Source organism: Pipistrellus hanaki, assembly GCF_964339955.1.
Source record: "Pipistrellus hanaki genome assembly, chromosome: 1".
NCBI classification, from domain to species: Eukaryota; Metazoa; Chordata; class Mammalia; order Chiroptera; family Vespertilionidae; genus Pipistrellus; species Pipistrellus hanaki.
The window spans coordinates 82562247-82706425 of record NC_140503.1 but is presented as its reverse complement, the minus strand read 5'-3'; the positions used below and the strand labels follow the sequence as shown (position 1 = coordinate 82706425).

Sequence of the window (144179 nt, the reverse complement as noted above, 5' to 3'; positions counted from 1 at the left end):
ACTTAGGAATAAACTTAACCAAAGAGGTAAAGGACTTGTGCTTGGAAAACTACAGAAGTTTGAGAGAGAGGATCCAAGATGGCTGCTCAGGTAGACATCTAACCGCAGCAGCACACAACAATTTCAATGGAATACAACTAAAATGTAGAGTGGACATTGCCCAGAGCTACAGGTAGTCGACTGACTGAAAACTCTACAATAGGAAGGAGGGAGAAAACCAGAAGGAAAATCAGAGGAGCTGAAAAAAAGCCTAAGGTACGGAGACATGCTGCACACTCGCACGCACGCGCGGAGAGGACGCAGCCGGAGAGGAGGAGAGGGCTGGGTGCCTGCCCAGCGTTCACTAGCAGGAAGGAAATAAAACCCCCAGCCTGGGCTGAACCCCCGAACCGGCAGCACTGAGCCCCAGTTATGGGACAGACCCTGGGGACCCAGGCTCGGGCAGGGGGAGACGGGGCTGTGAGGCAGAATCCCAGGGGAGCGGCGAAAAGCAGGGCCCCCTGAGTCACGCACAACATCGCGGAATGTTGACTCTGATGCTTGATTGCCCTAGCGGGAAGAAACAAAGCCTCCGGCAGTGCTGAGCCCCACTCCCGACCGCCCCGACCTCCAGTTCTGGGCCAATCCCTGGGGACCCAGGCTCAAGCAGAGGGAGACGGGGCTGTGAGGTGGAGTCCTGGGGGAGCGGCGAAAAGCGGAGCTTTAGTCCACATTGCGCTCAGAGGACAGTCTGTTGACTCTGATGCAAGACTCCCCTAGCAGGAAGGAGAAAAAAAGCTCCAGACTGGAGGAACGCGACGAGGAGCAGGAGCCCCTGCCGGACACCGGCCAGCCAGGCACCAGCAAGGAACCGGGTGACGGGGCCCCCAGAGGGGGGGGGGGGTTGCCCCTGAGCCTTCAACAGCTGAGCGCGGGCAATGGAACCGAGGCCGGGGGCTGCTTCCTGGGCGGCGGTGCCAACCCCAGCAACAGGCTGAAGCAGTGCAGGAGCCTGTGGAGAACAAAGGGGTGCCACAGGCCAACCTGCTGAGCTTCCAGGACAAGGAGGAAGAAACCAAAGAAGTTCTCAACGTGAAGAAATCAAGGGAGAGCAAAAGATAGTAAAATTACTTAAGAAAGAACATAAAGAAGATCTTGAAAAATCAAAGACTAAGTCAGAACTCAACTCATCAGCCAACATTGCAACATAAATGCATTTTTAAAATAAATAAATAAATAAATAAATAAATAAATAAAAGGACAGAATGTTGGAACTGCGGCGGCCAGGCCTAGAGTGCCCAGGCACAAGGCAGTGGCAGCCGGGCCTGGAGTAGCAACAGCCAGGCCCCAGAGCAACAGCAGTCAGAACCAGAGCAGCAACAGCCAGGCCTGGAGCAGCCAGACCTGGGGCAGTGGCAGCCAGGCCTGAGGCGGAGGCAGCCAAGCCCAGGGTGGCCAGTCCAGGAACACCCAGACCCGGAGTGGCCGGGCCCGGAGAAGCCGGGCCCAGAGCAGCCGGGTTGGGAGCAGCCAGGCCCAGAACAGCAGTAGCCAAGCCCAGAGCATCCAGGCCGGGAGCGGCCAGGCTCGGAGTGGCCGGGCCCGGGGCGGCCGGGCCCGGGGCAGCCGGGTCGGGTGCGGCCAGGCCCGGAGCAGCGGCTGCCAGGCTGGGAGCGGCCAGGCCCGGAGCAGCAGCTGCCAGGCTGGGAGCAGCCAAGCCCGGAGCAGCAGCTGCCAGGCTGGGAGTGGCCAGGCCCGGAGCAGCCGGGTTGGGTGTGGCCAGACCCGGAGCAGCAGCAGCCAAGCCAGGAGCAACCAGGTCAGGAGAGGCAGTGGCCAGACCCGGAGCAGCTGGTTGTGGAACGGACCAGAGCAACAGAGGCCAGGCCCGGAGCAGCCAGGCCTGGAACAGCTCACTCCTCGCCTACCCCCGCCCCAAGGCTGCCTCTCAGACATGGCTGGAAACTTTTGCGGGAACTTGAGGGTCTGCTGAATCAAGTGATGAAGGCTTAGATCTGGATGTGTTGAGTTAGTATAGTGCTGGGGTGTTGATCTGAGAGTGCCTTGGGTGGGGCCTGGATGAGGCTGGTTGACCTATTTGGAAATGTCTTTTGTGTGAAGTGTATCTTTGGGCATGTGGAGGTATTATTGATTTGAGAAAATGCTAAGTAACTGATTTACTATCTGAAAAGGGATTTACTACCAGGGAAAGGGAGGGAGGAAGAGACTGAACATAAACTGTGCACCTATGGATGAGGTCAATAGGGGAGGGAAAGGGGGCGGAGGGTGGGGTGGGAACCTGGTGGAGGGGGGAAGAAATGAGGAACCTTTGTAATAATATGAACAATAAAGATTGATTTTTTTTTTTAAAAAAAAAAATGAAAAAAAAGAAAAAGAAAAGAAAACTACAGAAGTTTGAAAATAGAGATAGAGGAAGATATAAACAAGTGGAAGAACATACCATGTTCATGAATTGATAAAAGTCACATCATTAAAATATCCATACTACCCAAGATAATCTACTAATTCAATACAATCCCTATTAAAATGCCAATGACATATTTCACAGATTTAGAACAAATACTCCAAAAATTTACATATAGAACAAAAAACAACCCAGAATAGCTGCAGCAATCTTGAGAAAGAAGAACAAAGTTGGAGAATCAGTATATCAGATATCAGGTTATACTACAAAGCCACTGTAATGAAAACAGCCTGGAACTGGCACAAGAATAGACATATAGAACAGAGACCCCAAAAACCAACCCAAGGCATTATGTTCAATTAATATTTGACAAAGGAAGCAAGAGCATAAAATGGAGTCAAGACAGTCTCTTCAATAAATGGTGTTGGGAAAATTGGACAGATACATGCAGAGCATGAAACTAGACCACCAACCTTCACCATACACAAGAATAGACTCAAAATGGATAAAAGACGTAAATGTAAGTTGTTAAACCATAAAAATTCTAGGAGAAACTATAGGCAGCAATATCTCAAATATCTCTGGTAGCAATATGTTTGTTTATGGAAACATCTCCTAGGGCAATGGAAACTAAGGAGAAAATAAACAAATGGGACTACAAAAATATGAAAAGCTTCTGCACAGCAAAAGAAACCATCAACAAGATGAAAGGGAGCCCACTGTATATGAGAACATATTTGGCAATGATACATCTGATAAAAGATTAATATCCAAAATATATAAGAAACTCATACACCTTAAAAAAGGAAGACAAACAATCCAATTAAAAAATAGGCTAAGGACCTAAATAGACACTTCTCCAAAGTATACATACAGATGGCTAAGAGACATATGAAAAAATGCTCAAAGTCACTGATTATCAGAGAGATGCAAAATTAAAGCAACAATGAGATATCACCTCACACCTGTCAGAATGGCTACTGTCAACAAATCAACAAATGAAAAGTGCTGGCAAAGATGTGGAGAAAAGAGAACCCTAGTACACTGCTGGTGGGAATGCAGACTGGTGCAGCCATTATGGAAAACAGAATGGAGTTTCCTCAAAAAATTAAAAATTAAACTTCCATTTGCCCCAGTAATCCCACTTTTAGGAATACACTGAGTGGCCAGATTATTATGATTTCTGAACCCATAATAATCTGGCCACTCAGTGTATATCCTACATAATAAAAGGTTAATATGAAAATTGTCCCCTTGACCAGGAGTTCAACCAACCACCCATGTCCCCTCCCCCTGGCTAGGCTGGTCAAACCCCACCCATGCATGAATTCATGCACCAGGCCTCTAATATAATGCACTAGTAGCCCTGCACATGAATCCATGCACCAGTAGCTCTCAGTGGGGCCTGGCTGCTCCGCTGCTTAGAGGCTCTCCATGGCCCAGAGGCCCATCCTCACCCCAGCCTGGCCAGAGGACCATCTGCAGCTGGGCATTGAACACTTGACTCATTGCTGGGGCAATGATGCAAGCATTACTCCTCTCCCCTGGCCACTCCATGCCCACTGCCCAGAGGCCCTCTGCAGCCAGAGTGGATGAAGCAAGAATTCTGCCAGGCCACTCACACTGCCCGCTCTCAGTGGCTGCCCCCCAGGACTGGGGGACTCCGGCGGGGCTGAGAGGACTGAGCGCTACCATCTTGTGGCTATGGGTGCCGCTATCTTTGTGACAGAGTGACAGTTAATTTGCATATTACCCTTTTATTAGATAGGATAGGATATATACACTGCGTGGCCAGATTATTATGCATTCAGAGATCATAATAATCTGGCCACTCAGTGTACATCCTAAGAAACCCAAAAGACCAATCAGAAAGAATGTATGCACCCCTATGTTCACAGCAGGCCAATTTATAATAGCTAAAATTTGGAAACAGCCCAAGTGTCCATCAGTAGATGAGTGGATAAAAAAAAAAACAAACTGTGGTACATTTATACCATGAAATACTCTGCAGCAGTAAAAAAGAAGGACCTCTTACCCTTTGGGACAGCATGGATGGACCTGGAGAGTATTATGCTAAGGAAAATAAGCCCGTCAGAGAAAGGCAAATATCACATGATCTCACTCATTTGAGGAATCTAATGACCAAACTAAATCCAAAGACCTAAAAGCATAGAACAGACTAGGGAACCTCAGAGGGAAAGTAGGGGAGGGTGGGTGGATGGGAAGAGATCAACCAAAAACACTTGTATGCATATATACATAACCCATGGACACAAACAATAGGGCGGTGAAGATCTGGGGCGGGGGAGGGAGGAAGGTTAGAAGGGATTCATGGGGGAAAAGGGGAACATATGTAATACTAGTGGCTCAGTGCACGAAATTCAGCCTGCACCCTCTCCAATATGGGACCCCTTGAAGGATGTCCTACTGGCAGTTTACAGGGATCAGGCCTAAATTGATAGTCGGACATCCCTCTCACAATCCAGGACTGCTGGCTCCAGCCGCTTACCTGCCTGTCTGCCTGCCTAATTGTCCCTAACTACTCTGCCTACTGGCCTACTCACCCCTAAATGCCTCCCTGCCAGCCTGATCACCCCCAACTGCCCCCCCCCCAAGCCTGATCACCCCCAACTGCCCCTGATGCTGGCCTGCTCACCCCCACGTTCCCTCCCCACTGGCCTGCTCATCCCCAACTGCTCCCCTGCTGGCCTGCTCATTCCAAACTGCGCCCTCCCCCCCCCCCCCCCACTGTCCTGATCACCTCCAACTGACCCCCACTGATGGCCTGCTTCCCACAACTGGCCCCCCTGCTGGTATGCTTACCCCCAATGGCCCCTGCCATCCTATCCTGCCCTGATCACCCCCCAGCGACCCAAGGTCCCAGGCCCTCCTTTTTTTTTCAGCGCCTTCTTGGGCAGAGGCCAGGGCTGGCTGGAAGCAGGTATCTAGGATTTATTTATCTTCTATAATTGAAACTTTGTAGCCTTGAGCAGAGGCCAGGGCCAGCCAGGGCAGTGGGAAGCTTGGCTTCTTCCATCGCCAGGGGCAACCGAAGCCTCCTGCTTGCTCCAGTTTTGTAGCCAGCCACCATCTTGGTTGTGTTAATTTGCATACTCTTGATTGAGTGGTAGGTGTGGCTTGGTGTAGCGGAGTGATAGTTAATTTGCATGTTTCTCTTTTATTAGTGACCCAAATGATCCAAAGATTTTCCTAGAAAAGAGAAATGTCCCAGTGTTGCTATTGCTGTTGCTATTGCTGTAGGTTACAAATCTCAGAGTGAGTGTTTTTAGGGAGTTAGGTCTGGAGGCCTACATGAAGTCTGGGGAAGAATAGAAACAGCATAGGAATAGAGTTGAAATGTGTGGGGGGCTGTGACTTTGACAATTTATAGAGAGTTTGGGCTCAGATCCTGTTACACTGGGTGTCCACCCAGCATTTTTTAAAAGGTAAACTGAAGTAAAAATGAATATCAAAGCCTAAAAGTAGAAAAGAGATCTCTCAGATTGTAGAGATTAGGCATGATCAGACCCATTCTTGGGGGGAGGGTGAAGAATAATATTTTGTTTTGCGAGTAGGTAGAAAGACTGTTGTTATGAATATGAATACTGTTTAAGGGGAAAGGAGAATAGTATTAGTGCCTGTTATAAACAAGCATTGTGCTTAGCACTTCTCTGAAAGGTAACAATTAACTTTTTCATTAAAAATCAAAACAAACAAAAAAAAAAATTAGAGCCCTGGATGGTTGGCTCAGTTGGTTGGAGTGTCCTCCCACACATCGAAGGGGTATCTCAAAGGGTCGCAGGTTCAATTCCCAGTCAGTGCACATACCTGCGTTGTGGATTCGATCCCTGGTCAAGGTGCATACAGGAGGCAAATGATCAATGTTTCTCTTTCACATTGATATTTTCTTTCTTTTTATTTTTTATTTTTATTGATAGCAGATAAGAAGAGAGAGTGATAGAAACATCAATGATGAGAGAGAATCATTGATTGGCTGCCTCTTGCATGTCCCCCACTGGGGATCGAGCCCGCAACCCAAGCATGTGCCCTGACCTGGAATTGAACCATGACCTCCTGGTTCATAGGTCAACATTCAACTACTGAGCCACGCTAGTTGGGCAATGTTTCTCTTTCTCTCTCTTTCCCTTTCCTTTCCTTTCTCTCTTTACAAAAAGAAAACAAAAAACAAGCAATAGGCCCCAGCCAGTTTTGTTCGGTGGTTAGAGTGTCAGCCCCGGGACTGAAGAGTCAGTCTCGGGCTCTGTTTTGGTCAAGGACAGGTACTTTGGTTGCAGGCTCAAACCCTCACCCTGGCCCTGGCCCTGGCCCCAGTAGGGGTGAGGCAGGAGGCAAATATCCTTGGGTGAGGATTAACAACAACCAAAAAAAGCAATGAGAAGACTTAGAAATTTATTATCAATACTTAGGGTTATCTGATCTTTGCTAGCCAATAGATTTAATGATCAAATTCATTTACTAAAACAATCGTTTTTCAAAAGCCATTTTTCTTCTATTTTTCTATAAACAGTGTCATTAACAAAAAACAAACAAAAAAAGAATTATAAAGGAGAAAAGAAATGATGTTCAGTTGTGGTTGCATTTCTTGAAATAAAAGCAGTGTGGAGACAGGTGCAATGACCCAAACTTCAGGGATTGGACTGTGTTCCTTTGGGGACATCCACACTTGCATTTTGTAGTCTTATTATATAATTATATTGCCAAAGAAAATCTACTTTATCATGTATTGTGAACAATACTTTCCCCAGACATACCATAAAGTTTGCAATGATGTATTATCTTCCAGTTGTCATAAAAATTACTGAGTTGCAGCAATTAAAGACAAAACCCAGCTAATGTTGTTTTTATTCTCATTATAAAACCAATATATACTCATTACAGAAAACTCAAAACAGCAAAAAATATATATATATTTAAAGTGAAAAGAAAGTAGGATTCCTCCAAGTCTCCTATTTACCTACTCCAGGACTTCTGTGAGGATCAAATGAGATAAGGCACATCAAAATGCTTGACAGACATTTGGTTAAAGTGTAAAATGTTTGCACCTGGCTATAAAGCAAGTCATGTTCCTGTGCTGCAGAAACTGCAAGGAGGCTAGTCGCTAGGGAGAGCAAGCCAGGTGTTGCTATGTGACATCATTACCCAGCACCCACAGCGACCATTTCTGGGCTGAGCTGTGGGCTGCATTTTGTGCCATGGGGTCTTGGCAGCATTGACTGAGATTTAGAGGGATGTTACTCTGGGGTGGTGGTGGGGCCAGTGTCCCACTTGAGGGAAGCCGAGTGTTACTTTGTCAGCACCAGATCCACGGTGCTGTTTCTTTGTATTAGTCATGGCAGCTCCTGCATTGAGCATCTGCCCGCTGGTGGTCAGTGTGCAGTGTAGTGACTGGGCGGACAGTTGGAGGGACACTTAGCATATTAGCCTTTTAGATGGATGGATGGATAGATAGATAGATGGATAGATAGATATAGTTAATGTTATTAGTCTATTCCATTTTATTGCTATCTATCGTATCATGCTCAGGTCGCTTTCTTTACAGTAAGGCTATATAATACAAACATTTTTCTCCTAAGAGTAAAATTTTAAGTTATAATATGCCTTACACTTTTATGTTTCTCTTCCATATAATATATATTCCATATGAATCTTATTTTGAAATAAGACATAAGATGGAGATATTATTAATCTTTTTCCCAAATAGTTTGGCCAGTTGATCCAATACCTTTTGATCCATCTTACCCCACTGATTCAAAATTCTACCTTTTTTGTATTCTAAATTCTTAGCTCTACTGGGGCTATTTCTGGACTTTCTCTTTTGTTTCATTGATTGATTTGTCTATTCTCCCTTCCCTTTTCTTAAAGTGAAACAGAGAGTTTATTTACTTTGAGGGCAAGACAATACAAACCAGTAAAAAAAAAAAAAAAAAAAAAAAAAAAAAAAAAAAAAAAAAAAAAAAAATTGAATTCACTGACTCACTAAAGGAGATTATTTTCCAGAGCAACTGAACCTTTTACAATTCCACCGGCAATGAGTGATTCAGTTTCTCTACTTTCTTGCCAGCATTGTTGTCATTATTTATTATTTTAGCCATTCTGATAGGTGTATACTAATATCTCATGTGGTTTTGATCTGCATTTCCCTGATGGCTAATGATGTTGAACACCTTTTCCTATGCTTATTATCTACCATTCACATATCCTCTTCAGTGAAATGTCTGTTCATGTCTTTTGTCCATTTTCTAATTGGGTTGTGTTTTAACTGTTGAATTTTGAGAATTCTTTATATATTACATGAAATTTACATAATCCCTTTAAGGGTGGATGTTAGTTTGCACATATTTTCTCCCAAGTCATAGCTTGTCTTTTCATTCTAGAAAGGGGAGAAGTATTTCTAAAGAACAGGAAATTGAGATGAGAACGGGATGATGACAGTAGCAGACACACAAAGGTGTAGGGAAAGTGTTCCTCTTACCAGGGTGTTGGGTGTTATGAATCATGATTTTTAGGTGTCAAGACTAAGAAATCTTTGTCTAACCCTAAATCCCAAAGATTTTCTTCTTCTAAAACTTTACAGTTTTTATGTTCTGTATTTAATTAAGACTATGATCCATTATGAGTTAGTTTGTGTAAAAGGTGTGAGTTTTAAATTGAAGTTTACTTATTTATTTTGCCTATAATTATCCAATTACTCCAGCACCATTCCCCCATGAATTGCTTTTACATCCTTGTCAAAAATCATTTGAGCATCCTGTGGGGATTATCTGTGGCTCTGTTCCATTGATTTGTGTGTCTACCTCTTTTGTTTATTCTTTTTTATTTTTATAGATTTATAATATGTTTTTGTTTCTGATAATATAAGGTCCTCTCATTACCTTTTTTCAAAAATGTACATGCTTTTGTGAGCCAGTGTGACCTTGGTACTGGTTCATTAAATTGGTACTTTCACCTGAAAATGAAGTTATGAGCACTAAATTACTTAAAGTGCTATAAAATATAACATCTAGTACATGTATTTATTCTAATATTGTCATAAACAACCCAGCATTTTTTACTTGTAAGAAATAAACATACCTCTTGCTCATGCAACAGGCCAGTGTGGTTGTTCCTGAGTGGGCAGCTCCCTGGAGCAATTCTCTTTTAAACTGTGGTTCCATCTTACTTCCAACTTGTGTCTCCACCATCTCTAGGCCTTTGGAATATTTTCACTTAGTTGACATGAAAAGAGAAGGGGAAGTAGAGAAATGGTTGAGAGCTTTCCCTCCCTGCTTTACAAGTGGCATTTTCTTCCATGTTACATTGGCCAGAATTCAGTCACATGGGTCCCACTAACCGCAAGGGAAACTTGGAAATGTGTAGTGTACCCAGGAGGAAAAGTGAGCACATGCAAACACACAGAGCAGCAATCTCTGCCTGGGAAAATGCTTAATAGGATTAGGGCCTAGAAAGGGGAGAAGTCTTTCTAAAGAATAGGAAATTAAGATGAAAAGGAAATGATGAGAGCAGTAGACATACAGAGATGTTGGGAAAGTGTTTCAAGCAGAATAAATATCAAATGCAGAATTAATATCAAGTGAGAATTCTGGGCTCTTTTTGAATGGGATCTTGCTTCCCCTATATTTACCAAATGGTTACTGCTACTGTACAAGAAAGCTATCTTGTTACCAAACCTCTTTCTGAACCTCTATTATTAGTAGTAATGTTTTTTTTAGGTGACTCTTGGTTTTCTAATTAGATCATCTACACATAATTATAAATTTCTCTAAGATTTTAGTATCATACATGTTATTTATTTTTCTTGTTGAATTAGCCAGCTTCCTGAATAAATATGAATAATAGCAAAAATAGTGAGGATTTTTTTTATTATTTCAAATTTTGATAGAAATGTAATTAAAGTTTTGTGTTTTTTTTTTAAATATATTTTATTGATTTTTTACAGAGAGGAAGGGAGAGAGATAGAGAGTTAGAAACATCAATGAGAGAGAGTCATCGACCAGCTGCCTCTTGCACACCCCCTACTGGGGATATTCCCGCAACCAAGGTACATGCTCTTGACTGGAATCAAACCCGGGACCTTTCAGTCCCCAAGCCGATGCTCTATCCATTGAGCCAAACCAGTTTCGGCAGAAATGTAATTAAAGTTTTAATGTTAGTTTCAAATTTGCTATTTATGCTTCATTGTGTCCTCATTTATACTTTTGTTGTTTTTTATTACAGTGAAGATCAGACAGTGAATTTTATTAAGTTCTTTTTTTTCCCCCTCTCAAAGCGATCTTAGATTTTTACTCTTTTGATCTATTAATATATTGAAATTTATTTGTTGATCTAATGTTGAACCATTGTAAGTTTTAAAATAACCTTCTTGGCTAGGGTGTATTATTCTGTTAATATATTACTGGATTTTATGACTAATACTATATTTGGGCTTTTTTGGCATCAGTTTTCATTAATGGTATTGCTCTGTGGTTTTCTTTTTCTGTGTGTGCTATATATGTCTCAGATTTTGTTCTCAGGATTATGCTAACTTTGTAAAATAAATAATGAAACTTTCCATAGCATTATATCTTCTAGAATAGACTAGATAGTATAAATGATAATATATATATGCCTTAAAGTTTTTATAAAATTCACATAGAAACATAAATAAGTCTAGAACCTATCTCCACTCTTTATAGATGAGAAAACTTTGTTTCCCAAGGTTTTATGTGCCAAATGGGACATTTTAAAAACCCAGTCTTACAAAGACATTTGCTTTCTGCAACAGCCTATTGTTTCCCTAGCGTGATTAATTATCCTTAACTGTTGTACGGATGTCTGGCAAATGAGGAATGCATTCTTCTCTTATTTGAAAGAAGAGAATTTACCAAAAGCTTCAATAATCTGATAGGAGGGGAAGTGAAACTGTTCTGCATTTGTGAATTTCCCATATATGATCACCCAATGGGTTAGCTGTCCCTCCCATCCAGCCCCCACTGCAACTTCACTGTTAGCTTATGAGAGAGGACCAGTCAGGCTTACAGTCTCTCTCGAAATATTTTCTGATTATGAGACCCTCTTCTGCTACCAAACAAAAGTCACTAGAACCTGATTGGAGTTCACCTTTGAGTTAATGTCTTCTCCCTCCTGAGGTCTGGAGGGAATGTGACGGGGCAGAGTTCCTCTGGCCTCCCTGTCGCAGACACCACAAAATTTACACATTACCCTTTGAAACAGATACGTTTCTCTAAAGCCTAATGAGAAAATAGTAACTTCCCTGTATTTGCAGGCCTCAAGCTCAGTACAAGAAACCATGCCTCTATGTTGTAAGGCAGAGCGACTTTTGGTCTTTTCTTGCTTTGTTCAAGAAACCAAATAAATAGCAAGTTAAAGAGCTGTGGTGGCTGTTCTTTGCCCCTGTTCTACCTAACGAAGCGTATTCTGTTTATGTGAACCACGTAATATCAAAACCTTTTCAGATGTAAAGAGGCTATCACCAAAGAAAAATGTAAATGACAAACATGCAAAAAGATAATCTACCTCATTAGCAATCAGAAAAAGGCAAATTTACAATGAGATGTTATTACATACATACAAGAATGGCTGAAAAGAAAGGCAATACCAAGTATTCATGAGGAAATGCAGTCACTGGAACGTACGTAGTGATGCTGGTGGGAGTGCCAATTTATATAACCACTTTGGAAGACAATTTGTTTCCACTAATGCTAAAAGTATGCATATGACCTAACCATTCCACTCCTATCTATGCATTCACATATTCAACAGACATGAACAAGAATATCCTATATAATAAAGAGGTAGTATGCAAATTAACCCTCATACTTTCACAAGAGGAGGCATGGTTCCCATAACACAAGATGGCTGCGCCCACAGTGGAGGCAGGGTTTCTGTAACGAGGGATCTGCAGGGACCTGAGGCTGCATGATGCCCGGCGAGGTGGGGGATCTCAGGCCATGCCCTTCGCCCTGGCGCCAGGCTGGGGGACCTGAGGCTGCACCCCCCACCCAGCAGGGCTTGATGGGGAAACCTGACTAGTGGACCGAGGCTGGCCGGGTCTGGATCTTGCCCAATGGGGGTGAGGCCAGCCAGGTATGAGTCTCTAGCAATTTCGAGGAAGCACGGGTGGGTGGGGACTTGACTCTGGATCCTGCTGCACGCCCCAGACTATGACAGGAGAAAGATTTTCATATACATTTTACTAATTTTCTTTCATCTCTGACACTTCTATTATAGAGAAAGGGCAAATAGAAATATTAAAATATTTCCTCTAATTAATTCCCTTTTAATGTGTACGAATTTCATGCACCGGGCCATAGTTCATAAATAAAACTACAAGCAACCCAGTGTTCATCAATAAAAGAATGGATAGCCGAAACCGGTTTAGCTCAGTGAATAGAGCATCAGCCTGCGGACTGAGGGGTCCCAGGTTTGAATCCACTCAGGGGCATGTACATTGGTTGTGAGCACATCCCTGGTGGGGAGTGTGCAGGAGACAGCTGATCGATGTTTCTCTCTCATCGATGTTTCTAGCTTTCTATCCCTCTCCCTTCCTCTCTGTAAAAAATTAATAAAATTTATTTTTTTAAATAAATAAAAGAATGGATAAATTATGGTGAGTGTATATGATAGAATACCACATAGTAACAAAAACGCATCAACTACAGCTATGTATAACAACTTGGACAAATCCCATAAATATTGGTGTTCCAGCTTTGTTTTCTTTCTTTATAAAATATTTTTATTGATTTTAAAGAGGAAGGGAAAGATAAAAATATCAATGATGAGAGAGAATCATCAATCCTGCACACCCCCTACTGGGTTGGAATCCACAACCCAGGCATAATTGAACTGTGACCACCTGGCTCGTAGATGGATGCTCAATCTCTGGGCCACCCCACCCAGGCTTGCTTTCTTTCTTTACCTGGGTAGTACTGTTTTTTGTGAGGGTGTATGGTACAATAGTTAATTGAGCTGTGTGTTTATTTTGTGCATTGTTCTATGTATTTCTCAATGGAAAGGATTAAAATTGTGTGTGTGTGTGTGTGTGTGTGTGTGTATGTGTACAGTACATACATTTTCAGACTCCTGAATAGTACATTGAACATAATTTTATCTTTTTAAATTTCTTTTTGTTGTTCCTTTTTCTTTCTTTTTAGAATTTTATCTTTTCTTAATGATTTAGAAGCACTATAATAAACATTGTTATTACTGTGCTGGAATACACTTGATTTATGTGGGACTTTTTGTCCTAACATTAAATGACTCTAAATTTATGCTTTCAAAATTCTTGTATCTGCTTCTGAGTATGTATCTTGAGTCAGAAGCAGTTCTGAGTCACTTGATGAGTGGTAGAAACTATGTCTGATTTTTGTACTAGCTTATAGTTACCTCCATTTTCCAGTAAAATATATGACACAATGAATATGAATATATTAGCTTGTCTGTATTAGAAAGGTCTTTAAAACATGAAAGGAAAAAAAAATCCTAGATGATTTCAGGAAAAGGTAGCCAATTTTCTGACTCACTCAACATCTCACTGTGATGACAGTATTCACAGGAGAAGGTCCCTATTCCTTCTTCTTAAAGATACTCATGGATATGGACATACCATTCTTTTAAAGCTAGGATAAGGTGATTTCTCATCAGTCAAGCAGGATTTTTCTAGGAGTGCGTAGCATAGTTAATGTTGTAGAGAAATTGAGAGGCATGAGGACTGTAAACAAGCTTTGGAAGGAAAAGAAGGTATCAAAGGGTTAGAGAGGAGTGCTGTGGAATTTGGATTATGGTGTGGAACAAGAAAAAGGAATGAAAATAGGGACAAGTAGAGGCATTTTTCAAGATGAGACTTTTGTATATTAATATTTTTGTATGGAAGTGGAAGAGACAATAATTGATTAAGCCAGATTTCAAAGGAGATGTGTAATAAAGACAATCTAGGTAGAAGGGTTAAACTTGGGAAAGTAAATTTTTCTTTATTTGCATAGATAATTGGCAGGGGAGGGGGCAAAGGAGTTGTCAACTAATAAATATAAGCTCCAAGAGTGCAAGGTTCTTCTGTTTTCTTCCCTGACGTAGTCCAAGTCTCTACAACAGTGTCTGGCATATAGAAGGCACTCAGAAATACTTGTTGAATGAATAGACTTTGACATCTAATCAATCTGAATTTAAATTTCATTTCTTCCATTTACATACTGTGGGAACGTGGAGGATTTCTTTACCCTACTAAGCTTCAGCCTTATTATCTAGTAGTATAAAATGAGAATAATAATATAGGATGTGTTTCTATATATGTTCATAACATAGACCTTTAATATGAGCCATTATGACTTTCTTTTATTTAAACTAGAGCCCGGTGCATGAAATCATGCATGAGGAGCTGGGGAGGTCCCCTCAGCCCAGCCTGCACTCTCCAATCTGGGACATCCCTCTCATAATCCAGGACCACTGGCTCCTAACTACTCACCTGCCTGCCTGCCTGATTGCCTCTAACTGCCCCCCTGCTGGCCTGGTCACCCCTATCTGCTGCCTGCCGTCCTAGTCGCCTCCAACTCCCCCCCCCCCCGTGCCCACCTGGTCACCCCTTACTGCCCCCCACCAGCCTGGTCACTGCTTACTGTCCCCCCTGCTGGCCTGGTCACCCCAACTGCCCTCCCTGCCTACCTGGTCACCCCCAACTGCCCCCCCCAGCCTGGTTGCCCCTAATTGCCCCACCTGCAGGCCTGCTGCTTGGTCGTTTAGTTGCCACTTACTGACCACCCTGCCAGCCTGGTCACCCCATGCAGCCTGTTCAGTAGTCCGTTCAGTTGCGATGGTCACTTAGGCTTTTATATATATAGTTATTAAGCTCAGTACTTGGCAAAGTGTTTTATACCCAGCACTTTCTCTCTAAATGATTTTAATTCAGTTTTTATATTTCACTATAAAGAATAAACTTATATTACTGTAAATCACAATACTCATAAGTATTTTTCAGAAGCTTTCAAGTTGTAGATATTTAATGTAGAATAACATGAAATACATATTTTATTTTTATAAAGTTATAAAAATATATTTTTCTAAAAGTTGGTTATAAAAACTAATTTGTTTTAAAACATTTTTTTCTTAAGCTCTTAGCTCAAATACTTTGCAGCACATTCTGGTATCTTCTTTAACTTCATCAACAATTTAGGAAGGTAGCTATAGTGAAACAGGGCTGAAAGGTAGCTTTTTTGGGATAGAAGGAGAAATGTAGGTTTATGTGTAGAATACAGAAGGAAGGCAATATCAACTTTCAAGTAAATAATTTTTATAAAGTCAAATTGATTTTATCTAAATTAATAATGAACAAAGTTAGTGTTCTCATAATTCTTTCTAAGTTTAAAACTTAACTGCTCACTTCTCACGCTAACATCTACATTTGTTGCTATAGGGATTGCCCAAGACTCTTGCTTACAGATTAAATGAGTATAATTGCAATTGTTATAGACATCAGAAAAATCCTGCCTATGATTAAGAGATAACCATCACATGACAAGTCTAAGTGCATTTACACTTTTAACTACTTGGAAGCAGATAAAGGCAAAATAGTATTATATTATTTATTTTTTATCAGAAATCAGCATTCCAAATCTCATAACTATTTCTTTAGTCATAGTTAAAAAAATTTATGATTGAGTTATATTATTTCTGTCCTACAGAAACTTTTGGAGACTCTGACACAAACAAATAAGATATATAACACAAAAGTGCCTTACAGAGAATTCAAACCACTATCAACATTCTTGCTCTGGCTGGGATGCTCAGGGGTTAGAGTGTCGGCCCTCAGACCTGAGGGTCTCAGGTTGGATTCCCATTCAAGAGCATGTACCGAAACCGGTTTGGCTCAGTGGATAGAGCGACAACTTGGGGACTGAAGGGTCCTGGGTTCGATTCCGGTCAAGGGCATGTACCTTGGTTGCGGTCATATCCCCAGTAGGGGGTGTGCAAGAGGCAGCTGATCGATGACTCATCAATGTTTCTAACTCTATTTCTCTCCCGTCCTCTCTGTAAAAAATCAATAAAATATATTTAAAAAATAAAAAATAAAAAGTGTTATTTAAAAATAAAAAAGAGCATGTACTTCAGTTGCAGGTTTGATCCCTACCTCAGTGGGGGCATATGCAGGAGGAAACCAACTGGTGTGTCTCTCTCACATTGGTGTGTCTTTCTCTCTCTCCCCACTCCTCCCTTTCTTACTCTATAAATCAATGGGAAAAATATCCTCTATTGAGGATTAACAACAACAAAAAGATTCCATATAGTTGTAAAATTTCTATTAATTAGTAATACAGAAAAAGAGTGATAAGATGCCAGCTCTGAGGGGAGCAAAGTGATGGAAAAATGTTTTTTTAAGGATAAGGCAGACTTGCATGCTTTTAGTATACCAAAATAAAAGAATAACTAAAGTGGGGAGATATTAAGAGAAGGAAATCATAGAATAAGGTCCTGCAGGTTGAGAGAAATGTGATCAAATGTACAGCTAGAGCCTTGAAAAGGAGAAAACAACAGGGAAGGAAAAGAGAGGGTTGAGAATAAAAGAACATTTGTATTGAGTACAGAAGTCATATTGAATGGCCCAGATTTTGTAAATAAATTAGGAGGCAAAGTGAGTGTTGAGCCGAGACCGGTTTGGCTCAGTGGATAGAGCGTCAGCCTGTGGACTGAAAGGTCCCGGGTTCGATTCCGGTCAAGGGCATGTACCTTGGTTGCAGGCACATCACCAGTAGGGGTGGTGCAAGAGGCAACTGATTGATGATTCTCTCTCATCAATGTTTCTAACTCTCTATCCCTCTCTCTTCCTCTCTGTACAAAATCAATAAAGTATATATATATATATATATATATATATATATATATATATATATTTTTTTTTTTTTTTTTTTTTTTAAGTGAGTGTCGAGAGAAAGATAAGGCTAAGAAAGAGACATATTGGCAATAATCAAAGAGTAGCAATGGAGATGGTGAGTAATCAGATTCTGGACATACTTTGAAGGCAGAACCAATAATATTTCTAGAAAGATTATATGTGAAATGTGAGATAAAGAAAAGAGCTCAGGACTGGCCTGAGCAGCTAAAGAGAGAGATACCATTAACTCAAATGGAGAAAACTCAGGAAGAGGCAGTGTTTAAAAATATTTTGTGCATCCTGTTATATCCTTCCAGCCTTACCTCTCAATCCAGATGTTGCCCAATGATCAACTCTATGCAGGGATTCACCACCTTCTCTCAGGAGCAACATAACGTCACCAGGCCTCTCTCACTCCCTGCCCAATAATGGGATACCTGCAGAAACCAACTCTCCACACACATGTGCAACTAGACACATGTAGTATAACCCTGAGCAATGGTAGACAAGAAATGATTGATAAATGCTTTCCTCTTCCTTCTTCTTCACTCCAGTACAGAATCATGAGATATATTTCATAAGGCCTCTCACAAGGTACCACAGGATCAATCAAACAGTTGCCCAAGGCATAAGTCAACTGAATAATGCATTCTTGTATTGACTTTCCTTCTTGTCTATTTTGTTTACCTTGAGCCCCTTATTCTATTCCCTGAACTTATATTCTCCAATAAACTATCTTTGTCTAAAGCTCTGCTTTCAATGGAACCACAGGCATCAAATGTGGCTCTAGAAAGCAAACTCTTAGGTTGGAAGCTTGGGGAAAATAAAGAGGTTTAGAAAACCTATTGTAAGGCTGTTCAATAGAACATCAACATGAAATGACCTAAGGAGTTTAGCATGTCTGTGAAGGCCCTAAGATTAGAGAGCATGTTTTTGTAGTATCTTGCAATGAACAACCAGGAAGAAGCAACAGAAAAAACAAATGCGGGGGGTTCCTTACAGTAGAACAGAGAGGTATTGTGGAGTGGTTGGTGAGTATCTTGGGCATCCTATTGCTTGCACTGGTACTTGAATAGAGGAAAAAATGTCAAGTTACTTATTTATTTAGTAAATGTTAATTACCTCCTGTATACCCATCAACCTGAGTAGCTTTTGTTATCTTACTTCTGGAAACAGGTCCCTAATTTATAGCCTCAGTCCTGATTTCTCTTTTGATTTCACAGTCCAGTCTTCTGCCTGCCTGTAGGGCATCCCTGCTTTGATGTTCCGTATCTAAAACTGAATGCTTCATCTCTCTCCCAAACCTGTCTCCTATACCTAATCACCCCATTTCTGTTAATGATGGTAGTACCTTCTAGTCTTTCAGGTTTGAAACTTTTGAGTCATCTCTGGCCTTTCTTCTCCCTTCCTTAATGTGTCATCAAGTTCTGTCACTAAATACAGGTATATTTTGGAGATATTATGGATTCAGTTCCAGACAACAGTAATAGAGTATCACAATAAAGCGAGTTGTAATCTTTTTTTAAGAATGCTTTTTATCTTGAAATATTTATTTATTGTGTTTTTTTTTAATAAATACGTTTTTTATTGGTTTTTAGAGAGAGAGGAAGGGATAGGGATAGAGAAATAGAAGCATCAATGAGAAACATCATTGATCAGCTATCTCCTGCACGCCTCCTTCTGGGGGTCGAGCATGCAACCCAGGCATGTGCCCTGACCGAGATCTCTTGGTTCCTAAGGCGATTCTCAACCACTGAGCAGCACCAGCTGGGTATGAGTTGTAACCTTTTAGCTGGTGGGGTATTTTGCCCTCAGTTTGTAAAAAAAATGCAACACCTGTGACGTTCAATAAACTGAGGTGCAATCCATTGAGATATGCCTGTACTTATACTGAAACATTTCCCTGGTTTTCTTTCTTTCTATTGCCAAGGCAACACAGGCTGTTGTTGTTTCATACTTGTACTCCTATGCCTTTCCAACTGGTTTCCCTGCCTCCAGGCTCTACCCAATACTGACAGTCTTACACGCCACTCCCAGATTAGTCTTTAGAACATGTCAGTTTGATGAGTCATTCTCCATCTCAAAAATCTTGAAGGAGCTGAGGTAGAGTCCCTAAGGAAACTTAGAAGATCCAGAGCAGTTTACATTCCAGTGAGAATGGGTGCAATTACCAGTAACTAAACAGGATTAGAGAAAACTTCCTGGAGGAGTGAGGAGAGAAGAGAATGTATGGAGCAAAGTCTGAAAACCCCAGGTTAGGGAATAGGTTGTGGAGAAAGAGGTGATGCCAAGGAGACTCAGGACAGCTCAGAGGGGCCAGAGAACCAGGGGAGAGTGTGCCCCAGAAGCTAAGGTAGGAGAGGATGTGAAGGAGCAGAGTCCATAAGGTGGACTCTTCCCTGGCGAGAGTCTATTGGATTTGGCATTACGACGACAGAATGAAAAGCAGCTTTAGAGGAGGATATGGGGAGGCTATAGAAGGTTCAAAAATAAAGAAGTAGAAACAAGGAACACAATATTCCTTTTTCAATTTTGGTTGAGAACAGAAAAGAAACAGTGCTGAAGATAGAGATATACTTAATTTTTACCCCTACAATGACAGAGACTAGATTACAGTCCAAGGGCAGAGATCTCAGTGGCAAAGGAGAGCTTGATATTCGATAGAGGGCAGTGGAACCGATGGAGCAAGATTTTAAGGACGTCTGAGGAGATAGACTCTAATGAGGGGAAAAAGTTGTTGTCCATATATAATCATCTTCTTATTACTTACATACTAATTTTGGCTATATATGTTATGTTATGGTTGTATGTGGTTATAAAATGACTAGATTAATTTATGTAATTTGAAGGGGTGGCAGCTGGATAAATCCTTCAAAAAATTCTAGGAGTTGCTAATACCTTAGTTTGAAAGAGAGAAATCATACATTAAGGTTCAAAGATATCTTTCACTGTCACCATGAAAACCAGCTGAGGATGCAGAATATTTTCTGATTGGGAACTGGGTGTATTCATTTTCTGTTGCTGCTTTAACAAATTACCAGAAATGCAGTGGGAGGTCGGAAGTCCAAGAGGTCTCACTGGGCAAAAATAAAGGTGTCGGCAGGACTCTGTTCTTTCCTGGAGGCCTCTGGGGAAGAATCTTTTCCCCTGCATCTTCCAGCTTCTTTCTGGAGACCGCCACAGTCCTTGGTTTTTCCATTCCAGCTCAGCAGCCCCTCGTCTCCCTCTAACTTTTCTTTACTCATCACATCATCTCCAACCACACCCAGGAAAGTGTCTTCACTTTTAAGGACACAAGTGATTAGATTGGGCCCACCTGGATAATCCAGGCAACTCTCCCATCTCAAGGTTCTTAACCTTAATCACAGCTGCAAGTTTCTTTGGCTGTATAAACTACCATATTCTTAGGTTCTGGGGATTAAACTACCATATTCTCAGGTTCTGGGAATTAAACTGTGGACATCTTTGGGGGCTAATAGTCTGCCTACCACATGGGAACTGATGGTGAGGTCTTGATTTTAAGATAGAGGTTTGAAATGGGGAAAAGAAATGCATTTAGTACCAGGGGACGAGAGGGAGAGATACACATCAATTGGGGGAGGGGAGAAGAGACACACATCGATTGGGGGGAAGAGAGAGAGAGAGACATTGACCAGAATCGAACCTGGGACCCTTCATTCCTCATGCCGACACTCTATCTGCAGAACCAAACCAGCTAAGGCAGGCATTTGCTTTCTGCACTTGAAATAGGCAAGATGCTTGTTCTGGTAGGCAAACTGGTTCCTAGATGCTAAGAAGTTTTTGAGAAACAGTTTACTAGTAGCTTAGAGAGAAGTTAATCTATTTTTCAGTTGAGCTAAGAAAAAAGAGATGGGTGTTTTGACCTAAATATTTAGACTAGAGAAAATAGGATAGTAGCATTACTCCTAGTTTCTGGGTATGATGATAGCAACACAAATAAAAGAAAGACCCTAAATTTTTATTTTATAGGCACCCGTAGTGTGTGTGTGTGTGTGTGTGTGTGTGTGTGTGTGTGTGTGTGTATACAGAGAGAGAGAGAGAGAGAGAGAGAGAGAGAGAGAGAGAGAGATTGAGAGAGAGAGAGAGAGAGAGAGAGAGAGAGAGAGAGAAAGAATATGCAAATTAGGCAGGGACACCATAATGGTTACGACCAACTCAGGAGGAGGGGCCTGGTGCGGACCCAGAGCTGGAGAGAACAACACACAGCAGGGCCGGTGCCCAGCCCTGTAGCTGCAGCGCTGGGCTGCTGGAACCAGAGCAGAGACACAAACTCGCAGGGGGGCCGGGTTTGATTCTGATCAAGGGCATATACCTAAATTGCAGGCTCCTTCTTGGCCAGGGCCCAGGTCAGGGCTCATGCAAGAGGCAACTGATCTAAGTGTCCCTCTCACATTGATGTTTCTCTCTCTTTCCCTCTCTCCTCCACGCTCTATAAAATTCAATGGGATAATATCCTCATGTGAGAATAAAAAAAGAAAGAAACGTCATATTCTATGAAAGAGACATCTTGAAAATGCCTAAAGAAAGTTGTCGTTTTTTTTCATGGTGAAGGGACTGGAGTCCGTGTTGATGAAAACTCCTTGGTGGCTGTGGTGGCCAACAGTGGCAGCAGCAGCGGGTGATGGGGGTGGTGCCTTCCCCTGATCAACCCGGTTGCCTCCCACAGAGGGAGGCCAGACTGCGGCTTAAGCCATAAGTAGGACATCCTCTGAGGGCTCCCAGACTGTGAGAGGGAGTAGGCTGGGCTGAGAGACTGCCCCCCGACCCCCGTGCATGAATTTCATGCACCAGGCCTCTAGTTGGAGTATATTTCACTAGGAGCTCTTAGATTAGAATTTAGTAATAATATATTCAGATATGGGTTCTGAATTTCAACCGTGTTAATTCTCTCTCTTCATCCATAATTGTCAGGTAGTTTATAGATGCATGCATTGTAATATGGGGCTAGTCATTGGTGTCAAACTTGGTAATACCATGCTACAACCACAAGAGCTAACTGGTAGGAAAAAAGATATGGTCCTAATTATAATGTTATTAATTGAACATTATAAATATTAATTATTTAAAATACTATAAGAAACGACATCATACTTTTTATAATAGGGTTGAGTGCCTACTATGTTCTAGGCCAGTGGTTGGCAAACTCATTAGTCAACAGAGCCAAATATCAACAGTACAATGATTGAAATTTCTTTTGAGAGCCAAATTTTTAAACTTAGACTTCTTCTAATGCCACTTCTTTAAAATAGACTCACCCAGGCCGTGGTATTTTGTGGAAGAGCCACACTCAAGGGGCCAAAGAGCCGCATGTGGCTCGTGAGCCGCAGTTTGCCAACCACAGTTCTAGGCATTACAGTATTTTAAAATACTTTAAAAATTGAATAGTAATATTTCAAATGATATCTGATAGCAGGTTATAGCCTGAACCATAAAGGCAAAGTAAAAGGCAAAGTATACTCTATTTTATACTCCAGTATTAACAGAATTTAGTCAGTAAATGATATGGAAAATAATATTGCAACTTTTATCTGATAGCTATTTTACTAAACATAAACTACAAATTAGAAATTAGTTTGGCGGTTGATAAAAATAAGAAAAAGAGCCCTGTGATTTACATTTTAAAACCTTCTACTTGTTTTTTTTTCTGTGTCTTAATTTAAAAACAATAATAAATCAATATGGCTGATCATTAGCAGGATTTTTTCTGTAAATTGATATATAACTAATTATTACCATAAACAATTTAGTTTTTCAGAAATGTGTAATTTAAGTTCCATTTCCATGTTAAGATAAAAGCAACCATCTGACTCTATTTCACTGTAATCAAAATGAATTTGTATTTTATATATCGATCTAGCCATTTATCTATCCAACAAATGTGTATTAGACTCCTGTGATGGGAAAGGCACTATGCTAGGTCCCATAAAATATTTAATACAGACATTTTTTTACTTTTTTTTTTTTTTGCAATTCTAAACTTATTCACAGTTGTGATGTGAAAGATTTTATTACGTCAGCTATCTCTCCTGACCTGCCTCTTTACTGTCTAATCTTTGTATCTTAAAATTTTTTATTCATCTTTCCATGATGAAAAGTCTCCCTTTCATCCCTGTCCCCTGGCAATTCTTTTCCCAGAGGTAACCAGTGTGTTATTTCCCTGTATAACCTTTCAAATGCATTTTATGTATTAAGCAAATATGTATATATTAAACCCCATATTTTTCTGCGTTTTGCTTTTTTTTTTCTTTAAATGTCCTCATTCTTCTTTATGCCTTCATACTATTCCACTGTATGGACATGTTATAATTTTTTTTAATTATGGACACTTCCATTAATTTTAATATTATGCTGTTCCAAAGTAAAGAGTCTTATGTTCAGTTATATTTGCAGGATGTCTTCCTAGAGATTGAATTTGTGTGCATTTATAATTTTGGCTAACTATTGCCAATTTGTCCCTTATGGAGGTTGTGCCTATTTCCCCAGACTTCGGCAACATATGATGGTGATCTTTGCAAATCTGAAGGATGAAAAATATCATCTCAATGTAGTTTTAATTTGTATTTCTCTTATTCTGAGTGAGGATAAGAATCTGTTTATATGTTTTAAAAACTATTTGTATTTCCTTTTCTTTTTCTCTTGAGTTACTATAATTATTGCTTATATGACAGAGAAATAAGAGATTATATATTAGGGAAATTAGCTCTCTGTCAGTGAGTTGCAAATAGTTTTCTTCCAGTTTGATATTTGTCTTCTAAGTTTGTGGTAGCTTTAGTGATGCAGAAATTTTTATTGCATAGAATTATTTTTATGAATTTTGGACTTTGTGCTATATTTAGGCTTTCTCGACTCTTGAGATAATTTTCAATATTCTTCATGATTTTCTCTAGTAATTTTCTGATTAACAAACATTCTTGATCATTACAAGTTTTAAATTTCATAGTGCATTGGATCAAATTCCCTGTTTCAACTTACATCTAAGCTATATTACCAAATCATCCCATGGAAATATAGAATACTGGTAATAAGGAGGTTAGACTTTGTAGTTGATAATTGGAGTTTTTCTATTTCTGGGCTGTATGACCTATGACCTTAAGCATGCTACTTAATTAACCTCTCTGAGCCTCGATGGCTTCATCTGTAAAATGGAAACGATAAACAGTACTTAGTTTGTTGTGAAAATTGCATGAGATGATTCATTTAAAGCCCTTAGCATAATGCTTGACAAGCTGAAAGCATTCATTACTGTGATAATGATGATGCCCATAGACTATTCTTTCAACCCTTACCATCCAACAATTCATTACTTTAGTCACAAGGGGCTGAATTTTAAAAATGCAAATCTGCTAACATTATCACTGTGCATTAATAACCCAGTCTCTTCTAAGCATTGTAGTTCTGAACCATGGCAGTACATTAGAATGGCGGGCGTAGAATTTTAAACTCCAAACGCCTAGGTCCTTATCCCGGAGACTGTCTTAATTGGCCTAGGGCGTGGCCCAGACATTAGTATTTTTCAAAAACCCCTTTGGTGATTTCAATGGTCATTGAAGTTCTAGAATCACTATCCTAACACTAGGCTAGTGATTTCAGATATGAAATGAAACATATTCATTGCTTCTAAAAACTAATATATAGAAATATTTTATAGTAAAATGCCATGAATTAGTTAGGACATTAAAAAGAAAACATAGAAGATGCCGAAACCGGTTTGGCTCAGTGGATAGAGCGTCAGCCTGCGGACTGAAAGGTCTCGGGTTCGATTTCAGTCAAGGACACGTACCTTGGTTGAGGGCACATCCCCATTAGGGGTGTGCAAGAGGCAGCTGATTGATGTTTCTCTCTCATCGATGTTTCTAACTCTCTATCCCTCTCTCTTCCTCTCTGTGAAAAATCAATAAAATATATATTTTTTTAAAAGAAAAGAAAAGAAAACATAGAATATCTGAGACAGGTATCAGAGATATGGAGGAAGAGAATTTCAAAGTTGGAGATACCTTAATTGGAAGAACTTAGGGCAGCTTTACTCTAAATACTTTAATAACTACCACTTAGAGGTAAGGAACACTAGGTGTTTATATTTGTTAAATGTGTTAACTGAAGAATTTAAGATTCTTATTACCCCTATTGCTTTCCTGAATAATTCTCAAAAATAAATTATTTCTGATCATGAGTAATATATCTTATCTCCTTGCACATTTTAACAGTTTAAGGAGGATTTAAAAAATGGCATTTTAGCTCATTTATAGACACAGAGTAGGATGCAGAAGAAAGTTAGGTGTTACTGAATCCAAAGAAAGAGTAGCATGGTCGAGAAACTGGATAAGGAATCAGGAGGCCGAGATTCAAGTTCCCGAGCTTCAGTTACCTCAGCTACAAAATGAGAAAAGAGTTCCCAAAGATTTCTTTCAGCTGCCTCACCTCATTAACTAAGTAAAGCCTTTCTTAATCAGTCAATAGAATACAGGAAAATTATTCTGGCCCACTCTTTTAAGAATTTATATTTCACAGTCTTGTTTTGTCTTTATTTATGTAAGGCAGTATATCTTCTCAAATATTAAACTATGTCTTGATGATACTAGATTAATGCAGGCCCTACCTAACCAGTATATTTACATCTTACATTTAATCAGGGGCCATTGGTGTCTTCATCCAGGGGGGTGACTAATGGAGGGCTGGGGTGGGGGTGCATCTTGAGACTTGCCAGGATACGTTGGAACATGAGCTTTCTGTTGCCCTTCAATGCCTGCCCTGTGGGTGACTTCCCAGGCCCCTTCTACATATTCTTCTAATCCTTTCTACTTCTCTTTTTGTATGATATTACTCATTATCGTTAGGATTCACAAAATCCTCGTATTGGTTGTCTTTACATTATCTTTTCCCTACAAGAGTGCACATTTTTTGAGGCGAGGATACATTTATATTATATTCCTTACATGAGGTAGTACAGTGTGTTGGCACATAAAAGGAGTCTGACAAATGTTTAGTTGAATTAAATTATTAAAAACTAATTCAATTTCATTTTTTCTCTTATGTTTTTGTGTGATACTGCACCTTTCATAATTTGCGTTATAATATTTCAAAAATGTTTACCCTGTCCTGTTACACAAAGTCTTATTTCACAACAGTGCCCTTTACTTTCTGAATACAGCAATGAGCTTTACACTCTCAAAAGCCAAGAGTAATTATTGATAAAGCTAGGAAGTAATCATGATACCAAAATAAAAAAATAACATATTAGGTAAGCTTTTAATAATAAATATGTAGGATAACTTAGTGTTACCTAAGCTATCAATTTGGTTGAATATTATAAACATATCAAAACTAAACTTTTTAATATGTTAATTATAAGTTACTAAACTTACATTATTCTGAGTCAATAATGAACATCTATGTATATAACATTAAGTATCACAAACCATTACAATAAATCATATGTATGTAACTCAGAATTGAGATATAATATTGAAATTTGAGTATGATAGTATTTTGATGAAGTAGAATAAAATGTTAATATTAAGTTAGTATAAAAATTCCAGTTGTTTAAAAATCTGTACTTAATACAATAAAATCAACATTATTTTTTATCATGAATTTAACAGATTATCAAATAGTGAGATATAAGAAATATAAATACTATTTATTCAGAGAAAATTTCATGTTTTTAGCTTAGTAGTTAAGCTGGGATTTTGAATTGTGGGAATGTTTCAATAGTGGTTGAGAATTATCTACCCTCCTTGTCCGTCTTTTGAGTCTAACTTGTGGGCTCTTCAAATAAGTTTAAAAATGCTAACTCTTGAGATTTGGATATGTACATTTTCAGCTCCAATGTTCATGTGTACTTAAATGATGATCCCAAAGTGTTTCTATAACTATGATCATTTCATAGTATTGGTAATTCACCCTTTGTTGAATAATTGTTCTTCAGACTTACTGTCTTTTAAATTAGTTCTTTCATGTTAGCCAACAAATAAGCAACTATCAAGGGCAGTATTTAAAAAAAAAAAAGGCCTTTTAAAACAAAGCTGGCAAACATTTGGAGTTATCTGGAGTTTGGACAATCTTGTTTAATTCAAAAGTCTCGTGTTATATGCATTTAAATTCATTTTAGAAATGAGTTTCACAGATATGGGGAAAAGTTCTTTGGGGGAAATTTCACCAGTAAATCCACGATCTTTAAAACTCTTGAGTGATTGAATTAAACCTTGGCCATTTGCAAAATATCTTCACGGTGTATTCTAGAAGTATCTTCAAGATGTGTGTTGTTGTTTTTTTTAGTTTTAAACATTTGGGTGTCCAAGGGAAAGATGACACTTTCTAACGTACACTTTTTTTTTTTTTTTTTGGTCTTTTCTTCTGCTAAATCATTGAATTGCCCTCTTAAGTATGAAAGACAACTGCTGTCAAGGGAGGTATTTCCTTCTCAAGATGGACGTTTACACAAGCAAAATATTGCTTTAGACGGGAGAATCCTAATTTTGAAGAACATTATCAAAAACACTTTCTATTCCTCATTCCTCGTCCCATGTTTAAAAATACAAGTTAAATCTTAATTGTAATCTTTCTCCCATCGTGCGATCACCAGCGGCGGTGCCGGTCGGGGTGAGGGAGCGGCTTCCCTCCGGTAGCGCCGTGGTTCGGGCCGCCCCGGCGCCTCCCCTCGGTCCCGGGCCGATAATCTCCAACATGGAGGAGGCGCCCGGCTCCTCACGCGGGGCCGTGCCATTAATTAATAAAGCGCTCTCCCAGGCTTTCCGCCGTCTCTTCCTGTGTCAGTGACAAGCTGTAGAAGTCACCGGGGAGCCAATAAAAAGGTAGAGGCGAGGAGCGCCAGGCTCCTCCCAGCGGCTCTTCCTCCTTCGCGGCCCCAAGTAGCGCAGGAACTTCCCGGGAGGCGGCGGCGGGAGCGGCGGGAGCGGCGGGGACGCGGTCGGTCCCGCGCGGAACCAAGGCCGCGGCAGCGGACGCCCGGGCGGCGGGCGGCGGGCGGCGACCCCCGGGGCGGCCGGAGCCCCCGCTGGCGCCTCGGCAGCGGCGGAGGCGAGGTGTCAGCCGGCGTGCTCGCAGGTGAGGGCTCCGTGCGGGGCCCGGGAGCCGGCGGCGCGGCGGGCGCGCGGGGAGCGCGGGAACAAAGCGGGGAGGGGGCCGGCCGCCCGCGGAGCTCCCCGCGGCGTCGGCCGGCTGCGCGCCGAGCACGTTGGGGCCGGCGGCGGGCGGCGAGCCGCGCGGGGGGGAGGGGGCTCCGCCGCTCCGGCACCGCCGCCTCCCGCCCTCCCGCGGCGGGGCGCCGGCCCCATTGTGAGCCGGCCACCGGCGTGCGGAGGGCGCTGGGAGGGCGCGGGCGGCGGCGGCTCCGCTGGCTCCTCGCCGGGGCGGCGACAGCGGCGACCTCGCCTCCGCCGGCAGCCGGCGCGTCGGTCGCACAAAAGGCGGCGGAGCTCCCGGCGCGCGGACGGCCCATGCCGCCGCCGCCCGCGCCCCGCTCACGGGCTCTCCTCTCCCCCCAGCTCGGATCGCGACGCGGGGCCGACGCGGGCGGCCGAACCCCCGGTGAGCCCGCGGCCGGCCGGACATGCCGCTGCTCCACCGAAAGCCGTTTGTGAGGCAGAAGCCGCCCGCCGACCTGCGGGCCGACGAGGAAGTTTTCTACTGTAAAGTCACCAACGAGATCTTCCGCCACTACGAGTAAGGACCGAGCCGCGCGGGGTGCGGGCTGCGGGGCGCGGGGTGCGGGAAGGGGGGTCCCCCAGCACCAGCGTCCTTTTGTCTCCCCTTCTCCTCGCCCTACACTTCAGGCGGGGAGACCAAAGTGCCGGGGGCCCGGGCCGCGCTTCTCGGTCCCCCGAGCCCGACCCGGTGACGCCGCGGGGCGGCGGGCGGCGGGGCCGGGCAGGCTGGGTCCGCGGCGGCCGTGCGGGGCGGCTGCGGGGCCGGGGCTGCCACCGGGCCGGGCGGCGGAAACTCCCCGCCTCGCCCCTCCTTCCCTCCTCCCCGCCGCGGCCACACGCGCTCCGCGGCCAGTTCCGGGATCCCCGCCCGGCGGCGAGGGGATCCCCGCCCGGGTCAGCGGCGCGGGCCGCGGCCCCCCGGCCCGGAGAGGGAATCCCCGCCCCGGGCACAGGAAACGGCCGCGCCGCGCGTCGTTTTCGGGGACCGGAGTGGAGTCTGACATTGGGACGCCGAGGGCAGGGGCGGGAGGGGGCGAGTTGAGAGGACGGGGAGGGGTTGGGGGGCTCGCGGAGGGGCCCGGGGCCGGAGCCGGGGCGGGCGGCCCCCCGGGGCCCCGGGAGCGGCGGGCTAGGCCTTGGAGCGGGCGACGCGAGCCCGGCGCTCCGGCGCCGCCTCCGCTCGGTGACTAACGCCGGGCCCCGGGGGACGCGGCGTCTCCGCCCCGGGAGACGCGTGAGGAAGGAGTCGCGGCTGGGAGGGAGGGGGGAGCGGAGGAGGAGGAGGGAGCCAGGCCCTCGTGCCCCAGTTTTCACTTTCGCACGGCCCCGCGGGCCGCCCGCCCGGAGAGTTAGGGGAGGCGGGGAGGCCAAGTTCAACAGCAGCCGGTCCCTCCGTCCCCGGCGCCCGGGGCCGCCTGACGCGTGCCGTTCGCTATTGTTTTGATAAGAATCCGGGGCTGCTGCTGCCGGTGCAGTCTCTCTCATTTCCCCCCCCCCCCCCCCCCAAAATGCTCAGTCCTGCTCCTGGTCTGTTTATCCCAAGAGATCCCCTTATCTTGTTACATCAGACAACCAAGTGCTTTAGAGATCTTTGTTTACACACGGGGTCGCCGAGCGGGGATCTGAATTGATCGATCACGAAAACAGTCTAATTCTCCCCTTTGCTTACGCTTTAGCTTCTCCATTCAGAGGGAATCCTTTGTGGCTTAGAAACCCAAGTATTACCGCAGCCAAATCAATTGTGTGTAAGACGCACCTTTTCTGAGCGGGGGCTTGATGACCCACGTGCACCTGTCTGAGAAATGCCGAGGGAAGTTAGGGAAGTCGTTTCCTTGGAGCCCCTGTTCTTCAGCTCCACAGCAAGAATTACACATAAATGTGTTGGATCTAGAGACGTTTTTCAGCAGGCAGTGCTTTTTAATAGGAGTGCACATCTCACTCTGCTCCTGTACAGACTTGTCTTTTACTTGTAACTATTTCGAGTGAACTTGGATTAGGTAACTTGACTAGGATGATGCCTCCTTTTTCAAAGTTTTAAGTTAAAATCCTTGGTAATGATTCCAGTATTTTTAAAAATTGTACTTAAGAATGACAACAAAATAGGAAAGGGGCTTAGATTTCAAACTGTTCTCTCCCTTGATATAAGCAATCTTACCTTTTTAAGAAGGTCTCACTTTATCAGGGAGACTCCACGTGGATGTTATCTTTTTAAATCAAACATTTCTCATATACTTTGGTTCTTGATAATTTACTCTTAGTGGAGAAATTTGAAATGCCAAAATAAAGGAAGAGATTTTTGTTATTCCAAATGTAATTCGTAGCCTTATGACATTAAGTTTTTAAAAAAGCACACTAGTTTTTTGTTGTTTCCTCTGGGCTGATATGTTTGGGTTTGGGGAAGTTACAAGCAGATCAGGAGATGAATTGGCTTGGGAGCAAAGATATTAAATAATTTACCCTGAACAAAGCAGAACTGCTGTTCTTAGAAATTCATTTTTAGGACTCTGCATTGACAAAACTGGAATAATTTAATTGTGTTAAATTTTGGATTACTTTATCTTTTTCTTAAATGATTACAAAGAAATTTTTTAAAAAATACATTCACAGTGGATGGTATATAATATAGTAATCTGACCTTTGGCTGGAGAAACTATGAAGGAAGCCTGTTTCACTCATTCATTAAATAACCAATTGGTTTATGTGAATTTGTTTGAAGATTCCTTAAGTGCATTATCTTGAATTTGTTTTATTTTATATTTGTCCAGTATGCTCACCTATTTGCTCAGGTTTTGGATTTCTTGAATATAACTTCCTCTGTTTCAGTTACTCTCTATTTCTACACTTGTTCATTCCTCAACACAATGTAAAATAAATTTTTCCTCTAACTCTGGTTATTAGAGATTGCTAGTGACTTTTTGAGTGCCAAATAGTTTTCTGTCCTTATCTTATTTGATATTATAGTCTAACACTTCCTCCTTTGACCTTCTAGGCAGCTATTGTCACCCCCTTCATTTTACCTAGTGTGGCATCTATTGTATTATAATATAATGTATTTGTTGCTCACGTTTTCTCTTTACTTAGACCCTGAATTCTTTGAGACAGAGACTATGACCAGGATACTAAATACTTATTGGTTATACAATGCAAACTGCTTTATGTTGTTTGTTTGAACTATATATTTAATCACTAATCCTTGTTTGACTTGCTTTCCATAGTAAAGAAGACTTGTTAAAAATAACATTGTCTTGGTTGGTTGCTCAGTGGTTAGAGCATTAGCCCGAGGGTCTTGGGTTCATTCATGTACCTCAGTTGCAGACTCAGTCCCTAGTTGGGGCACATGTAGGAGTGATGTGTCACTCTCACATTGATGGTTTTCTCTGTCTCTCCTCCCTTTCACTCTCTCTAAAAATCAATGAAAAAAATACCCTCAGTAAGGATGAACAAAACAAAAAAAAGTAGCACACTAACCATAGGTAAATGCATAAACTAACATGCAAAAGAATGAAATGGAACTACTATTTTGCAATATACAGGAAAATTAACTGAAAATGGATTAAAGACTTGAACATAAAAACTGAAGCCATAAAACTCCTAGATAAAAACATAGTTGGTAAGTTCCTTGACATCAGTCTTAAGTATAATTTTTAAAATCTGACATCAAAAGCACAAATAACAAAAGGAAAAATAAAACAGTGGATCTACATCAAACTAAAAAGCTGCTGCACAGCAAAGGTAACCATCAACAAAATAAAAAGGCAAGCCTTAGCCAGTTTTGTTCAGTGGATAGAGCGTTGGCCTGCCGACTGAAGAGTCGCAGGTTCAATTCCAGTCCAGGACACATGCCTGGGTTGCAAGCTCGGTCCAACGTGCAAGAGGCAGCCAATCAATGATTTTCTCTTGACATTGATGTTTCTATCTCTCTTCCTCTTCTTTCCTCTCAAATAAATAAAAATATATTTTAAAAAATGAAAAGGCAACCTACTGAATGGGAGAAAGTATTTGAAAGTCATATATCTGATAGCAACTAATATTCAAAATATATAAAGAACTCATACAACTCAGTAGCAAAAAACCATACGACCTGATTTAAAAATGGACATAAGATCCAAATAACCAGTGAGCAACAGGTAATGAAGAGATACTCTACATCAGGAAAATGCAATCAGAACCTTAATGATTATCACCTAACACCTGTTAGAATACCTATTATCAAAAAGACTAGAATAACAACTGTTAGAGAAAGGGAGCCTTGTGCACTCTTGGTGGGAATGTCAATTGATGCAGCCACTATGGAAAACAGTACCATATATATGGTCTAGCACAGGGGTCTTCAAACTACGGCCCGCGGGCCACATGCGGCCCGCAGAGGAGTCTGATCCGGCCCGCCAGGTTTTTTGGGCAGTGAGCGCAGCCGAGGTGTTACAGTAGGAATTAGTAGTTCATATAGTCCGGCCCTCCAGCTCTCTGAGGGACCGTGATCTGGCCCCCACTTTAAAAAGTTTGAGGACCCCCTGGCTCTAGCAGTTCCATTTCTGAGTATTTATGCAAAGAAAATGAAAACATTAATTTGAAAAAATAAGCTTCCCCATGTCCATTGAAGTATTTACAATAACCTGGATATGCAGACAACCTAATTATCCATTGATGGCTTTTCTCACCATGTGGTCTTTCATCCTCAGAAGGCTAATCTGGGCTTCTTCATTTGCTGATCTCATGTTCCAAGAGAGTAAGAGCAGAAGTCTCTCAATGTCATTTCTGTATTGTGTTGGTCAAAGTCAATATCAAGGCCAGCCCAGATTTAAAGATTGGTAAAATAGACTCTACCTCTTGTAAAAAGAATGTCCGGGTCATATTTCTAAGAAGCCGGCACACCTTCAGCCCTCTTTACAAACAGTGTAAGCAGTTGATAGGATTTTATGTTTAGGTCATCCTGATTAGATTTTGGGTGTTTCCTGATAGTTCCTCTTCCTAGCCCCTTTCCCAGGGCCAAACTTTCTCTTCAAAGATTCTTAAGTTTTTTATGTGTTCCTCTGACATTGTTCCTCTATTACACTGGTTACTAGAGGCCTGGTGCAGGCAGTATGTGCACCGGCACAGTTCCTAGGCCTGTTTGGCAATCCAAGTGTGAGTGTCTGGAATGCCAGGTCCCAGCTGACCTCTGGGCCCTGGGCAGCACCTGGGCCCCCTGGTGTCCCTTTACCAGAGTCATCGGGCCCCCATCCAGCTCCCTCATGCCTGAGAGCCAGGTGGAGGCCTCCTCCATTCCTCTTCCCCCCCCACCCCACCACTGCCACAGGTCGCCACCTGTGGAGCGGGGTGATCAGGCCCCACTCACACCTGCCTGTCACCACCTATTCACCTGCTCCACCATCCCACCACAGCCCCACTCTCATCAGGGCTCCACTGACCCCCACTGCTAGCGCCACATCGCCAACACCTACATGTTCTACACCGCCTCCTGGTGGTCAGCACATGTCTAGCAAGCGGCTGAGCTCCTGGTCAAGTGGACAATTTGCATATTAGGCTTTTATTATATAGGACTAGGGGCCTAGTGCACGAATTCGTGCACCTTGAAAGGAACTGTGGGCCGCAAGGCTGAGGTAGTCACAGGGGCAGGTCTCAGCCCATCCTCTGTGTCACAGCCCGGCCCCTCCCACCATGGCCCCCAGCCCCCAGTCTGCCAGCAGCCTCACTCCTGCCACAGCTGCTCCCATGCACTGATGGCACTAGCCCTACTCATACCACTGACAGCACAGAGGATTGGGGCTGGTGCCCTCAGCGGGTGCAAGCAGCAGCTACCAGCCGCAATCGCCCCTCAAGAGCAGGGGGAAGTGGAGAAGCCCTCAGGGACGATCAGGGCTGGCAACTGCTGCTCACACCTGCTGACGGTGCCAAGCAGTCCGGACCAGCGCTGGGCACCGGCAGCGGGTGTGAGCAGGGCCATCACTGGCAATGGGTGTGAGAGGCAGCTTCGGCTTCGGGCCCCTTCAGAAGCTGGGGGAGGTAGAGAAGCCTGTGGCAGCAGGTATGAGCACCCAGCAGGACTATGGTATATGGGAGCAAAGAATTTTCAGTAACCACCAGAGGTTCACCCCTATGACTGCGACCGATGCCCCACCTTGGCCTGGCGCCCCCTCACCTGCTCCACCATCCCGCCACAGCCAACACCCGCCATGTTCCACATGCCCCCTGGTGGTCAGCATACGTCATAGCAATCAGCTCAGTTCTGCTGTTCGGTCTATTTGTATATTAGGGTTTTATATATATAGATAAATTCTCCTATGTATTCTGGGATCTCTCTGCAAATATGGTACCTGAACAATAAGAAATTGATACTGAGTGTTCATATAATATGCAATAGTACATGTAGTATTATATATTACCTTATTTTTCATATTGACTGTTCATGGAAGATATTATCCTCATTTTACAGGAGGAGAACCAGGGTTTGTATAACTTATCCAAATTCACATTCTACAAGTGGTAAAGCTGGGATTCAAATACTTTCCTCTCTCCTTCCCATTCATGTGTACTTTCTCTGTCTAAATACACAAAAACAAATGACTGCCAATGAAAATACATTTGTCTATTCTTTTTTAAAAACTTAATTGTACTTTTTCCATCATCATTGATTCCCTCTATGCCTTCTTCCACCTCCACCCCCTTCCCACCTCCACAGTCACCACACTTGTCCATGTCCATGAGTTCTTTCTCTTTTTCTTCTTTTTTGCTCAATCCATCCAGCCTCCCCTGAACACCACCACCCACACCAGAGCTATCTGCCTGCTTTCTATCTATAAGTCTGTCTCTATTCTGTTTGGTAGTTCAGTTTGTTCATTAAATTCCATATATGAGTGAAACCCTATGGTACTTGTCTTTCTCTGCGTTTATTTTTTAAAAAAAAAAAAAAAAAAATATATATATATATATATATATATATATATATATATATATATATATATATATTATTGATTTCAGAGAGGAAGGGGAAGGGAGAGAGAGATAGAAACATTAATGATGAGAGAGAATCATTGATCAGCTGCCTTCTGCATGCCTCCTACTGAGGATCGAGCCTGCAACCTGGGCATATGCCCTTGATCAGAATCGAACCCAGGACCCTTCAGTCCTCAGGCCAACACTCTATCCACTGAGCAAAACTGGCTAGGACCATTTGTTTATTCTTGATAATATACTTGATGAGTTTTTGGAGATACTGAGATAATTTTTCCGTGCAATGAGAAATGAATGTATGTCTATAACACGTTGGCATAAATCACATATGTGTTATGGGAGTTGGTGTAATGGTAGTATAGAAAATTGAGCTGATAACTGCTATGAATTTGAGGAGACCCCCAAAATGGAGATATCCCAGTTGAGTCATGAGAGATGAAGCTGTCAAGACACAGAATGAGGAAAAGGGCATTCTAGGCAGAGAATGCTCTAAAGCACATGTGTCAAACACAAGGCCCGCGGGCCAAATCCAGCACGCCAGGCCTTGCAATGTGGCCTGCACCGCGCTGTCATCACTGCACTCCGCTGTCAGTTTATGACATTGTCAGTTTATGAATGTTCAGTAAACCATTCGGCCCGCGATTTAGGCTGAATTTTAGATTTTGGCCCCTTCTCTGATTGAGTTCGACACCCCTACATACTTTTTTTTTTTTTTAAATATATTTTATTGATTTTGTACAGAGAGGAAGGGAGAGAGATAGAGAGTTAGAAACATCGATTAGAGAGAGTCATCAATCAGCTGCCTCTTGCACACCCCCTACTGGGGATATGCCCGCAACCAAGGTACATGCCCTTGACCGGAATTGAACCCGGGACCTTTCAGTCCCCAAGCCGACGCTCTATCCATTGAGCCAAACCGGTTTCGGCTAAAGAATACTTTTTAAGCAGAGAAAATGATATAAGGCACAGAAATGTGAATTTGTAGTTTGGTTGAAATTTGCCTTTTTCATATTCATTATTGTTAAGCTAAGACATTTATTAAGCCTTTATAAAGTTCTACTAGTTGATTTTTATGTAAGTTTTTAGTCTGTAGATTTTTAAAATCTGCATTGCTAATTCTCATGTTAGTGTCCATCTGCAGATTTTAAAAGCCTGCCTTGTATGTTATCATTAACTAAGTCTATCTAATAACACTAAGTGCAAAAGTAGTCTTTCATTAAAGTTTTTTTAAAAAACTAAGCTTTATATTTTTAATTAGTCATACTTTTTCCCTGACCATTCATAGTAAGTGTAATAAATATAATTTTCAGCCCAGCGTGCATGATTCAGTGATTGAGTGTGGACTTGTGGACCTGTGAACCAAGAGGTCACGGTTTGATTTTGGTCAGGGCATGGGGTTGGTCCCCAGTGCGGGGTGTGTAGGAGGTAGTCAATCAATGATTATCTCTCATCATTGATGTTTCTATCTCCCTCTTCATTCCTCTCTGAAATCAATAAAAAAAAATATATTTTTTAAAGTAAATTAATTTTCATCCATCTGGGATTTCTCTATATTGTGAAGGCATGTGAAATCTACCATCCCCAGGATTGTCTGATCTGTTTTTGTAACACTGTGAGTAAAGGAAATTGTTAGAACAACATATGCTGTCTTCTAGCAATTACTATTTTTCTAAATTTAGAAGCCAAACTTTCTTGTCTGGCTGTACCATATGCTGTGTAAGTCAGGAATTATGTTAATTTTTATCCTATAGCTGCATTTCTCAGTTATACTAATTATTTTGTGGATAGGGGAGTTTATGTCCCCTGGATCTTTTCTGCATTATTGTCCAGATACCTAGCAATTTAACAGATTGTTGCTCTTTGTTCCTTAGTTTGTTCACCAGTTAGTTGATTTTATATTAGAGATCTGTTCTTGCCAGTAATGGACCTGGTAACTCAGAAACAATTTTTTGTTAAGAAGTAATGGTAAAGAGCACAGGTCATCAAACTTTTTCTTAAAGGGTCAGATAATCAATATTTTAGGATTTGCAGGCCACAAGGTGTCTGTTGCACCTACTCAACTCTCAGATTATATGTGAGAAAGCAGTCAGACAACACCTGAAGGTGTGAGTGTGGTTGTGTTCCAGTAGAAATGCAAAAACAGGTGGAAGGCTAGATTTGGCCTCTTGGCCAATGATATGCCAATTTCTGGTAAAGAAGATTGTTGAAGGAATGTAGTAATAAATTAGAGAAATAATAACCTATTCTAACCTTAAGATATATTTGTATCAAACTGTACTTTGTATTTTATAAATTTTTGCTCACAATAGTAAAATGTGTTTCTTGTGAAAGTTTCATTTTATAATATAGAAATTGAGCAGGCACTGTAACCTACCTCTTAAGAGTTTAGTACTATTAACAAAATCCTACAGATTTGCATGTGAATGATGAATGTGTGAAGAGCAGAATTGCAGAATTGGGAGATAGTGAAGGTACTTAATATTAGAGACGGGCCTTGCTGATAGGGGGTGATGAATAGAATTTTTTTTAAGGAAATGCCCATATTAAAAAATTCCAATAGTGTAGAAAAAGATTGAGTAGAATGGTCACCATGCCTGTTACCTTAGTTTTTGTATATGGTTTCAGAAATATATTATGCTTTTTAAGGTTCTCTTCCTTTTTCTTTCTTTTTTTCCTTTTTCTTTTATTTTAATACAAATGGGACCATATTGTTATACATATAGAAAAACCTGGACATTTCCCCCCTATTAACAAATTATTTAAGAACTGTTCTTATACTGTGTAATGACTATGTTTTTCAGCATATGAAGTACTATAATTTACTTAACCTTTCTCTGATTGTTAGATGCTTACATTTCAGGTTTTCACTATTATGTTAAAGTCTTTTACATTCATAATTAAGCCCTAGCTGGTTTGAATCAGTGGATAGAACATCAGCCTGCGGACTGAAAGGTCCCAGGTTCCATCCTGTCAAGGGCACGTGCTCGGGTTGTGGGCTTGATCCCCCAGTAAGGGGCGTGTAGAGAATCAGTAATTCTCTCTCATCATTGATGTTTCTATCTGTCTCTCCCTCTCCCTTCCTCTCTGAAATCAATAAAAATATATTTAAAAATTTATAGTTAAAAGTAAATAAAATTCATTGTTAAGTGCTTGAATTGACTCCAGTGTTTGGATTACTTTGGAGCAAAAGCTTAAAATTAGAAGAATGAAAAGGAAAGATTGAGTTTATTTTCAGTTGCCATTCCAGTTTCAAAAACTAATGGAAATCAAAGTCCAATTTTAGCTGAATGTACTTTTAAATTGCAAAATATAAATATCTAGTTTATTATACTTTTCCTCAGGTTTGTATTAATGTGTAAGCTGACCAGTTACTAAACCCTTGTTTGAGTTCTATGATTCTATGTAAATTTTTGCAATAGAGGCACAATTATTTATCAGCTTTTAATGTAAAATTTGTGAAATGATAGGTAATAGATTTTTATTTTTGTTTTTCAATCAGTGACTTTTTTGAACGAACCATTCTGTGCAACAGTCTTGTGTGGAGTTGTGCTGTGACGGGTAGACCTGGACTGACCTATCAGGAAGCACTTGAGTCAGAAAAAAGAGCAAGACAGAATCTTCAGAGTTTTCCAGAACCACTAATTATTCCAGTTTTATACTTGACCAACCTTACCCATCGTTCACGCTTACATGAAATTTGTGATGATATTTTTGCATATGTCAAGGATCGATATTTTGTCAGAGAAACTGTGGAAGTCATTAGGAACAATGGTGCAAGGTAAAGTACTTTTTATCTTTTCTTTTATCTGCAGATACCCCCATTGCTTAAAATCCAGGATTCACAAAAGGCTGAAATGAAGAAAGCTTCCCTTTTCCTATCCTCCAGCTACCCTGTCACCCTCCCCAGAGTTCTAGTGTTAGTTTCTTAGGGATTTTTCTAAAGCTGATATTTTTATAGACCACCAAAAACACGCACATGCACACACATACACAATCTCCTGCCCACTTTAATACAAAAGGTAACACACTGTACTATTCCTTTTTTCACTTAAAATATCTTGAAGGTCGGTTCATAACTTTATAAATTGCCTGCCTTCTCTTTTTTTATTTACTGTATAATAAATTCCATTATGTGGAAGTTTCATCTTAAGAGTAAAAATCCTTAGATAAAGATATCTACTGTGTCCTCATTATGTTACCTGATAGTTTAATATGCCTGTTTTTCATGATGATTTTAGTGGTTCCTTTGATGAGGACTGAGTTTTGTGTACTCACTAAGTTCTCTTCTCTTTTACCCAGGTCTTTAGGGAAAAAAGTGGATTTTTCATATATGAAAATTTAAAATGACATTATCTATGGTACTAAATTAAAAATTATCACTGCTTTTCTGAAGTCTTAAACATTTATGATTGACTAGTCATTGATATTCATCATAATCACCTTTATTTGCATTAAAACCTAGTACAACCTTCTTTGCTTTTAGGGCAGAGTCTATAAAATGCTTTTTGGTTCCTTTTTACTATCTCTTTATTGGCCTGAATGCAGATATTTTTTTTTTCTGAATTTAAATGATTTTTAAAAATATATATTTTATTGATTTTTTTACAGAGAGGAAGGGAGAGGGATAGAAAGTTAGAAACATCAATGAAAGAAGAATCATCGATCAGCTGCCTCTTGCACATCCTACTGGGGATGTGCCCACAACCAAGGTACATGCCCTTGACCGGAATCGAACCGGGACCCTTCAATCCTCAGGCCGACGCTCTATCCACTGAGCCAAACCGGTTTCGGCTTTCTGAATTTTAAATGTTAGCAATCAAAAGTTACTTTATTATGTTCTTCATTTTATTTTGAAAAATTATCGTGAATTTATATGTAATTTCAGAATAATGTCTTAAAATATAATCCATTTAGTTATTAAATGCTATTATGAATAAATCTTAAAAAGCCAAGAGGTTTTTATATTAAGATCTAAATTTGTTTGGATTTTATATTGATGAATAATTGGGTACTTTTTAAAATTAATTGTAGAATCAACAAATGGTAAAAATTAAAGAATTTTTCGTGTCTAGAAAAAGTTTTATCTTTAGCCCTAGCTGGTTTGGCTCAGTGATACAGTGTCAGCCTGTGGACTAAAGGGTCCCAGGTTCAATTCCAGTCAAAGGCACATGCCCAGGTTGCAGGCTCGATCCCCAGTAGGGAGTGTCATCACTGATGTTTCTTTCTCCCTCTCCCTTCCTCTCTGAAATCAATAATAATAATTTTTAAAAAGTTATATCTTTTATTTTGGGGGGAGAGATTAACATGTCACCAGTGATCTCATCAAGAATATACCCTTTTTAAAAAGAGATCAAATTATACATAATGTTTTGGAGTACGTTTTATGGTTTTGGGTGATATACTTAGAAAACAGATTTTTGTGTTCAATCTATATCACCAAAAGAAAAAATAGATCATTTCTGGGGAGGGCGGTTTTTTCCTTAAAGTCACTGTTTTTATTTGACTTATGCCAGAAATGTTTTCTGAATTACAAATCATTGAGATGCATTAAACTTTAACATTAGGAATATAGCTCACATCTAAAATGTATTGGTTCATTTTGTTTTGTATAGTTTTTTTGGAATACTTTAAAATGGACTTTCAGGTATTTATAGCTGTTAACAGTAGTATACTAGGTTATGTTGTAGAAATAGAAAATTTGGGAGTCACAATTATCAGGAAACTTACCTCTTCTTGCTTAAGAAGCCTTTAAATTATAAAGTATAAGAAATTAGTATTTTTTGCAAACTTTCAAGGCTTGATTTTCATAATACACATTGACCATTCTTAATCTTTATGCAGGCAAGGAGAAACTGTGGAAGACTCCTTACTTTCTGCCTTTAGCAGGAGGCTTAGGAAGTAATATGAGTCTAGCCAACTTTGCTCTCAGCTCAGGCTCAGATATTTCTGATTGCTCTGATATTGTGTTTCACATGTTGCTTAGTGATTGTAAGTATCACTTATAGGCTAGACACTGGTTTGGTACTGGGGATACAATAAGGATCAAGATGCCCTTTAAGATTCAGTTAAGAAAGAGACAAACATTTCAGCTTGGCAAGTATTAAAATGAATGTACGAATGAAGTAATCAGGAGAATCCAGGTCCAGAATGCCATAAAGGCTAGGCCTGGGTTCCCTGCTCTCATGCTAACACTAGATATTTTAGTTTTTTAGTCTTTGCCAGATATGATGATATCTCAGTGTTCGTTTTTTTGTTTGTTCAGGTTCTTTGTCCATTTTTCTTTTGGTTTGTTTGTCTTTAGTAGATTTCTGAGAGCTATTTATTAAATACTAGGCAATATTATACCTCTCTCTTACTGTTGCAAATATTTTTCCATTTCACTTTTTGTTTTTTCTTAAAGATGTAGTTAATGTAAATTTTTTAAAATGTGTATGAACAATATAAGGAATAAAGAATAAACGTGCAATCGGCCGAAACCAGTTTGGCTCAGTGGATAGAGCGTCGGCCTGTGGACTGAAAGGTCCCAGGTTCGATTCCGGTCAAGGGCATGTACATTGGTTACGGGCACATCCCCGGAAGGGGGTGTGCAAGAGGCAGCTGGTTGATGTTTCTCTCTCATCGACGTTTCTAGCTCTCTATCCCTCTTTCCTCCTCTCTGTAAAAAATCAATAAAATATATTTTTTTAAAAAGAAAAGAATAAACGTGCAATCAATAGTCATGCATTTACCACTTGACTTTAATAGGATATTTTTTATCTTTGATTTTTATTCATAGTTTGGGAAAAGTTATAAATTTCTAATTTTATGGGAGGCAGAATAGTGAAGGATCTAGGCTTTGGAGTCAAGACTGCCTTTTTGAACAATGCCATCCTTTCAGGTTATTATGAGACTAAAATGAGACTATGTTGGGGGGGTACACATTTTGAATTGCTACATAAATAGAATATAGTAATAGCATTTTACCATGGGGGTGGGGTGGGATGATAAGGCTACTATTAGCCAAATAGACTTATATGGAAGTTAATATTTTTCTTCTATTACTCACCAGTTTTTCTATTAAAAATTAAATTTTATGTTATTAAGCTTCAAGCCTGACTTAAAATTTCTGCTACTTTAAATCCTAAGTTTCTGAGTACACCCTTTTCTTTTACCCTTTTCACTTAAATCTCAGTTAAAATAATTTTAATATATAAACTTGCCTAGTGACTAGATTTCCTTTTGGTTGGAATTGTGCCTCCACCACCTACTTAACACCTGCATAACATTTGGGAAAATATTTAACATCACTCGTCTCTCCTTTGCATACTTAGTAGAATTATTGTGAAGATTAACTGAGATGCTGTATGTGAAGTGCCAGGCACATAAGTACTCAATAAATAAGTTAAGAAGTCAGTCTTTTTCCATTTTGATTTTTAAGTTTTCTGTCATGATTATTAACTCTTATTCTAATTGTAGTTTCTGGGATTTCTATTTGGGTTTTTGTTTTTATAAATTAGATTATAGGGTGGTAGTCTAAATTGTTTAGGTAGCCAAGGGCCTTATTAAATCAGTGACCATTCCTATGTTTCTGGCACCTTGTAATAGTGCTGTTCTGTCCTGTGGGGACAGCTTTTAAGATGACTCTTGTAATGTGTTCTCTTGCTTCCGCATTTAGTGGTGAGAGTGTCTGTCCCCTTTAATAAACCATAGTCAATAGTCTTGATTTCATTATTATATAGAGGCCCAGAGCACGGAATTTGTGCACTGAGGGTAGGAGGGGTCCCTTAGCCAGGCCTGCACCTTCTCCCAGTCCAGGGCTCTTGCTCCTTATCGCCTGCCTGCAGCGGAGGAGGGAAAGGCTCCTGCCACTGCCACTGTGCTCGCCAGCCATGAGCTGGGCTTCTGGCAGAGCGGTGCTCCCCCTGTGGGAGCACACTGATCACCAGGAGGCAGCCATTGTGTGGAGGAGCATCTGTCCCCAGGTGGTCAGTGCTCGTCATAGTGACCCGTCATTCCGCTGTTAGGTCAATTTGCATACATATTAGGATTTTATTATATAGGATAGGATTAGTGGCTTCCCTTGCTGTTATCCATGGAAATGTTTTAAGGAATAATATATTAGGTACAGGCCTTCTTAAATCTTCAAGGTGCTGCAACCCAGTAAAATAAAGATCTTTGTAAATTAATATTAGAAAAGGGGGGAAAACCACCTCCTATTCGATTACATTAATAGGGGAAATGCATGGGCATGATGGTTTTCATTTGGACTGTGTTCTAGACCCACAAGAAGACATGTCACTTCTGGCTTCACGTTTACTTTGAAGTTAATGTAAAGTTTGTGTAACATTTGGTGTTGAGTTCAATTTTGAGATATGGCATTCTCAAAGAGGGGATAGGGTAAATCCAACTTCTGTGATGAGAGAAAATCCAGGTTGAATTTTCTAAGTATTCTGTTATTTTTTCATTCTCACCTGAGGTCACATTTATTGATTTGAGAGAGAGAGAGAGAGAAACATCGATCAGCTGCCTACCATTCATGCCTTGAAGGGCACTGACCCTGCAAGCCAGGTATTAGCCCTGATTTAGAAATAAAACCGCAGCCTTTTGGTATATGAAACCACTCTCCAACCAACTGAGCCCCCGCCCAAGGCATTCCTGTTGATTTTTATTTGTAGATTTCTTTGGCCTTTCTTCCTTGCTGTGGCATGAGGTTTATTGGTAGGGGGCTTATTTAGAGAAATAAATGAATTTCTCCCAGTAACTGAGAAATAGCAGGCATTTACATGAGGTCCATTAGTATAAGGTATCTGTGCTCCCACTCCTATCTTTCATTCTTCATTACTCCTATCTTTCATTCTTCATTCTTTCTCCACAAAATGTGAAGTTGCAAGAATTTTCTTACATGGTGGTGTCGTTAAATAAGCACCATAAAATTTATCCATTTAAAAGGTGCAATTCAGCGGGTTTTCATATATTCACAAAGTTTATGAGGCTGTCACCACTACCTAATTACAGAATATTGTCATCACCCCAAGAAGTCCTGTGTTAGCAGTCACTACCAGCCACCCTCTCCCCTCAGCCCATGGCAACCACTAATCTATTTTCTGTCTGTGGATTTGCCTATTGTGGACATCTCATATAAATGAAATAATAATATGCATCCTTCTGTGTGGTTTCTTTCACTTACTATAATGTTTTCAAGGTTCATCTGCATTGTAGATCTATCAGTGTTTTATCTCTTTTATTGATAAACTAGAGGCCCAGTGCACAAAATTTGTACATGGGAGGGTGTCCTTTCGCCCGGCCTGCACCCTCTCCAATTTAGGACCCCTTCGGGGATGTCCGACTGCTGTAGGATCTGGCCTAAACTGGCAGTCAGACATCCCTCTCACAATTCGGGACCGCTGGCTCCTAACCTTTCACTTGCCTGTCTGCCTGAGCTCCCCTAACCACTCTGCCTGCCTGCCTCATCACCCCTAACCACCTCTGCCTCAGCCCCCGCCACCATGGCTGTGTCCAGAAGGATGTCCAGAAGACATCTGGTCTATCCTGTCTACTTAGCATTTTACCTTTTTATTAGTATAGATTCTGCCATATATATATATATATATATATATATATATATATATATATATATATATTACATTTGTCTGTCTCTTCATCAGTTCATGGACACTTGGGTTGTTTTCACTTTTGAGCTACTATAAATAACTAGAGGCCTGATGCATGAAAATCGTGCAAGTGTAAGCCTTCCTTTTTCTGGCTGCTGGCACTGGCTTTCTCTGCCACCCAGGATCCGAGCTTCCCTCCAGCTGCCAGCAGGCACGTGGGACCCAGGCTTCCCTCGCAGCCCTGACTTCGTCGGGAAGGTTGTCTGGAAGGACATCTGGTCTAATTAGCATATTTGCTTTTATTGTATAGGATGCTATTAAGGACATTCATGTACAAACTTTTGTTTGAACATATGTTTTCAGTTTTCTTAGTATATCTCTAGTATTCTAGTAACTGCTAAGTCATATGGTAACTGTGTTGGATGGAGGAACAACCGAGATGTTTTCCAAAGCAGCTGTGTCACTTTACATTCCCTCTTGCGACATATGAGGATTCTAGTTTCTCCGTATCCTCACCAAGTCATATATATGGACAATTTGGTATTGTGCATCTTTTTTATTTTGCCATCCTAGTGAGTGTGAAGTGGTATCTCATTGTAGTTTTGATTTACATTTCCCTAATAACTAATTATGTTGAGTATCATTTCATGTACTTACTGATCATTTGAATATATTCTTTGGAGAAATGTCTATTCTGATCCTTTGCCCATTAAAACATTTTTTTATTGATTTCAGAGTGGAAGGGAGAGGGAGAGAGAGATAGAAACATCAATGATGACAGAGAATCATGGATCAGCACCTGCATGCCTCCTACGGGGTTCAAGTCTACAACCCAGACATGTGCCCTGACTGGGAATCGAATCGTGACCTTCTGGTTCATAGGTCGATGCTCAATCACTGAGCCATGCTGGTCAGGCCCTTTGCCCTTTTAAAATGGGTTATTTATATTTTTATTACATAGTTGTAAGTGTTCCATGTTTTTTGATACTAATGAGCAGATGTATGATTTATTCAATTTTTGAAATTGCCTTTTCACTTTCTTGATAGTACCATTTGTAGCGGCATTTTTCTCTTTGCTTTTAACTTTCGTTTCTGCTTGTCATTACCATCTACCTTTTGTTTCTATCTCTTTGGTAGTACTTACCAGTGGTCCTAAAGACTGCTTCGTCCATTAACGTGAGAGTTACTGGAAAGAATATGTCAAGTTACAAAGGAATGGGATAGAGGTGAATTAGTATAGGTTCTCTGGATCTTCTCCCCTCAGTATTCTTTTCTTAGTATCTCATTACTTTTAGGTATTCCTCCCCATTTTCTTTTTCATCTCACAGGTATAGATTAGGTGCTTCCCTCCCCACCAAGACTTAATGATTTAAAATAAGCAATCACTTAACAGATTCTTCTAGAATATCCTTTGTCATTGCTATGACAGAGGTAGTAAAGAGAACAACTGACTACTTGACTGAATCAGCAGTTTAGTTCTTTGTCCACCCAATCCTGATGAACAACTAGCATGCCTGCCAATCATGCTGACATTCATTCTCTGCTACTTCCTTAGAGCCTACAGGAGAAGTGAGAAGATGGGTGGTGATCTTGTGAAAATAATATTAAACTTGGAGTCAGGTCTATTAATTCTTAACTAGCTACAGATACTTTGTGTTCACATTATATTAGCAGAGATAATATAATGTGTACATTATATTATCTGTTTCATTTACAGATGAGAAAACAGAGATCTAAAGAAGTTAAATATTTTTTTAATTGTTCAATCTATATTTACTGTTTTGCTATTTACTTGCACTGTTCTAGACACTGGAGATATAGAAGTGAACAAAAAGTCATGGAGCTTCTATTCCAGCTTTTTACAAGTAGTCAGTGGTAGGATTTAAATTCAGATATGGCTGATTTACAAAATCATTTCTTTCAATTTATCACTGTCTCCTTGGTTTTAGATTCTACCCTTTATGGTTAGCTGTGTGGCTCTGAACAAGTAATTTAAACTCTAAGCTTTAGTTTTTTTCATCTGTTAAATTGCCTCATGGGATGAAATGACATGATGAATGTGAATTTTTAAAAGCTAAATATTGTCATTTGTTGTATATTGTAAGTATTTGAATGTGTTTATTGAGGGCCATGTAGTTAGGGTTTTTTTGTTTGGTTTGGTTTTTGTTTTGAGAGATGCCAGTAGTGATGTGGGGCTCTAATAGCTGCCTAAGCCACTGTTGCTTGGAATCAAATTTTCCTGTTTGAAACTCTGAAAGGAAACCCCACAGTTCACAATTTCAGTGACTTTGAAAGATGCAATTGTTTTTTAAGACATCCCACGTTTATATATAATCTTCCAATAAACACTATATAAGCAGATTTAAGGCTAAATTAAATTTAAATCTAAATTTAATTTCACTTTATATCCTACCTAATAAAGAGTTAATATGCAAATTGATCACTCCAACACACAAATTGGCTGCCCCCATGTGGTCAAAAATGGCTGCTACAAGATGGCCTGCAGGGGAGGGCAGTTGTGGGCAGTCAGGCCAGCAGGGGCGGATAGGGGTGACCGGGCCTGCAGGGGAGGGCAGTTGGGGGGAACCAGGCCAGCAGAGGAGGGCAGTTAGGCATCAATCAGGCTGGCACGGAGTGGTTAAGCGGTGATCACATTGGCAGGCAGAAGCAGTTGGGGGCAATCAGGCAGGCAGGTGAGCAGTTGGAAGCCAGCAGTCCTGGATTGTGAAAGGGATGTCCTACTGTCTGACGGGTAGTCAGACTTCCCTTGAGGGGTCCCAGATTGGAGAGGGTGCAGGCTGGGCTGAGGGACACCCCCCCCCCTCTGTGCATGAATTTTGTGCACTGGGCGTCTAGTCCTATCTAATAAAGAGTATAGTACCTTTGCTATTCCTCTCTTCTAGTACTTTCTTTGCTAGTACCTCTCTTCTTCATAGGCTTTCTTTTCTCTCACTGCATACTGGCCCACTCCATATGGCAGGGACCCTGGGTGCCCACAGGACCAGAAATTTATAGGTTCCATGATGGCAGGGGAACTGATTTTTACTTTCTAGATTCCAGATTTTAAAATCTTAGAAAAGATGTACTGGCTCAGCTAAAGGTGCCCACCCAGTATCAACTAACTATGACCAGGGTCTAGTGGGAATATGACAGCTCTACTAGTAGCTACTATATGAAAGAAGGTGGGGTGTGGGAAGAATGAATTCAGGAGAATGGGGCTGGTGAAGGCCCACATAGTAATATATCAAACTTTTTTATGGCATGAGATGACTAAATTAATGATACAGTGAGCAACTTTTCTACTCTTGAGCTACTTTTTTCTCTAGAAAATAGAGATTTACCCATTGGTAATATACTAGTATATGTGTTTAAGATATTAAGAAAACCTCTGAATTGCCTAAGAGTTGTAGAAGTGCCATAGATACAATTCCAGCAATGCACGAGTTTTCTCCCTCTCCTTACTATATCCTGCTTTTACTCGGGACTATGTTTATTTAACAAGTTGAGATGTATTCCACATACCATAAAATTTATGCATTTAAAATGTATAGTTCAATAGTTTTTAGTATATTCATAGAGTTGCACAACCATCACCAAAAACTAATTTTAGAACATTTTCTACATCCCAAAAGGAAAGCCCAGGCCCATTAGCAGCCACTGCCCTTTGTTCTCATCTCTTACTCCTCATTCCCCCAAGTTCCTGGCAACCACTCATCTACTTCCTGTCTCAGTGGATTTTCCTATTCTAGTTTTATTTTGTTTGATTTTTCATATCAATGGGATCATGTTTTATGTGTGCCCTTTTACGTGTTTTCTTTCATTTTAACAGTGTTTCCCAAACTTTTTTTTTTTAATTGACTTTTTACAGAGAGGAAGAGAGGGATAGAGAGTTAGAAACATCCATGAGAGAATCATTGATCAGCTGCTTCTTGCACACCCCCTAATGAGGATGTGCCCGCAACCAAGGTACATGCCCTTGACCGGAATCAAACCTGGGACCTTTCAGTCCGCAGACCGACGCTCTATCCACTGAGCCAAACCGGTTTCGGCGTGTTTCCCAAACTTTTGACATATGTGTACCCCTTCTATAATTTTCGTAGCGCTGAATACCCCTGGTACTCATGAGAACGTAGAATTAGGCGCAGCTAAGCACGGTGCAGTGCATATCCCCACCAAACTCCGGTGCAACGCGTACCCCCACCAAACTCTTCCCGTACCTCGGGGGGTACGCGTACCACACCTTGGGAAACACTGAATTAGCATATTGCTTTCAAGGTTTATCCTACTGTAGCATGTTATCAGTACTTTATTTTTATGTTTTTTCCTTTGTATGAATATATTACCACATTTTAATTATTTCAGTTGAAAATTGGCACAGTAATAGGATTGAGGAATATTTTTATTGTGATGAATGAGTCTGAAACTGCAGCGCATAAAACCCAGATAGAGTGGGCAAAGGTAAGGGAAGCCAAAATAAGGATAATAAAGTTAGTGAATAGGAAGCTTTCCAGAAATCAGAAATCACAAAAGTTTCAATGAGGCTCTGGAGCCATAGCTGTTGGTTAGAGCATCATCCGGATTTGCCAAGGTTGTGGGTTTAATCCCCAGTCAGGGCACAACTGACCAATCATCCTGGCCAGTTTGCTTGATGGTTAGAGTATTGGCCCTTGAATTCAAGGGTCTGGGTTTGATTCCCAGTCAAGGATACCTGGGTAGCAGACCCAATCCCTGCCTGACCCAGGCTGTGTGCAGAAGGCAACCGATAGATGTGTTTCTCTCTCTCATTATCTCCCCCCTCCTTCCTTTCCACTCTCTCTAAAAAATATCCTCTGGTGAGGATTAACCAAAATAAAAGAATCAACCAATGGATGCATAATAAGTAAGTGGACCAACAAATGTTTATCTCTTTCCCCTGCCTTCCCCTTCCTTTCTTCTCTCTCTAAAAATCAAAATGTTTTTTTAAAAAATGTTACAATGAGAATGAAAAATATTCTGATCAGGAAATTTTCAGAACTGAAAATATTGGAGGCTTTGAAAAACTTTTAAGGCTCAATCTGTATAATGAGATATTATGCATTTGATTTTCTAAATAGTAACTTCAATTAAAAATAAAATTGCCAAGAGTCTTGATAAATTGACCTTTGAAATAGTTTTGTATTATTTTAAATTAGAGGCCCAGTGCACGAAATTTGTGAACTGGAGGGGATCCCTCAGCACAGCCTGCACCCTCTCGCAGTCTGGGAGCCCTTGGGGGATGCCCAACAGCTTAGGCCTGTGAACCCAGGTTCTGGCGCACTGACCACCAGGGGGCAGCTCCTGCATTGAGCGTCTGCCCCCCAGTGGTCAGTGCGTAGCATCAAGACGGATGGTTCCACCATTTGGTCGGTTTGCATATTAGCCTTTTATTATGTAGGTTTATAGCCAACCTTTGCTTAAATTGATATTACAGATGTTTCTTTTTTGTAAAATTAGTTACATCAGTCAGTCATGGTTTCCATAAAACAAAATAACTTTTCAGTTCACAATAATTAGATCATTTGAAATGTTTGATTTTAAAATGTCAAATGATTTGCATTTTTAAATATATCATTTTCTTTCAGGTTACAGTGTAGGATTTTGGAAGTCCTCCCTCCATCACATCAGAATGGTTTTTCTAATGGACATGTCAGTAGTGTAGATGGAGAAACTATTATTATCAGTGATAGTGATGATTCAGAAACACAAAACAGTTCTTTTCAAAATGGGTAAGTGATTTTTATTCATTTAAAAATGTATATCAGATTGGCTAATGACATACCATTGAAAACCATTTTTTCTTTAATCTCTCCCTTCTTTCTAGTCACACTGTGGTATGCTATTCAGCTAAGCAATGTGGTTCTACAACATGTTAGAGTTTGTAAAACTGTTAGCAGTTTAAGAGCAATTAAAGCTCATCTCATTCAATTATATTTACAGATTCCGCTTTTGTTTACTTGGGAAAATTCATTCTGTATTTTATTAGACTTACTCACTTTATGATACACGTGGTAAAGAAATTCTGTAACCTTCTGAAATGCATTCATTTGGCAGCCTTATTCAGCTGAGTGCTCTTGGAGAAAAAGCACACAAACACATCTAGATTAGCAATCCCTGCAGGAAAATTTAAAATCTCTGCCAAATCCTCAATTGATTAAGAGTATGGTTAAGTGTTTTAGCTCAGCTCCCTCCTGTTCTCTACAACTACCTAATTCTTCACTGCTCCATTCTGTCCCGCCCTACCTTTTAGGAATTTCAGACTTAAAAAAGTTTTCTCCAGCCTGTCTTATCTTCTTCTTTCCTCTTTTCAGTGAATAGTACCATAATCAAATAAGAAACCGAGGCCACTCTTAAGTACTGCCTTTAACTCCTTTGTTCCTGAAAATACTAGTGATAGTATTAGAATACAAAGCCTTGTAATTCAAGTTCTTGTTTTATCTGACTTGAATTATTGTATCCATAGCTAGAATTTGAGCATTTACTGTGTCATGGCACTGTGCTAAGTGCTTGAGTTGCATATTTCAGAACTGGTGATCGGTTCTGAAAGAGAATTATTATTTTTACTTAACAAGAATCTGAGCCTTAGGTTAATTGGCTTTGCACGAAGTCATCTAACTAATACATTGACAGAAAAAAATTATTTTGGGATGAGTGAATGAAACATTATTTAGTCCTATATAATAAGTCTTTTGCTACATCTCATTTTTTCCCCTTAAGTTTCTGTTATTAAGCAGAAAAAGAAATTAATAGGTCACTTGTCTGTGTGTCTTATTGAATACATAGTTTGGCATGCAACATTAGTGGATATTGTGGTAGTTAATGTATGTTCTTTAGCAACTCTGATTGTAGTTCATGTGTTTTTTGGGTTTTTTTGGACTATAGCAAGGATTGTAATCCTTAGATTTAATTATTGTATATATTAGATAAGTCTTGAACAGTTAAATACAGATTTTATATGTAAAAGATATTTTTTTAAATTGATGATTAAATATGGTAAGCATTTATTTATCTACTTTTTTCTTTTTAAAATAATTTATTTAAGATTATTTAATAGTAACTTTTAATATACTCTTCTAAATCTTTTACATGTATTGAGATGAGGAATGTCTAGCTTCTTAGGTTTAGCACTCTCTTATTCGGTGCATTAATGTCCTTTCCCTTCTTTTTAGATTTGAATAAGAGCTACCTACATATTTTGTGGCTAATTTCTTACCTTGAGTACAAAGCAAATTAATTCAGAATCCCAATTAGTAAGTGAATATTTTGCCTGTTATATGTAGCATTTAGAGGAGTGTTTCTATTGGTCAATCTCACTTGTGCCACTTATAACAAGCTCATTACAAGTAATTGGATTTAGCCATAGGAATAAACCCTTGATATAGGAAAAATGAGTAATCTGGTCTTTTATTTAGTCATAGATATTTTTAATCAGTATGAGTAATCTGGTCTATTATTTAGTCATAGATATTTTTAATCAGTTTGTTATTCTCAAAGAATCTAGCTTTCACTGTACATCAACATCATAAAATGCCTATATCCTGAGATTGTTACTGCTATATCCTGAGATATCAGGAAGGGTGAAACATAGACCTCTGTGGACCTTTACTGTGTTGAGCTATTTCTTTTTGTTGTTGTTAATCCTCACCCAAAGATATTTTTTCCGTTGATTTTTTTTTAGAGAGAATGGAAGGGAGGGAAGAAGAGAGAAAAAGGGAGAGAAACATCGATGTGAGAGAGACACGTTGATTGGTTGCCTCCCACACATACCCAGAGGGGGCCGGTGATCGAACCTGCAGCCCAGTTACTCGCCCTTGACCAGAACGGAACTGAAATCATTTGGTGCTTGGGCCGATGCTCTGACCACCAGCCAGAGCATCTGTTGAGTTATTTCTATTAATTCCCTATCTTAAGTGATATACTTCTTGGTTGATCCCTCCAAACAAAACATAATCTGGATTTTCTTATGTTTTAGTAGGTGGCATTTTCCATGAGGTAACTGTGCAACAGCACCCACATATGTTGTCTTATTTATTCCTCAGACACATTCTTTAAGGGTAGATAGTCATATTCTTATATCATTGAGGAGAAATAGAAGTTGAGTTAGAAAAGTATCAAATAGTTCATAATACCTGCAAGATATACTAAAGCAGGATATTGGAAATAAGCCTAGGTGCTCAAAATGATCACCAGCATTTTGTGGTAGAAAGGGAGAGGCAGAGGGAAAGAAAGAACACGTTTAACATAACCACTTGCCACTTAAAAATGTATAATTTAGTGGCATTAATTACATATTTTCACATAAATGAGATCATATAATATTTGTTCTTTGGTATCTGACTTATTTCACTTAGTATTATTTTTTAAAGTACATTCGTATTGTAGCATGTTGAAACTTATAACTGAATGAATGAATGAATGCACCCTCAAAAGGAAGAAAAGATAAGTTGATGGGAATAGAGGTTTTAAATGTGTACTTCTTTGCCAATTCTTAAAATAGGATAAACTGCATTATCTCTACTTTTGTTCTTGAATTACAAAGCTATGAAGAAGAAAGTTTAAAAGCCAATATAAGAGCTATTTGTTTGTTTATTTGTTTAAATTAAACGGGGTACTTTGTGCCACGTCATTTCTAACTATTTTCTTCACCCATGGAAAATTTTATTGAATGAGAAATGAGAGTACCTATCTAACAAAATAGTGCTTTTTTCTATTTTGACTAATAGAATGGTTAGGAATATCAGTAACATTTAAAATTCTAGTTAAAATTAAAATACACAGCCCTGGCCAGTTTTTTCTCAGTGGTTAGAGGATTGAGCCAGGGGCCAAAACAGCTTCATGGTTCCATTCCTGGTCAAGGGCACATACTTCAGTAGCTGGTTCAGTCCCTGTCCCAGTTTGGGACAGTGTAGGGGACAACCAATCGATGTATCTCTCATATTGACGTTATTCTCTCTCCCTTCTTCTTCCCTTTCCTCCTTTTTCCCTCCTTCCCTTCCTCTCTTCCTTTCTCCCTCCCTTCACGCCCTTTCTGAAAATCAATGGAAAAAATCTTCAGGTGATGATTAAAAGAAAATATAAAAATATTTTAGGTTCGCCGAAACCGGTTTGGCTCAATGGATAGAGCGTCGGCCTGTGAACTGAAAGGTCCCAGGTTAAATTCCGGTCAAGGGCACGTCCCCAGTGGGGGTGTGCAAGAGGCAGCTGATCAGTGATTCTTTCTCATCGATGTTTCTAGCTCTCTATCCCTCTCTCTTCCTCTCTGTAAAAAAAAAAAAAATCAATAAAATATATTAAAAATATATATATATATATATTTTAGGTTCTGTTATAGTATGTTCTTAGGAACTAGATTTCTATTTAAAAACCCACTTTCCAAAGAAATTATTAACTGATTTCTGTCTCTACTCTTTTTAGGAAGAAAGATGCAATTGATCCCTTATTATTCAAGTACAAAGTGCAAGTCACTAAAAAAGAATTCTTTGAATGTGTTATTGTTAAAGCCACACAAATCAGGTAAAATTCAGTATGTTCTCTATGGCAATTTAATTAATTATATTAGGTTAAGAAGATTTTATGTAAAACAACTTGGAAGTGGTTGCTTCTTTTTTAAAAATAAATGTACATTTATATGCTTATAGACAGATAAAATGAATCTTAATGGACTCCATGAGCCCTTTATTTAGATTTGTAAGTAATCCCAGAGAGTCTTCACATCTAAGAAGTTATGAAGGATCCTATTTATAAAGTACTTCTCATGAGAGAACTCAATTTTCAAAGCTGAGAAATTTGATGGTGCTTACAAATATGTCAGTCACATTTGTAATAATTTATTCATTAGGTACAGGCATCTGATCATTCTGTATTAATTTGTTTAGAACATTAAATAATAAAAATTGAGTATCTTTAAAAATTCCTCTTTGAGTCACTAATTATCCGAGAGATGCAAATCAAAACAACAATGCGGTACCATTTCACACCTGTCAGAATGGCCAACATCAACAAATCAACAAATGACAAGTATTGGCGAGGTTGCGGAGGAAAAGGAACCCTCGTGCACTGCTGGTGGGAATGCAGACTGGTGCAACCACTGTGGAGAACAGTGTGGAGTTTCCTCAAAAAACTGAAAATGGAACTCCCATTTGACCCAGTAATCCCACTTCTAGGAATATATCCCAAGAAACTAGAAACACCAATCAGAAAGGATATATGCACCCCTATGTTCATAGCAGCACAATCTACAATAGCCAGAATTTGGAAACAGCCTAAGTGTCCGTCAGCAGATGATTGGATCCAAAAACTTTGGTACATCTACACAATGGAATACTATGCTGCCATAAAAAAGAAGGATTTCTCATCATTTGCAGCAACCTGGATGGAATTGGAGAACATCATGCTGAGTGAAATAAGCCAATCAATGAAAGAGAAACACCACATGACCTCACTCATTTGTGGATAATAAAGAACATTATAAACTGATGAACCATAAGATAGATATAGAGACAGTATATCAACAAGTAGACTGTCAAATTACAGCGGGGAGGAGAGGAAGATCTGGGGGAGATAATAGATCAACCGAAGGACTTGTATACATGCATATAAGTGCAACCAATGGACACAAAACTCTGGGGAGGGAGGGGATGTGTGGGAAGGAGGGAGGGGGTTAAAAAAAAAAATCAATAAAATATATTTAAATAAATAAATAAATAAAAAGAGGAAAAAAAAATTCCTCTTTGAGAACTAATCAAAAGAAAGGTAGTGAGCAGTTCATAAAAGAATCAGCAACTATACATAGGGAAAATCCCTATTTTTGCCTGCTGAGGTTGGGCTCTTAGTTGTCTGAATAAGTTGACATTATCGGCCTACTATCAGCTTGTCGCATAGGAGTCCATCTTGAATTTTTGTTTGATGTAAAATGTTCCTACTTATTTTCTCATCCCTGTTGTCCCATATATACTCATGTGTTTGAAGAAAAGTGATGATGATATTTTTGGGAGGGCCTTTACTTAAAAACTTTTTAATATTTTATTTACTCACTAGAGGCCTAAATTTGTGCACAGGGTTGGGGCGGGGGGGTCCCCTCAGCCCAGCCTGCAACATCTCCAATCTGGGATATCCCTCTCACAATCCGGGACTGCTGGCTCCCAACCACTCAACTGCCTTCCAGCCTGATCACCCCTAACCACTCCCTACCTGAGCAATGCCTAACTGCTCCTCAGCTGACCCAGTTGCCCCTAACTGCCCTCCCCTGCCAGCCTGGTCACCCATAACTGCCCTCTCCTGCCAACCTGGTTGCTTCTAATTGTCCTCCCCTGCAGGCCTGGTTCCCCCCTACTGCCCTCCCCTGCAGGCCTGGTTGCCCCTAACTGCCTTCCCCTGCTGGCCCGATTGCCCCTAACTACCCTCCCCTGCAGGCCTGGTCACCCCTAACTGCCCTCCCCTGCCTACCAGGTTGCTTCTAACTGTCCTCCCCTGTAGGCCAGGTTCCCCTCCCCCCACAACTGCCCTCCCCTGAAGGCCTTGTTGCCCCCAACTGTCCTCCTCTTCTAGCCTGGTCCCTCCCAACTGCCCTCCTCTGCCATCTTGTGTATTGAAGTGACAGTCAATTTGCATATTAACTATTTATTATATAGGCTAGAAGCTTTTAATATGGCTTTTTCTTGATAGGAAGTCATTGAATTGAATTAAATCATTTGCTTTCCAGAAACTTTCCAGAAATACTTGTGTGTCATTTGTTTTTGTTGTGTGGTGGTGGTGTTTGTTACTGTTATAGTTATTCTTTTTTAATTTAGGAGCAAGGGAGAATCAGAAATAGTATATTACTAGAATTTTAAAAATTCTAATTCTCTTTAATTTTGATCCCATGAATTTGTTGGTTGCCATATGAAGTTTAAACACAAAATATTTTAGAATTTTATAAAACCCATGTCCCACTCTATTCACAATATCCATTTGAACGTTGATTTACTTAATGTTACTGTGATAGCCTACTGATTGTAATTTTTTAAAGAATTTTAATGGTGATTACTTGTAGAAATGATCGTCTAATTTTGTAAGACTTGGTTTACTCTTCGTAGTATATTTGCCTTGAGGCTTATTTCTAAGTGGTTCCTAAGCAATAAATACATATACTATTTTAATGGATTTTTATAATAGATCCAGTCAAGTAAATCTTAGAACATTCTGCTGAGTACTTTTGTATAAAGTTTATTTCTACTTCTACAAAAATACTCTTACAAAATGAAATGTCATTTTCTAGGCTTGAAATTTAGGTTATGGATTTACAGAGATTATGGAGTTCGGATTGAATTCTTTGATATTAACACTTTGCTTTGCTTTTTTCCTGTTCAGCCGGAGAAAACACCTATTTTCTCGTGATAAACTAAAGCTTTTTCTAAAGCAACACTGTGAAACTCAAGATGGAGTCATTAAAATTAAGGTAATCAGAACAGTGTAATTATTTGTTAGAAAGAAGAAAAAGGGAAAAATGGATAGTATGATTTATATACATACAAATGGTAAAAGGCTTAGTGACCAGCCACAAGATGGCGGTGCCATGCGGCCTCTGCAGGAGGTAAGAGGCCACGCGGCTTCTGTGGGCGGTAGGCCCGCGGTCCCCTCTCCGGGGTTGTGTTCAGCCATGGAGGCTGTGGCCAGCCCCCATCCCCTGAAGCCCTCCAAGCTGGGGCATTGGCCCAGCAACGAAGCAAGCGTCCCGCCTGGCTACTCTGCACCCGCTGCCAGAGGCTCTGCATCGCCACAGCACAAAGCACGCATTCCTCCAGGCCGCTCACGCTGCCTGCGCTCAGTGGCAGCCCCTCCAGAACTGGGGGACTCAGGAGAAAACTCGTTCACTGTGGCGGGGGTCCAGTAGCCCGGCCTGCCCCCCTCAGACCAGGAGCGCTCAGGGGGTGTCCTCCGTCTGTGGCAGGCGACCAGCCTATCAGGAGAAGGCGCCGCCTCCATCACCCTGCTGCTGCCACTGCCAGCTGCCGGGCTCATGGCTGCCTGCCCTTGGCCCTCGCAGCCACTGCAGCTCTGTCTGCTCTAATTAAAAAATACCCTTTTATTAGAATAGATGATTAGTATAGACTAGTAGCCCTACACACGAATCCGTGCACCAGTAGCTCTCTGTGGGGCCTAGCCACTCCGTGCCCGCTGCACAGAGGCTCTCTGCGGCCCAGAGGTCCATCTGCGGATGGGCGCAGAACGCTTGCCTCTGCCCGGACAACAAAACAAGCGTCCACCCCACCGCCCCCAGCCACTCCATGCCGCTGCCAAGAGCCCCCTGTGGCTGGGGCGGAACACTTGCCTCGTTGCCATGGTGATGAAGCAAGCATTCCACCAGGCTGTTGACACTGCCCACTCAGCAGCCACCACCTGGGACGGGGGCACTTTGGGAGGGCTGGGAGGACTGGGCACCGCCATCTTGTGGCAGAGTGACAGTTAATTTGCATATTACCCTTTTATTAGAATAGTTGTATATGTGTATTATAAGTAGCCAGTTGGCCAATTTCTATAATTTACAAAGATCTCTTACGTATCAATGAACAAAAACAACCCAATTGGAAAAAGTAGTGAAGGACAGCAGCAGTTATTTCCCAAGGAAAATAAACATTCAATAAATATGGAAAGAAGTCCAACTTTACTTAATAAATAAATGAAAATTAAGGTGACAGTAAACATTTTTCTCTTTGAGTATAATAAAAGATTATTAATGGATCTGGTGCAAGCACATACATGTATGCACACACAGAGATACACACTCACACCCTCAACAAAGCACAGTGATATTCAGTGTGGTAAATGTAGACTATTTTAGGAATGCCTGCAAGAACACAAAGATAATTGGTATTTAGGTTTGTTGTGCAAAATGTATATATGAATAAGGAACCTTAGTAATATATTAAACTCTGTTTTGACTTTTTAAAAATATATGTTTGAAAAGAAACCTCTTATGGTCTTTATATTCACACTTAAAGGGCAAGTCTGTATATTCAGGGGTTATTTAAGTGGAATAGTAGACAGCCATCTTAATGGAATCTGTGTAAAATCTTAATAGATTCTTGATTTGTGATGGCCAGAACTAATTGAGTTTTAGATGTTAAAGCTATGTTCCAGCCAAAATGGAACTGTATAGAAAATTAAATTCCAATAGAAGTAGACTTCTGTTAATAATATGAAGTTATGTGTCATTATATTCTTACACATTTCCTTAAAGATATTTTTGTAAATAGCACATATTGCCTGGCCGGTGTGGTTCAGTGGTTTAGCATCAACCTATGAACCAAGCATTCACTTGTCCAATTCTTGGACAGAGCACATGCCCTGGTTTTGGACTTGATCCCCCATGGTGGGTGTTCAGGAGGCAGCAAATCTGTCTCTCTCTCATCAATGTTTGTATCTTTCTAGCCTTCTCCCTTCCTCTCTCTCTAAAATCAATTATATATGTACTAGAGGCCCGGAGCATGATTTGTGCATGGTTGGGTCCCCTCAGTCCAGCCTGCACCCTCTCCAATCTGAGCCCCCTCGGGGGGATGTCCCGATCCCGGGAATTGGGCCTAAACTGGCAGTCAGACATCCCTCTCACAATCCTGGCTCCTAGTCATTCACCTGCCTGCCAGCCTGATTTCCCCTTACTGCACCTCCCCCCTGCTTGCCTGATCACTCCTCACTGCCCCCCCTGCCAACCTGCTTGCCCTTAACTGACCCCTCTGCCAGCCTCGTCACCCCTAACTGCCCCCCTGCTGGCCTGGTTGCCCCCAACTTCCCCCCCCCTCCCCTTCCAGCCTGGTGGCCCCTAACTGCTCCCTCCCTTGCTGGTCTGGTTGTCCCCAACTGCCCCCCATTATAGCCTGGTCGCCCCACACTGCTGCTCCTGCCAGCCTGGTCACCCCCTGCTGCCCCTCTGCTTGCCTGGTTACCCCTAACTGCCTCCCCTGCAGGGCTAAAGTGACAAAAGAGCTCCCTTCTGCTACTGCACCCTGGCTAGGGTCCAGGGCCCAGTCATTTGGTTGTCCCTCACTGTCCCCCCTGCCAGCCTGGTCGCCCAATACAGCCTCCTGTTAGGTCGTCCGTTCTGTCGTTTAGGTTGTGTCAGCCCCTTGCTTTTCATATATTAGGGGGGACACACACACACAGTGGGAGAGAATGAATGATGACCTTGGCAATTAGACAAAAAATAATCTTCAAAATTGCTAATAAAATATAAAAAATCTAGAGTTGGACGTGGATAAAAAAGGTGAAAAGGTTCTGAATACAAGGTGAAAGGAGAGAAACTCTTAGATTTATCAGTTATTCCAGAACCACACCACTTCTGATAAAAGTGAGATTGATTTCTCTAAACTAAAATTCTGAGTTGAAACTTTATAGGAATTTGTCATTTCTGCTTTTAAATGAGATGCATAAAAATCACCCCAAACTGAGTAGGGGGGAGCTAAATGTTTAGCAGTTAGGAAATGGTTAAGAAAAATTTATTGGTTAATACGATGGATTTTAATGTTAAACATATGGATTATTTATTTACATAGAAAATCTCATACAGCCTAACCAGTGTAGCTCAATGGTTAGAGCATCAGCCAGTGCACCAAAGGGCCAAGAGCACTTATTTGGGTTGTAGGTTCGATGCCCCCCTCCACCCAGCCCTGGTCAAGCATGTGCAGGAAGAAACCAATCTCTCTTACATCAGTTTTTCTCTCTCTCTCTCCCTCTCCCCATTTTCCCTTCCACTCCCATTCTAAGAAAATAAATGGGAAAAAATCCTCGGGTGAGGATTAACCAAAAAAAAAAAAAAACTCATACAAAATTATTCAAAAGCAAAGCAAGTAAAAAATTATACTTGTGTAAATGTAATTTTGAAACAGTTTAGAATTCAAGAAACTGTTGAAATGTTCTTGAGTGTTTCTTGTATTTCAATTTTGGTTTTATTTCTAGTAAAGCAAATTAATTATGTAGTTTTTTGTTTTTTGTTTTTTTTGTGGTTTTTTTAAAATATATTTTGATTTTTCACAGAGAGGAAGAGAGAGGGATAGAGAGTTAGAAACATCGATGAGAGAGAATCATCGATCAGCTGCCTCTTGCACATCCCCTACTGGGGATGCACCCACAACCAAGGTACATGCCCTTGACCGGAATCGAACCCGGGACCTTTCAGTCCCCAGGCCAACGCTCTATCCATTGAGCCAAACCGGTCCCAGCTAATTATGTAGTTTTTTAAAGGAGCAAGGAAACTAACTGAAATATATATTACTTCATAATAGCATAAGAAATTTTGATGTTTTGGGCCTGGTCTAATATGCTAGTCATATGCCATGTTACATAGAAGATATCTACTTGTGGCTTACTAATACATTATTTTACCCCCTTTTTTCTTCTTTTCGAAGGCTTCCTCTCTTTCAACATATAAAATAGCAGACCAAGATTTTTCTTATTTCTTCCCTGATGATCCACCCACCTTTCTGTTTAGTACTGCTAACAGGAGAAGAGGGAGGCCACCCAAACGAGTATCTATTAGTCAGGTAAGTAGAAAATAGATAAAAGAATACCTTGTAGCTCTGAATAAAACTATTTAAAATCCAATATTGTTTAGCTCCCCCACCTCCATGGCTTGTAGGAAGGAACACATTCCTTCACACACACAAAATGTGTGTACTGTATGGTGATAACTGCTCAGCAGTGAGGCTTGTAGAAGCTTCAGGTGTGAATTTTAGACATGGCTCTCATGCCACAGCGATTTTATACAGTGGAAGCAAGCATATAAGCAATTACTAAAATGTAAACCAGGATGAAATAGAGGGAATAAATTATATTATTGAAACATAAAGAGTATTTAATATATGAGATAGTAAAGCAGGCTAAAGACGTTATTTTCATAAGAAATACAGTAGAAATAAACTTTTGATATATTTTAACATTAGCCACAGAATGTTTCTGGCATGTCTTTTCTCTGCCTCTTACATATTTGATGTCTATACTCTCTAGTTTATAATGATTTTTTTTTAATCTAGTGCATATTTTTAAGTCTCCCTTTATAGGTTACCAGCTGTTTGTTTTTGTCTGTTTGTTTGTTTTTTAAATTTTTATTTTTTTTATTAAATTATTATCTGTGTACACATACCATTGCCCCCCCTCCCATACATGCCCTCCCTCCCCAGAGTTTTGTGTACATTGGTTGTACTTATATGCATGTGTACAAGTCCTTCGGTTGATCTATTATCTCCCCCAGATCTCCCAACCCTCCCCGCTGTAATTTGACAGTCTGCTTGTTGCTTTACTGTCTCTATATCTATCTGTTGGTTCTTCAGTTTATAATGTTCTTTATTATCCATAAATGAGTGAGGTCATGTGGTGTTTCTCTTTCATTGACTGGTTTATTTCACTCAGCATGATGTTCTCCAATTCCATCCAGGTTGCTGTAAATTATGAGAATTCCATTTTTTATGGCAGCATAGTATTCCATTGTGTAGATGTACCATAGTTTTTTGATCCAATCATCTGCTGACGGACACCTAGGCTGTTTCCAAATCCTAGCTATTGTGAATTGTGCTGCTATGAACATAGGGGTCTAGGGCTGCATATATCCTTTCTGATTGGTGTTTTTAGTTTCTTGAGATATATTCCTAAGAGTGGGATCACTGGGTCAAATGGGAGTTCCATTTTCAGGTTTTTTTTGTTTGTTTTTGTTTTTGTTTTTTAATATATTTTATTGATTTTTTACAGAGAGGAAGGGAGAGAGATAGAGAGCTAGAAACATCGATGAGAGAGAAACATCGACCAGCTGCCTCCTGCACACCTCCCACTGAGGATGTGCCCGCAACCAAGGTACATGCCCTTGACCGGAATCAAACCTGGGACCTTTCAGTCCGCAGACCGACACTCTACCACTGAGCCAAACTGGTTTCAGCCATTTTCAGTTTTTTGAGGAAGCTCCATACTGTTCTCCACAGTGGCTGCACCAGTCTGCATTCCTACCAGCAGTGCACGAGGGTTCCTTTTTCTCCGCAACCTCGCCAACACTTGTCATTTGTTGATTTGTTGATGTTGGCCATTCTGACAGGTGTGAGATGGTACCACATTGTTGTTTTGATTTGCATCTCTCACCAGCTGTTTTTTATGGAAGATTTTTGGACCAATTTGTAGACTATAGAATTAGTTCTATGATTAAAGTTATTAAAAGTTACTATGTTACTATGATTAGGGTTATTAAAAATGCAGTTATAAGTCAGTTGGAAAAGGACAAAAACTTAGGAATTAAGTGGAATATAAAACAAAAAATACGATGAACTAACAAAACAAAAAAAATCATAGACAACAGAATGATGGTTACCAGGAGCGAATTAGGTAAAGGGGGTCAAATATATGGTAACAAAGGAAGCTAGACTTTGCGTGGTAAACACACAATGAAGTATATAGATATTGAAATATAATGTTATTAATGGTATCCTAATAAGTATTGATATATTTTTATGTAAATATTTTTATTGATTTTAGAGAGAGAAACATCGATTTGTTGTGCCACTTATTTGTGCATTCATTAGTTGATTGTTGTTGATCCTGACAGGGGATCAAACCCACAACCTTGGCATATTGGGATGATGTTCTAGTCAACTGAGCTAACTGGCCAGCCTAAATACCATATTTTTTAAAGTTCAGTTATGTTTTAATAAAACCTCATTTTAGTATATATAAAGAAAGTATAATTTAGGAGGTTTATTCAATATTTTGTTTTTTATTACTGTAAGAACAAGGCAGACTGTCAGTTTGTAGAAGTTGTGGTTCTATTGTACTACCTTCGTTTCTTGGTTTGTTTTTTTAGGAAGCCAGTCTTGCTAATAAACAGGCTCTGGCGAATTATAGGAATAAAGCTACTAAAGAAAGAGACAAACTTTTGAAACAAGAAGAAATGAAATCACTGGGTGAGTTTTAACACTCTGTCCAAAAACTGTTTAGATAGAGGAAAGAGTATTTCTCTGCCCAGTGGGGGGTGTTTCTAAAAATGCGTATTTCTGGGCTCTTTAAAAAACATAAATCGGGGTGTTTTTTTCTTTATGTTATCTATTGATTTTTATGATAAATGAGAACTCTGCTTACCTCTTAAATCTATTTCAAGTTATAGCATATCCCATGTTAAACTGACCTAATGCTGAATTAAGCACAAGTTAGAGTTTCTAGAGTTTACAAACTGTTTTGGGCCATTTTGTTTGAGTCACACAACCTTATAAAACATGGCTTCCCAAACTTGACTGTGCATATGAATCACTTGGGAACATTATTACAAACAAAGATTCTAAATTAGTAGATCTTTGTGACAGAAGAGATTCTGCATTTCTAAGAAGGTGATAATCTGGCTGTTGCTCTTGGGACCACACTTTAAGTAGCAGGGCTTTTAAAAGCAGGTAAATGTTTGTCCTGCTGCAACAGTTTATCTTAAGCCTGGCCAACTTGCTTTTTCAGTTTTAATCACCTGCTGGCTCCCTTCAGGAATTTATAACCCCCCATGTACCTCTGCTTATCTCATTTAACCTTAAATTATCTCAGGATTTCTATGTCACATTACAAAATACGTTGCTATTTGTCTTTGTGCACTTCTAACTTTGACCTTCTCCACAGCTTTTGAAAAGGCTAAATTAAAAAGAGAAAAAGCAGATGCCCTAGAAGCAAAGAAAAAAGAAAGGGAAGATAAAGAGAAAAAGAAGGAAGAATTGAAGAAAATTGTTGAAGAAGAGAGACTGAAGAAGAAAGAAGAAAAAGAAAGGCTTAAAATAGAAAGAGAAAAGGTATTCATTTAAATATATTAGCTATGCCCTGTACATATAGTTAATTGTGCTTTACACATTTAAATTCCTGGTTAATTTTCAGGTTTCTTTACTATTTTCATTCACATTTATAGTTGTATATAGAGCACTGATAAACAGTATTGTTCTATCTCCCTTTTGCTTTGAAAACTTTAATGAATTATTTAAGGTTCAGTGTATGTATACACACACATGTCTTCACATAACATGTTTTTACACCTCGGCTTTTTTTAGTGTATAATTCTAAAGTTAATTTTCTTCATAATTTAGACTTAAAATTATAGAAGGTCATAATGAGTAAAACCTTATAAATATACTAGAGACCTGGTGCACAACATTCATGCACTTGGTTGGGCAGGGGGATCCCTCAGCCTGGGCTGCGCCCATTTGGGGGATGTCCACCTGCTGGAGCAGGCCCACGCTGGCAGGTGGACATCCCCGAGGGGTCCTTAGTGCTGCCTGCCGCAGAGGTGAGAGGCTCCCGCCACTGCTGCTGCATTTGCTCACAAGCCTGGCTTCTGGCTGAGTGGCATACCCCCTGCGGGAGCACATTGACCACCAGCAGGCAGCTCCTGCATTGAGCATCTGCCCCCAGGTGGTCAGTGTACATCATAGCCATGGTCATTCTGCCGTTTGGTCAATTTGCATATTAGCCTTTTATTATATAGGATTTTTATTGATCTCAGATAGGAAGTGAGTGAGAAAGAGAGATAGAAACAAAAATGAGAGAAACATTGACCCACTGCCTCCTGCACACCCTCCCTCCCCCCTCCCCTGACTGGGGATTGAGGCATGACCAGGAATGGTGTCACTCAACCACTGAGCCACACCCAGGCATTAGTAAAACCTTTAAAAGTAAAATACATGGGTAGAAAAATACAATAAAATCTATGACTCAACAAGAATTTTTACAGAGTTGTTATTCTCCTTAAAGAATAATAAGAACATTTCAGTAAATCTTTATTATAATCTTTATTGGTAGATATTCCTTAGAGAATTCTATAGTTGGTTTTTTCCAAAGATAGTACTAGCCATTGGTTTTCTGAGATACTCACAAGTAGCCTTAGGTAATCATGTTCTACACAGTGCTTATTTAAATTGCCTGAAGTTTTATGAATTATTTCAAATAGGCCATTTTAGAGCTATCTAATATATGTTCATTCCAGAAAAGGTAGAGAACAAAAAAAACACACACTTGTAATCTAAATAATAACATTTAGAGATAGCATTGTTAACAGTTTAAATAATTTATCCTAATCTTTATACTGATCGTAAAAAAGGGATCCAGCATTTATAATTTTGTATACTTTTTTGTTTAGCGTTATAAACATTTCTTCATGTTATTAAATTAAGTAAGGTAGAATTCTTAGTGACTGCTTAATAGTTAATCAAATTGATGTAGTTAAGTAGATTATATTTTTTTTGCCCATGAATAATGATATTTGTTCACATTTGTAAGTAATTTTTTTTTTTTATGAATTATGTTCCTGGATAAATTTGTAGAAGTACAGTAATGGGTCAAAGGGTTAAGAACATTTTTAAAACTTTCTGTTCGTGTACATGGATATTTGTTTAGCAAACATTATATTATTTACACTCAGCAATAGTGAATGAGATTACCCATCCTATTACATCATAGGAATTATATTGTAGTGGGGAGATGACTTATTTCAGCAGACTACTCAAAGCACAGTTAAATTCTGTAACCATCTAGTCGTTTTATGTAGAAAGTTTGATAAGTGCACATCTGTTTACCTTTGGTGTTTCTAAATTTCAAAGGGAAAATGTTAACATATATTAAACATTTATTGGAAAAATTACAATAAAATATTCATACTGTAATTTATGAGAGACTTTTTTAGGGTCAGTATTTATTTTGCAGGTTCACATTTCAGAACCAAGAAGTAAGGGTTTCAAAAGCCCAAGGGAGCAAGAGAAATGGCCTATATTAAAAAGAAAATTTACCAACTGTATTCTAATACTGTTTTTACTTACTGCTCCCTCTGTGTGTGTATCTCTAGTCTTTCAAGTTTAAATGAATCTTGAAAATGACAAGAATATTGCCAATATAAGGGGAGGTTTTATTTTAGGTACTCTAATATTTGTTACCTACTTTGTCAGGATCTAATTGATTTGAAGTATTGGGAGAGCTGCTATAGGCAGAGCCCGGTTGAATTAATACTTATTCAAGCACTACTGTGTTGGACATTTTCTATCTTTGTAGCAGTTATGTCAGGTAGGCATTGTTTTGATCAGTGCTTCTAACACTTTAGCATACATAAAAAATTTCTAGAAAGGCTTCTTAAAACATTAAGTATTGGGGCCTAACCCCAGAGTTCTTGATTCAGTGGATCCGTGGTAGGGTCCAAGTATTTGTATTTTTACCAGTATCCAAGTGATACTGATGATGCTGTATAAAGTTCTTATAAGAATTTTTATTAACCTTTTGTTCTAGGAAAGAGAGAAGTTACGTGAAGAAAAGCGAAAATATATCGAACACTTAAAACAGTGGAGTAAACCTAGAGAAGATATGGAATGTGATGATCTTAAGGTATAAGTTTGTTATGTGATGTTTCACACACCCATGTTCTGTGTGAAACATCAGGGGACCAGACCTGCAGGGGAGAGCAGTTAGGGGTGACCAGGCCTGCAGGGGAGGCAGTTAGGAGCAAACAGGCTGGCAGGGGAGCAGTTAGTGCACTTATGTGGTTTTGTTGATGGAATATTTCTATCTTATAAATAATGACCTCTTCATATTAGCAAATGCTATATTTAGAGTTTCAAGGTAGCATTTCCTAACAAGCTTTGATAATGATTTTTTAAAATATTTTTTTTTATTTTAGAGAGGAGGAGAATGAGGGAGAGAGAGAGATAGAAACATCAATTATGAGAGAAAATCACTCATAGGCTGCCTCCTGCATAGGGATCGAGCCCACAACTTGGGCATGTGCCCTGACCAGGAACATAACCGTGACCTCCTGGTTTATAGGTCGATGCTCAACCACTGAGCAACACCAGCTGGACGATATGATTTTTATTCTGTAGAATAATTGGTCATTTATGTGATCCTTGATAATCTAATAACCAGTGGGGCCAGGCATGCATTTTTAGCTTGATTGCTAGATAAAAAATTTTTCCATGCCCTGGCCAGGTAGCTCGGTTGGTTGGAGCATCATCCTGAACATCAGAGGGTTGCAGATTTGATCCCCAGTCATGGTGCCTGTGGGAGGCAATCGATCTATCTAATTGATGTTTCTCATTTTGATTTTTCTCTCTCCCTCCACCCCCATTCCTCTCTCTAAAATCAATGAAAGCATATCCAGAAATGATCACAATATTCAAACCAAGCTCATTCAGCTCAATTTATAAGGAAACATTTCTAAGTCAGTAGGTGGCAGATTAATTCTGTTCCATATCATATGGAGATCCCATATTGAAGATAACATTGACACAATTGTCTTGACATCAGAATCTAGGTTAAAAGTTCCTCTTAACTAGAAAATGTAGTCAGAAATACACTTCAATCTAAAGTTGTGTTCTTAATTTGATGAAGGAAAAAAATCCTTAGGAACTGGTGTAGTAAAGTTGGAATAAGGCCAGAATATCTGTAAATTTAAAAGTTCTAAAGGTGATTGTTATAAACATTCAGGGTTGAGAACCACCAGTTACATGTAATAATTCTTATTCGGTAAAAAGTATATCATATCTACTTTTTACAATTTCTTACACTTAATTCAAATAGTTACATTAATTGTTTAATCTTGCAGGAACTTCCAGAACCAACTCCAGTGAAAACTAGACTACCTCCTGAGATTTTTGGTGATGCTCTGATGGTTTTAGAGTTTCTTAATGCATTTGGGGAACTTTTTGATCTTCAAGATGAATTTCCTGAGGGAGTAACCCTAGGCAAGTGCTTTTGCTGTGTTATAGTTCATCTTATCTCTTAAGTTCTGTGGAATCACTGGACCTACCTCTCCAGTCCTCTCTAGTTACTGTCAGTCAGTAGCTGGCAATGGAATCCTCTCAAGGCTTACCTGGCTACATGTTCAAGATGGCTTCTTTACACATATGTCTGGTGCCTTGGCGCTCTCCCACATGCATCCCACTCCATCAGGGTAGCCTACACTTCTTATGTGTCAATTGAGGGCTCCAAGAGTCAGGACACAGAAACTTCCAGCCTTCTTAAATGCAAGGCCTGGGACTGACGGGCCTTCTTTATGCCCCATTCCATTGGTCAGGCTTACTGGTATTCAGAGGGGTGAAAGAATAGACTTCACTTGAGAGTGGCCTGGTAAGTAAGTGCAAGGAAGGAAGAAATTGATATCAGCCATATTTGAAAACAAGTTGATGCCTACCTTTAATTTGTGATTCTGTTTTGTCTCTGTACTTACATTCTTTAACTTGATGAACTTCATTTTTAAGAGCTAACTTAATGAGTAGAGTTTTGGTTCTTGTTTTAGATCTTTACCTGTGAAATGGTAAAATAATGTCTTAAGATCCAAATAAAGCCGGGACTGGTTTGGCTCAGTGGATAGAGCGTCGGCCTGCGGATTGAAAGGTCCCAGGTTCGATTCTGGTCAAGGGCATGTACCTTGGTTGCGGGCACATCCCCAGTAGGGGGTGTACAAGAGGCAGCTGATCGATGATTCTCTCTCATCGATGTTTCTAACTCTCTATCCCTCTCTCTTCCTCTCTATGAAAAATCAATAAAATATATTAAAAAAAAAAAGATCCAAATAAAGACCTCAAAGACAGAATTGTAATCTTCCTATCTAATAAAAGAGTAATATGAAAATTAAACATCACTTTGCTACAAAGATGGCAGCACCCACATTGCCAGCATCCCACTCCCAGGCCTCGAAGGGAGGAAGGGCTGCAGAATGGAATGCTGGGCTGCTAGGCCAAGGGCATGCCCTGAGCCTCCAAAGCGTGTCTTGGGACATGCCCCCAGCCCAGCTGACAGAACCGGGCTGCTGGGCCCAGGCATGCTCCTAGCCCGGCCCAGCAAACAGAAGCCCAGCAGGTGCTGGGCAGGGGTGAGTTCTGAGTCACTGCCAAGCAGCTTGGGACATGCCAAGCGGACATACTCTGGGCCAGGGGCTGCCCTGGCCCAGCAGACAAAAGCCCAGCTGACAGAAGGCGGGGCCGCTGGCTCCCGGCAGCCCCCAAACAGTGTGGCTTGGGCCGTGCCCCAGCCCAGTGGACAGAAACCCTGCAGACACAATGCAGGGGATCCTCTGTGCATGAGCTGCAGAGGAAATACCTTTTCTTTATTATTAATTTTTTAATATATTTTATTGAGTTTTCACAGAGAGGAAGGGAGAGGGATAGAGAGTTAGAAACATTGATGAGAGAGAAACATCGATCAGCTGCCTCCTGAACACCTCCTACTGGGGATGTGCCCACAACCAAGGTACATGCCCTTGACCAGAATGGAACCTGGGACCCTTCAGTCCACAGGCCAATGCTCTATCCCCTGAGCCAAATTGGTTAAGGCGGAAACACCTTTTCTGAAGGCTCATTGGCTAAGCTCCCTGTAAGCTGCCTCTCTCAGTGTTCTTGGTAACTTGAGTAATAAGAATGCAAGAAGGTTATCTAGGGTTTTTCCACCACACTCATAGAGGAAAAACTAAGGTCTGCTGCTGGAGGGGCTAAGAAATTTCATATCCTGCCGAAACCTGTTTGGCTCAATGGATAGAGCGTCGGCTTGGGGACTGAAAGGTCCCGGGTTCGATTCCGGTCAAGGGCATGTACCTTGCTTGCGGGCACATCCTCAGTAGGGGGTGTGCAAGAGGCAGCTGATTGATGACTCTCTCTCATCGATGTTTCTAAACTCTCTGTCTCTCTCCCTTCCTCTGTACAAAATCAATAAAATATATTAAAAAAAGAAAAAGAAATCTCATATCCTGCCCTAGCCAGTTTGGCTTAGTGGATAGAGCCTCAGCCTGCCAACCTCGGGGACTGGGTTCGATTCTGATCAAGGGCATGTACCTAGGTTGTAGGCTCCTACCTGGCCAGAGCCCAGGTCAGGTCTCATGCAGGAGGCAACCAATCGAAGTGTCCCTCTCACATTGATGTTTTTATCTTTCCCTCTCTCTTCCAAGCTCTCTAAAAATCAATGGAAACATATCCTCAGGTGAAGATAAAAAAAAAAAAAAAAAAAAGAAATGTCATATCCTAGAAAGACACATCTTGAAAGTGCCTAAAGAAAGTTGTCATTTTCTCATGGTGAAGGGACTGGTGTCTGTGTTAATGAGAACACCTTGGCAACTGTAACAGTGGCAGCAGCATCGGGGTGATGGGGCTGTTGCCTTCCCCTGATCAGCCCACAGAGGAAGGCCAGACTGCGGCTTAGGCCCGCTTCCCAGTCTGTGAGAGGGGGCAGGCTTGGCTGAGGGGACACACACCCCCCCCTGCACTAGTGCACGAATTTCGTGCACCAGTCCTCTAGTATTTTAATAAGAGTGTATTCTCCACGAGGGCTTTTACATTCCCTAAATTTCTCTTTCTGAGCTAGGTGAGGCATGAGTCATTGTTAGGTCTAAATAATGCTGGTTTAGGTAAGATGAATTTGATGAGAAACATTTGTGACTTGGATTTGATATTAGGGTTACACCTAATGCTGATGATTACCTCTCCTTTGCACTATTTGGTAAAAGTAATGTCCCACAAGAGCAGTGGAGTAACAATGACAAATCTTTACATTGCTATTCAAATTAGAGTAAAATCATAATTTTTAAGATATACCTTAATTTACACCTCAAGCTTAAACTTAGGTGAAATATTGTATTGAGTCTGATTTGGCTTTCTTGAATGTGGTGAATTGGGCTTATTATTTTATTGGAATTTATACTAATCATTATAATTGAGGGTTTTTATTTTACCTTAGGTAATACTTGGCTCTACCTTGATAAATGGGCATTTAAAAAATAGTTAAGTAGGCTATTGTTGATTGAAATGTTTATTATTCCATTGGAATTGATTTTTTTCAATACATGAACAGAACTTTAAATTGATTTTAAACATTTTATTCACAGAAGTATTAGAGGAAGCTCTTGTAGGAAATGACAGTGAAGGCCCACTATGTGAATTGCTTTTTTTCTTCCTGACTGCCATCTTCCAGGCAATAGCTGAAGAAGAAGAGGAAGTTGCCAAAGAGCAAATAACTGATGCTGACACCAAAGGTCAGAATTCATATTATTGTTGATTGGTAGTGGTTTTGTAGTGATACTCATTTTTGAAGGTTATTTTAAAATTAACTTGGCTTTTATAGTTATAAAACATAGTTGTTCAAGTTACCAAATTCTTGAGTCATATACTAGGAATGCATTATCAGTTTTTTTATAAAACCTTTCTTTTGTTGTATCCTGTGTCTGATACCTTGAAAATATTTTCTCCCCAATCTATCTTGCTTTTTATTCCATTAGATTTCTCCTACCATATAGTATCATTACGGATTTCATTGACTAGTAGCTGTAATTCCAAGAGATTCTGCTAGTTGCACTGTTTTGCCCCACCTAAGGAAATACTTTTATTGTTGTTATTAATAACTTAAATTGAAAATACTACTGCTGATTTCATTTTAGATCTGACAGTTTTAAGATCAGAGTTAAGTAAAATTTAATTTACTTAGTTTGAACTACAAATCTTGCTCTTTAATTTCTGTATACCTAAATATCTGGAGTCAATTTGTGGCACATATTAGTGTAGGAATAATTCTTGAATAAACCCTTTTTTATTTTTTAAAGCAGAGTATGTTTAATATAATATTTTGTTCAGGATTTTCCTCAATTACAGTAATCATTAAGCCATATTAAGAGATTGATTTGGCTTCCTAAATAAAACTCTGTGAACTTTGCCATCTATGAGATTTAGGATCAAAAGCTTTATTAAACAATACTAATGTATTGCATACAAATTCACAATAAAAAATAACTATTGGGAGACATCTTGGTAGCGGAATCTTGGTACAGAAAGGTAGAGAATTCCTCCGTTCAGATGGTGTTGTTGGCCTTAGATAATGTGAGCTCATTTTCCTTTATGCTGGTCGGAGCAACAGGACAACGATGAGTATGCATACAATGTTGGTTGCTTTTGGGTTTTATAGCTTGAGTTCATGCAAAATATATTCTATAGCTTGAGTACTATTCACCAGATCCCTTATCAAGGCCATTTTAGCAGTGTGGTCCCTGTTGTCATCACAGATAACTTAGTCAATTAAATGAGATTCTACGGAAAGGGAAGATAGAAGGGTATATCTGTTTATCTAAAGGTTATCTAAGATGACAAGCACCTGCACTAAAGATGGATTATCTAAGACAGACAATGTAGCACATATTCATTCTTGTAGCCATTAGGTTGTCTTAATCACCAATGACATCACAGGGTTATTGACCAAGTTTTGACCTTAATACAGGACATAAAACTATAGTTTTTAATTAAGGAATTAAAGCAGATGAAATCCCAATGACTAAAAGTGGGTAACAAAATTTTCTTGAAAATCCCCTGTATAAAGGAAAAATATATGTGACTGTTGGTATTTGTATTGTCATTATATTTTATATTCATGATTTGTTTGATCTGTAATTTCTATAGCTCTACTCCTTTGTAGAACTGTCTATACATGTAAATGTGAGGTCTCTGAATAAGCATTGGCCATTAAATAAAGGTTGTAATGCTCCTTTTGAAAATACTTAAATGTTAGGGAGGATAAAAAACATACTTGGGAATTTTTCACCTTACTCTCACTTCCTTATTATTTTTTACCACATTTTACATAGTTATTTCAGTTTCCATAAAAGCCCTAGATTGTTCCCCCAGGTATCTTTCATTTTGTCCTCCCATTCAGTAACAAAAAAAGCCTTCCCACAGTTTTCCTAAAGCAATTGAATAGTCATATGGGATTGAATATTCTCTTCCTTCCTCTTAAGCTGGTCTTAATAGTAAGGTATTTTCCTGCTATTTCCAGAAAGGGAGAAATTGTGCAGAAGAGAAAAGTATAAATTTATCTTAGTGATGAGGAAACAGGTTCACTGAGATTATTTACTGAAGATTACTTAGCTAATAAGTGATATAAATTAAATATGCATTATTTCATGTAATCTTCCTGTGACCCTTGATGAGGTAGATATGATTATTTTCTGCCTTTTACATATAAAGAAACAAAATTAAGGAGCTTAATTAATTTACCCAAAGACACATAGCTAATAAGAAAGTGATGGGATACAAACTCTGGCAATCAGGTCTAGAGCCTCATAATGACTATGCTATAAGGGCAAAGAAGTTGAAATTTTGAATATTTGTTTCCCTAGCATGGCCCATAAATTTATCTGTATTCAAGAAGATCTCATTACTTTGCCCCTTGGTCTCTGTTATATCAAATCTTGGAAGTTTTTACCAGCAGTTTTTAAAATCTTACATTAAGAATATATATTCCTCACTTTAATCTTACATCATAAACTTGAAAGCCCTTCACAGCATAGGAATAAGAGTATCCTTATATAGAATAGTTTTGTATGTTGGCTGAGATATTCTTGTTTAGTATTGGAATTTTATGTACACAATTCTAGTTTATTATGATATTAAGAGTATCTTTTAGATAGTCATAACACATATAGTTCAAGTTTATATTCTCTTGGTATGATGTACCCAGATGACCAGCTCTAAGCGAATCCTAGAGCAGCGGTCGCCAGCTGGTGGTCTGCGGACCTCTGGTGGTTCATGAAGTCCGAGAGGTTGGCGACCACTGTCCTAGAGTGCTATTTACAGTTTCTGGAGAGTACCATTTGGTAGATAAATTGAGTTAAGTAATATTTTAACATGCTAATATAACACAATTAAAAGTAAATTGTTATTTTATTGGTTGTCCATTTCCTAAGCCTTTGTCCTAGGAAATAGAAGATTGAATGTGTGATTGCTGCAAAGGAAGAGAGCCAATGCACTTACAGCTCACAACTAGGACTGCTGTTAATTTTATGGTGCCTGTTCATTTTGTTTATTTGGCTTTATAAGTAAAGTGGAAATTGAAAAAATGTTTTAATTAGGAAGAATATAAAGTCTGTTTTTGGACTAGATTTGTGGCTTGGTAAGAAGTTGTGCATATATGTAGAATTTAGTCAGATAATTTCTCCTGTGTGGTATTGTTTATTATTAAGTGCCATGAAATCATCAGTAATTGTAACCAGAGCTGCCTTTTTCCTTTTGTAAAGGACAGCAGTTCTGTTTTCTAAGATTCATTTTGTGAGCTTGTGAACTTTGGGAAGGAAATCATATGGTAGAAAGTTAATGGATCACAGAGCCAGTTTAGCCTAGAGTTTTTCTAAACTCTAATCCATAGAGTCTTTCAGGTTGTACAGGGGTTCCTTGGTGCCACTGCAGGAGAGTTGGAAAGATGAATGTGCAGGATTGTCATCTCCATAACCCTACTTTAACAAGGGCATTTTTTATCTCTTTTATAATGGGCTTCCAAGAAATAATTTGAAAAATTTGAAAACTGCTGATCTAGACTCATCACATCCATAAAAATGAAACTAATTAAGTGACTTTTCTAAAGCCTGCATAACAAGGAATAGGGACTAACTGCAGGAGCCTAAGACTAGATTATATACATGATATGATTCTTAGTCTGAAGCTGGGTGCACTGTACTGTGACATGGGCTTAAGTTTTGTAAGCTTAAAGTTTTTCATAGTTGATACTTTAATTTTTTAGCATGTCTGTATTATAATTAGAAATAATTATATATGCTGATGCTCTAAGTTCATTTGTGCTTGTTGATTTGCTCATTAGTCCTATTTGTAAGCTAAGCACTGTTTTCAAAGCTAAAGCAATTTACTTAGAAAATACAGAAAAATCTTCCTATTGTTTTTTGGATTGGAGAGTTTCCAAAATCAAAACAAAATTTAAATGGCTCTTTTTCTTTGCTGGTTTTGTGATGATTACAACCTACACTTTGTTATGATTCAATCTTAAGATATTTATAAAAGATTGGATAATAGCTGGTGTGGCAGAGTGGTTGAAAGCGTCAGCCTATGGACCAGAAGGCATGGTTTGATTTCCTGTCAGGACACATACCCAAGTTGTGGGCTCAATCTCCAGTGTGGGGCATGCAGGAAGCAGCCGGTCAATGATTCTCTCTCATCATTGATGTTTCTATTTCTTTCTCCCACTTTCTTCCTCTGAATCAGTAAAAATATATATATATATATATATATATATATATATATATATATATATATATTTTTTTTTTTTTTTTTTTTAAAGATTGGCTATCTTCAAGTAGATTTTGATTTTCAAAGTAGTATTTACCAAAGTTATATTGAGCAAAATGATTTTTCATTTTAAAGTTTATTTTACCATTTTTTGGAAGGTGTATGTGCATCTTGATGGTAACTTGGAAGTTGTCTTTTCTGTTAAGTAAGGAAAATATTAATATGTAGTGCATGTTGCAGGATTTAGAGTTTTAGGTGGAGAGTAGGCAGAATATAAATGATGCTTGTAACTAGTGTTGGTTCTTTTGAGGTTTGTGAATATTAAGTTGTTTGCTGTTTCATCATTGTGAAAGGACATTGTTCCCAAATATTCAAGCTTTGATTTTCACTAGAATAAAGTATTTATTTCCTTAAAGATTTAACAGAGGCTTTGGATGAAGATGCAGACCCCACAAAATCTGCACTGTCTGCAGTTGCATCTTTGGCAGCTGCATGGCCCCAGTTGCACCAGGGTATGTGTGGGCTTTTTTTTTTTTAATTGGCTTTTAATTTTTAATTTTATAAAGGTACATTTTACATTGCTGAGGATTTATGGTTTACATTCTAAATGACTGTTTTCACTTTTAACCATAGGCTGCAGTTTGAAAAGTTTGGATCTTGATAGCTGCACCCTTTCTGAAATCCTCAGACTGCACATCTTAGCTTCAGGTGCTGATGTAACATCAGCAAATGCAAAGTACAGATATCAGAAACGAGGAGGATTTGATGCTACAGATGATGCCTGTATGGAGCTTCGTTTAAGCAATCCCAGTTTAGTAAAGAAACTGTCAAGCACTTCAGTGTATGATTTGACACCAGGTAAACTTTGCAAGTTGGAATTTGTATAACTTTTCCACTTTCTACCCTCTTATGTCTCTTATACCCAGAAAACTAGCTAATGAGATATTTTAGATGATAAGCAGTTCTAAAAGAGAAAGAGAAAATATGGTCTTTAAAAAAAAAGTGTTGGAATACCAATAGTCTCATATGTTGAGACTACTTTTCATATTATCTTTAATTAATTAGGATTTTCTTTTTTTATTTGGGTTTTCTATTTAAATTTTTTTATTTGTCTACTGAATATACTAAGTTAAAAGGATAAGTGAGAATTCGCTTTCATTTTTATTAGTATATCAGAAGTTTAAGCTGTAACTACTAAATTCCAACACTTGCTTGAATAAACGTTTGAGGTTTGAGAAACAGTATAAAAGTTATTTTTCGCTACCTTTTTAAATAAAAAAAATTGTAATATAGACTAGATTTGTGGCTTGGTAAGAAGTTCTGCATATATGTAGAATTTAGTCAGATAATTTCTATATAGAGAGAGTTTAATTTTATGTGATTAAGAAAACAGAACATATAGGACCTTAATTTCTACCATTCATATAGTTTTTATAATTTATGCTAGTGTTTCTGAATAGTCTTTTCAGAGTAGCAATTTGCCTATTGCCATTATAAAGAAAATTCGTGTGATTATAATTTAGTTTTGATTTGAACTTTATCTATGAGTCTAAAAATTGAAACTTGAAAAATAATTCTTTATAGTTAGAAGATTTTCCACGCTCTAGCCAGTTTGGTTCAGTGGATAGAGTGTTTACCCACAGGGGTAATGGATTTGATTCTGGTCAAGGTCACATACCTCCAGTTTGCAGTCTCAATCCCCAGCCCCGACTAGGGCCCCGTATGGGAGACAATAAATCAATGTGTGTCTCTCCCTCCCTTTCACTTTCTCTAAAAAAGCAATGGAAAAAATATCCTCAGGTCAGGTGAGGATTAATTAAAAAAAAAATTATTTCATGTCTTTTTCACTAGTATATAAGGTAGTCATTAGTATTTGAAATGCCTTATATAGCACATAACTGTTAAATTTGGCTCAATGTTGCTTTTTTCTGAAAACCTGCCATTTACATGTATGATCTTAAGAGACTTTGCCCTATTCTTTTTAAACATTTTCACATTGAACCACAAATTAAAATTATTCAAACATAATTCCTTTTTTTTGTCATTGATAATTCAGAAGTTATTTACCTATTTTTTACAGGAGAAAAAATGAAGATACTTCATGCTCTCTGTGGGAAACTACTAACCCTAGTTTCTACTAGGGATTTTATTGAAGATTATGTTGATATATTACGACAGGCCAAGCAGGAGTTCCGGGAGTTAAAAGCAGAACAACACCGAAAAGAACGGGAAGAAGCAGCTGCTAGGTAAGAAACAATTATTGTCAGTTCTAATGAAAGCTATTTATTTTTTTGCATCTAGAACTGTATTTCACATTGGGCTGTAATGTGACATTGGCTCCCACTGATGTTTTCTGGCTTCAATAAGAGGTTATAAATGGATTGCTACATTATGGTTTTGTGATAATGTTTGGATGACTAATTTAATGACTAATGGCAAGAAGCTAAAAGTTAAAAACATCTGATAGACTATATATATATATATATATATATATATATATATATAAATATATAATTTTTAATTTTTTTTTTTACTTTTAGAATTCGTAAAAGGAAGGCAGAAAAACTTAAGGAGCAAGAACAAAAAATGAAAGAGAAACAAGAAAAACTGAAGGATGATGAACAAAGAAATTCAGCTGCGGATATGCCAATTAGGTATGGTTTGAATTACACTGTTCATCTTGCTTTCCATAAAGAATAAAAATCAGTACCCTGAACTATAAAATGCTTTCAGAATTTTTAGAAAACTAGTATTCTATAGATAAAATAATTGTTTTATGAGCCTATGAAAGTTATGTAGTATGGAGAGCCCTCAAGTATACGTGTTGTGTAGTTTTCTTTTGTGTGTGTCTGTTTTATCTTTATTGTTGAGATTATTCAGATGTCCCTCTTTTTTCTCCCCATCGCCCTCTTCCACCTGGTCCCCGCCCCACCCTAGGCCTTCGACACCCTAATTGTCTGAGTCCAAGGTAATGCATATATGCATATAAGATATTTTTTTAATCTCTTCCCGCCCCCACCCCTTACTCTGAGAGTCGTCAGTCTGTTCCATTTCCATGCCTCTGGTTCTATTTTATTCACCAGTTTATTCTGTTCATTATATTACTTATTCGTTTATTTTGATTTTTAGATTCAATTATTGATAGGTATGTATTTATTGCCACTTTGTTCATACTTTTTATCTTTACTCTTTTCTTCTTCCTCTCCTTAAGATACCCTTCAACATTTCATATAATACTGGTTCATCATTAGATGAACTCCTTTACCTTTTTCTTGTCTGTGAAGTTCTTTATTTGAACTTCAACTCTAAATGATCATTTTGCTGTGTAGAGTAATCTTGGTTGTAGGTCCTTGCTATTCATCACTTGGAATATTTCTTGCCCCTCCCTTGTGACCTGCATAGTTTCTGTTGAGAAATCAGCTGACAGTTGTATGGATGCTCCCTTGCAGGTAACTAACCATTTTTCTCTTGCTGCTTTTAAGATTCTCTCTTTGTCTTTAACCCTTGGCATTTTAAATATGATATGTTTTGGTGTAGTCCTCTTTGGGTTCCTCTTGTTTGAAGTTCTCTGTGCTTCCTGGACTTGTAAGTCTATTTCTTGCACCAGGTAGGGGAAGTTTTTTGTCATTATTTCTTCAAATAGGTTTTCAATATCTTGCTCTCTCTCTTCCTTTGGCACCTCCATAAAGTGGATGTTGGTATGCTTGAAGTTGTCCCAGAGTATCCTTACACTGTCTTCATATTTTTTGAATCTTTTTTCTTTTTGCTCTTCTGGTTGGATGTCTTTTGCTTCCTTATATTTCAAATCATTGATTTGATTCTCAGGATCCTCTAGTCCAGTGTTTCCCAAACTTCTCTCATGATGAGAATCACCTGGTGGAGTTGTTAAAACACAGATTCCTGAATCCCAACTAAGAAGTGCTAAACTAGAATTTTTGGGAACATATAGGTAAAATTGTATACTTAACTAGTGCTCTAACACAGATATTATATACAGAGCACTAAGTTAGGTATGCAATTTTACCTATATGTTCTCAAAAATTCTAGTTTAGCACTTCTTAGTTGGGATTCAGGAATCTGTGTTTTAACAACTCCACCAGGTGATTCTCATCATGAGAGAAGTTTGGGAAACACTGCTCTAGTCTACTGTTGAATCCCTGTAAATTGTTCTTTATTTCAGTCAGTGTATGCTTAATTTCTTACTAGTCCTTTTCCATTTTTTTGGCATTCTCACTGGGATTCTTAAAAGGTCTCACTAAGTCCCCTGGAGGTTTGCAGAAGATTCTTGAGTAACCTTTTAAGTGTGGTTTTGAACTCTATATCTAGTACTTTGCTTTCTTCCATTTCTTTCATTTATGACATGCTTCTTTGTCTCTACATTATGGCTGCTCCCCTATGTTTGTTTCTGTGTATTGGTTAGAGCTGCTATGTCTTCTGAAGTTGGTAGCATGGCCTTGTGTAGTAGGTGTCCTAAGGGCCCAGTGCCTCAGCCTCCCCAGTCATCTGAGCTGGGCACTCTAGGTGCATCCCTGTATGGGCTATGAGCACAGTCTTGTTGTAATTGAGCCTTGATTGCTGTTGGCGTCACTGGGAGGAATTGACCTCCAGGCCAATTGGCTGTGAGGACCAGTTGTATCTGCAATCAGAGAACTGCTGTGCGGGAGACACACCTGTGGATCAGGACTTGCTTCAGTGGGGTTTTGGTGCTCACTGAGTCTGCCCCTTGAATGTGTCGCTTCTGGATGTGAAGAATTATAATCTGGTATGATTTCACACTGACCACTGGGAACACTGGCTCTTGGTCTCCAAGGAGGTGCAAAGTCAGCCACTGCCTGGGGCCACCCAGCAGGAGCTACAGAGACATCTGCAGATTCCTCTTCTTTGTTATCAGATTTGGAAGTGCCCGGGTGAGGTCTAGCTGTGGAACAAGGCAGGCTGGTTTTGGTGCTGGGTCTTGGGCATTTTTTTTTTTTTTTTTTTTTTTTTTGAGAGAGAGATTTGGGGCTTTCTGACCCAGCTGCAGCTTGTTTGACAGATTTTAGCCTGAGCAAGGACAGGCCATTCATATGCAAAAGCCACTGCACACACTTTGTTGGGGTTGTAAATTAGGTGGGGCAGGGTCTCAGGGAATCACCAGGGCAGAGCAGACAGAAATAGCCCAGGGAGCACCCCCTTCTGGGAGAAAGCCGACCCAGAGTTCCTGCCCCAATGGCAGGCAGTCCAGTTCCTCCTCGTATGTGTCTGTGTCCCCCAGAGCCTCATCCTGATACTGGAGCTCAGAGAAAGCAGAACCTTGTAGGTTGAGTCTGTGGTAATGGCCTTTTAAGAGGAACAGCTAGGTCTCCAGCAGCCCCTGTCACTGAACCCCAAACCAGACTGGTTTTTACGGCCATAGTTATGAGGACTTCTCTTCCCAGCACTGGAGCCTGGGCTGGAGGGCTGGTATGAGGCTGCTATCCCTTGCTCCTCTGGGCAGCCTCTGGCCTCCTCAGAAACCATGTCCCTCCCAACTGAAAAAGCTGACCGCGTTGGTGCCAGACCAGCTCATCCACACCTCTGCACCTCCTCCCAGTCAGTCCTGGTGTGCTTTCTTCTTTACCTCTCGAGTTGTAGGACTTCCATTCAGCCAGCTTTCTGGTGGGTCTGGATGATGGTGGTTCTGTATTTTAGGTGTAATTTTTATATGGTTGTGGGAGGCAGTGAGCACAGGCGTTTACCTATGCTGCCATCTTGGTCTTGTCTTGTGTGTGTGTGTTTTTGTGTGTTTTTTTAAGAATTATAAATATTATATATTGTTACATCTGTGAGTAAAAGGTTGAGACCAAAATGGCATCAGTCCATGTGTTGTGTTTAAAAGTGCTTCCAGAGCCCTCGTCAGTTCAGCTCAGTTGATTGAGCATTGGCCTATGGACTGAAGGGTCTGGGGTTCGATTCTGGTCAAGGGCACATACCTCCATTGCAGGTTTTATCTCTGGCTCTGGTGGCTCACCCCTCAGTCCTGGTCGAGGCAATGAAACACATCAATGTTTCTCTCTCTCTCTGTCTCTTCCCCTCCCTTCCACTCTCTCTAAAGAATCAATGGAGCCGAAACCGGTTTGGCTCAGCGGTAGAGCGTCGGTCTGCGGACTGAAAGGTCCCAGGTTCGATTCCGGTCAGGGGCATGTACATTGGTTGCGGGTACATCCCCAGTAGGGGGTGTGCAAGAGGCGGCTGGTCGATGATTCTCTCTCATCGACGTTTCTAGCTCTCTATCTCTCTCCCTTCCTGTCTGTAAAAAATCAATAAAATATATTTTTAAAAAAAGAATCAATGGAAAAATGTCCTCAGGTGAAAATTAACCAAAAAAAAGTATTTCCAGGGAATCTGAAGCTTATTTCTCGTCTTCTCATAGAAATAAGATTACTAATTAAAATTTCCCAGAAAACTTTTAATAGGCTATTTTTAATCAGTAATATATTTCTAGCAATAGTAGTAAGTCCTCCACTCCATCACCAACATCATCACAGTTGTACACTATGTTTCACAGAATTTCTCTGAGCCTATTGAGGATTAAGGATGAGATTGGAGGTTTTGATACAATGTGTAGAGAAAGGATGAAAACTCCTTAGGTAATTTAGTGACTACCTAAGTGTTTTATTGCATAAAATATTTGGGGTGAAGATTGGCTATGAAGATAAGTGGGAATTTTTCCATATTGTAGATGCCAAACCATAATCAAATTTAGCAGAACTAATTTTTTATTTATAAAATCTGCAAGGGATGTTTTAAAAATGTCAGTGTTACAAAATTAGTACTGACTTGATTATACTTACATGTAAAAAATACTTATTAATCCTGAAGATCATAGGTCACAAGCATGAAATGGCTATATTTTATATGTCCATCAATTGAATTTGGATGCCTTAAGAAAGTTAATATATATGACACATTAAGCATAAGCAACCTAAGAAAAAATAGATAATTGGACTTCATAAAAATTAAAAACTTTTATACTTAAAGAACACAATCAATAAAGTGAATAGAGCCCTGGCTGGTATGGCTCAATTGGTTAGAATGTTTTCCAGAGCATCAAAGGTTCTTGGGTTTAATTTTCCCAGTCAGGGCACATACCTAGACTATGGGTTCGAACTCTGGTCAGGGGATCAATAGAAGGCCCTGACCAGATCGATGTTTCTTCCTCTCTCTCTTCCTCTCTCCCCCCTTCTCTCCCTCTCTCTCTCTTCCTCTTCCTCTCCCTCTCCCTCTTCCCCCCTCCCTCTTTTCCTCTCCCACTTTCCCTCCCTCCCTCCCTCCCCCCAGAATTAATGAAAAGCATATCCTCAGGTGAGGATTTAAAAAAAAAAAAAAAAAAGTAAAAAAAGACAATCCAGTAAATGGGGGAAAAAAATATTTGCAAATCATATATTTGATAGTGATCTAATATCCAGAATAGAAAGGTACTCATACAACTCAACAATAAAAACACAACCCAATTAAAAAATTGACAGAGGATTTGAATAGGCATTTCTCCAAAGAAAATACATAAGAAGCCAAAGAAAAGATGCTCAGCATCATTAGTCAGTAGGGAGATGTGTATCAAAATCACGCTGCTATGTACTCGCCGCTCACTAGAACGGCTCGAATCCAAAGGGGAGACAGTAACAAGTGCTGGTGAGAAAGTGGAAAAATCAGAACTCTTGCCCTGGCCAGCATGGCTCAGTGTTTAGTGTTGGCCTGAGCACCAGGATTCACTTCCCCGTCAAGAGCATGTACTTGGCTTGCATGTTGATCCCAACCCTAGTCAGTGTATATTCAGGAGTCAACCACTCTATGTGTCTCTCTCACATCAATGTTTCTCTCTCTCACCCTCCCTCTCATTTATAGAGGGAGAGATACCCTGTTTCCCCGAAAGTAAGACAGTGTCTTATATTAATTTTTGCTCCCAGAGATGCCTAAGGTCTTATTTTCAGGGGATGTCTTATTTTTCCATGAAGAAGAATACGGTACACATTTATTGTTAAATGAAAATAAAGGAAATTTATTACCTGTATACAGTACGGTAGTATGGTAGTTGTCAACACAAACCAAACTGTGAATCCTACGGTATCAAGAATTTACTCATTTATTCAATGACAATCATGTCATCATCTTCTGGAACATCATCATAACAATCCAATTTCTGAATTTCCTGGTGAATTTCTTGTGACTCGTAGGGGGGCCTTATTTTCAGGGGGATGCCTTATATTTCACTCAGAAGGAAACCTGTAAGTAGGTCTTATTTTTGGAGGATATTTTATTTTCGGGGAAACACAGTAGTGAGAGAGACACATTGATTGGTTGCCTCTGGCACAGGATAAGTGCCCTGACTGGGAATCGCACCAGCAACCTCTCAGTGCATGGGACAGTGCTTAACCAACTGAGCCACTGGCCAGGGAATAGCAACATTCTTTTTTTTTTTTTTTAAGAAGAATTTTTTATTTTTATTTTACACAGAGAGGAATTGAGAGGGACAGAGAGTTAGAAACGTCGATGAGAGAGAAACATCAACCAGCTGCCTCCTGCACACCCCCCGGTGATTCTCTTTCATCGACGTTTCTAGCTCTCTGTCCCTCTCTCTTCCTCTCTGTAAAAAATAAATAAAATATTTTTTTAAAAATTGGGTATTGGATTTTATTGAATGCTTTTTCCCCGTCTATTGATATGATCATGGGTTTTTGTCTTTCAAGAAAATAAACATGTTATAGACCCCACAACTTCATATTTTATACTCATTTAGCCTCACTCATAAATTATCTCTCGGTTCTGAATACATTTGAGTTTATAAACCTCGCTTTGCATATAGAACATAAATGGAATTTATTTCAAAGTTCATACAATTTTAGTTTTAATTTGAACAATAGAATGATTAGACCAAACATCCATATAAGTGTTCATTCTGCCTACTTATATCTGAAATTTTGTCTACCTTTCTCCTCCACTATTTGTCTATCTATTTCTACTCTGAGCCACCACCACCTCCCAGCCAACTACCTAGACTATTATAGTGGCCACTTTCCTGGTCTCCCCTCTTCTATTCTGCCAGGTAATTTTCCATGTAGCAACCAAAGTGCTTTTCTAGTCATATCATTTCCCTTTACTGAACTCTTCTACCTTTTCACCAGTGCTTTTTCTCTCTTTTTTACCATTGACTTTTGAATAATGCCTACAAAATCTAGTATGATCTAATCCTGCCTTTTTCTTACCCATACCTTGTATAATTTCTTTTTGTTTTACATTCTTTTTTTCTCTTTTTGTTGTTTTACATTCTTAAAATTATATGCTCTTTCCTGTTCCCTTCAGCCTTTGCATATATTATCATCTCTACTAGAAATGGATATTTTATTTCCCTACCAGCTCCCTCCTCCTCAGTCTCTGTAGTCTTTCTGGTTTTTTTGTTAGTTGTTTATTTTAGTCTTTCAGTTTAAATGTCATTTCTTCAAGCAAACCTTTCTTGATCCCTGAGACTAGATCTGGTTCTCCTTTAAATGCTTCCACAGCACCTTTTTTAGTACTTACTACATATTTTAACAATGGTTTATGTTTTCTTTACAAGTCTATAAACTCTGTGTCCTCTTGTCTACTACTTCATAAGCACACTTTGTAGGCAGGCAATAAGTAGTTTATGAATGGAATTATATATTCACTAATGAATATAAACTTTGTTTTTATCCTGAAGGGAGGAAGAAAGAGAAGATTTTGATACTAGCACTGACAGCAAAGAAATAGAGCAAAAGGAACTAGATCAAGATACAGTCACTGAAGATGAAGATGACCCAGGATCCCATAAAAGAAGCCGAAGGGGTAATACAGAAATTTCTTATGGATATGCTTACTTGTTTTTAATTGATAAGGCACTTTGTTAACTCAGCTGTTCTGACTTATGTATTAGATTACTTCCATTTGTGATTCCAAGGTGTGTGTGTTAAGTGCCCAACTCATAGCTGTAACCATTTTGTTGGAAAATAGTTATGAAGTTACATTAGTATATTTATGATTAGGTCTTTATTTATATGTCATTTATACTTTAGGGAAAAAAGACAATATACCTATCTCTTTAATAGGTCAGTTTCTCATAACTTCTACTTTTGGTTAGTCGGTGAGTTTTGTTGATTTTTTTTTGTTAAATGATTTTTCTATAATGTACCCATTCAACATTCATTGAATGCCTCTTAGTTAATAGAGATACAAAGATCAATAATGCTTGTAATTGGTGTCATATTTCTGAGAATGGAAATCTCTGCTGCCTTAAAATAATTGCATAAACTCCTGGATCAAAGGAAATACGTTTTTGAAAGTTATGGATACAAATTACTTCGGAGGGTCTTTAACCATCTTCATTTGACAACTTAACCCTTAAGTTTATTCTGTGCCTATAATTTGGATGCTATTTTTTTCTGCATTATTTTCTAAATGATTATTATTACAGAAAATGTCCTATATCATGGAGGTTATATTTTCTGATTGCAGTCCAATTGATTTAGAAATTCAAAACAAAAACCTCATATGATGAGTGTTTTAAAACATATTTCCAAGCAGTGTATCAAAGGAGAAACCATAAGGGGAACTAGAAAATATTTTAAACTAATCAATGCTGCATGTTAACATTTGTTTGATGTAGTTCCTCCTCTACTTTGATGAACATTTATAGCTTTAATGCATATTAGGAATCAACAAAGGCAAATTGAGGTATTCATTTATTTAAGAAGTTAGAAGTAGAAATGAAGAATGAGAATGCCCTGGTCTCTCTTCCTCTTCCTATAATCCCACCCTTAGGACTTCATTTCACCTTAAAGAACCTATTTCCAGAAGCAGTAGCATAGGGATTTAGAATTGCAACCTATGAGTTTTGGGGCATATATTTCAGTCCATAGCACACAGTACCTTATATCTTATTTTTCTAATGAAAGTTGAAAATATGTTGGTGATCAAATGTTACTTCAATTCTAGGGAAAAGAGGACAAAATGGATTTAAAGAATTTACAAGGCAAGAAAAGATCAACTGTTTAACAAGAGAGTCTCTTACTGCTAATGAGGAAGAAGCTTTAAAACAGGAACACCAACAAAAAGAGAAAGAGCTCTTAGAAAAAATCCAAAGTGCCATAGCATGCACCAATATCTTTCCCTTGGGACGTGACCGAATGTATAGGCGGTATTGGATTTTCCCTTCTATTCCTGGATTGTTTATTGAAGAGGATTATTCTGGTCTCACTGAAGACATGCTGTTGCCTAGACCTTCATCGTTTCAGAATAATGTACAGTTTCAAAATGCTCAGGGATCCGCAAAAACTGGAGAGTCTTTGATGTCTGAATCTACCTCCAACATTGACCAAGATTTATGTGATGATTCTGTGCAACTGCCAAAACCAGTGCATAAGCCAAATCGGTGGTGCTTTTATAGTTCTTGTGAACAGCTAGACCAGCTTATCGAAGCTCTTAATTCTAGAGGACATAGAGAAAGTGCCTTAAAAGAAACTTTGTTACAAGAGAAAAGCAGAATATGTGCACAGCTAGCCCGTTTTTCTGAAGAGAAATTCCATTTTTCAGGTAAATTTTCAGTGAAAACTATTGCCTTTATTTTTCTCTCCTCATAAAACTCTGATTCAGGATTAAACATTTTGCAAATTATTAGAGCTATATTAAAACACCTTATCTTTCATTTGGACCATGCTATCATTTTGAAAGTGTTTATGAGTTAGGGAAACAAGGTTCTCTAGATTCCACTGGGTTTCATTTGTAATAGCAGTAAAATATTTTTAGATATAAGTTTTTGGTTTTGTTTTGTTTTGCTTTTAATCCTCACCCAAGGATATGTAAAACTGGGGAAAGAGGAAGAGGGAGAGGGAGGCAGGGAAGGAGGAAGAGAGACAGTGGAGAGAGAGAACATTGATCGGCCGCCTCCTGTGTGTGCATGTCTCCAACTGAGGATTGAACCTAAAACCTGGGTATGTGCCTGACCGAGAATCAAACCTACAGCATGCTCCAGTCAGCCGAGCCACCTGGCCAGGGCTAGGTATAATTTTTTATATTTCTAAATGAGATTCTCTAGGTAGTTTACTCTTAAATTTGGGGGCATATTACCATCACTAGTTTATTTTATTTCTTTAATCCTCACCTGAGGATATTTTTCCCATTGATTTTCAGGCAGGGTAAAAGGGAATAGAAGTAGAGAGAGAGAAACATAGACCCATTGATTGGTTGCCTCCTGCATACACCAAGACCAGGGGTGAGGAGTAAACACAAAACCGAAGTATGTGTCCTTGACTGGGAACCCTTGACCCTTTGGTCCACAGCCAACACATAACCACTGAGCAAAACCAGCCAGAGTGACCATCACTACTTTAATTCTCTTCAAGATTAAAAACTGTGGCTCACAATTCTTTATTAACAGCTTTATTATATTTAATTCGTACATCATTCACCCATTAAAAATATTCACTTCAGTGGTTGTATAGTACAGTGTTTCCCAACCTTCTCTCATGATGAGAATCACCTGGTGGAGTTGTTAAAACACAGATTCCTGAATCCCAACTAAGAAGTGCTAAACTAGAATTTTTGGGAACATATAGGTAAAATTGCATACCTAACTTAGTGCTCTGTATATAACATCTGTGTTAGAGCACTAGTTAAGTATACAATTTTACCTATATGTTCCCAAAAATTCTAGTTTAGCACTTCTTAGTTGGGATTCAGGAATCTGTGTTTTAACAACTCCACCAGGTGATTCTCATCATGAGAGAAGGTTGGGAAACACTGGTATAGTATATTCACTGACATGCACAACCATCATCACATGGTTAATTTTTTTTTTTTAATATATTTCATTGAATTTTTACAGAGAGGAAGGGAGAGAGATAGAGAGATAGAAACGTCGATGAGAGAGAAACATCGACCAGCTGCCTCTTGCACACCCCCTACCGGGGATGTGCCGGCAACCAAGGTACATGCCCTTCCCCCGAATCAAACCTGGGACCTTTCAGTCCACAGACCAACGCTCTACCACTGAGCCAAACCAGCTTTGGCCACATGGTTAATTTTGAAACATTTCATCACCTTATAAAGAAACACCATACACTTTAGCTACTACTCCCCACCCAATAGTCCTAAGAACCACTAATTTATTTTGTCTAAACATTTTATATGAATGGCATTATGTAACATGGTCTTTTGTGGCTGACTTCTTTCACTTAGCATAATGTATTCAAGATTCATCTAAGTAATAGCATGTAATAGCATTTCATTCCTTTTTATGGGCAAATAATGTTCCATTGTATACCACTTTTTTTTTTTTTTTTTTTAATCCATATGTTAGTTGTACATTTCTATTGTTTCCATCTTTTGGCTAGTTTAAATAATGCTAGTATAAACATTTGCATACAAGTTTTTGTGTTAAGATATGTTTTTATTTCTCATATAGCCCAGAGTGAAATTAGTGGGCCATATGGTAATTCTGTTTAATCATTTGAGGAAGTACCAAACTGTTTCCCAAAGTGGCAACACCATTTTGTATTTCTGCCAACAGAGTATGAGGGTTAAGATTTTTCCGCATCTTTGCCAACACTTGTTATTATCTCACTTTTTTATTCTAGCCATCCTACAGTGAAGTGATACTTCATTTTATTTTCGACATTCACTTCCTGAATGAGTAATGAGTAATTATTATCATGGTCTCAATGGCCATTTATATATCCTCCTTAAAGAAAAGTCTATTCAGATCATTTGACCCTTTTTAATTAGATTGTCTTTATTATGAGTTTTTTATGTATATCCTAGATTTAAGTTCCTTTGCATATATACAATATGCAAACATTTTCTCCCCCTCTTTTTTATTGCCCTTGAGAATTTACTAAGGGTTTTGATATCCATTATCTCATGATCATAACAGTTACATTGGGGTGATTATATTTTTTAATAAGTAAATCATAATAAAGTATTGGATAACTATTTCAGACAAACCTCAAATTGATAGCAAACCTACGTATACTCGGGGAAGAACTTCCAATGCATATGATCCATCTCAGATGTCTGCAGAGAAGCAGCTTGAATTGAGGCTGAGAGATTTTCTTTTGGATATTGAAGACAGAATCTACCAAGGAACATTAGGAGCAATAAAGGTTTGTACCTGTTCCCACTTTTAATTTGTCAAATTACCAGAATTTTGGTCATATTTGTTCATTTCTTTGCTATAGGCAACCCATGTGTATTTTGAATACCAGAGTGATATATTTTTTTTTTAATAAAAACTAAGTCTATTATTCCCCTATATCAAAATATTTATGTGTGGATATAAATCTTTCTTAATTATGCTATATGACTGTCAGCTTTATTACACTGAAATTAATGGCCATAACTGACCTTTTTAACATTAATTTTTAGTATTTTTAAAATATCTATTATATGGTATTTTTATCCAAGATGTTGAAATGTGTAAGGATATTTTCTTCTTCCTTGACCAGCTCCTGCCTGCTCTGCTGAGTCTGGTTTGTTTATTGGTTTCTTTGTTACCTTTTTAAAATCTGTAAGTAATTCATGTTTGATATGTGTGTTCTGTTCATTGCTTTGCTATCATCTGTCACTTTTTTGCTACTGTCAGGTGACCAATCTTAGAATTGTTTATGATTTTCCTATATAGAGAGTAAGGTACTAAAGCTTCCATCTGTGAATGATATGAATTTCATTTGACCACTTAGTAATCTTATTTTTAGATCCCTTTTTGATTCACAATCTGTTCACAATCTGTTCTAGAACATTCATGAGTTTTTCATATGTACATTAAAACTCATACTCCTTAGGAACAACATATGCCAGTTTTCAGGGTTAACAATTTGAGTTTTGTTACAGGTTACAGATCGACACATCTGGAGATCAGCATTAGAAAATGGACGGTATGAGCTGTTAATTGAAGAAAACAAGGAAAATGGGATAATTAAAACTGTGAATGAAAATGTTGAAGACATGGAAATTGATGAACAAGCAAAGATCATAGTAAAAGACAGGTACAAAAAGAATTTTTTAAAGTAACCATCACTTTTCCTTGCCACTCTTATGCTTTTTTCTAATGTAAATATTTCTTTTTCTTCAAAAAAATTGTTTTAAAACCTTATTGTGAGGACTCTAAACTTATAACCACTGAAATTATTTTACTTAAACCTCAGGCACTTGTTATTCTACTTTGTACTGATGCAACCAAAAGACAACCTAAGATAATAATTTAGCTCAGCCAGAGTGGCTCAGTGATTGAGTGTCAATCTATGAACCAGGTTTAATTCCTGGTCAGGGCACATGCCTAGGTTGCTGATTTCAATCCCCAGTAGGGGGTGTGCAGGAGGCAGCCAATCAATGATTCTCTCATCATTGTTGTTTCTCTCTCCCACTTCCTTCCTCTCTGAAGTCAATATAACTATATATTTTTAGATAAATAAATAAAATAAAAGGTCCCTAAAAATTCCCACATTAAAGTTTGTTTATTTTTTTAAAAGATAATTTATTTAAGTTTTTAAAAATCTAAACTTAAATGTTTTTATTAATTTCAAAAAGTAATTCTACATTTCCTTTTTTTTTTCTGAAGGAAAATATAGTAAATTGTGCTAAACTTAAATAGTATTTGAACTAATAATCAGAACCTGTACCTCTATATCAATAAGTAGATACTTTTACTTTTTTGGAGTTATTTTCTATTGGACTTCTTTAAGGAGTTGATTGTGTAGAAGAAAGTAGTAGAAAGACATAAGCTAGTAATTATGGAACAGGGTGAAGTAAATACCCAGTGCAAATGTAGTTCCTAGGAGGGCTGTTTGTCTTGGAGAACATGGAAAGCAGCAAAGAAAATGCTAGAAGAAGTAAATCCAAACCTCAGACCTAAATATGGGGAAGATGTGATAGTGGGAGGGTAAACCAAAGGCTTTGAGTGAATGGGTTTGTCCTTTTAAATGACCATTTTAACTGCAGCATGGAGATTTATTGCAAAGGGAGTAAGATTGGAGTCTAATCTTTAGTTAGGAGACAGCATTATAGTCCTACCCAGGAAAAGTTGAAGCAAGAGAAATAGAGATAAGCTGCCTGCGATACTTATCCTTTAAGGCCAACACAGTGTCACCTCTTTGAAGCCTTTTCCCTTTGCCTTGTCTCGTCATCGCCCCTCCGCCAAATATTTGCCCTCTGACCTTCAATAACGAACGATACATCATTTTGCTCTTGATTCATGTATATATCTCCCTTTCCTACTATTTTATTAAGAGTTCCTTGAGATTGAGGAAACTTTCTTACAAAGGTGTAAGCAAGCATTTGGATGAATGAGTGTATTCAAGTTTCACCTAATAGTGTTTTTAAGTACCATAAACTCTTCATTGTTTTAATTGTAGACTTTTGGGCATAAAAACAGAAACTCCAAGTACTGTCTCAACGAATGCCAGTACACCGCAATCAGTGAGCAACGTGGTTCATTATCTGGCGATGGCACTCTTTCAAATAGAGCAGGGCATTGAACGGCGTTTTCTCAAAGCTCCACTTGGTAAGTATGTTTTAATATATTTTATTGATATTTTACAGAGAGGAAGGGAGAGAGATAGAGAGCTAGAAACATCGAACAGCTGCCTCTTGCACACCCCCTACCGGAGATGTGTCCGCAACCACGGTACATGCCCTTGACCGGAATCGAACCCGGGACCCTTCAGTCCGCAGACTGACGTTCTACCACTGAGCCAAACCGGCTTCGGCAGTATCTGTTTTTAATTCAAAATATTAGTTATCTTTTAAAGTATTTTGGAATTGCTTCTTAATTAATAAAACTTCATTGGCAAACATAATGAAGTTAATTGGTTTGGAAAATTTGAGATTGTATTTTCATTTTAACACATGAATTCTTTCAGGTGAGATTTATTTTTAAAATAATTCTTAAATACTATTTTTAAATTTTTATTTTAGTTAGCATTTAATAAATGTCTTTTTAACTATTTCTGTCAATATCTTCTTTTGTGAAATATTAATCAGAAGTAAGATTATCACAACCTATGATTAGCCAGACTGAAGAATCAAAGATTATACATAAGTTTTTTGTTATTTTTTAAAAACAGAACTACAAAGAAGCTATTTAAATTTCCACCATTAAGGGTACAGTTTAATAATGTGGATCACTAACCTGAACACTATATAAGAAGTGCTAGATCAGGATTACCAAATGTTGTCCGGTCAGTGTGCCTAAGTTGAGCATCACTCGAACCATGAACCAGAGGTCACGGTTTGATTCCCCGTCATGGCACATACAGCAGGTTGTGGTCTCAATCTCAAGTTGGGGGCATGCAGGAGAAGCCAATCAAAGATTCTTTCTCATCATTGATGTTTCTATCTCTCTCTCCCTCTCCCTTCCTCTCTAAAGTCAATAAAAAAAATTTTTTTTCTTAAAAAAAAGAAATACCAAGTGTTAAATAGTACATAGATAAGGAAATGTTCTATAATTTATTATTAGGATCATAGAAATAATACTATCTGGATCATGTGTCAGCAATTTATGAAATTAATATGCTTTCAGGGACTCGTAATTAAGGAACAAATCATTATATCTTTAGGAAAATGTGTTTCAAGTTTCAAATCAATTTTCTGTCATACTCTACTTCCCTGTGGTCTCTCTGAAATGTTGAATTAACTTACATATCGAGATAGATTTTTTTAAATATATTTGTATTGATTTCAGAGAGGAAGGGAGAGGGAGAGAAATAGAAACATCAATGATGAGAATCATTGATTGGCTATCTCTTTGCAGCTGGTCAATAATTCTCTCTCATCACTGATGTTTCTGTCTCTCCCTCTCCCTTCCTCTCTGAAATCAATGCACATATGTTTTTTAAAAGATTCTTTTAAGTACAGTTCAGTGATTTTTAGTATATTCACAATTGTACAGCCATCCATTGCTATCTATTTTTAGAACATTTTTATCATCTCAAAAGAAACTTCATGTATGCCGGATATTTAACAGATCAGTCTTTTATCTGGAAATGAGGAAGTAACATCCTTGAGTTAAATAAATAGTAGCTGACTCTTAACCATATCTAGCCAGGTTTTTTTTAATTTTTTTTTTAATACATTTTTATTGACTTTAGAGAGGAAGGATGATGGAGAGACAGAAACATCAGAGATGAGAGAGAATCATTGATTGGCTGCCTCTGGCATGCCCCTCATAATCAACACTCAACTGCTAAGCCACATAGGCCTGGCTAACTTAGATCAAGATCTGCTACAAAGATGAGAACACATTGCTGAAGTTATTTTTTAACTGTTGAAATCCCCAACCATTTGATGTACAGACATAACATAAACAAGATGTAATTCAACAAGTATTTTCTTTAACTGAGGTTTTTGTTTTTAATATATTAGCATGGTATTTTTGTTAGGTATTACAAGAACTGTAACATTTATCTTGTTTAAACTACCAAGAAAATAGTTCTTGGGAAATTTCTAAGATTTGCCTAGAAATTTTAATCACTTTCCATTTTCATTTAAGATGCCAGTGACAGTGGGCGTTCTTACAAAACAGTCCTGGACCGCTGGCGAGAGTCGCTTCTGTCTTCTGCTAGTCTCTCCCAAGTCTTTCTCCACCTCTCCACCTTGGATCGGAGTGTGATATGGTCCAAGTCCATACTGAACGCTCGCTGTAAGATCTGCCGGAAGAAAGGGGATGCTGAAAACATGGTACTTTGTGATGGCTGCGACCGGGGCCATCATACTTACTGTGTTCGACCAAAGCTCAAGGTATTTTTTCTTTTTCTAATTCTCGGATTATAATTGAAACATTGAGGTTTTGCTTGACAGATGGTTAATGCACATTATGTGGCTTTTCAGACTGTGCCCGAGGGAGATTGGTTTTGTCCAGAGTGTCGGCCAAAGCAGCGTTCTCGAAGACTCTCCTCTAGGCAGAGGCCATCCTTGGAAAGTGAAGAAGAGATGGAAGACAGTATGGAAGGTGGAGATGATGAAGTTGATGATGACTATGAAGAGAGTCAAAGTGAGGAGGAAGAGTATGAGATAGAACAAGATGAAGATGACTCCCAAGAAGAGGAAGAAATCAGGTGAGTCCTAACATGCAATAAAAATGGAGGGTTCATGAGTCTCTTTACTCAAGTATACATGGAGAGGTTGGGGTCCATCATTTTTTTAAAAACTAGTATGTAAAGTAATATAGTAGTTTGACATTCCCCTTGCTTTATGTATTATAAACAGATTTTTCTCAAGGGAGTATAGTAGCTTTGTGAACTTGGCCAGATCATAAAATCAAGTATGAATTCAAGTTTGGACAGGAATGCAATCACCTCAAGGTTGATTTTACTTAATTTTATGTTTAAAGTAGCAAACAAACAGTCCAGAGGATATTTGTAAGATGAAGATAGATGCAGCATCCCAATGCCTCTATACCCAAATTTTGGTTGATCTTGGCAGTCTACAGAGAGAATGAGACTGAGAAAGAGATGCCAGAAGCACATTATATTTATTTATACTCCTACCATGTCAGCACACAGAAACACTACCACAAACCAAGTGTTCTGCAGCGTGCACACTATGCCACCCACACCTGGTCAGTGGGTTTAGGGCCAGGCTATTCCCACTCTGCCAGCTATGGCAGCCTCTCCTTATTTGTCCCTAAAACCTTGCTCCCTTTTTAATATTTGAACCCCATTCATGTGGAATCAGAAACCTAGAACTAACAAAGTACAGAAAGGCCACCGTCCAAGGAGATTAAATTGAGAGAACTACCCCATCAGGTTCAGACAAGTTGTTTAAGATTTTATTAATTTTTTTAGAGAGAAAAGGAAAGAGAGAGAGAAACATTCATGTGAGAGAAACACATTGATCGATTGCTTCCTGCATGCACTCCCACAGGGGATCAAATCTGCAACCTGGGTATGTGCTCGACCAAGAACTGAATCCACCACTTACTGGTGTACAGGATGATGCTCCAGCCAAGGGAGCATACCAGCCAGGGAACAAGTAGTTTATTGTTTTGTTTTGTTTTGTTTTGTTTTGTTTGGGGGGGGGGGGGTATTGTATTTTTATTAATTTCAGAGAGGAAGGGAGAAGGAGAGAGAGACAGAAACATCAATGATGAGAGACGATTGTTGATCCTCTTGCATGCCCCCCACTGAGGCTCAAGCAGGCAGCCCAGGCATGTGCCCTGACCAAGAGTCAAACCATGACCTCCTAATTCATAGGTCGATGCTCATCTACTGAGCCACACTGGCCAGGCACAAATTATTTTTTAAATAGCTCCAACTAGCAGGAGCCATATTCCCTTATAAGGGTAGTATTGTGTTAAGCATAAAGATGATAAAGAATTTGGAAACTTCTTGGAAATATTTTAGCTAAACTGGAAGTCTGGGTGTTTGGGAAGATGGATAAATGGAGGCTTAGTGGAGTTATTTCATCCTTGTCTACAACTTAAAGGCAATTAAAAGTTTGAATCTAGTTTTATATTTTCCAGTAGAATCAGAGGATGGCAAAGAGATGCTTGATTGGTATTCAGGAACAACTGGTTTAAGGCTTACTTTAATGGCAGCTATTGACCGAAACTGTGGTAATGAAAAGTGATAATATGGAGACAAAAGATTTGCATTTTAAGATTAGCTCATCACTCTTTAATCAACATGATTAAGTCTATTTATTGGTCCTCCTGTAGATTTTATTATAGTTTATCACAATTTAGAATTTGATTTTCATAATGATATCCTGAAATCACTAAGAAAATAATATTCTCTGCATTACAAAGAAATATATGAAAGCACATTTTAGATTTCCATAAAAATTTGTTAAATTGAGCATAGGGTAAGTCTCATTAATAAGAAAAGTAATATTAGAACTCATTGGCTGAATACTAGGACAGGGGAATAGAAGTAACCGTACATTCCTATTGCTCTATATAATAATCGCGTTTTCTAACTATTTACAGCCCACCAAAACGAGGAAGACCACAAGTTAGATTGTCAGTTAAAACAAGAGGGAAACTTAACTCTTCTTTTTCAAGTCGTGGCCAACAAGATCCTAGAAGATATACTTCAAGAAGTCAGCAGAGTACACCCAAAACATCTGTTTCTTCTAAAACTCCTAGTAGAAGCCTAAGGAAGATAAAGTCTGCTCCTCCTACAGTAACTAAATCTTTAAGAATTGCCAGTCGTTCTACTCGCCAGAGTCCTGGTCCATTGCAAGCGGATGTATTTGTGGAACTACTTAGTCCTCGTAGAAAACGCAGAGGCAGGACAAGTGCTAATACACCAGAAAACAGCCCTAACTTGCCTAACTTCAGAGTCATTGCCACAAAGTCAAGTGGACAGTCAAGATCTCTAAATGTTGCTTCAAAACTTTCTCTCCAAGATAGTGAATCCAAGAGAAGAGGCAGGAAAAGACAATCTGCAGGTATGAAGAAGTCTAATTTAAACTATTCTTACCTAAGAAAATTGGATATTTGGGAAGATTAAGTGTTGGGATACTTTGGATAATTTTTTAAAGGCTGTCGCTAAGATATACAAAGTTTTTAGGAAGCAGCCTTCCCTGAGGCATAATATTCATTGAAGGGGCAGCTATTTGGAGCATAAAAGTGAACTGTATTCCCAGTATTTCTCCTAGCATGGCAGGGTAGTTGTGAGAAATTTGCTAATGGAGATACTTGGCCAATATTGGAACAATCTCAAGATACCACGTTATGACACGTTTCATTCTCTTCCACCTTTCCCTCCTCAAAACACACATACTCATTATGATCTAAACAAGCTACATTAGGTTGTTAAGCTTCCTATCTAATTGGGGCAGTAATATTATTAGAGTGATCACAATCTGTCTAATTCTAATAATTGTTGTTTATAGTAATCTTTATCCATATAATTATCTATTTAATGTCAGTGGTAATAAAACTTTATTTTCAAAAAAATGAAGTGAAACAAAAAATGCTATTATCCTTTGAAGAATTGTGTAGACAGGTTGTATTGCATTATTGGAACAGTGACGGGAGTAAAGAATTTATTGGTGAAAAATGGGTTATAATTAGTCTACTTGTTGTCAGGTTTTGGGGGGAGGGAGGAAGTATCAGGTAACTTTGCACCAAAATCTAATTTAACTTTTTTATCCCTTTATCTGTTTTGCCTTTCCCTGAATCTGAACTTCAAACTAGTAAACCTGAACTATTTTTATTCAGAAACACCGCTGAAAAAATTTGTATTGTTATTGATTTGTGAAATCACTGTCCTGTTTCTAAGGACAAATAAAGAGGGAATGTGTGGATTTACATTTAAGTAGAGAATTTAAACACCTGAATTCATATGTGGACTGTACTACTAACCTTTTCTACTAATTCATATACTTTAGATTTCAATTTAGGTATATACTTAGATTTTATGAGAAAGCATCTTGCTTTAAAAAATTTCTCCATATAAAATTAAGATTTAAAGAGGCCTAATTTCCAGATCTGAAGAGGCAACTTTCCAATTGATATGTTTTATGAAATACTGTAGAATTGCTTACTGTTATTTTATTGTAGTTGAAAACATATTTTTAATAGAACAGTAAAAAATCCACAAACTTTGTGTTTTAGAATTTTCTTTTGTATTACACTCATTTTTCAATCTGTTCCCACTGAATTTTTAGTTCAATTTGAAGTTTTTAAGATCAAAAAGGTCCAGATTTTTATATCTCAAAATGTAAGTTAGTTGACCATCTCAGTGTAAAATGTCATTTTGTTTGTTTAAATTTAGTTTGTATTTATAGGCCCTGTTTAGCTTGTAGTGATCAAATATTTTGCTTTGTCATTACCTAAAATTATTTATTTATTTAGAATCATCTCCTGTGACACTGAATCGAAGAAGTTCAGGCAGACAGGGAGGAGTTCATGAATTGTCTGCTTTTGAACAACTTGTTGTAGAATTGGTACGGCATGATGACAGCTGGCCTTTTTTGAAACTCGTTTCTAAAATCCAGGTAATATTTTTAGACTTTATAAAATGTATTCCTGTACATTATTTAATCTACATGATAGTTTTGAGATAGTCCAAACACCTTTTAATCACTGCATTTTTTTTTTTTTTGAACACTTGAAACGTTGGTCTCTATATTTTAAAAAAATGGAGTTAGCATAGTCTCCTCAGTCTTTTCTAACTCTGTGACTGATTTCTTTTTTCGGTATTTTTATTTATTGATTTTGAGAGAGAGAAAAACATCATTTTTTGTTCCATATATTTATGCATTCATTGGGTGATTTTTTACAGAGAGGAAGGAGAGGAATAGGGAGTTAGAAACATCGATGAGAGAGAAACATCAATCAGCTGCCTCCAGCACCCCCCACCCCCACTGGGGATGTACCTGCAACCAAGGTACATGCCCTTGACCGGAATCAAACCTGGGACCCTTCAGTCCTCAGGCCGATGCTCTATCCACTGAGCCAAACCGATTTTGGCTTCAGTCTATTCTCATTACTATTATTAATTTTTCTTACTTTATTTTATTTTTCTTTTTTCTCATTTTATTTCCATCATACTTTTTTTCATCTATATCTTAATAAACCCATTATTACTTCATTTTAAAATCACCATTATCATTTCATTTATTTTATTTTTTCCTTTTTTACTAGTTTTTTTTAGCTTCCTCCTTCCATGTAGTCATTTTTTCATTTTCTTCTCCCTTTTTTTTAGTATCCCCTCTGAGTCTTTGGTCACCTGTCTTTCAGTATTCTTTTTATTTTTTCCTTGCTTTGATTTCTCTTCTTTTTCCTTCATAGTCTTTCCTGTTGTTGCATTGAGTAGCTTAATTTTTGTGGTGTTTTTGGTTTGTTCCTCTTATGTCTTAATTCTGTTCTGTCAGCACCTATATAATAGCTGGCAAAACCAGGTAGGGGTTGAACCTCACTGGCAGCGAGTTAGAGGGGAGTCCTCCCACAAATGGAACCTCAGCCATCAAGTCCCAATTACAATAGGAGAGCCCAAATAATGTACACAGGGGAAGTCCTAGAGCCTCCAGCTCAGGCGTACACAGACTGCACCACTGGGCCCCTCAACACTTTCTACATACGGCCGTCCCACACAGACCGGGAGGCATAACAGCTCTATCTAACACATAGAAGCAAACACACAGAGACAGCTAAAATGGGGAGACAAGGAAACAACCCCCAAATGAAAGAAAAGAATGAATTTTTTCTAGAGAAATAAATGAAATGGAAGCAAGCAACCTATTAGACATAGAGTTCAAAGTAATGTTTATATATAATAGGTGCTTAAGGAGCTTAATGCAAATTACAAGGAACTCAGTGAGAAGTATAGCAACATATAAAAGGAAATAGAGACCATTAACCAGAACCAGACAGAAGTGAAGAATAACATATCTGACATCAAGAATACTACTTGGCTCAGTAATAAACAATATTTACATAGATTTTTTTTTTAAAGAATGTAAAGTATTAACAATGAATAGCATCTCATAAAATTTAATCTCAGTTTGACTCTTTTTTTTAAGTTATTTTAAAATTGATTTTTAGAGAGAAGAAGGGAGAGAAAGAGAAACGTCAATGTGAGAGGGAAACATTGATTGGCTACCTCCTATTTGCCCTCTGCTGGCGATCGAGCCTACAACTCAGGCATGTGCCCTGACTGGGAATTCAACTGGCAACCTTTTGGCACCTGGGACAACACCCAACCAACTGGGCCATATTAGCCAGCACTCATTTTGACTCTTAACTCATTTTTCCTGAGTAGTTCTTGTGCTGAATTAAGTTTTGTTGCATACATATTTTTGTTTATTACAAATGCAGTAATACTAATTAAATATTTTATATGTTTTTATTGATATTTTAGAGAGGAATGGAGTGGAATAGAGAGAGCGAAACATCAAATAGAGAGAAACATCAATCACCTGCCTCCTGCAGGGAATCAAGCCCAAACTTGAGCATGTGCTCTGACTGAGAATGGAACTGGGTACCTCCTGTTTTATGGGTTAATGCTCAACCACTGACCCACACTGGCCAGACTAAAGAAATTTTTATAGGTGCATATATGTTAAGTATGTAGAGACAGAAAGCACATAAAACTATAATTTTTCATAATAAATTAGCTTTTTATAGTATTAAATAGGCTCCTACAGCATTAAATGACTGAAATGTATTATATGGTTTTAAAGAAATAATAGAATTCAGCGGTTAATGCAGATGCTTTTCCGTGTAAAACCTTCATATATTTGACCACTTATTTCTGATAAACTTTTTATAGGAGAGATAATAATTGAATTATCTTACAGGTTCCAGATTATTATGACATCATCAAAAAACCCATTGCCTTAAATATAATTCGTGAAAAGGTGAACAAATGTGAATATAAATTAGCATGTAAGTAATTTATTTATTTCTCTATATTTTTGTTTAAAGAGGTAGAGGCTATTTTTCTTTTTACCGTTATGATATATTAATGTAATTGTGTAGATGGCATCCCAAGAGATCTCTCAAATGCTTATCCATGTATATGGAAATGAAAGATGGATGAGGTTTAAGTGAGTTAAAGATATTTTATAGATTCTGATTCTTAACAGAAGTTATTTACTAAAACTATGCAGTTATGCCTGTTGCATAGTTTCAATAAAACAGTTTTAAAGTATTTGTAGTTAAAGAGTTTTAAGCTTCCATTCTGCTACCTTATTTTCAATTTCTAAAGAAAAAGGTGAGCTTCTGTTTCTTAATGACATTTCTAGATATGACACAAATAAAAGGCTTAGACGTTAATAAACCTTCGTTCTAATCTCATTTGTGTTTTTCTTTCCAGCTGAGTTTATTGATGATATTGAGTTAATGTTTTCAAACTGCTTTGAGTACAACCCTCGTAACACAAGTGAAGCAAAAGCTGGAACGAGGCTTCAAGCATTCTTCCATATTCAGGCTCAGAAACTTGGACTTCACGTCTCACCTGGGAATGTGGATCGAGTTAGCACTCCACCAGCTACAAAAAAGTCACGAATCTAACTTCGTCCTTCTAAAGGATATATATGAGGAAAACAAATTGTTCGTGAAATAGAATATTAAATCATGCTACAAAGCAGACGTATATGTATAAAGCAATAACAACTGATTGACCACTTTGAAGTGTGGCCTGCACTATATTCTCAATTTTAATATTAAGCACTCAGGAGAATGTAGGAAAGATTTCCTTTGCTACAGTTTTGTTCAGTATCTGATAAGTTTGACAGATGTATTGGATACAGTACTGGTTTACAGAGGTTTTTGTACATTTTGAGATCATTCATGTGTCCCAATATCTTGGAAAATATTTTTTACCTGTGATTTATTTTGTCATTGATGACTTTTCTTAGACATGTGGTATTAAGAGAGATTTATCTATACAGATAAATCTTCTATTTATAGCACAGGGGGGAAAAAGTGTATATGTCTAAAAATTTTTAATGAGCACATTCTTTCAACACTACACATGAATGAATCTAATTTTATATCCTTGAAGTGCTGGACCAGTGCTGACTAGAGGTATTAAGTCTGAGTTTATTAACTAGATATTTATTTAGCATTCAGAGTTAATTTGTGAATTTGTTTTGTATTTATAAAATTTGTACCTGGAAAATGTTCTTTAATTTTTTAAACATTTTATTGTTTTTGTGTTTTTTCTGTTAACTTCATTAATGAGCATTCAATAAAAGGTAACACCCTTCCTTTTCCCTGACAGTTCTTCCAGTTTTACAGAATAAATTTCTGTGTACAACTTTTTAAGTGTACAAATAAAGTGATACATTTTTTCAAATATTCTGAATTTCTGGAATTTTTAAAAATCAGAGTTGGACTTCTATACATGATACATACAGACCATAGGAGCCAATGTTTTATTGTACCTGAATCTTAGAACAGCGGTTTTTCTACCCAAGCCCTTTAGGAGTAAGGTACCTCCGATCAGTAACGGTGAACATTCTATGGCAGGGATTGTCATTAAAAGGAGGAAAGTACGTTTGGGATGTGCCCACTTAGTTAAGATATACCCCTCTGGCTGGGCTGGTGTGGTTCAGTGGTTGAGCATCGACCTATGAATTAGAAGGTCATGGTTCAATTCTGGGTCAGGGCACATGCCCAGGTTGCGGCTTGATCCCCAATATGGATGGAGCTTGTAGGAGGCAGCCGATCAATTGTTCTCTCCCATCATTGATGTTTCTATCTCTCCTATGAAATCAATAAAAATATTTTTTAAAGAAAAGAAACGCCACTCTGGAATTTTTAAAAAATGAAACTAAGTGAGAGGACCAAGATGGCAGCATAAGTAAATGCCTGTTGCTGCTGCCTCCCACAACCACATAAAAATTACAACTAAAATATAGAACAACCATCACCTAGAACCACCAGAAGCTGGCCGAATGGAAGTCCTAAAACTAGAGAGGTAAAGAAGAAAGCACACTGAAACTGTAGGAGGTGCAGAGACAGGAGCAGGCTGGTCCTGCACCCACAGGGGCCACTTTCTTCATCGGGAGGGAGATGGCCTCTGGAGGAGCAAGGGTCCCAGCCCCACACCAGACCCCCAGCCCGAGGGTCCCAGAGCTGGGGAAAGAAGCCGCTATAGGCAGTAAGAACCACAGACTAAAAGCCAGTGCAGATTGGGGCTGAGGGACACAGGCTGCTGGAGACCCAGCTGTTCCTTTTAAAAGGCCAGCACCATGAACTGAACTTCAAAGTTCCCACTTGCTCTGAGCTCCAGTGCCAGGTGAGGCTCTGGGGGACCCAGACACATATGGGGAGAAACTGCACTGTCCAGCATCGGGCAGAAATTTGGGGGCAGCTTTCTTCCAGACGGAGGTACTCCCAGTGGTCATTGTTCCAATGCTGGGACCTCGCAGGTGCAAGGCTGACAGGCAGCCACTTCTGTTTGCTCCAGGGATTCCCAGAGACCCCGCCCAACCCAATTTATAATCCCACCCAAGCTGTTCGCAGCAGCTTTTGCATATGAATGGTTTGTCCTTTCTCACCCTAAAAACCTGTCAAGCAGCAGCTGGGTCTGGGAGCCTCAAACCAATCAATAAAAGGCCCAAGACCTGGCACCAGCACCAGCCTATCTGGCTTCACAGGCCTCATCTGGGCAGTTCCAAACCCAATACAAAGAGGAGAAATCTGCAGATCTCTCTGCAGCTCCTGTTAGTGGCCCCAGGCAGTGGCTGATTTTGCACCTCCCTGGAAACCCAAGAGCCAGTGTACCAAGTGGTCAGAGTGAGACCACCCAGATTACAACTCTTCACGTCCATAAGTGACGCACTCAAGGAGAAGACTCAGCACCAAAGCCCCACTGAAGCAAGTCCTGCTCCATAAAGGTGTCTTCTACATATCAGCTCTCCCACTGTAGTCACACTGGTCCTCACAGCCAATTGGCCTGGAGGTCAATTCCTCCCAGTGACACCAACAGCAATCAAGACTGGACCTACAGCTGAAACTGGTTTGGCTCAGTGGATAGAGAGTCAGCCTGCGGACTAAAGGGTCCCAGGATCGATTCTGGCAAGGGCATGTACCTTGGTTGTGGGCACATCCCCAGTAGGGGGTGTGCAGGAGGCAGCTGATTCAGGGGTCTTCAAACTACGGCCCGCGGGCCACATGCGGCCCGCAGAGGAGTCTGATCTGGCCCGCCAGGTTTTTTGGGCAGTGAGCGCAGCCGAGGTGTTACAGTAGGAATTAGTAGTTCATATAGTCCAGCCCTCCAGCTCTCTGAGGGACCGTGATCTGGCCCCCACTTTAAAAAGTTTGAGGACCCCTGTGATAGATGTTTCTTTCTCATCAATGTTTCTCTCTCTCTCCCTTCCTCTCTATAAAAAATCAATAAAATAAAAAGACTCAACTACAATAATTCTCTGCACACAGCCCACAAAGGAGTGCGCCAAGAGTGCCCACCTCAGATGATTGGGGAGGCTAAGCCACTTGGCCCTATAGGTAAGCTACCAGACAAGGCCACTGTATCAACTCAAGGAGACTTAGCAGCTACTCAATACATAGAAACAAACACAGGCAAGCAAACAAAATGCAGAGACAAATGTCTCAAATGAAAGAAATGGAAGAAAGCAAACTACTGGATATAAAGTTCAAAACAATGGTTATAAGGTTACTCAAGAATCTTCTAGAAACCTCCAAGGAACTTAGTAAGACCTTCAAGGATCTTGGTAGAATGCCAAGAAAAAACAAATTGAAAAGAACTAATCAGAAATTAAGCATACATTGACTGAAATAAAGAATAATATACAAGAATTCAATAGTCAACTAGATCCCAAGAATCATATCAATGATTTGAAATATGAGTAAACAAAAAACACCCAACCAGAAGAGCAAAAAGAAAAGCAATTCCAAAAATATGAAGATAGTGTAAGAAACTCTGGGGCAAGTGTACCAACATCAGAATTATGGGGGTTCCTGAAGAAGAGAGAGAGCAAGATTTGAAAATCTATTTGAAGAAATAATGACTGAAAACTTCCCCTACCTGGTGAAAGAAATAGACTTACAAGTCCAAGAAGCACAGAGAACCCCAAATAAGAGGAACCCAAAGAGGACCACACCAAGACATATCATAATTAAAATGCCATGAGCAAAAAAAAAAAAAAAAAAAAGAGAGAAAATCTTGAAAGCAGAAAGAGGAAAACAGTTACCTACAAGGGATTTCTCAACAGAAACTATGCAGGCCAGAAGGGAGGGGCAAGAAATATTCCCAAAGAGATAAATAGCAAGAACTTACAACCAAGATCACTCTACCCAGCAAAGCTATCATTTAGAATTGAAGGTCAGATAAAGAGCTTCACAGACAAGAAAAAGCCTGAACAAAAACTGTGCACCTGTGGATAAGGACAATGGGGGATGGGGAAAGAGCAGAGGGTGGGGTGGGAACCTGGTGGAGGGGAGCAATGGAGGGGGAAAAAATGAGGAACATTTGTGATAATATGAACAATAAAGATTTCTTTTAAAAAATAAAAAAGAGGCCGAAACCGGTTTGGCTCAGTGGTAGAGCGTCGGTCTGCGGACTGAAGGATCCCAGGTTCGATTCCGGTCAAGGGCATGTACATTGGTTGCAGGCACATCCCCGGTGGGGGGTGTGCAGGAGGCGGCTGGTCGATGTTTCTCTCTCATCGATGTTTCTAGCTCTCTATCTCTCTCCCTTCCTCTCTGTTAAAAAATTAATAAAAATATATTTTAAAAAGTAAAAAAGAGGAAAATTCTCAAATCAATAGTATAAGCTTCTAGCCCTAGCCAGTTTTGCTCAGTGGATAGAGCATGCCCTTCAGACTGAAGGGTCCCAGGTTCGATTTTGGTGAAGGGCATGTACTTTGGTTGCAGGCGGTAGGCTCAATCCCCAGCTCTGGTTGGGGATTGTGTGGGAGGCAACCAATTGATGTGCTTTCTCACATCAATGTTTCTATCTCTCCCCCGCCCTTCCACTCACTCTAAAAATCAATGGGAAAATATCTTTGGGTGAGGATAAATAAAATAATAATAATAATAATAATAATAATAATAATAATATATAATATATAATAAAATCTATAAGTGATACCAACAACAAGCAAGGCTTAACAACAAGACTGCACACAAAGCCCACAAAGGGCTGCACCAAGACTGTCCACCGCAGGTAACTGGGAAGGCTTTGCTACTGGGCTCTACCAGAACACCTAGCACACAAAACTATTCCATCAACTCAGGAAAGCAGCTAAAATGCAGAGAAGAAGCAAGACACAAAGGAAGGAAATGGAGGAAAGTAAAAGAATGGACACTGAGTTCAAAACCACAGTTATAAGGTTTTTCAAGAATTTCCTAGAAAAGTCCAAAAAAAATAAATGAGACCTTTGAGAATATGAAAAGGGATCAACTAGAAATAAAGAATACATTGTCTGAAATAAAAAATATATATATTATACAGAGTCCTAAAAACAGAATGGAAGATCGTAAGAATCAAGTCAAATATTTGGAACACAAAGAGCCAGAGGACACTCCTTTGTAGAAGCAAGAAGACAAGAGAATCCAGAAAGTTGAAGATAGTGTAAGAAACCTCTGGGACAACTTCTAGTGAACCAACATCAGAATTATGGGGGTTCCAGAAGATGAGAGAGAGCAAGATACCGAAAACATACTGGAAGAAATAGTGACAGAAAACTTCCCCCACCTGGGGAAAGAAATAGACTTACAAGTCCAGTAAGTATACAGAACCCCAAACAAAAGGAATCCAAAGAGGACCATACCAAGACACATCATAATTAAAATTCTAAGAGCAAAAGACAAAGAGAGAATATTAAAAACAGCAAGAGAAAAGAAGGTAGTTACCTATAAAGGAGCCCCATAAAATTGTCAGCTGATTTCTCAGCAGAAACTATGCAGGCCAGACGGGAATGGCAAGAAATATTCAAGGTGATGAAAAACAAGAACCTTCAGTCAAAAATAATCTACCCAGCAAAGCTATCACTCAGAATCAAAGGCCAGATAAAGAGCTTCACTAATAAAAAAAAGCTAAAGGAGTTCATCATCACCAAACCAGAATTATATGAATTGCTGAAGGGGGTTCTTTAGGAAGAGGACGAAAATAAAGATAAAAATTATGAGCAACAAATACGTAACTATCAACAAGTGAATCTAAAAACCAAGGGAATTAAAAAACCTGATGAACAATATTAACTGTTGAATATAATAGAATCAGAGGTATGGAAGGGGAGTGAACTGACGATTCTTGGGGAAAAGAGGAGTGGGGGGTGTGGAAAGAGACTGAACATAAACTGTGCACCTATGGATGAGGACAATGGGGGGTGGGGAAAGGACAGAGGGTGGGGTGGGAACCTGTTGGAGGGGAGCAATAGAGGGGGGGGGAATGAGGAACATTTGTTATAATCTGAACAATAAAGATTTATTTTAATAATAATAATCTATAGAAATATATAGTAATCTATAATAATCTATAATGATTATTATAATCTATAATAATATGCTAATTAGACCAGACAGCCGAACGACCTTCCAGATGACATTCCGGACCAAGCCAGGGCTGTGAGGGCTGAGGCCCTTGCACAAATTTCATGCATTAGGCTTCTAGTAATAATAATAATAAATAAGCTTCCCCCTCAAGATTCTAGGAAAAGAAGCCCTTGAGGGCTAGCCATACATGCTGTACCTAAGAGAAACAAACTCACAACTAGTCATATCTGCTGTGCCTAACAGAAATAAATGCAATACTATTCTGGATGGACTATGCCTCAGTCCATGCTGTATAATATTACAGACAAATCCCCACTGAAAATGAACCCACCGTCCAAAACTACACCAACAATATAATGAGTGTCCACTGAGTGGCAGTGTGGTGTGACCAGCATAGTGTAGGCTTTTTTTATTGTTGTTAATCCTCATCCAAGCATATTTTTCCATTAATTTTTAGAGAGAATGGAAGGGAGGAGTAGAGACAGAGAGAGAAACATAGATGTGAGAGGGACACATCAATTGGTTGCTTCCCACAACCAGGACTGGGAATTGAGCCTGCAACCAAGGTACATGCCCTTAACCAGAATCAAACCCGGGACCCTTCAGTCTGACACTCTATCCACTGAGCCAATTCAGCTAGGACTGTAGGCTTTTTTAATGCAGAGATATCAGGGTTCAAAACTGGCTGTGTCTAGTCAATGTAACTACTGTAATAGTCTCATCTGAAAGACGAAGAGGACACAATATTCATCATGGTACTTGTGTAAGGGTTAATGAGAATAAAAACATGCAAAAACTCCTGGTATATAGTACCCAATTTTTAATTTTTTCATTTTAATGAATTTCTCTTGGGATTTAGTTTTAGGAGAAAACAGTTTCTCCTTAAAGACTTTATGCTTTTTTTTAAATTAGCTAATTAGAGCAATTTAACCAAGGATTTTCCCTTTTGCCTTGACCAACAAGAAACTTAAAACTAAACCTTAATGTTTCCTCATCCCTCTGCCCCTTAAAAATTGGAAATATAATATATGGATAATGAAGTGCAATATCTCAATCCTATGTCTTTTAAGCAACTTTAAATTCTTTTTTGGAGGAATTACAGTGTAAATATTATTACACTGGAATGATGTCTTCTTGTCATTTTCTCATATTTGTTTCATACTTTGTCAAACCTCGTTCAACTATCTCCTCTCTGTTATTCTATGTTTAACCCAAGCTTAGAAATTTCTATTTAAAGCCACATGACTCAATGATTCAATCTGGAACATTATGGTAGCAAAAGAGCTTACATTTTCAAAGTTCATGGATGCTGACTCGAGGTTATGGACCACGTGATGAGGAATGTACCAGTGGGTAGTGGAAGTGACAATTCATTAACGATGTATTTTTGTCTCAGAGCAAAATGGAAGCTGCAGAGATAGTTAAGTACTTGATGTTCTCTTTCTCATTTTATAATGGTTCTTATTTTTTGTGGTTACTAAAAGTTGGGGATTGGTAAAGGTGAGAATATCTCTTGTCTGAGTCCCTCACAAGTAGCTATTCTTTACCATAAAGACAGATAAGCAGAGACAACCAGAATGTCCTTCTTAGAACAGTGTGTATCTGCTTGAAGAACTACTGCTGAACTGTCTGCTTAGCTTGCCCTTAGGGTTAATAATGGGTTAGTTGGGCCTTTCTGTAGAAAGAGCTGGGCAAATAGAGCACCAGGTATATTGTGGAGACTCAATGAAATACTATGGCTGTGAAACGCACAAGAAAGAAAACCAAGAGATGCATGCTGGCTTGCATTACAACAGGCTATTTCACTTCATCCTGAGATCGAGTCTCACTTTGATTCTGAACAAGAAAAAAAAATTTTTTTTTCAAACCACATTCTTCTTCCTAACACTCTTCCTCTATTTCAACTCAGATTTTTTTTTTCTCTCTCTCTCTCTCCCTCTCTAAAGTCTAAACTGACTATGGCAGAGTCTGCAAAGTACTGCATTTGTTTAACTCACTGGGTGGCCTAACAATGCCAACTCTTGGGACAAATAAAGATAAGGGCCCACCAGTCCAGACCATTTGTTGACAATTTCTTGGAGGGAAATGAGCAAAATACAAATCAAAAGAACATCTGAGCCGAGACCGGTTTGGCTCAATGGATAGAGCATCGGCTTGGGGACTGAAGGGACCCGGGTTCGATTCCGGTCAAGGGCATGTACCTTGGTTGCGGGCATATCCCCAGTAGGGGGTGTGCAAGAGGCAGCTGATCGATGACTCTCTCATCGATGTTTCTAACTCTCTATCTCTCTCCCTTCCTCTCTGTACAAAATCAATAAAATATATTTTTAAAAAAATAAAAATAAAAAAAAAAGAACATCTGAAAATCCATCAAGAGATCTATAACTAAAGCAAGTTATTAGTTGGCGGATTCACTATGAACAATTTCGCTACAACTGGTAAAATTAGAGAAAGTGTGGTGAGAATTCACATGTGTTAGAAATCCCAGCAGATCATAGACTCTTAGCTTGACCCTTTCCTAGTAGATCTAAAAACATCTGCCACTCCCCACCCACCTCAAATGTCTTTCTCTCTAATTGTGCATGTTACTTTGAAGGGAGGAATTCCAAGAGCAGAATATAATTATCTAACTTTTTGAGATGAAGGCTTTAGCAAAATTCTTTTACTAGATAAATAATGCAGTTATCACATTAAAAAAATTTTGGCCAATGGTCAAAAAGCAACCAAGGGTTTAAAAATCGTTTAATAAATGTCATCAAATATTTCCTTTGGTTATTCCTATTCATAGACAATAAATCAGTTTCATTCTTTAAATCTGGGTCAAAAAACTGTTTCCACACAGCCAAGCAAATGTCCCTGTGGGTTTGGAAATGGCTTTCCTAAGACAGACACTGTTACAGGTCCCCTCCAACTACACAAGCACTCCTCTCAAAATCAAGTCTTGTCCTCTGGTCTTCTCCCATGGTGTTCCTTCAGAGACACCCAGAGATTAGAGGTCTAAATGGAAAAAGAAAAGAAAAAAAGAAAGAAAGGGGGAGAAAAAAAGAAAAAAGAAAAAAATTTTATTTAGGAAAATGTTTTTATAACAAGACTGGGGCCGGGACCGGTTTGGCTCAGTGGAGAGAGCGTCTGCCTGTGGACTGAAAGGTCCCGGGTTCGATTCCAGTCAAGGGCATGTACCTTGGTTGCGGGCACATCCCCAGTGGGGGGTGTGCAAGTGGAAGCTGGTCGATGTTTCTCTCTCATCGACATTTCTAACTCTGTCCCTCTCAATTCCTTTCTGTGTAAAATCAATAAAATATATTTAAAAAAAAAAAAAAAAGACTGGGAAGAATTTCCTCTCTATATATTTTATGCTTTTTATTATGGGAAAATTTTAACATATACAGACTTAGATAGAACAGTATAATGAACCCTCGTTGTACCTGTTGCTCTGCTTTGACAATTGCCAACTCATGGCCAATCTTGCACCAGCAACTCCCACCCCATATTATTTTGAGGAAAATTCCACTCAGACTATTTCATCTGTAAATATTTCAAACTGTATCTCTAAAAGAAAAGGGACTCTACACCAAGGAAAAAAAACCTTAATACCATTATTACACTAAAAAAAAAACTTTTAGCAGAAACCGGTTTGGCTCAATGGATAGAACGTCAGCCTGCGGACTGAAGAGTCCCGGGTTCAATTCCTGTCAAGGGCAAATGCATTGGTTGTGGGCACATCCCCAGTGGAGGGTGTGCAGGAGGCAGCTGATAAATGTTTCTCTCTCATCGATGTTTCTAGATCTCTATCCCTCTCCCTTCCTCTCTCTAAAAAATCAATAAAATATATATTTTTTTAAAAACTTTTATACTAATTCCTTGAGCTGGTCAAATAGCTGATCAGGAAGGATTTCTTGAAAGAAAGAAGAGTCTTGGGAAAGGAGGGAAAAGAAGTCAAGGAGAAAAGGAAGAAAGGGAGAGAGGGAGGGAGTAAATAAGACAAACCATAAATATAAAGCAAAAGGCACAGCTCTAAAGGAATAATTTGATGCATTTTATCACATAATTTTTAACTTGTTTATTTGAGATACCATAAACAAAATTAACAAATAGTCCAGAGAATGGAAGAAGATATTTGCAATGCATATAACAGACAAATGGTTGTTATACTGAATATATAAAGAACTACACAACTTTAGCTGGTTTGGCTCAAGATAGAATGTTGGCCTATGGACTGAAAGGTCCCAGGTTCAATTCCAGCCAAGGGCACATGCTGGGTTGCAGGCTCGATCCCCAGTGAGAGATGTGCTGGAGGCAGTCAATCAATGATTCTCTGTCATCATTGATGTTTCTCTCTCCCTCTCCCTTCCTTTCTGAAACCAACAAAGAAATACACACACACACACACACACACACACACACACACACACACGGAACAAAAAAATAATCCTTAAAAAATGTTATAAAGTATGTGAACTGGCATAGCTAGGATGGTCAATAGCACCAGTAATCAGGAAAGTGAAAATTAAAGTCATAGTGAAATACCAATTCACACAGTCAAACTGGCAAAAATTAGAGTCAGACATATACTAGTGTTGGCAAAGACATGATTAATGGGACACATCCACCACTAGTATGAGAATAATTCCCCTAATCTAAATCAGGGACCCCTGTTATTTTCTCACTAGACTACAAGCTCCATAAAGACAGGGACCATAAGCTTGAAAATACTGGATTTGATAGAACCAAGAGAAAATAAAATTGATAACGGTAGGTGCCATTATCAAAATTTTTTGAAAATGTACGGAAGCCGAAACCAGTTTGGCTCAGTGGTAGAGTGTCGGCCTGTGGACTGAAAGGTCCCAGGTTCGATTCCGGTCAAGGGCATGTACGTTGGCTGCGGGTACATCCCCGGTGGGGAGAGTGCAGGAGGCAGCTGGTCTATGATTCTCTCTCATCCATGTTTCTAACTCTATCCCTCTCTCTTCCTCTCTGTAAAAAATCAATAAAAAAATTTTTTAAAGAAAATGTCCGGGAGAGGGAATCACAGAGTGAAGAGTTTGTTGGTGCTGTGGACTAACAATGTCACCCAGAACATCCAACCCCCAAAGCAGCAGCCAGTGACATAGATCTGTGGAGAATGTCATATAGAAATGAAATTAAATCCAGGGCTATAGTCAGATACAGACAATGTAAATACAGAATAATGTACAAGAAAAGGACTAAAAAATTGGTGAGTTTTGATGCTCAATGAAATATGGAATTCAAAAGAATATCCTTATTCTCATTTGGATTTGCTGTTAATGTTGTATAACTTTTGATTAGTGTACTCATCTTTATTAACACAACTATATACACATGATTTCGTTTTTAAAACCATATTGTATTTATGTATCTATTAATATAATAGTATATAGCCCGGCTGGTGTGGCTCAGCAGTTAAGCATCGACCTATGAACCAGGAGATCATGGTTTGATTTTCAGTCAGGGCACATGGCAGGGTTACAGGCTCAACCCCAATAGGTGGCATGCAGGAGGCAGCTGATAAATGATTCTCTCTCATCATTAATGTTTCTGTCTCTCTCCCTCTCTCTTCCTTTCTGAAATCAATAAAAAATATATATTTTTTAAAATAGGTTACATAAAGAAATTATTTTTTGTTCAATTACGTGATATGTAATTTAATGTTATTGCATATGTCATGTCATGATAAAGGTTAAAAGTGCTTCCCCCCGGCTGAAACCGGTTTGGCTCAGTGAATAGAGCATCGGTCTGCAGACTGAAAGATCCCAGGTTCTATTCCGGTCAAGGGCATGTACATTGGTTGCTGGCACATCCCCGGCAGGAGGCAGCTGGTCGATGTTTCTCTCTCATCGATGTTTCTAGCTCTCTATCCCTCTCCCTTCCTCTCTGTAAAAAATCAATAATATATATATATATATATATATATATATATATATATATATATATATATATATATATATATTTTTTTTTTTTTTAAGGGCTTCCCCAAACCACACTTTTAATCAAAACCTAAAATCACTGGGGCCCTTGTTTAAAAAAAAGTTTTCACCCTGCCTGGTTTTTCTCAGTAGTCAGAGCCAATGTACCTCTGCTGCAGGCTCAAGCCTCGGCCCCAGTTGAGGCACATGAAGGAGGCAACCAACTGATGCTCTCCCACATCTATGTTTCTCTCTTTCTGTCTTTTCTGTCTTTCCCCTCTCATTTCTCTCTCTCTCTCTCTCTCTCTCTCTCTCTCTGTCTCAAAAAAAAAAAAAAATTCAATGGGAAAAAAATCTCCTCAGGTGAGAATTAACAAAACAAAAAATTAAATAATAAATAAATAATAAAATTTTCTAGGCCATGGATCCTGGCAACTAGTGGCCTCACCTGTGAGATCCCTAGCCTGGGCTCCACGCAGACCAGGAGGAGACTTGATGCCTGCAGGAGGGGAACTGGACTTCAGTGCAGACAATACTGATGGGAACTGTGGTACTAAGGGTCTTGGTAACTGTATTTGTTGTTTATGCTGAAAGGAAGTAGGCTGAGTCAATGATTTGACTCAGGCACATTAGACAAGGGGGGAATGAGAAGGCAGGGCGGGGCGAGGATGGGCTCCTGACTCCACTGTGGGGCAGGGCGGAGTTATCCTCCATTCTGTGGCTGGACCCTAGCCCTCACCCAACCAATCAGGGTTAGCTGAGGCAGTGACATCACCACCGACCGGAGTAAAACCCCTGGACTGGGCGAAATTCGCTCTCTCTTCCGCCATGCTGCCAGCGTGAGTGGGTCAGAGCCCATGCTAGAATGAAAAAGGCTCTTTTGTTTATTGCATCGGACTCGGCTCCCTGGTGGTCCTTGGGGATCACAAAGTCTGGGTGTAACAGGGGGCGTGCAGGAGGCAGCCCATCAGTGATTCTCTCTCATCATTGATGTTTCTATCTCTCTTTCTCACCCTCCCTCTCTGAAATCAATAAAAATATATTATAACAAACAAACAAACAAAAAATTTTCTAGGCCAGCCAGGGTGGCTCAGTGGTTGAGTGGTGGCCCATGATCCAGGAGGTCATGCTTTGATTCCTCATCAGTGCATATGCCTGGGTTTTGGGCTTGGTCCGAGTAGGAGTTATGCAAGCGGTGGCTAATCAATGTTTCTCTCTCATTGATGTTTCTAGCTATCTTTTTCCCTTCCTCTATCCAAAAAAATCACTAAAACATATTTTTTATTTTTTATTTTTTTTAAATATATATTTTATTGATTTTATACAGAGAGGAAGGGAGAGAAATAGCAAGTTAGAAACATCGATGAGAGAGAGTCATCGATCAGCTGCCTCTTGCACACCCCCTACTGGGGATATGGCCGCAACCAAGGCACATGCCCTTGACCGGAATCGAACCTGGGACCCTTCAGTCCCCAAGCCGACGCTCTATCCATTGAGCCAAACCAGTTTCGGCTAAAATATATTTTTTAAATGAAATAAAATAAAGTGTTCTAGAACTCTCTACTTAAAAAAAGGCACAGGAAAAATTTTAATATACAAAGTATTTTTAAATTATGTACAGAAAACTAATTCAAAAATAAAAGCTTTGGCCCTAGCTGGTTTGGTTCAGTGGATAGAGCGCTGGCCTGTGGACTAAAGGGTTCCAGGTTCAAATCTGGTCAAGCGCACATGCCTGGGTTGCTGGCTCATTCCCCTGGAAGGGGTGTGCAGGATGCAGCCAATCAATGATTCTCTCTCATCATTGATGTTACTATCTCTCTCTCCCCTCTCCCTTCTTCTCTGAAATCAATAAAAATATATATATTTTTAAATCGAATCTTTGCTGTAACATGCACAAGGTAAAAAAAAAAAATGTATACTACTAAAACTAGTTATGGCAAATTAGAAAAGAAAATGGAGATTAAAAATGGTGGCAGAGTAAGTGGACGCTGCACACACATGGTCCCAGAAACAATCTGGAATTACAATTAAAATTCAGAAAAATGTCCTGAATAATCAACAGAGGACCCAAGGACCAAAAGTAGAGACCGCAAAGAGACTGATAGGTGAGGCGGAGGTGTGACAGGGCTGGCCAGCTGCCCACAGACAGCAACCGAAGTTCCAGGGAGATATCTCAGCTGAAGGAAGTGGCCACTGAGAACTCTGGGGTCTAATCCCCAAGCTGGGCCCCCCAGCAGAGAGCACAATTGAGAGGAGTACCCACATAACATATGGCTGTAAAAAGCAGCAGAAGTGCTGTCTGCCAGAGAACAAAGGCTGGAAATTTAGGTACCCTCTTAAAGGGCCAACACACAAAATTCCCTGTGGAGCCACCCACCTTGTGCTCCAGCAGAGGGAAGGCAGAGTGGACTGGAACTGTGTGAGCAGAAGCCAAGATTGGGAACTCAGGAGTTAGAGCTCAGAAGTCAGACACCCCATATTCCTGTGCTGTCATCCCCTAACACTGAGAAGTTCATCTTTCCCACACAGACATTTGCCTTGCCTCAGAGGAAAGACAGTTGACCTACCCTATTGAAAAACACCTTGCCTTGAGGCCATTTAAGAGACTAAAAATGACAACTAGCCTCTAGGCAGAAGCAAATGCCCCATCCTGTTTTTAAAAACTCTCACCACAACTGAGGATGATTGCCTGGCGGCAATTCAAGTTGGAATCCTATCAATCTGTAAGCAGAGGTGATCTCTGGAGGCTGTGAGTCTTTGCCTAATCTAATAGTCAGATACAGCAATTGACACTGTCCTCACTAGAGATTGAGAGACATAGAGGATCTACCTAATACATAGTCACAAACCCAGACAGCCAAAATGAGGAGTCAAAAAAGAAAGAAAGAAAGAAAGAAAGAAAGAAAGAAAGAAAGAAAGAAAGAGAGATATCTTCAGCAGAAGAGATAAATGAAGCAGAGATAAGAAATTTACCTAAAACTGAGTTCAGAGTAATGATGGTAAAGATGCTCAACTGCATGAATAAAGAAATAGTAACTATGAAAAACAACAGCTGGAAATAAAGAATGACAGCACAAATAAAGAACACATTGAAAGGAATACACAGCAGATTAGGGGAAGCTGAAGATCAAATCAATGAATTGTAAGACAAGGTTGAAAAAAATCACTCAATCAAAGAATCTACACTAATAAAAGAGAAACATGCAAATTGACCATCACTCTGCTACACCCAGAGCCAATCAGGAGCAAGTATGCAAATTAGTCCAACTAAGATGGTGGCAGCTTGGGTTGCCCCCAACAATGGAAAAAGCCAAGCTTCCCCTGCCTCCCCCGCCCCTCCCGACCCCCAATGATGGCCAGCCCTGGCCTCCACTCAAGGCTACAAAGTTTCAATTATAAAAAATAAATAAATCCCAGATACCTGCTTCCAACCAGCCCTGGCCTCCACTCAAGGCTACAAGGTTTTAATTATAGAAGATAAATAAATCCCAGATACCTGCTTCTAGCTGGCCCTGGCCTCCGCTCAAGGAGGCGCTGAGGGGAAAAAAGGGAGGGGGCTGGGAGCCTGGATCGCTGGGAGCGTGGCCAGCCTAAAAACATCCCTCAGCTTCTCACCCAGGCTGGCCACACTCCCATGGGGTGAAGGCCCCCACTGGGCGGCTTGACCAGCCTGCAAACAGACTCTCACCCAGGCTGGCCAGGCACTCCAGTGAGGACCCCCACTCTAAAGGGGGTGTGGCCAGCCTGAAAACAGCCCTCAGCCCCTCACTCCGTTAGAGGGGGTCAGTTGAAGGTGATCAGGGGGGGGGGGCAGTTTGGAGTGAGCAGGCCAGCATGGGGCAGTTGGGGTGAGCAGGCCAGTGGGGAGGAAAGGTTGGGGAGAGCAGGCCAGCAGGGGACAGTTGGGGATGAGCAAGCCAACAGGGGAGGCAGTTGGGGGCAAGCACACTGGCACAGGGGGAAGTTAGGAGTGATCAGGCTGGTGGCGGAGGGCAGTTGAGGGTGAGCAGGCCGGCAGGCAGAGTGATTAGGAGCAATTAGGCAAGCAGGCAGACAGGTGAGTGGTTAGGAGTCAGTAGTCCTGGATGGCGAGAGGAATATTCAACCTCTGGTTTAGGCCCAATCCCTATAAACTGGCAGAAGGACATCATTCAAGAGGTCCCAGATTGGAGAGGGTGCAGGCTGGACTGAGGGACACCCCCCTCCCCCTGTGCATGAATTTTGTGCTCTGGGCCTCTAGTAAAAATAAAAAAACAATTAAAAAACAGGAGGACAGCTTAAGGGAGCTATGGGACTATGTGAAACAATATTAGAATAGCAGATGTACCAGAAGAGGCAGGAAGGGAGAAAGGGATAGAGAACGTGTTTGCAGAAAAATTTCCTAACCTGGTAAAGAAAAAAATCACACAAGGTCAGGAGGCACAGAGAACCCAAACAAGAAGAATCCAAACAGGCCCACAACAAGACACATCATAATTAAAATGCCAAAAAGTAAGGACAAAGAGAGTATATTAAAAGCAGCAAGAAAAAAGCAAACTGTCACCTATAAAGAGTTCCCATAAGGCTGACATCTGATTTCTCACAGAAACTCTACAGGCCAGAAAGGAATGGCATGAGACGTACTCAAGGTAATGGAAAGCAAGGATCTGAGACCAAGATTACTATATCCAGCAAGGCTATCATTCAAAATAGATGGTCAAATAAAAAGCTTCCCAGACAAAAAAAAAAAAAAAAAAATGGCTAAAGGAGTATATTGCCACCAAGCCGGCATTACAAGAAATGCTTAAGGGACTGCTGAAATGAGAAGAAACAGAGAGAAAATTAAATAGCCATACAGAATTAAAATGGCAATAGATAAGTACCTATCAATAATAACCCTAAATGTAAATGGATTAAATGCTCCAATCAAAAGGCATAGGGCAGCTGAATGGGTAGATAAACATGCCCCAACTATATGCTGTCTACAAGAGATCCACCTCAAAACAAAAGACACACAGAGAATGAAAGTGAAGGGATGACAAAAAATTTTCCATGCAAATGGAAAAGAAAAAGAAAAGCTGGAGTAGCAATACTCATATCTGACAAAATAAACTTCAAAATGAAGGTCATCACAAGAGACAATGAAGCTTACTACATAATACTAAAGGGATCAATCCAACAAGAGGATATAACCCTGGTAAATATATATGCAGCCCATATAGGAGCACCTAAATACATAAAAATACTTCTAGAGGACTAGAGATCAACAATACAGTCATAGTAGGAGATTTTAACAGCCAGCTGACTTCACTGGATAGATCTTCCAGACAAAAACTTAACAAGGAACTGTGACTCCAAAGGACACACTGGATCAGATGAGATTTAATTGACATTTATATAATATTTTACCCCAAAGCTGCAGAATATACATTCTTCTCAAGTGCACATGGATCATTCACAAAAACCACGTTAGGACACAAAACAAATCTCTACAAGTTCAAGAAGATTAAAATCAAGCATCTTGCCGGGACCGGTTTGGCTCAGTGGATAGAGCGTCGGCCTGCGGACTGAAAGGTCCCAGGTTCGATTCCGGGCAAGGGCATGTACCTTGGTTGCGGGTACATCTCTAGTGGGAGGTGTGTAAGAGGCAGCTGATCAATGATTCTCTCTCATCAATGTTTCTAACTCTCTATCCCTCTCTCTTCCTCTCTTTGAAAAATCAATAAAATATATTTTTAAAAAAATCAAGCATCTTCTCAGATCACAATGGAATGAAATTATAAATCAAATACAATAAAAAACACCTAAAAACATTCAAACACTTGAAGGCTAAATACCATGTTATTAAACAATGAATGGTTACTAATGAGATCAAGAAATAAATTTTAAAAAGAAAAGAAAATTGAAGAAATAATCTAACAGTAATGTACAGAAAAAAATGTTTGAGAAATTTAATCATCCTAATGGAATTTCTCATATAAATACTTTCTTGAGGAAAATTCCTTTTAGCCCTGGCTAGTTTTGCTCAGTAGCTGGAGTGTTGGCCCGGTGACTGAAGGATTGTTAGTTCAATTCCGGTCAACGGCACATACCTCAGTTGCAGGCTCAATCCCCAACCACAGTCTGGGCACGTGCGGGAGGCAACCAGTCAATGTGTTTCTCTCACATCAATGTTTCTCTCTGTGTGTGTCTCTTCCCACCCCTTCCATTCATTCTAAAAATCAATGAAGAGCTGAAAACCAGTTTGGCTTAGTGGTAGAGCGTCGGTCTGTGGACTGAAAGGTCCCGGGTTCGATTCCAGTCAAGGGCATGTATGTTGGTTGCGGGCACATCCCCGGTGGGGGGTGTGCAGGAGGCAGCTGGTCGATGTTTCTCTGTCATCGATGTTTCTAACTCTTTATCCCTCTCTCTTCCTCTCTGTAAAAAATAAAAATAAAATAAAATAAAAGAATACCCCTCAGCATTAATATATATATATATATATATATATATATATATATATATATGATTTTTAAAAAATAAGAACTCAATACTAAATGAATGAATAAATAATTTTCTATTGATATATTTACTAAAAAATTAATTTTTAGACGCATAAGTATTCCAGCTGTGAAATACAAGAAAAAATCCTTTCTTGTTATCAGTTTAATTCATAATTTTAGAATGTGGTTGCTGGCATACCTATAATGGTATTTAAAAACAAATCTGAGCCAGAACTGGTTTGGCTCAGTGGATAGAGTGTCAGCCTGCGGACTAAAAGGTCCCAGGTTCGATTCTAGTCAAGGGCATGTACCTTGGTTGTGGGCACATCCCTAGTAGGAGGTGTGCAGGAGGCAGTTGATCGATGTTTCTCTCTCATCGATGTTACTAACTCTCTATCTCTCTCCCTTCCTCTCTGTAAAAAATCAATAAAATATATATATTTTTTAAAAGATAAAAACAAATCTGAGAAGAATAATCTTTTCAATAAACGATACTGGGACATTGGCTATCCACATGTGAAAGAATGAAGTTGGGCCAAAACCGGTTTGGCTCAGTGGATAGAGCGTTGGCCTGCGGACTGAAGGGTCCTGGGTTCGATTCCGGTCAAGGGCATGTACCTTGGTTGCAGGCACATCCCCAATAGGGGGTGTGCAGGAGGCAGCTGATCGATGTTTCTCTCTCATTGACGTTTCTAACTCTCTATCCCTCTCTTTTCCTCTCTGTAAAAAATCAATAAAAATATATATTTAAAAAAAAAAAAAAAAAAGAATGAAGCTGGACCCCTATCTCACCATACTAAAAAAAAGACTCAAAATAGATCATAGACCTAAATAAAAAAACTGGGACTCTTACAAAAAAAACAAGAGAGAAAATCTTTATAAACATAGATTAGGCAATGGTTTCTTAGATATTATACCAAAAGCACAAGCAACAAAATAAAAACTATATAAACTAGACTTCATCAAAATTTCAAAGTTTTCTATATCAAAGAGCACCATTACTAAAGTGAAGACAACTCACCCACAGGATGGGAGAAATTTTTTGCAAACCATGTACATAATAAAGGACTCATGTCCAGAATATATAATAAAAAAAAAAAAACCTCTTACAACTTAATAAAAAGACAAATAATCAATGAAAAAAATAGACTAAGGATATTAATAGGCATTTCTCCAAAGAAGATATATAAATGGTCAATAAGCACAAAAAAAGATGTTCAACATCATTAGCCATTTGGGAAATACAAATCAAAACCACATGACATACCATTTCACACTCACTAGGATGGCAAAATATCGGATCTAGTAATAATTAATGTCGTTTTTCAACATTCGTTTAAAATCTTGCTTGGCGTTGACTTGTATTGACATAACCTTCAAACACGTGGTATCTACAGAACGTGTGAAGTGCAATTAACAAGTTTTGCTTCAAAAAGTTTGTGTTTGGTTTGGTTTTTGTTGCAGAACTAGGGCTAAGATGATGGCGGATGAAGAGCATATTCGGCATTGCATGCTTTACGAGTTCCAATTAGGAAGAAAAGCAAGTGAGGCTGCAAAAAACATCTGTAGTGCTCTTGGTCAAGATGCAGTTAGCGCCAGAAAATGCCAGCGTTGGTTTGAGAAATTTCGCGAGGGAAATTTTTCGTTAGATGACAAGAGTGGTCGAGGCCGTGTGTCCAATTTTGATCAAGAAGCTCTTCAAGCTCTTTTGGTGCAAAATCCTCAAATTACCCAACAAGAGCTTGCGACAACTTTAAATTGTTCACAAAAATCAATTTCCAATCAATTGCGTGCACTTGGCAAAGTCCAAAAGTTTGGAAAATGGGTTCCTCATGAGTTGACCGACAACAACCATAATCAAAGAGTCACAATTTGCAGTTCGCTCCTCTCTCGTCAAAACCGTTTGCCGTTTTTAGAGCAAATTGTTACCGGAGATGAAGAATGGGTGCTGTAGGTTAATTTGAAAAGGCGGCCTCAATGTTTGGACAAAAATGAGGCTCCGCAGCCCACGCCAAAACCTGACTTGCATGAGAAAAAAGTGATGTTGTGTGTTTGGTGGAATTTTAAAGGAATTCATTATGAACTTTTACCATCTAACCAAACCATTACAAGTGCAGTGTATAGTGCCCAATTGGAAAGGTTAGCCCAAGCTTTAAGAGAAAAAGAACCAGCGCTGATTAATCGGAAGGGCGTAATTCTTCACCACAATAACGCACGACCGCATACTGCAAGAATCACTGCTGAAAAACTGCGCCAGTTGGAATGGGAAGTTCTCCCTCAACCTGCATATTCTCCTGATATTGCCCCTTCCGATTACCATTTGTTTCGTTCTTTGCAAAACTGTCTTCTTGGAAAAAAAATTTAATAATGAAGAATGCCTCAAAAATGCATTGACCGAATTTTTTGCATCAAAATCACAAGAATTTTACAACAGAGGGATTAAAATGCTTCCTGAGCATTGGGCACAAGTAGTAGAAAACAACGGCAACTATATTGTTGATTAAATTTTGTTGTATTGTTTAAATAAATTCGATTTAAAAAAGTATTAGAAAACGACATTAATTATTACTATACCTAATACAAAAGACAAATAGTAACAAGTGTTGGTAAGGAGGTAGAGAAACTGGAACCCTGTATATTGTGAGATGATAAAATGACATGGCCACTTTGGAGAAGTTTGACAGCTCTCCAAAATGTTAAACATAAAGTTACCATAAGGCCCAGTAATTCCACTCCTAGTTATAGACCCAAAGAAATAAAAATATTTGTTCACGTAAAAATTTGTACATAAATGTTCACAATAACCAAAAAGTACAAACAACTGAAATGCCCAACAGCTGATGAATGAATAAATAAAATATGGTATATCCATGCAACAGAATATTATTTAACCATAAGAAGAGAATAATGTACTGACATATACTACAATATTAATGAACCTTGAAAATGTAATGCAAAATGAAAGAAACCAGTCACAAAGACACATATAACATGATCCCATTCATAAGAAATGTCCATAGCAGGGAAATCTACAGAAACAGATTAGTAGTTTCCAAGGGCTGAAGGGAAGGAGGAGTGTGGAGTGAATGCTGATGGATATGGGGTGTTCTTTTGGGAGTGATAAAATATTCTAAAATTAGTGGTAATGGTTGCATAATTGTGAATATCCTAAAAATATTGAATGGTATACTTTAAAGGTGTGACTTTTATGGTATGTGAATAATATCTCAATATAGCTGTTATTAAAAATACACATTTGAAAAATCTTGAAAAATTTTAAAAATCTCTTATTCATGTCTGTTAACATAGAGATTTCATGTTACATTTTCCATGTCTGTATAATTTCTATCTATGATTTAAAACCCTACATCCTTTGCAATGAAGCACGCTAAACAAAGGATTTCCACATTAAATAAATTACTAGGAAGTTGCTTTTCTCAGATGCTGTTTTTGTATATGGTTTGTATAATTTAGGTAACCAGTTGCTACTTATTATCATGATTGAATTAATATCACAAGTGACTAATAGTGGACCTGATAAATGTGTCTGTGAGCTAATAATCTAAAACAGGCATTTATATATGTAGAATTTGAAACTGTTTAAACTACATTTCACTATTTACTACATGTCACTGTTACTATCCTCTAGTTTATTGCTCACGTGACATAGACTGCTAAATTCCTTCATTGTGAGGTCATATTCCTAAATTAAAAAGAATTAGAGATGAGACATATAAAACCCAAAATGAGTTTTGTGGCTCAGAGAGTGAGTCACAGAATTAAACTTCAACACATCTCCCATTACATTTCTTTTCTTTTTATTAGAAAGGTCTTTTATAATTATTACTAGAGGCCCGGTGCATGAGATTCATGCGGGGGGGAGGGAGGGGTTGCACGCACGGTCCCTCAGCCTAGCCTGAACCCTCTCCAATTTGGGACATCCCTGTCACAATCCAGGACTGCTGGCTCCCAAATGTTCACCTACCTGCCTGCCTGATTGCCCCTAACCACTTCCGCCTGCCAGCCTGATCACCCCCTAACCACTCCCCTGCCAACCTCATTGATACCTAACTACTCCTTTGCCAGCCTGATTGCCCCCAACTGCTCTTGCCTGCTGGCCCAATTTCCCTTAACTGCCCTCCCCTGCAGGCCTGGTCTCCCCCAACTGCCCTCCCCTGCTGGCCTGATTGCCCACAACTGCCCTCCCCTGCTGGCCTGATTGCCCACAACTAACCTCCCCTGTTGGCCATCTTGTGGTGGCCATCTTGTGTCCACATGGGGGTGGCTTTGATCACATGGGAGCAGCCATCTGTGTGTTGGAGTGATGGTCAATTTGCATATTACCTTTTTATTATATAGGATTATTCTAGAGAGAGAAGAATGCTGAGAGAGAAACGTTGATTTATTGTTGCACCCATTTATGCATTCATTGGTTGCTTCTTGTACATGCCCTGACTGGGGATCTTACCTGAAACTGTGGTGCATAGGGAGGACACTTAACCAAGGGAGCTACCCAGCCAGGGCCCATTGCATTTATTTCCTAGTTATAAGCTCAAACCTGAATTTAGAAAAGTACGTGGCGTGACTCCTTACCAGTCTTTTAGCTCAGGCTTGGGGTAGGAGGGATGTGTCAGAATAAAGGAGGCATGTGGGTAGAAAGGTACCTTTTGAAGCTGTGAGTGTCTTCATGCTCACCTGTGTCTTTGTCAGGAAGTGGCTGTGGGAGCTGAGAGTGATGTCTTGACAAGGAGTGGGGCTCAGACAGAATCTTTCTGCAGAGCCTCCCAAACGTATTGTTTTAGATAGCACTTGGAAAATGACCCTGAACTTTCGCAGGCCACAGAACTCCATCACGATCGTTTCTCGGGAGAACATGCATTAGGAGTATTCACTTTTCCAATTTCCTAAGGACTCTTGAGTAAATTCACTTTAGCTGAGTCTCACAAATCGATACAATGAGGCTTGGGAGGCCACATGACTGCTGCCTGTAAGAGGAAAATCATGCTCTCACTTCACTCACTCTGCACTGGGGGTAACAACAGCCCTTGGGTTCCTATCCCTGTGCCGGAAGCTTTACATACACCATCGCACTTGATCTTCACCCTGATCCCAAGAGGGAGAAGGTATATAGGAGGAAAAACCCTTAGAGCAGTTAAGTAAATGACACTACTGTGTCAGAGCTGAGATTCCATTCAGATCCAGCCTTTCTCTCTCTCTCTCTCTCTCTCTCTCTCTCTCTCTCTCTCTCTCTCTCTCTCTCTCTCTCTCTCTCTCTCTTGTTTAATATATTTTATTGATTTTTTACAGAGAGGAAGGGAGAGAGATAGAGAGCTAGAAACGTCGATGAGAGAGAAACATTGATCAGCTGCCTCTTGCAAACCCCTACTGGGGATGTGCCTGAAACCAAGGTACATGCCCTTGACCGGAATCGAACCTGGGACCTTTCAGTCTGCAGACTGAGCTCTACCACTGAGCCAAACCGGTTTCGGCTCTCTCTTTTTTAAATTGATTTCAGAATGGAAAGGAGAGGGAGAGAGAGATAGAAACATCAGTGATGAGAGAGAATCATTGATCAGCTGCCTCCTGCACGCCCCCACTGGAGAGCAACCCAGGCATGTGCTCTGACCTCTACCCAGGAATCGAACTGTGACTCCCTGGTTCATAGGTCCATGCTCAACCACTGAGCCATGCAGCCAGACTAGATCCATCCTCTTTGAGGTTACTCTCGTTTGGTTCCTAATGGCTGTTTCTTTCTGCCATCCCTGTGTCCAGCAAAGAGAAAATTAGAGCTTAGATGTATGTTCTAGTACTGGATTGTTCAGGATCATACCTGTTAATTGTTTGGGCTTGAAATTGCTAAAGAGAACATATGTGGTGTGGTAGGAAAAATAATGGCCCCCAGAAGATGTCCCTATCCTAAACCCCAGAAGCCAGAACATAGTGATTAATATAATATTGAGATGGGAGATTTAGAATTACCCAGGGGTCCCAACTAATCACAGTAATCCTTAGAAGTGGAGGAGGGAGGCCACAGAGAGTCAGTCAGAGACGTGGTGACGAAAGCAGATGAGAGTGGTGCCGTTGCTGTCTGGGAGCCACAAACCAAGGTACGTAGCAGCCTCCGAGCTGGAAAAGTTGAGAAAACATATTCTCCTCTGCAGTCTCCAAAAGCAATCAAGTGCTGCCGATAGCCTTGATTGTAGCCCCACAAGAATTATTCTGGCCTCCAAAATTGCAAGACAATACGTTTGTGTTGTTTTCAAGCCACTAAATTTGTGGTAATTTGTTACAACAGCCACAGTAAACTAATATAGATACTTAACATTTAGATCCTTCCATGACACAGGGGCCAAAATTCATGCAGCAATGCCTGATAATGCTGTCCCTTTATCACGTAAGCGGTGGTAGGTGTTATAAATAACAGGTATGAAGAGAAGGAGTTGCTACTGACCCCAGGGTTCTAAGGGCCAGCCTCACAAGACACATAGAAAGACCTCACAGTCCTCAGGAGCTTCCTTTTTGTTCTCTTAATGGCACTGAAGCACCTTACGTTCATTACTACACCATCTATTGGGCACCTACTATGTTCCAGGTTCCAGAAATTCAAAGACGAATAGAACTCAGATTCATAAGGAGCTTGCAGTCTAGTAGGGCGGCAGAACACAAAAACAAGTTATTTCAAGGCATCAAAGATATCTGCAAAGAGCAATGGTAAGATATGTACACATATAATATCTTATTAAAAAAATGAAAAAAAATATCTGCAAAGACAAAAATATCTTCAGGAAAAGAATACTAGAGCATGGGCGATGAGCTCTGCTTAGGGAAGGTACAGGAGCAGGGAGGTTTGGAGAGGGGTTGATGTCACAACTGGGGGTGTCTAACACCTTTGGTGGGAGAGGTTCCGACACCGAATCTAGGCGACCTTAGATCTACCTTCTGTGAGGGCTGTGGTCTCTGTGTGATCTTTGCTGCATATTTAATACATTTTATTTTTTTATTTTTTTATTGAATTTTTACAGAGAGGAAGGGAGAGAGATGGAGAGCTAGAAACGTCGATGAGAGAGAAACATCGACCAGCTGCCTCTTACACACCCCCCACCGGGGATGTGCCCGCAACCAACGTACATGCAGATGTTTGGAGCCCTGGAGAACCCTTCTCCATGATTCCATGGAATTTCAAAGGAAGAAAGAGTCCTGCCTGCGTGGCTCAGTGGTTGAGCATCCACCTAAGAATCAGGAAGTTGGGGTTTGATTCCCCGTCAGCATACATGCTCAGGTTGTGGGTGCAGGAGGCAGCTGATCAACGGTTCTCTCATCATTGATGTTTCTACCTCTGCCTCTCCTTTCCTCTCTGAAATCAATAAGAGTATATTTTTTAAAGGAGAGATAAAGAAAGTGAAAGGTTTCATAAACTATAATGTTCCAGCTATATGTTAAAGTATTGTCTACTTGCTTGGGATTCATGCTTAGATATTGGGAAATTTCTTCTCATTTTTTTTTTAATCTCTAAACTAAGTCATTCTTCCATTAAGAAAATAAACACAACAATGGACATAAAAACCAGATCTATGTTTGCTGGGCAACCTCCATCTAAAATATGTTGAATTTTGGATACAAGAATTTAACATTTTGTACAGACCAGGACATAAACCCTTCTCATGATTTTCCATCCCTAAACTTACTTAATCCTGAGAAGGTATACCCACTCTTTCCTGAGGAAGACTGATATAGTAGGAAACTGAACTTTAAAGCTGAAAGTACTTTAAAGATCATTTGAATCAGAACTTGTTTTACACATGAAGCACCTACGTCTGCAGGGGTGGAAAGCCGCGGGGGTTACGGAGATGGGCCAAGCCAACATTAATACCCACATCTCTCCAAATCCCCGCCCCCAAATACACTGCCCTTCTGGCTTAGCTTCCTTCAAGGTTTATCTGGACTTACTATTCTGTTCCCAACATGTTCAGGCAATAAAAATTCTACCTTTTTAGTGCAAGTCTTTTTTTTTCTTTCACAAAATCAGTTTCACTTCTGATCAGTTTTAAACTCATTTTGCCGATTTTACAAATGAAGTAAAGTAAAAAATTGTAAGTGTTAAGGAGAAAGGTAGGATAAATCAGCCCAAAGTAATTAAATACTTAATTAAAGTGTTTCATTTATAACGTTTTCATTATAAACTCATGAGTTCCTTTAAATACTTATGAACATTTTCCTCAAAGTATTTTTCTGTGACAAATGGCATCCTTGTAAACAGGAAAAGGTTAGTGAGAGGAGAGCCTCGGCTCGGTTGTGCCAGCCAGGAGGGGTGACGGGCCCGAACAGGAGGATCTGCTCGCCGCTGTGCGGGCTGGGCTTGCAGGGAAGAGCCCACTCCGCCCCTATGAGGCCTAACACACAAAGGGTGTCCCCGTGGGATGTTACTGCCCACGTTCCCCCTATTATCTCAGCCACGGGCTTCAGACGGTGATTTTCCACCTGTTTTTCCTTTTGTTTTTCCCGGAGTGACCCAGCCCACTGGGTGACCAACCCCTAGGGGGTTTCCCTCCCGTCCCTGGAGGACGGCGAGCGGACGGTTCGCCCGGCGCGCACGGGGGCTTTCCACAGTGACTCAGGGGGTGGAGTCCAGCCCCTCCGCCCAGGGAAACCGCCGGGGCACGGGGGCACCTCGGGGGCCCCGCCTCACACGCTCCGCACTCGGAGGCCGCGCGGGACGCCCCTCGGGAGCCGCTCGCCGGGGCGGGGGGGGGCGGGGGTGGGCGGAGGCGGGAGGCGGGCGCGGCCGGCGGCGGCGCGCGCCGGGTCAGGTCGAGGACGCGGGCGGGGCCGAGGCGGAAGGGCCGCCGGGCGCCCACGTGACCGCCGCCCGCAGCCCCCCAGCCGCCGCCGCCTCCCGGGCTGCAGCTCCCGGCGTGCCCCGCACTCGCCGCTCCCGCCCCTCCGCCCCCTCCGCCTCCTCCTCTGCCTCCGCCTCCGCCTCCGCCTCCGCCCTCAGCCGCCGAGCCCAGCCGCGCAGCCACAGCCGCGGGCACTATGGTGAGGCGGGCACGCCGGCCCGGGGCCGGGGGGCCGGGGGTCGGGGCCGGGGCCGGGGCCGGGCGCGGCGAGCCTGGGAGGGAGCCCGCCATTTTAACCTGATTTGGGCCTCCAGGGTGGGCGCTCCTGCGCGGCACCCCGCGGCTGGGTCTCCGCCGGCCGGCCTTCCCGCCGCGGGGCTGGGCCCAGCCGCTCCTCGGATTCCTGGGGCGGGGGCCGGGGCGGGGGGCCTGTGCCGGCGGCGGGGGGCGGCGGCGCGGCCCCGGGAGCGGTGACGGCGCGGGCGCGGCTGCGGAGCCGCCGGGGCGCCGCCTTTGCCCTTCGCCGCCCAGCTCCTCCGAACACGCGCGGCTCTAAAATTGGTCCGGGCCCCGGGGCCTTGCCGGAGGGAGGCTTTGGGAGCGGGGCTGGGCGGCCCGCGGGGAGAAGGCTTTCGGGGAGCGCAGGGCGGTGGGGAGCGGCTCCCTAACGCGCTCCCGGGAGGAAAGCCCGTGCGCCGGGCCCGTTAGCGCGGAGCCTGCGTTCGCGCCGGAAGGCGGTGATGGGGACGCCGTGGGCGGTTTGGGGCTCACACTGATTCTCTTTCCTTATGAGGAAACGGCACTGGCTAGATGACTTTAAAGAAAAAAAAAAATAGTAGGAGCATTAACTGAAATCCAAGTGGTATTTTTTTTTTTAAGGGCCGCAGAGTTGACACAATACAGAAGGTATTTTTGCCGCTGCTCCCGAAGCTCTGACATCACCCAGTGAAAGAGGAAACATGTCAGGGATGGGACAGCTTGTATTTGTCCCTTTCCATCGGCCTCCCGTTTGCTTCAACCAGCAAGCCGCCTTTAAAAGGATGGATGGGGCAGGATGAGTTAGAATCCTTAGACGCATAATATGCTGGCACTTAAAATGTGGCAAATCCGGATTGGACTGCTTGCACGGGAAGGTGCAATTTTTGCTGTCCAGACTAAAGTGAATCCTCTCCAGGCAAATAGTAATTTTGGTTAAACCAAAATACTTAGTTCTGATTTACTGTTTGTTCTCTTTTTTTTTCTTCTTTTTTTTCTTTTAGGCTTCTGGAGTTACAGTGAATGATGAAGTCATCAAAGTTTTTAATGATATGAAAGTAAGGAAATCTTCTACACAAGAAGAGATCAAAAAAAGAAAGAAAGCAGTTCTCTTCTGTCTAAGCGATGACAAAAGACAAATAATTGTAGAGGAAGCAAAGCAGATCTTGGTGGGTGACATTGGTGATACTGTAGAGGACCCCTACACATCTTTTGTGAAGTTGCTACCTCTGAATGATTGCCGATATGCTTTATACGATGCCACATACGAAACAAAAGAGTCTAAGAAAGAAGACCTAGTATTTATATTCTGGTGTGTAAAAACAAAAGAAAAAAGAACTTTTAAAATGCAAGGATTGTTATTAACATAGTCAGTTTTGCCTTTTGTTTTTCTTTTAAGTGGTATTCAGCAATTATTTTTTTTTTTTTTCTTCTGTAGGGCTCCTGAAAGTGCACCTTTAAAAAGCAAGATGATTTATGCTAGCTCTAAAGATGCCATTAAGAAGAAATTTACAGGTACAAACATGGAATATTTTGTGCAGAGGAATTACTCTTTCTTAATTATAATAAGGTCATGGGTCACGTTTTTTCTTTTCTTTTTAGGTATTAAACACGAGTGGCAAGTAAACGGCTTGGATGACATAAAGGACCGTTCAACCCTTGGAGAGAAATTGGGAGGCAACGTAGTGGTTTCGCTTGAAGGAAAACCCTTATAAAATGACAGCCAAGTGCCATGTGGGTCATACGGAGCTTCCACTCTCCAGCTCAGTCCATTGGAATAGTGTTAGGTTTTTGTTTCCGTTTTTCCTCTTCCCACTGGGTCCTTCCATCACAATGGATGAAGGAAATATCATTCATGTAAGCAGCCTATCAGTGATTGCCATTAGACTGTTCAGTGCTGTTCCTTTGATGTAGAACCCAAGGAATGCCTTCCCATGAAATTATAGCCAAAACAGCTGGGGACATGCCTCCCTTGCAGCAAGCACTACACTGAATGTGATTGTCAATGTGAATAGCTTAGAGTACTGCAAAGGTTAAGCTCATTGAATGCCTTGAAAGTATTATCCACTGGTCAGATGGTAAACTTTATTCAGTATTATTTATAGTTGCATTTGATTGCAGTTCTGTGAGGCTTCAGCATTCATACACCTCACCTGCCTTGGCAAGCCTGTTTTTGTGACATGGCAGCACAGATACAACACTATGCATCGAAAGCACTTTTTTTTTTTTTTTTTTTTTTTTGTATTGAGTTTAACTTCCCACCTTCAAAAGGAATGCCAATAAGTTGTGTTAACTGTGTCATCAATTTACCCTAGTAAGTCAGTGTTCATTTCTGTTACCTGCGTATCTTCTTAAAAGAAGTAGCTGATATTAATGCCTTTTTGTTTTCCATTGAGTGTACACTACTGAATAAGTGTAGGTAGGAGTTTTATGTTTACCATGTAAGTCTTGCAACACTAAAGATACTTTATCAGTCATGATGGCAATTTCTGTATAAAAGAGCCTTAAATGGAACGTTGTTTTTGAGATCAAACTCCCTACCCTCACAAAAATGGCCACTTTGCAATAAAAATTGTGGCATGTTACGGGAACGTTGCCTTGTTTTCCTTGGACATTTTGCAAATGTTATGTGAAGCAAACAGCTATTATTAATCTCGGCATTGGTCATTTAAGAATTTTTTTCTTACGACATCCATGCATGGTATTTTCCAGTTTTGTTGGGTTTATTTGGTTTAAAAAAATATCCTAAAGCCAACTAATATAAAATACAGAGGGATACTTTATAAGCATTCGTTTATTTCTTTATTCATATGAGATCAATTTTTTTTTCTTTTTTTTTTTTTCTTTTGCACTTTGACATAAATACTCTCCAATACCTGATTTGTTCTTTGGATAAATTAGGATAGTTATTTTTTAATTCACGTTTACATTTCTAAGTAGTTAGTAAAAACAGGAAGCTCTTATAATAAAAATAATTTGTAAAATGTCCACAAGTTTAGTAATACTTCTCATATTTAAGGACTTTAATTTTAGCTGCTATTTCTTAATATATTTTACAAATTGGGGGAAAAAAGAATTGATGTAGCAGTTTTAAACATTAGGAGTGGGGTTTGGCTGTGGTCCAGACTGCTCTCCTTATAGAGAATTTGATCTGCTCAGTGTGAGCAGTTTGCTGTTAGCCAGAGCTATTTATGGCATACACATGCTTTTGTATCTTGTCATAGTTATCCACAAATGGCAAAACTGGACTGGATTCTACTGGTATGCAAACAGGCATGCTAGTAAGCAGTCAGTGGTGGCTTAAAACTTAACCCCATAGCTCTGAAGAATGCTCTTATCACAAAACAGGAAATGAAAAAAAATCCCCGTTTTTTAAGGTGTAGAAGTAAATTGAATATATTAATTAGATATTTTTCCGTACTTTCAAAAGATTTTTTTAGTTGGAAACAATAAAAGTTACATATGTGGGCTTCCATTTAAAATTATATGAATGGCTTGGGATCTCATGCACTGAGCAATTTTATTTCAGGCTTCCAGTTGTCCCTTGAATTACCCTGAACATTCTGATAGCTTTCTGGTAAGGCCAAACTCTAAAGCAGGAAGATACTGACATATACAAAACCATATGTGTATCTGATACTTGTACCATGGAATTTTCCTCATTTTTCTAAGAAATAAGGAACTTTAAGTTACATAGTATTTTTTGTTTTTTTATAGCTGATTTCTCAATTTTCATATGTGCCTCTTTATATAATTTCAGAGATTAAATATTGCTTTAACTGTGGTACTTTGATTTGTTAGATTGACAGAACTGATTTTACTATTAAGTTCGTCTTTGAAATACATCTTTGTGCATAAAGCCAAAAATATTGATAAAATTAATGATTCACATGTTACTTGAGACTAATTTGGCATTTAATATCATTTTATTTTACAATCATTTACAATGAAACAATGTTCCAGTTAGCTTTAAAAGGTATACGGTGCTAATTAGTAAAATATTGAGGATAATATTTTACTGCTAGCTTGCAAAATTATAAGTGTTAAAAAATAAAATATATGAAAATATATAAAGCTGTTGAGATGTGTTTACTTATACTTTAGAACATTAAAATTTTTAAAACTAATATTGTAATAGAGAGGCACCATTATCTTGAGCCTTTTTTAAGATTTTAGTCGATTATATTTTCTCATTTAGAGGTAATGATTTTCTTTGAAAACAGTGTTGTAGCAATTAATTTTAATATTGTCAGACAAATGGGAACAGTTGGCATGTGTCCCAAACTGGCTATCAGCTGTTGTTTTCCATCATTATGTAATGTGGCCAGCATCGTGTATTTAATGTACCTTTTTAGATTGGAAGAAAAGCCTTTTGTTTAGTTGGGAGTTCCTCTGATACAGGCCCCTTGGTAGCAACTAATTTATGGAATCTGGCAAATGAGCTTTGGAAGAAAATGGTTTTGAAAGTGTTTCCTTGTTATGGAATAATCTCAGCAGTGGTAAATCATAGAGGAGTTGGGAACACCTTTCATTACATTTGCCACTGTGAGAGAATAATCTGGTTCTGCCTTTCAGAGGTCCTGTTTTTGCTTGCAAATTTAATACTTTGAGATCCAAAACATGATTATTCATTTTTCTTTTTTTTTCTTTTTTTTTTTTTTAATATTTTATTGATTTTTTTACAGAGAGGAAGAGAGAGAGATAGAGAGTTAGAAACATCAACGAGAGAGACATTGATCAGCTGCCTCTTGCACACCCCCCACAGGGGATGTGCCCGCAACCAAGGTACATGCCCTTGACCGGAATCGAACCCGGGACCTATCAGTCCGCAAGCCAACGCTCTAATGATTATTCATTTTTCAATGGATATTAAAGCTACTAGAGAAATGCAGGCAGGCTCCAGTGATTATTGCTTTTCAGACAGCATGAATCTATAGATAATCTGTTTTGTTTTAACCAATAGGAAGTCTGAGGCTTTTCTTTTGCTCTTAAGTATTGAAGTAATTGCTTTCTTTCCATGTAGAATTTGGAGTCATTCCTCCACTTCAGTTTCCTATCACAATGCATTTAGGCAAATTAATCTCTTTGAGCCTCAGTTTCTTCCTATTATGAGAATGGGACCATCTGTCTACCTTACCTGGTTGCTGAGGATTAAATCTGGAAAAGCCCTTTATAAACAGGAAAGGGCTGTGAGGATGTAATAATTTATCCATTCTAAATGAGCGCAGTTAAGTAGATTAAAGAACATGTTAAAGCCCTGACCGGTGTGGCTCAGCGGATAGAACGTTGGCCTTCGGACTAAAGGGTCCCAGGTTCGATTCCGGTCAAGGGCATGTACCTTGGTTGTGGGCACATCCCCAATAGGGGTTGTGCAGGAGGCAGCTGGTCGATGTTTCTCTCTTTATCAATGTTTCTGACCCTATCCCTCTCCCTTCCTCTCTGTAAAAGATCAATAAAACATTTTTTTTAATGTTAAAAATAAGTATTACAGCCTTAGCCGGTTTGTCTTAGTGGATAAAGTGTCATTCTAAGGACTGAAGGGTCCCGGGTTCAATTTGGGTCAAGGACACGTACTTCTGTTGCAGGCTCGATGCCCAACCCTGGTTGGGGTGCCTGTGGAAGGCAACCAATTGATGAATTTTTCTCTGTCTCTTTTTCCTTCCTTCCACTCTAAAACCAATGGAAAACTTATCGTCTGGTGAGGATTAGCCAAATAAATAAGTACAGTATTGTAAGTCTGAACCTCTTTATTTTTGTAGCCTACTTAATATGACCATTGAAAGACTAATTAGCTGATATGTAGCATCTTTTTCAGAATGAAGAATAAAATAGCCTCTGAGTTGATGTTTGTTTTTTTAATCTTTTTTATTGATTTTAGAGAGAGAGGGGGAGAGGGAGAGAGATAGAAACATCAATGGTGAGAGAGAATCATTGATTGGCTGCCCTCTGTACGCCCCCTAAAGGGGATCCAGCGGGCAACCCAGGCATATGCCCTTGGCTGGAATCGAACCTGGGACCCTTCAGTCCAGAGGCCGATGCTCTATCCATTGAGCCAAACCAGCTAGGGCTGCTGTTTGTTGTTATTAATTTTTTTAGTGTAGTTTGCTTATTCACATGTGACTGGTCAAATACTATTTTTCCCAAAAATAATTTTGAAATAAAAAAGTGAAAGAGGAAATAGAAAAATATTGTTTTGAAATTTTTGTTTTCTAAGCTCATGCTCATAAAAATTTGAACTATATTTACACTTCAAGATTTTCTGCCCTGGCTGATGTGACTGGGTTGGAATGTTGTCCCATATAGAAAGGTGGCATGTTCAATTCCAGGTCAGGGTACATACCCAGGTTGTTTCTCTCTCTCTCTCTCTCTCTCTCTCTCTCTCTCTCTCTCTCTCTCTCTCTCTCTCTCTCTCTCTCTCTCTCTCTCTCTCTCATTCCATAGAACTATATAGACGTTTTTTCAGAAAGCTGAAACCTCTCTATATATATCCTAATACTTCTAAAACCCTCCATATTTCCCTCCTCCTGTTCAATACTCCTCTTCCTAAGGGGGAGATAATACTATGTATTATAGTGTTTTCAGTCTGAGGATTTTGGTGTCAGATGTCTGGGTTCGTCACATATAGGCTTTTTAACACTTAATAATTGAATGATATTAGGGAAATTATTTAACCTCTCAGTCTTATTATTTAATGTTTAAAGGAGGGGTAATAATTGTACTCCATTTCATCGGATTATGAGGACAAGTGAAAGCACCTGGAATAAATCCTGGCATGTAGTAAACACTCAGTAGGATGACACTAAAAGTTAGGGCCACTTGGAAGAATAAACTTGTCCTAAAACCAGGACACTTGGAAGAATAAAGGGAAGAGCTAGTAATAATTATGCCAGGACCACAGGCTTACGCTGGGACAATCCCAAGCAAACCAGATGTGGTCCCCCTATCAAGAGATAGGCTGATATCAAAATGTAATACTTGAACAGAAGGAACTATATTGACTCAAGGTCGTCATTAATTTCAATCATATAGTATACTAGCATACTGATTTAAGAGCCTCCTGAAGTAGGTAAAATTACTCTTGAGTAAGTAACCTTAGAAGAGTCAAATTTGGCCTTTTACAACTTTTTTTAGTAGCTTTCCTTTTGATTTTCATACTTGTAAACTCTCAGATACTGCTTTTTGCTATTATCGGTATGCTTTGTCTATAAGAGCTTCTCATAATTGCTTTTTTATTGTTTTTTGGGTTTCCTTAGAAAAGCATGCATGTGAGAGCAAGACATCAGTCAGCTGCCTCCTGCATGCCCCTGACCCAGAATCAAACCAGCAACCTTCTGGTACACAGGAAGACACCCAACACACTGAGCCACACTGACTAGGGCTCATATTGTTGCTTTTCATCTCATGTGGATTTGGAAAGCCAAGTTTGTTAGAACTCTGTATAAAAAAAATGAATAGATTCGGAGTAAGGTACCTTGAGAGCAAAATGTCTGAGAATGTGACCCATCTAACATTCCTTTTGTCTGTGTAAAGAACTTTGGTGCACTTCTTGGATTTTGGCTTTTATCTATCTGTGTAAAAGGCTAACGTGCTAAGTGTCCTTCCCTCTGTCCAGGTAATGACGTCAAGTAGCAACACCTGGCTTCCTCTCCCTAGCTATGATTAGCCGCCTTGGAGCTTCTTCAGCCCAGGAACACAACTTGCTTTATAGCCAGGTGGAAACACTTTACACTGTAACCAAATGTCTGTGAAACGTTTTCCCATGCCTTATCTCACTTGATCCTCACAGAAATCCTGGAGTAGGTAGATAGGAAACTCAGTGGAATGCTATTTTCTTTTCATTAGCCATAAAATGGAGATTTAGAAAGCTTAGAAACTTGACGCTACTGAAAAGAAGTAAGAAATGGTGGACCTTGAAAATTACTTCAGGTTTTCTCACTATGCAGAATACACTCAAACACGCTTCAGTTAAATATTTTACCCTTTGTTCTCCCTGCGTGATTTACAGTAATAATCTGCTTCATGTTGATATTTACTGCTGTGTTGCTGACAATTACCTGAAAGAGAAGTTGGGGTGCTTCACTGGGCTGGAAAAAGTTTAACTACATCAGAAAGCAGGTCTAATTAAGCAAGTTCTACATCTATAAAAGGCTAAGTTGACTTGCTCATGCATGATACATATACTGTAAAGCCTTCGCTGGCACCAATTGCATGTTTGTCTTTCAATCTGTCATTGTCAATCATGAATTTGGTTGACACTTCTATTATAGAGAAAGGGTGAATAGCGATAATATATTTCTTCTAAGTAATTTCAATGTGCACGAATTTATGCACTGAGCCACTAGTTTTTTTATAAACAAGGTATGTAAGAGAACTGAGCTGTAGATAAAGGAGCTGTTACTGTTAGCCTAGTGATCTAAAATGTCATTAATATTTAAACAAGTCGTATTTGCCTTTGTGCCCATATCATAAAAGGCACACAAAGGAATTTGTTTCTATTATTAAGAGAAAGAAGATTTATTCTTAATTAACTTTTTTTAATTATTGAAAGATAAGCAAAGTAATCTTAAAAAATGTAAAATACCAGTTGACTTTTTAACCGATTAGATTTTTCTTACATGCCCTCTAGACATGTTAACTTAGAAATAGTTGTGATTACTCTTAATCTAGGTATAAAAGTACTTTACATTTATTCTTGAATTCTAACAGCTAATATGATTATATGTATACAACATTTTAGTAGTTCATTTGACAAAATTTTAGAGCAGATTTTTGTTCAAATGTGTAATTTTCTCACAAATAAAAAGTACTTATTTTAATGGATACTATTTTCTTGTAGCATTTTATATATACATTTTTTTAAATATATTTTTATTGATTTCAGAGAGGAAGAGACAGGGAGAAAGACAGAAAAGCATCAACACTGAGAGAGAATCATTGATCGGCTGCCTCCTGCACACCTTATGGGGATTGAGCCCACAACCAGGCATGTGCCCTGATCAAACCATGACCTCCTGGTTCATGGATTGAGGCTCAACCACAGCCACGCCAGCCTGGCTCATTTTATATATATTTTTAATAGCGGAATTTCAAATATTTCCTTTGGGAAGTTTAGATAGTTACTGAATGAATCAGAAAATTCCTGGGCATATGGCCCAGAGCCTTCTACGTGTTCCTGTGAGCTGATGGAGACTTTTTTTTTATTAGCTGCAAACTAAATCACCAGATAAATAGAAAGGCACTTCTTACATTAGCATTGTTAGACACAGTTTTATAAAAATGGCAACAGAGTATTTATTATGTTCTAGAAATCATAAAACTTCTCTATACCACACAGAAAATAAGATATGAGCCCTGGTTGGGTGACTCAGCTGTTAGGAGCATCGACTGTACACCAAAAGGATGAGGGTTTGATCCTCATTTGGGGCACTGAGAGGCAACTGATGGATGCTTCTCTCACATATCCCTGTATTTTTTAAAAAATATATTTTATTGATATTTTACAGAGAGGAGGAAGGGAGAGAGAGAGAGAGCTAGAAACATCGATGAGAGAGAAGCATCAACCAGCTGCCTCTTGCACACCCCCTACTGGGGATGTGCCCGCAACCAATGTACATGCCCTTGACGGGAATCAAACCTGGGACCCTTCAGTCCGCAGGCCGACGCTCTACCACTGAACCAAACCGGTTTGGGCATTCCTGTATTTTTTTTTAATCCTCACCCAAGGATTTTTTTAAAAATATATTTTATTGATTTTTTTTACAGAGAGGAAGGAAAAGGGATAGAGAGCTAGAAACATCGATGAGAGAGAAACATCAACCAGATGCTTCCGCAACCAAGGTACATGCCCTTGACCGGAATCGAACCTGGGACCTTCCAGTCCCCAGACCAACACTATCCACTGAGCCAAATCGGTTTTGGCTCAAGGATATTTTTTCCATTGATTTTTAGAGAGTGGACGAGAGAGGGAAAGACAGATATATCAATGTGAGAGAAACACATTCTGCACGAGCCCTGACCAGAGCCCAAGCAGGAAGGAGCTTGCAACCAATATATGTGCCCTTGACTGAATCAAACCCAGGACCCTTTGGGCCACAGACCGACGCTCTGCCCACTGAACAAAACCGGCTAGAGTATCAGTATATCTTTCCCTCCCTCTCTCTCCTTTTCTTTCTCTAAAATCAATAAAAACATGTCCTCCGTTAAGGATAAAAACATATACGTGGAAGAGATGTAGACTTCATGAAATAAGTGGTAAAGAATTGTACATAAGGGTTAAATTAAATGGTTTATACCTTTTTTTGTAAAGTAGCTATGGATCAATGATTTATTACTGCTTATTGATAATTGTGTTATAAATGTATAGAAATCTTTCAAAAAGTCTAATAGGGGGAAGAGGATGAGGAGCTAACAAAACTGGTGTTAGCCATGTTCCTAATTTGAAATATACTTAGAATTTATAATGTATCTGATTTTGTGTAGGCTTTACTGCTTTTTTTAGAATAAAACAAAATTTTTGATTATTTTTATTTTTAAAATATATTTTTATTGGGACAACCCGCCTCCTCCACCAGGATCTGCCTCCTCCACACTGCGTAGAGCCGCAGGACCCCCAGGCCTCACTGCACAGAGCAGCTGCCTAGCCCTGCCTCAACTGTGCGCACAGCCATCTTGTGGCAGCCATCTTGCGTAACACCACCTAGGCTTTTATTATATAGGACTAGAAGCCCGGTGCATGAAATTTGTGCACTGGAGGAATGTGTCCCTCAGCGCAGCCTGCACCATCTCCAATCTGGGACCCTTCGAGTCATGTCCAACTGTCCATTTAGGCCCAATCCCAGTAGGATCCCAGTAGGATTGGGCCTATACGGGTAGTCGGACATCCCTCTCACAATCAAGGACTGCTGGATCCCAACTGCTTGCCTGCCTTCCTTCCTGATTGCCCCTAATGATTTCTGCCTGCCAGCCTGATCACCCACTAACCATTCCCCTATCAGCCTGATTGCCCCTAATTGCCCTCCCCTATAAAAAATATATATATATTTTTTTTTATTGGTTTCAGAGAGGAATAGTGAGGGTCAGAGAGATAAAAGCATCAGTGATGAGAGAGAATCATTGATCAGCTGCCTCCTGCATGCCTCCCACTGGGGACTGAGCCTACAAGCTGAGCGTATGCCCTGACCAGAAATCAGACTGTGACCTCTTGTTCATAGGTTGATGCTCAACCACTGAGCCACATCGACTGGGCTATAGTTCTTAATACTATTGCATATTGAGTAACATGTACCCTTAGAATAATTGCTGTATTAGAATTATATTTGCTATGAAGTTGATTTAGCAGTACTTCCCTTCTTATCTTAGTTTTGTTTTTATATGCCTGCTAGAGAAAAAAATGCTTTATAGTTTTAGTACAGTTTTCTAAGAAATATCAGGCGACTGAATTAATATCTTGTACCCTGGCCATAGAAAAAAGTTTTGGGCCGAAACCGGTTTGGCTCGGACTGCAGACTGAAAGGTCCCAGATTTGATTCCGGTCAAGGGCATGTACATTGGTTGTGGGCATATCCCCGGTAGGGGGTGTGCAGGAGGCAGCTGGTCGATGTTTCTCTCTCATTGACGTTTCTAGCTCTCTATCTCTCTCCCTTCCTCTCTGTAAAAAATCAATAAAATATATTAAAAATAAAAAATAAAAAATAAAACAAGAAAAAAGTTTTGGAATTACTAGACGTATCATTGCCACTGCAACAAATAAGTTTCCTTCTGAGCTGGATGTTTATTTCATTCAGACTTCCTCTTGGCAACATGTAAAGTAAATGAATAGAATTCTAGGAAAATGAGCCTTAGGTGAAAAAAAAATTTATTGACATTCTCATAGCAAAACTCTAAAATTATGGACCACACTAATATGGTTAATAGTCTTCTGAGTCGCACATTAAAATAATTGTGTTTTTATTTAAAAAGGACCGTGTTCAGCCCAGCGGTGTGGCTCAGTAGCTGAGCGTCGACCTATGAACCAGGAGGCCTTGATTTCAGTCAGAGCCCAAGCCCAAGTTGTGGGCTCCATCCCCAGTGTGGGGCGTGCAGGAAACCAGTGATCAATGATTCTCTCTCATCATTGATGTTTCTATCTCTCTCTCTCTCCCTCTCTCTTCCTGTTCAAAATCAGTAAAATATATTTTCAAAAATAATAATAGATAACTAAATAAAAAGGACCATGTTCAGTGTGGAACCTCTGCAAAATACAGAAAAGAACAAGGAAGAAAGGAAAATCATGAACTAATTTTTTTTCTTTTTCAGAGAGGAGGGGAGAGGGAGAGAGAGAAACATCAATGATGAGCTGAAACCGGTTTGGCTCAGTGGATAGAGCCAAACTCTGTGGACTGAAAGGTCCCAGGTTCGATTCCGGTCAAGGGCATTTACCTTGGTTGTGGGCACATCCCCAGTAGGGGGTGTGCAAGAGGCAGCTGATGGATGATTCTCTCTCATCAATGTTTCTAACTCTCTATCCCTCTCTCTTCCTCTCTGTAAAAAATCAATAAAATACATTTTTTTAAAAAGAAAAACATCAATGATGAGAGACAATCATTGATCGGCTGCCTCCTGCACGATCCCTACTGGGGATGGACAGCACAACCCAGGCATGTGCCCTTGACCAGAATCAAACCTGGGATCTTGCATGATGAGGAGCCAGAGCAGAGTTTTAAGCAGAGGAGTGACAAAATTTTTTTAAACCACAAATCTGACCATGATGAGAATGCATGGGAAGGTGAGGAAATTGGAAGCAGTTAGGAGGAAAGTCTTGAATTAAGGTAGTGGCAAGTACATTTGGAGCAAATATATTTGAAAGGAATGTAGGAGAATTGATAGAACTTCATTAATTTTATAATTAAATGAAAGGTGTAGCTTTAATCATCATTTGCAAACTAGAGGCCTGATGCACGAATTATATGCATGAGGGAGGGGACGGGATGGTGCCCCTCAGCCCAGCCTACACCTTCTCCAATATGGGACCCCTTGGGGGATATCCAACTGCCGGTTTAAACCGGCAGTTAGACATCCCCCTCATAATCCAGGACCACTGGCTCCTAACCGCTTGCCTGCCTGCCTGCCTGCCTGATTGCCCCTAACCACTCTGCCAGCCTGATTGCCTCTATCTTGCACCCCTGCCAGCCTGATCAGCCCTACCTTGCCCCCCTGCCAGCCTAATTGCCCCTACCTTGCCCTGCTGCCAACCTGATTGCCCCTAACTGCCTCTGCCTCAACTCCCAGCCTAAGCCACAGTTTGGCCTCTTTCTGCTGGAGGCAACCTGGCCGATCAGGGGAAGGCACTGCCCCCATCACCCCACTGCTGCTGCCGCTGGTGGCCACCATGGCTGCTCGAGCCTCGGGCCTCCGGCTGGCCCTTGCAGCGGCAGCCACCATCTGTGGCTTGCCTGATCCTCAGGCAGCTGCTGTGGCTTTGTCTAGAAGGACATCTGGATGGTTGTCTGGAAGACGCTGTCCTAATTAGCATATTATCTTTTTATTAGTATAGAAGGTTAGCTATATTTTTAGTATTACAGGCATTTAAAGTCATTTCAGCATCAAATTGGCTCAGAAAAGACAACAAGAAATCTGTAAATGTGAAAGGGGGGGGGGAACACATTTTTAGCGAAGGTAGTAACATTCTGAATGCATGAAATCATTCACTAAAAAAATCACAGGTCTGCTATTTGAATTTAGATTTACAAGCCTGATTTGCAGTATTTTTCATATAACTGGTTTCAATAGGTAAGAAATTTTAAAAACTACCATAGCTATAGCATCTTTGAAATGGAATAGCCTATAGTTTTAAAAATCACAGATGTATATTCCATTATTCTGTATGAGCTTTTATCATAAAAACCTTGTCTGTCCACATATAAGCCATGGCTAAATTCCTAGATCAAATATTTTAGAAGGAATTTAGCAATGTTTTTCATCTCATTAGCAAAAGCCTGGCCATCCTGCTGGTGATAGAAATTAGAATTTTCAGGTCATCTGAAAGATCACTTTCTATTTTAAAAGATTTTTAATTCCTACTAGTAAATAAAAGCTATTTATAAACGTGTCTTAATTCCTTTCACAAGTTCTATCCAGAATCAAAGAGTCCTCTTTTTTCACCACCTTGTAAAAAAAAAAAAATTACTTAACCTTATTAATTTTTAATGTTGCTTTTATGGTAAATAAATTTACTTTTCTGAAAAGTCCTACACTCATCAGGAAGCATTTATTGAGTGTCTATTTGTAGAACACTATTCTGGCCATCCTGAGAAGTAAGTTTCTCAAGGGCACTTTTATAATCCACTTGGTGAGACAAAATAGACCTGTGAACTAATAAATATTCAGTGACAAGCAACTGAAAAAGCACTATGGGGGTGCAGGAAACCTGAAGGATCAAAGGAAAAGATTTCCTAGAAGACAGTCTTAAATAGAACTTAGAGAAAATGAATCTTTTTTAAAAGTCAAGACATTTTCCCTTCAAACAAAGAATTATTTCTTCACATGAGGTTCTTTCTTCACTGAGTATATCTCCTTAGCATCAAGACAAAAAGGGCCTTAAATCATTTAGGAGGATGAAGGACTGGGGTGGGGTAGGAACCAGATGGAGAGGGGCAATGGGGGGAAAGAAAGAACACCTGTAATACTCACAACAATAAAGATTTTTTAATCATTTAGGAGGAAGACTAAAGCCAAAGGAGAGACTTTACTTTGGGAGCTCTGCC

The 144179-nt window shown here is 39.6% G+C and overlaps 2 protein-coding genes across 4 annotated transcripts; both read left to right on the top strand.

Annotated features, from left to right (window-relative positions):
* Positions 1–27650: 27650 nt before the first annotated feature.
* Positions 27651–102703, top strand: BAZ1A (bromodomain adjacent to zinc finger domain 1A). Of its 2 annotated transcripts, XM_084874448.1 has the most exons (27): positions 27651–28367; positions 28808–28985; positions 38919–39197; positions 50610–50753; positions 54439–54537; positions 57373–57460; positions 61404–61538; positions 63836–63935; positions 64630–64796; positions 67270–67365; positions 68582–68720; positions 71852–71998; positions 76439–76534; positions 76656–76880; positions 78103–78268; positions 78563–78676; positions 85717–85841; positions 86988–87584; positions 89988–90151; positions 90879–91033; positions 92399–92547; positions 94534–94781; positions 94872–95098; positions 96970–97433; positions 98845–98987; positions 101292–101379; positions 101810–102703. In XM_084874448.1, the coding sequence occupies exons 2-27, from the start codon at positions 28873–28875 to the stop codon at positions 102004–102006; spliced, it is 4665 nt and encodes a 1554-aa protein (XP_084730574.1). In that variant the 5' UTR covers positions 27651–28367; positions 28808–28872; the 3' UTR covers positions 102007–102703. The 2 variants fall into 2 exon arrangements, with proteins under 2 accessions (XP_084730574.1, XP_084730575.1); XM_084874449.1 differs by lacking the exon at positions 27651–28367 and having other exon boundaries at positions 28597–28985.
* Positions 102704–129129: 26426 nt separating this feature from the next.
* Positions 129130–132023, top strand: CFL2 (cofilin 2). 2 transcript variants are annotated; one of them, XM_084875234.1, is made up of 4 exons: positions 129130–129382; positions 130443–130750; positions 130877–130953; positions 131041–132023. In XM_084875234.1, exons 1-4 carry the CDS (start codon positions 129380–129382, stop codon positions 131151–131153), a joined length of 501 nt encoding a protein of 166 aa, XP_084731360.1. In that variant the 5' UTR covers positions 129130–129379; the 3' UTR covers positions 131154–132023. The 2 variants fall into 2 exon arrangements, with proteins under 2 accessions (XP_084731360.1, XP_084731361.1); XM_084875235.1 differs by lacking the exon at positions 129130–129382 and adding an exon at positions 129432–129744.
* Positions 132024–144179: the final 12156 nt, after the last annotated feature.

Coding starts and splice junctions, on each gene's coding strand:
- BAZ1A (XM_084874448.1), top strand. CDS start 28,873: ATGCCGCTGCTCCACCGAAAGCCGTTTGTGAGGCAGAAGCCGCCCGCC. Junction 90,152..90,878: donor GAACATTAGGAGCAATAAAG/GTTTGTACCTGT, acceptor GTTTTGTTACAG/GTTACAGATCGACACATCTG. Junction 101,380..101,809: donor ATGTGAATATAAATTAGCAT/GTAAGTAATTTA, acceptor TTTTCTTTCCAG/CTGAGTTTATTGATGATATT.
- CFL2 (XM_084875234.1), top strand. Junction 130,751..130,876: donor GACCTAGTATTTATATTCTG/GTGTGTAAAAAC, acceptor TTTCTTCTGTAG/GGCTCCTGAAAGTGCACCTT. Junction 130,954..131,040: donor CATTAAGAAGAAATTTACAG/GTACAAACATGG, acceptor TTTTCTTTTTAG/GTATTAAACACGAGTGGCAA.